A 144,179-nucleotide genomic window follows, 5' to 3' on the forward strand; every position below is an offset into this window, starting at 1 on the left:
AGAAGGGATGACACCCGAACTGGCAGAGGCACAGAAGTAATCATACCCAACCTGACATAAGCCTCAGAGTGAGTGCGCGAAGTGGTTATAAAAGGCCTTCTACCCCCAACAACAAGGTATGTGAACTTTTCGCCATCTGGTTTTATCTTGCCTTTGAGGGAATACTAACTTGAGCTTCAGAGCAATCTCATCGGGTTCCACCCGGAGTTCCCTCATCTTCTCCGTTTCAGGCTCCCCGTTGCTCAAGTCAGAGGCAAGGTCGTTGACAGCTAGGACTGGCCGGATTGCGCACCATCAATTGGCGCCATCTGTGGGATCGCTTCTAAAAGCCTCCCTCTAAAAAACTTTCATAACCTCCTCTTCTTCCAAAAAACTCCAACACCCATGGCTTCTTCCAGCAATGCCGGACGTGGCACAGAAACGAACACCACCGGGGAACAACTCCAAGTCCCGTGGTGTGCATCGGACAGTTCACCATCCCCCTCCTAGTGGATGGGATCCCCAGCTTGAATGCGCCACAAGCAGTGGCGCCCCTAAACCTTCATGCCCTGAACATCCCTCTTCCACTCCCTATCGAAACAACTTTTGCTGAACCAACTGCTGTCCCACTAGCGACCCACCAGAACCAGCTGGAGGACCTAATGCAATGCATGTGGGCAATGCAAGCCCAAATGCAACAATTCCAGCTACATCAACTCCAGCAGCACCAAGTACTACACCACCTTTCTCAACACCATTATCGGCAGCAGTTCCCTCAGCTACCCCTGAACCAGTCACTGCTTCCACCTCGACACCCTGTTTCGAAGCCGGTTAAGGCCTCCCCTCAGGGTGGATGCCCTCACCGACGAGAAGCCTCCCAACTCCAGAACCCCCCTAATAGCCAGGCCTCATCCCCATGCCGAAAGGAAAGGAAAATCACCCCCGCCTCGCAGCTCGCAGGGGGGTCGGGAACCTCGCTCGCAAAGTCAACACCTTGGCGCTCCAAGCCTGAGTTCCCGCTCACGGAGAACTGGTTCAGCACCCTAGCAGCAGACTACCAACATTCCAGGCCAATCGTGCTCGGCAACACAAAGGCTAGCAGCGCCAATACCAGGCCTGCTCAACGAAGGCGCTGACGAAATCGCCGAACTGCCACCCATGTCTTGCCCGAGCTTAGAGGTAAGGAAGAGACGAGCTCGGACGAGGTAAAAGTTGCCCCAATTCTCTCAGTTCCTTCCCCCCTCGCATCAAAACTCCTGACAGTCCCCATACCTAGAGACTTCAAGCTCCAACCTTTGGACAAGTATGATGGGTCCTTTGACCCCAACAACCACATTGATGCTTTCCAGTCCCAAATGCACGTCGCTAGGGCCAGTGAATCATGCATGTGCATGGCCTTCACCACCACCTTCAGGGGGTGGCCCGCACTTGGTACAGGAACCTAGCCCTCGGGTCAATAAGAAGTTGGACCCAGTTCGTGCAGGTCTTCACCACACACTTCGTTACCAGCTAGAGGTGCCCTAGAACCAAGGAAAGCATCTTCAGATTAGTCCAGAGGGAAGGAGAATCCATCTGGGGCTAGCCAGAGAGGAGTACAGCTCGCGGCGGCCAAGAAAGGAGTAACGCACAAGGAGTTCAAATGGAACATGGTGGCCAGTCAGCCTGCGACCGTGGCCGATTTCCTCAAGCTCGCGGACAAGTTCATGAGAACAAAGGAAGAAATCAACCAAAGAATCGAAGGCGGGGTCGAGAAAAGAAAAATAGAAGGTGAGCCCCCCAACCCAGGCGACAGAAGAAACCAGGCCCGGGAGGCAAAGCCAAGCCAGCCATCCCGAGCTCCCTTAGCAGCCCGAACGGATTACATGCTGTTAAACACAAGGCGGGCCGAGATCTTGATGACGATCAAGGACGCCCCATACGTAAAGTGGCCACCTCGCCTAAAGAGTAATCCAAACGAGAGAAATAAAAATATGTATTGTAGTTTTCATAGAGATCACGGTCATAGTACCGAACATTGTAATAATCTCCGGGACGAGATAGAGGGACTCATCCATCGCGGATACTTGAGAAATTTTGTACAGCATAATGATAATAATAATAAGGCAGGTCGGCAGGGGGAGCACGGAAAGGATGCTCCCGAATCCAACAGCAGACTGGCCAAAGCGTTGCAGCGACAGCCTCTAGAAGAAAGGCCAGTTCGGGGAACCATCCATGTGATAGTGGGAGGTTCGGTGGTAGCAGGGTGTACTTCGGCAGCAGCCCGAACGTCAGTTCACGAGGCAGCTCGAGAAGAACAAAACCCTCCTAAGAGGCCGAAGACAGAAGAGTCAATCTTTTTCACTGAAGACGATGTGCGAGGTGTCCACTACCCCCATGATGACGCGCTTGTCATAAAACTAAGGATCAACGACTTCAAAGTCAGGCGCGTACTTGTGGACTCAGGCAGTTCGGCAGACATCCTCTTCAAGTCAGCATTTGACCAGCTACAATTGTAGAGAAGCGAGCTGAAGCCCGCAAACACTCCTCTGGTGGGCTTTAGCAGAGAGGAAGTTAGGCCCCTCGGGAAGATAACAGTACCTGTGGAAGTCGGCACATGGCCTTGCGCGGTCAGACTCAACCACGATTTCCTGGTGGTCACGACCCCCTCCCCATACAATGCCTTAATAGGGCGGTCAATTACGCATATTCTGCGGGCAGTGGTCTCCACCTACTATCTGGCAATGAAGTTCCCCACAAACTTCGGTGTGGGGGTAGTGCAGGGCAACCAGCTTGAGTCCCGCAAGTGTTATGTTGCCGCCCTGAAGGGAAAAACCAAGGTAACCGACGACCTCGAACTGGAGCGGCCTACGGAGCAGGGTGAGGAACGAGCTTCTCCCACAGAGGAAACGGTTGTGATCCCGACCTCGGCTACAGATCCGGCTCGAACACTACAGATCGGTGCTTCCGTCAAGGAGCCTCTACAAACAGAACTGGTGAGTTTCCTACTTCAAAATTTAGATATTTTTGCATGGTCCGCGACCGATATGCCCGGTATTGACCCTGGCGTTATAACTCACAAACTTAACACTGACCCTGTAGTCAGACCCATTAGACAGAAGAAACGCAACTTAGCCCCGGAGCGCTGGAGGGCGGTCGACGAGGAGGTCGAAAAGCTCCTCGCAGCGGACTTCATAAGGGAAGTTCATTATCCAAGCTAGGTAGCCAACCCGGTATTGGTGAAAAAGGCAAACGGCAAGTGGCGCATGTGCATCAACTACACCAACCTGAACCGAGCTTGCCCAAAAGACTGCTTCCCCCTCCCCAGAATTGACCGCCTAGTGGATGCGACCTCGGGACATGAGTTGCTAAGCTTCTTGGATGCCTACTTAGGCTACAACCAAATCAGGATGGACCAGTCCGATGAGGAAAAAACCAGCTTCATGACCGAGTTTGGCCTGTACTGCTACAAGGTCATGCCCTTCGGACTAAAGAATGCTGGGGCGACCTTCCAAAGAGTTGTAAATAAGCTTTTTTGGCCCTTAATCGGCACGAAAATAGAATGTTATGTAGACGCGGTTCTCACAGGAATTAATACAAGACTTAGATTCAGTCTTCCAAATTCTGCATCAATTTAGCATGAAACTGAACCCCAACAAATGTGTCTTCATTGTCAAATCATGTAAGTTCCTAGGATACATTGTCAACCAGCACGGTATTGAGGCCAACCCGGACAAGATAAAGGCCATCCTAGATATGAGACCACCCCAAAAAGTAAAAGAAGTTCAGAGGCTAAATGGCCTCATAGTCACTCTGAGCCGCTTCATGTCCAAATCGGCAAACCGCTGTCTCCCTTTCTTTAAGGCAATCAAAGGCAAAGGGTTCGAATGGACCCGAGACTGCCAGCTCACGTTCGATGAGCTAAAGAGCTACCTCGCCACTTTGCCAACCTTAGCCAAGCCCGATGAGGGCGAGGTCTTAGAACTGTACCTCTCGGTGAGCGATGAGGTGGTCAGTTTGGTACTAATAAAAGAAGTAGATCGGGTCCAACGACCCATCTATTAAGTTAGTAAAATTCTGCAGGGAGCAGAGACGAGATACCCGCAGATAGAAAAGCTAGCATACGTACTGGTAATTGCAGCTCGGAAACTCCACCCATATTTCCAGGCTCACACCGTCATCGTCTTGACTGACAAACCTCTGAGGCAAGTCTTACTCAAGCCCGAGGTTTTCGGTCGGCTGACAAAGTGGGCCATCGAGCTCAACGAGTACAACCTCCAGTACAAGCCATGAACTGCCATTAAGGCCCAAGCCTTAGCAGATTTTATCGCCGAGTGCACATTCAGCCTCGAAGCCCTTGGGCCGGTTGAGCCCGAGATCCCCAGTTAGGTTGAACTCGGAGCTCCCAAGCCAATAGAATCTGAACCTCGTGAAGTAGCAGTCAATGTGGCATCTCTCCTGGTTAGGCCAAGCGCGAACTGGGATGAGGATCCCTAGATCCTTCACGTAGATGGCTCCTCAAACCAGTAGGGCAGTAGGGCTAGAATAGTCCTATGCGGCCTGGGTGGGAGTTTGCGGCATCCAACAACGAGGCAGAGTACGAGGTACTGATAGCCGGGCTGAACCTAGCGCAAAAGGTAAGAGCAAAGCACATAGTCATCTGTAGTGATTCCTAGCTCGTGGTCAACTAGGTTACGGGCGAATACGAAGCACACGAGCTCTCCATGATCGTGAACTTGGCAAAGGTAAAGGAGGCTCTGCTCAACTTCCAGTCACAGTTCATCAAGCAAATCCCGAGTTCAGAGAACACTGAGGCCGACTTCCTATCCCAGTTAGCCAGCACGAGTCACAACACCATGAGAACCGTGTACATAGAGAACTTACCTCGGCCTAGCATTCTTGGTGGGGCAGAGGAGGTCGCTCCCATCCTTCAAGTAGAGCCGAGCTGGATCGATCCACTCACGAGCTTCTTGCTAGATGGAACCCTCCCTGCGGACCGCAATGCAGCCAAGAGGGTGCAGCGCTAGGCAGCCAAATATGTCATAATAGACGAACGGTTATACCGACAATCCTACACGCTCCCCTACCTGCGTTGCTTTTGACCTACCGAAGCCGAGCTCGTACTCCGTGACACTCATGAAGGACTATGCGGCGGACACCTGGGGAACAGAGCCCTCGCCCAAAAGGCACTTCGAAAAGGATACTACTGGCCAACGATGAAGGCAGAAGCCGTCAAACTCGTCAGAAAATGCGACAAGTGTCAGAAGCACGCCAATATCCACCATCAGCCTGCTTCCGACCTCAAATACCTCACCAGCCCATGGCCCTTTGCGCAATGGGGCATCAACCTCCTAGGGCCATTCCCGCCAGCAACAGGTGGGAGAAAGTTCGTAGTGGTGGCAGTAGACTACTTCACAAAATGGATAGAAGTTGAACCTCTGACAACAGTTACGGCCCGAAACATACAAAACTTCTTTTGAAAGAGCATAGTATGTCACTTCGGGCTACCTCGGGTATTGATCTCTGACAATGGCAAACAGTTCGAGGATATCAAGTTCCAAGAATGGTGCCAAAATATGGGAATTTGTTAGAACTTCACATCGGTCGCACACCCGCAGGCAAACGGTCAGACAAAAGTAATGAATAGAGCCATCCTCCGAGGACTGAAAGCACGACTAGATTGAGCTAAAGGCTTGTGGGCGGACTAGGTACCAAGTGTTCTATGGGCTTACCAAACTACAGAAAAAACCACCATGGGAGAGACCCAATTTAACCTCACCTATGGCATTGAAGCGGTAATCCCAATGGAAATCGAAATACCTACACTGCGACTAGAAGCATATGACGATCAAACAAACGAAGACGAGTTACATACCAACCTCGACCTACTGGATGAGGTAAGAGACCTTGCGCACATCCGGACAGCAGCCTACCAGCAGAAAGTAGCTCGGTACTACAATGCCAAAGTAAAGAAGTGGAGCTTCCGAGTCAGCGACCTGGTTCTCCGTAAGATTATGGTGCCCAAACCCGGCATGGGCAAACTTGGACCAAATTGGGAAGGGCCCTACAGAGTAAAGAGAGCGCTCGAGGGGGCATACAAGCTCGAAACCTTAGAAGGCAAACAAGCACCCCGAGCGTGGAACATTGTCAACTTAAGGCGATAATACCTATAGACTGCCAAGCGAAGTGGACGAAATCGCTACCAGAGCCTAAGGGCCAGGATGTCAAGCTAACAAAAGAACCTCGGCATAGGCAAGCAAAGAAAAGTCAGCCAAAGACTCAGGCGAAGCAGAGACTTATTAAACATCGAAACAGGTCGTGTGAGTGCAGTAACCCGGGCAAGAAACAAATCGGGCATATGGTCAGTTCGGAAGAAAGAACAGCCAACACTTAAACCAAAAGAAAAGTCATTCCATTATAAGATAAGGAAGCGTACATTTGAAAAAAAAAATTGCATTTTCACAGGCCCGGAGCTACTTCTTCATTATCATAAGGCACTTCAATGATACTCGAAGGTCCTGCCTTGCCCTCGGAATCTGGCTCACCATCAGCAGCGTTGGCCATCTCCCGAGTTATGTGCAAAGTGTATATGGCACTGATATCGAGCTCGGGGTATGTGTTCTAGATCATCCACCAGCTTAATTTAAATCCCCTTCTGTACGAGTCCACCATCAAGTCATCAAAGCGCAGCGAGGCAATGTACTCATCAATGACCTTCTTCTTGGCATCTTCGATGCCTAGGGAAAAGATCTGCGTCCTCTTCCTAATGTCCTCCTGAAGGTATTCAACCTGATGCTACAGATCCAGCCTCAGGTCTGCCATGTGCTTCACAACAATCCCCATGGCTTCGGCAACACTCTGAGACCTCGCCTGCCTGGCCATAGCAGCGCGAGTAGCGTCCTCAGTAGCACGAGCAGCCACCTCAGCAGCTCGAGTAGTAGCCTTGGCAGCACGGAAAGCTCATTCGGCAGCTCGCGCCTACCTTGAGCTCCTTTCCACCTGGGCCACCAAGGCATGAATAGAAGAGTTCACCTACCAAAAGGAAAGAACAAGTGATTAAGAGAACGACAACAAGAGGGATAAAAACAAAGAAGCTCGACAAGAAATCTAACTCACCACCATAGCATGAGTAGCGGCATGACAGGTGACCTGGTTCAAAGGAAGATCGGTCCACACCGCGATCTCCTCGGGGAAGGTGGCCTCCCTACTCTTTTGAAGAGCGTAGTTCGGCAACAACACGCTCCTGAATTCCCATTGGGCTCCCGAGCCTGAGGGCCCAGCTCACGTATGAGTGGACCTAGAGTAAGCGGGAGCACTAGAGTAGGTGGGAGCTCCCGTGTGAGTAGTCTCGGCATAAGGGGCCCCTGCCGCTTCTTGCATTGGAGGAGCCACCTCAGGGTCCCTGGGCGGATCCTTTGACGGGTAATCTGGTACTTGAGGCTCTGCATCTTGGGGCAGCTCGGCACGAGTTCGCTTGGCGACTCGCTTCCTCCTCTTCATGCCTTGGAACAGGTGCCCACCGTGAGTCATTTCTGAGTCCATCACACTTGCAAAAAAGAGTTCGGCATCAGAAAAAATGAAAGAACAAAGCAAACCCGAACTCAGGCTGGCCGCAATGAGATTGGCCTCCGTCAGATACTAATGGCATTTTAGCCCTAGCCGTGCCCACTGCCGGAGGCCCTTCACAATCTCTTTATCAAGCGTGACACCGGAGTCAGGGACGGCCATGCCCCACCCGGTCTGAAACGGCCACCCTAGTACACTTCGCACCCCGAAGTAGTCCTGCTTCCACGCCGAGACCTTGTTGAGAAGTTCATGCAAAATCTTAAAACCAGGGTGAGGAGACAGGTAATACGCCCTCCTACGCCCAGAAAGGGGACCCGGTTGTTTCTTAAGCATTAAAATAGAGGAGAATATCTCCAAGTCTAAAGGAAAGCCCTGTTCGCAAAAAAGGGAGATTGTCCCCACCAAGTTACGAATGGAGATCGGGTGAAGCTAGCTGATGGTAATGCCGAAGTGGTTCATGACCTCGACAAGAAGGGGGTGGGAAGGTAGTCGCAACCCCGCAACGAGCTGCTCCCGGAATATCACGATTTCTTCAGGACCGTGTTCCCAAGGAAAGCTACCCGATGGAATGAAATAGGCGTACTCCCCAGGCAAGTTGTAATAGGTAATAAGGGATTGAAGCCCCTCAGGCATCATGGTCGAAGGACCAAACCTGTCTAACATCTGACCTCGACGAGAGGTAGATGCCAAACTGCCCGAAGCGGCTCGGCCTACGGGCTCAAACTCTTCCTCAAGTTCTACCTCAGGTTCACTAAGGCCATCGGGGGATGCAACTCGGTTCGTAGAACCTACATCAGACCCACTTGAAGAACCGTCTGAGCTATCCAAGCTAGACATCAAGGAGAAAAGGTGGATTCCAGGAAAGTACTCACCCGAAAAAAGGTTTGAATAGACTTCGGAAACTGGAACATTCAAAAAACCATGAAGGTGACCTAAAAGCCTGGACGTGAGCTGAAACTTAGATGCGAGCTCAAGAAGCAAAACGCAGAAGTGACAAAGCGACCGGGGTCCCCCACTATTTATACCCACAGTAACTGAGATCCAATAGTGTAGATCAAAGCCAATCCGATGGCCCGCATTCGCGCTGACCGCATGTTCCCTGAGACCGAGACGTGATTGGCGCACGTCTTTCTGAAACTGACAAAATGCCGGCGCATGTCTTTCTGAAATTGAGAAGATGACAGCGCACGTCTTTCTGAAACTAACAGAATGCCAGCGCATGTCTCCTCGAACGGCAGTGGCATGTTTTTTCAAATTTGAAAAGACCCGTTGTCACGTCTCCCAGCGACGTGCTTTTTTGAAATTTGAAATAAGCGCATGCCGCCACGTCTGTCAGAATTTTTAGGCAGGTTGGCGTGTCTCCTGCCTTTTGGACGCTCAAAAAACCCAAAGAACCCTGTCAATGCACCTTGCGCTATCGAAATTCGAAGTACGGGACAAATCCACCTGCCACCTCGCGAACTCCCGGTGCTAGGGCAAGACCCTTAGCACAAGGAGTGGGGGGAAATTGATGAAGGAAGATTTGGCCCGACCTCGTAATTACGCAGCACATGGCAAAGGCAACAGCTCGGCACAACAGTGCGCCCAAGGCGTGAGCACCAAAGGAACCAGCGGTCCGAACTCCCTACAAGGAGCCTGAACTCTCCCTTGGACCCCGAGCCAAGCACAAAGGGCAATAACCTGAACTGGCCTGCCCCATGGCAGTTCAGGACACACCTCTATCCAAACTCAAGACTTCACCTCGCCCATCACTCCAGCACTTTGCCTCCAGGACGCCGAACTGAACAACCGTACCATGCCTGACACCGAGGAAGTTCATATCCAGGGGCAACGCACCTACTGGGGATCTGATGCTTGACAGCCGCATTTCAAACGGCCACCTGCCACCATCACCTACCACCGCCATCTCCAGTTACAGAGATGGCTCCGACAAGGAGCAGTGGCGGTTCTGTCCCGGTAGAAGGGATGACACCCGAACTGGCAGAGGCACAGAAGTAATCATACCTGACCTGACAGAAGCCCCAGAGTGAGTGCGCGAAGTGGTTATAAAAGGCCTTCTACCCCCAACAACAAGGTATGTGAACTTTGCGCCATCTGGTTTTATCTTGCCTTTGAGAGAATACTAACTTGAGCTTCGGAGCAATCTCACCGGGTTCCCCTCGGAGTTCCCTCATCTTCTCCATTTCAAGCTCCCTGTTACTCCAGTGAGAGACAAGATCGTTGACAGTTAGGACTGGCCGGATTGCACACCATGAAGATGTATTAATGAAGAGGCCCTTAATAAAATCTCAGTTTCAATTCCTCTTTTACTTGTTTGCTAGAAGTTTAATTGGTGTAGCAACCCCTCGACTCTCATTTGAATTTTCGTATTAATTACTTTTTGTTTTAAAATGAATTGATTGATTCATTGATTAATTAATTACATAATGGGTGTCTGATGATCATATAGCCAAGGAGAAGCCAATATTGAATCATTCTTGTAGCCTCTGATGGTCTTTTGACTCCGATCCAATGTTTTAAAAATCGATTCATTGGTGGTTTGACCATCCGGTTCAAACAGATGGCCTATTCCAATTTAAAAATAAAAAAATAATAAATAAAAATGTTAAAAACTATTATTTGGGTCGATGAATCAATAGTCTGGGTCGATGGATTGTTGATCAAGTCAACAGTTTTTGATCAAAGAATGGGTTAAGGGTGAAATAGAACTAGTTGCTAAGACGGTTCCCAAGTCAAACTGTCCGACCATCCAGATCAATGAGGGTTCAAAAACACTGCTCCTATCCCTAAGATTAATTAATAAATGAATTTACAGATTTCAGCCATGAATTTCTATTACCCTCAACAGTAGGGCATTGATAATAATAATAATAATAATAATAATAATAATAATAATAATAATAATAATAATAATAAAACAGGGGAAATTGGCACATTTTTCATCAATGGTATTTGACGTTTTACTACTTATAAGATTAGAAATTAGCTACAAATTGTCCTTTGTTTCTTTTTCTTGTTTGGACCAATGGAATCAGAATGAGTCATGATTAAAAAAATAACTATTTAAATCCTATAAATTATAACTTTAAGTTATTACTTTTCTTTTAACTTACACGTACAACATCTTTAAGAAAATGGCTGTTTTCATAATTGGATAATCATTTTTCTTACGCTTTGTTTGTTTGCACTGCAAATTTGAATTGGATACAAATTTTACATTTGGTTCATTTTTGCATCCCGTTGTTCGTGATTATGATTTGTGCTTTTATCTGGTACAAGATTTATACTTCTGTCTCATTTTAACCTATTGACAGTGTAAAATTTTACTCAAAAACTGATGCAAAAATTACATCATTTTCCCTGTACCTAATGCTTAGTTTGGAAGGAGTACAAATGCAAATATGTAGAGTGTAAAACCTTATATTTTATATTATTTTTTATGTATTTGCACTGTACATATTTGCATTTGTACTTTTTCCAAATTGAGCCTAAATTTTCTCTCATATAAAGTGTGGATGACATATCATTTTGCTTATTACCTTACCTCACTAGTCACTCTCAAACAAATAGCCTTCCTCCTGAGTCCTATCCCCCATTGTCTTTCCTATAAGGTGGGTAACACATCACTTCACTTATTACCTCACTCAGCTTATTTGCACTACCATACATTTACAACAGTGCAAATGAAATTTACAGTGCAAACAAGCTAAGGCTCATCTACAAGCCCACATCACTCTTCATCTCCCTAATCTAGCATTAGAATCCAAATTATCTGATCCAAAGAATCAGCTGGGAAAATGGTAAGTTTCTTGAGATTTCAAGATCATGACTCGTCCAACTGGTGGTCCATTTGATTGAATGTAGTCTTCAACGGATGATCTAACTGCTGTCAATGGGCTGGGCCTAGTTTAGGCCACCAAATTTTAATCTTTAATTTGACAATAAACTTTACTTATTTGTTAAATTGATATTTTTAAACATCTAATTTGATAATATTACATATATATCATGAGAAAAATATCTACTATTAGAATGGAAGTATTATTGAAAATTCCAGTATATTATATAGGTATAAATAACTGCATATACAGTCAATTCATGCTTTTAATTGCTTAAGAACAACCAAAACCAACCCGAATCACCTAATTACATATAATCGGTACATTTAGGGGGTGCTCGACAACATGGTTTTGTTTTTGAAAATTAAAAAAAAAAACTGCAATTTCAGAAAAAAATATATTATTTTTTTATCTGATGTGGCAGCTGTTCTTGTTTTCAAAAATAAAACAAAACAAAACACATATTATCAAACATCCCCTTAGGCTACGTTTGGTTTGAAGGAAAAAGTAGGGAATGGAAAGGATAGACTTAATGAAAAGATCGAGATTCTATATAATCGGATTGGTTTAGTGTCCGGTCTGGTCCGCCCAATCCATGCATAAACAATCCTATCTAAAGTTACGCAAGAAAAAAGTAGCGATAGAGGCTGTTAAAATTGTTTTTAAAACCATTTTTGCTTATTGTTCAAGTGGTGTTTGAGCTGGCCGAAGTCATCACGTGTCAACCTCCGTGGTTGACTTCCTCTGACCACGTCAGCACATCTTAATGCGACTGTGTCACAAGAAGGCGCATTGAGGAGGTAGAGTTCTACCCGGACAAGGAGACACACCTCACTGAGGAAGGGGGAACCCCCCTGGAAACCTCGTCTTGACAACCCCATGGACCTTAATTGACTACGACATAGATCTTCGGTTATATAAAGGCATCTCCCCCTCAAGGTAAAGGACTTTTGACTTTCGACCTACTTCAGCACCATTTGCATTCACTTTGGTCCGAACTATCTTGTACTCCTTAACTTGCCCCAACCGATCACCCATCTCTTACTAACTTGAGCATCGGAGTGCCTACTTGGGGAACAAATCCTTAGGCTTTTGATACTCTTTGTGTTTGTAGATTACCTTGATGCACGTCTTCATCATTTCACCTCAGCCTCCTCTAGTTGGCAAGACTTATCTGATTACATCCTCAGTTCAAAATACCTCAAATTAAACAACACTAGATTGGCATCATCTGTGCGAAATGAACAAAAAGCCAATTCCCTATTTTATCTCTCTCTCCGTGCGTCAAGAACAGTTATGCCTAAGAATACTTCTGACTGCTCTAGAGCCTACTCCCCATCTTGGGATCTTACTCATAACGTACCTCCCCTCCTCGGGAGGCTCAATCATAAGTCTAGGTTGAACCCACCTAGTTCAATGCCCTGCAACCGAAGGTTGACCACATAATCATAATGATGGAAGTTTTGGGACAATAGATACAAGTCCCCCCAGCCACTCTTCCAGCTGCATAGGTGCCTCTAATGGCTGATCCTTGAACCAATGACTCCAAAAGGTGCCCTATAGATTAACAAAAAATTAGGATAGAGCGTGAGCGACCCCAGTTATCTTAGAAGTCTGACTCCCAACTCTGGACCAAAGCAAACTATGCTCACACCTGATCCCACCACGCTGGCACTTGACTCCCTTTCAAAGAATGGCTTGGCCAATGCTCACACCACCAACAACTACAAATCTCATTGGACGAGTCAAGCTATGTCTGAGACCAACGAGCAATGCCAAGGTAGAGAAATTGAAGAGCATTGGCTTGGCAGGCCGGAACACTGAGATCAGAAGTCTGTGGGAAAGATTGGATGAGATAGGAGTAGTCAGGTAGACCATAGTGCGACCCCTCCAGCAACTCGTCCCGTAGAGCCACACCTTGCCAAGGATTCAATCTTCATGCAAGAGATCATGGATGAGCTCCCTCCAGCTTGAATGGCAATCCCCATAGTTTGAAAAGTACAACTGAACCTTGGACCCAAGTGACCACTTTGAAGGGTCCAAGGCAGTGATAATGCTACGCGCTAGTTCGAAGGCCTCATGTGCAAAGCCTTTGTCACGACCTTCTAAGGTGTTGCCCAGGCATGGTATGTTGCCCTACCACTACGGTCTATTGCCACTTAGGAGTAGCTTGAAACCCAGTTCCTAGCATAATTTACCACCAGCCAACGACATTGGAAGACCTTAGCCAACTTCATGCAAGCATGGTAAAAAGAAGAGGAGATGCTGAGGGACTACTTGACAAGGTTCAACACCGAGGCCCTCCAAGTCCAATGCTTGGATCAGTTAGTAGTCATGGCTTCTGTTTTGAATGGACTATGCTCGTCCAGGTTCAACTTTTCCCTAGAGAAGAATCCCTAGCTACTTTGACCGCACTTATGACACATACACAGAAATACATGAACAGCGAAGAAGCCTAGACACTGTGTAAATGATAGGAAAAAGCTTGACATGATCAAAAGCGCCGAGATCAAGATGACGGAAAGACAAACTGTGAAGGCAAAAAGACTAGATTGCTGCAGAGATCATAGGTCGAGGACTCTGCCACCAGTGTACCACAACTTCACTCTTTTCAATACGTTATAGACCGAGATACTCTGCAATTCAAATGGCCATAAAAGATGAAGTCCTAAAGCAACAAAAAAAATAGGAATAAATACTGTGACTTTAACCGAAGACCACGACCACTTAAAATACCTCATCTTGAGTGGGTACTTCGACGGGTTTATAGACATGAAGGAGAAAAAACCTAGAGAAGAGCATGACTGCAATGAAGCGCCCGCAGCCCGAGCCCCTCCGATTGGGGTCATCGCTGTCATTTATATAAGGCTGATTATGGGAATTGGGATTGCTGGTCTCTTTTGTTTTCTCAACTTAAAACAAAAGCAAAATACATATATCGATAGAAAAATAAAGTATTATTGGCGGCAAGTGATGTAGAGGGAACAAAACATGCGCATGAGGTGTCAAAAATTTAAATTATTTGATATAAAAATGGAAAACCAATGCATCCCGTGAATTTGATGAAAAGCACCTAAGTTTTGTTTTTTTGTATCATGTCTTTCTCATGTCCTAGTCGAAACCTAAAGAAGAAATTAAATAGCTAAAATAACTTAACACTACTGTACCCCCTAAATTAAAGCTCACCTACCAACAAATTAAAACCGATTAAAGGGTATTAAAGCTCACTACTGTCCTAGTCCAAATCAATATGTCTTATTGATTTGTTCAAATTGATTTTGAACCGGATGGGGTTCAATCCAAAATCGGTCCATTTAATACCCTTTTGACTGACTGTTTGAGTGTAGGGGTGCAACTTGCGTAGGCCCAGCCCATGTTTGAATTGGCCCAATCTGAAATTTTATATAGGTTGGGCTCGGGTTTAAGAAGTCAGGTTTTTTTATTTTTTGGGTTAAGTTCGGGCTTAATACTTAGGTAGTTCAAACCCAATTCAATTATATGCATTTATAAATATATGTGTATATATGTAAATGTTGCATACATATATATATATATATACATACATATTTGTATATATAACATTTGTATACATATTTATATACATACATAAATATATGTATATATATTTGCATAAATACATTTATATATGTATAATTTTAGAGTGGATTCATTGGCCAACCCGAACCCAGCCCGAGCCCAAGCCCAACTTGAACGCATCAAATTATAGAGCGGGCTGAGCTCGAATTGGGAAAGTTAGGCTTGACCTACTCGAACTCGTTCCTTAAACCCAAATTTTAGGGCCAGGCCTGGGTTGACCATAAGCCCAGCCCAACCCGCTCAACTTGCACCCCTACTTAGAGTGTTGTGTGAGAGAACTTGGGTTGAGTAAATGGAGAATAGGATGTGAAAGACGAAGATGATTCTGTTGACTGAGTCAATCGGGTGAATATTAATAAGTGAATTTTCTCTATTGGACAAAGAAATTAATCTTGATTACTAACAAATATATATATATATATATATATATATATATATATATATGGATTTAAACCCTATTTATTATAATTTAAAATTATTATTAAAACAAACTAGATCTCATTTATTTGCACTGCAAATCTTGAAGGGATGAGAGATCCATCATATGGATGGCCGAACTCTGTGGGAAGGTTGGGAGAAATTTCAAAAATTTCTCTCTCTTCCATCTGGGAATCGCATTCCCTATTTTACAAAACTGCATTTTCAATGATCATTCTTGAAACAAAATTGGACCATATCTGAAACCAATAGGAAACGAGGGATATACTTGATACGAAGTAGTAGTAACTCCTAATTAAGGTGTTCACGCCCAAGGAGAAAACCAAAACCCGCTTCCACTGAAAATGACACAGTGCATGTTGAAACAGGATCAGCAGAATGGCTCTTCAACAAGAACCAGTGTTCTTCAGCAAGAATCGAACAGGGGCTGGTGAGCACGATATAAGATTGCTTTTTTTTTACCAAAAAACAATATCAAGAACACTTCTTGATCACTTCCACAAGTGGAGATCAAACTGGGCAGGGGCGAAAAGAACAGGGGAGAACTTTGCAGATTGTTGTGTGTGTTTAAATTGAGGAATTCACCCCCTTTATTTATAGCCTTCTCATCCTCCTAATCTAATTAGGAGAGGGTTCCTTAATCCAAATCAGATATTTGGATCTGGACTCTTGAATGGATAAGACTTATCTTATCCTTTAGTTAATCCTAATCAGATTATAAATCCTATCTTGCCTCCTTTTAATTAACTAACTTAAGCCCAGTTCAAATTGGGATTTAGGCCCATTAAGTTTATGTACTCACTTAACCTCTTAACCTGCTGCCCAGTTGGCTCTCTTTGTATGACGTGGGACCCAAATATTGATCTACACAACGGCCACATGGGTTCCACAAAGCATTTGTTACAAAGCTTGGCTGAATTCATTGTAAGAGACAGTGAACCCTGAGTCCATCACCATGGGCTCTTAATGGGCCCAACATTTACACTAAATGGTCATTGGGTCCAGCCCCCGTATGAAAATCAAAGGACTGTGGGCAGATGCAAGATTAGCCATTAGGTATTTACCCTCAATAGTCTTACACTTAACCTCTTAGCCCATAATGATCAAGCACTGCCCGACAAGAGAGGACCTCTCCCTTGGCTGTAAAGAACAGTGTTGCACTCTCTACTCACATGGATTCTAGGAATTAAAACCTTTTGCAAATATTTTGAAACAATAAATATATATATATATATATATATATATCACTATATAAATATATTTTGGAAAAACAAATTTCAACATTTGAAATCAACTACCGGTAGTTTAGGATTCGATAAGAGAGAGTGCATTCCCCGATCATTCACTTTGTCCAACAAAGGGGATGATCCTGTCACTATGATCATCCACTCAGATGAATTCTCGGACTATCCCAACATACCCAGGTTTTAACCCCCTCTAAGAATCTCAATGATTGGCACATCAAAGATAGCCCAATCTGACACCTAAAGCAGTATCATAATCGAGTCTAGGGGTTAGGCATAACATTCCAATTTTTCTCATCTATCTCTAAGGTCTAGGGCAATACTGGAATTTTGGTCCGATTTAAGGTTTCAAGAAATCCCACACTACATGTACCTCAGGTCTCCCCCTAGCAGTTGAGACAAGCCACCCCAACCAACTTGGCGCACATCAATGTCAGCCTTGGTAGGACAAATCTCCCCAGATCTATCCAACGGCTGTGAAGATTCTAAACTAACACGAGTCTCCTATGTGTCCAATTTAAGGGTATTACATAGAAACACACCAAATCACATGAATCAATTATGCACTTTATTCATTTACAATAAATGACATAATGTACATCAATCTGATTGGAGCTAAGGGCATATACTATCTAACAAATCTATGATACAAATTTTACATCAGGTTGATTTTTACATCCATTTGTTTTGTGATTATGATTTTCACTCTTATTTGATATAAAATTTGTATTTTTGTCTTATTTGCATTTATTGACTATGCAAATTTTGTATTTAAAAAACAGATGCAAAATTTGTATAATCTTCCTCCTATCTCAATTGTCTGTACCACATCATCGTCTTGCTTATATACTTTGTTCAAACAAATTACTCTCTCCTTACCCCATTCTCTTTCATTTAAGGTGGGACCACATCATTTTCTTTCAATTTAGACAAGTGACGCACCCTCTTGTTTTTCTCAATTGATCTTGTCTGATATGTCTCATTTTATATGCACCCGTCCAATGATCTAAAGTTAGGGTACGTTTGGTTCATGAGAGTAGAGATCTGAAATTGGAATTGAAATGAGCCATTCAGATTCCAACTATTTAGGTGGACGGAGAGATCCCATTTCCATTCCTGCTGGAATGGTATTCCCCCATTTAAGGAAATAACCATTCCTTCTCCTCCGTGATTATTCCGATTCTGATTCCCATATAAATTAAACAGGTAAGAAGAATAGATCATTCCAATTCTGGTTCTAATGGATTTTGATTATGATTTTGACCGACTGTATATTAAACGGACCCTTAGTGTTGTCAATGAGTCAATCCCAACCCAATTTTGATTCCAATATAGTCCCAACCCAATTTTAACATGTAATTTGACAATAAACCTATATCTATCTATCTATCTATCTGAGGTGGTGCACGAATTGATGTTGCAGTTAGATAGTCCTTGCCAATAGGGTAGAGCTGAGGTGAAAGGATGAAGCCGCATCCAAGATCTGTGATCAAGAAAGATGTAAGAGGTTCATGGAGTTATCCCCAGGTAGGCACTCCAATGCTCAAGTCAGTAGAAAGTGGTGGATGGTCGGGCCAAGCAAAGTAACAATATGGGTGCCAAAAGTTGGAATTCTTTACCTTGAGCGGGAGATACCTTTTTATAGCCAAAGGTCTATGTCCTGATCGGATTAGGCTTCCGGGGTTGCCGGGATGAGGTGAACTGCCAAGATCTTTGGGATAGAGTCCTAATCCCCAGCCTCTCCTGTTCTTGGTTGTACTTATTCACATGACATGGAGTCGACATGGCTGGGAGGATAAGGTGGAGGTTGTGGTAGTAGCGTAGCGCGATCATGGCCGCGGAGTCGGTGTATGCCGTAGAGCTGGTAGGGTGATGCCATGTGGCCAAGGTGACTGGGTAGTGACTAGGCGGCCATGTGGTGTCTGAGGCCAACTCAACCATGATGCGAACACCACTCCTCCAGTTCTGAAGTCGAGGAATAAAGTGCTCGGCCAAAGTGTAGCACGGGAAAGAGCTTTAGTTCTCGGTTGAGGAACTTGAAGTTGAAGTCTGGTTGAGCATCTAGTCCACTTAGTATTCCTCGGTGCTTGTCAAAATTCGGGCATTATGGGATGCAACCAAAGAGTGATTCAATCATTGGCTGAGGAATTTTGGATTATAATTTCAGAATCCGAACACCACTCCCTCAATTTTGAAGTCAAGGAGAGGAGTGCTCGGCCAAGGTATGGTGCAGTCGTCTTTAGAATCCGAGCTAATTTGGTGGTTGGCTGTGATGTGTCATAGGAGAGCTCTACGGTCTTTGGCTGAGGAGCTTAGGTTTGGAACTTCAGAATCCAAACACCACTCCCCCAGTTCCAAAGTCGAGGAGAGGAGTGCCTGGTTGGGGTGTAGCGTGGACTCTTTGGTCGGGGGCTGAGGCATGTCAAGTTCGTCATCGAGTGCGTCCAGGAGTTCTAAAGGCTTGGTAGAACTAGTGCTTTAGAGCAGACCAGGGAAGTCTGTAGACTTGGTTGGACCAGTGCTTTGGGGTGAAGCGGTGTAGTTAATGCTTGTATCATCTTCGAAACTTCTTGTCAGGAATGTCGCTTCAGTTGTGCGGTGACAATCACGTCGATTGGTCTTCCTGGGCTTCGTCAGAGTGGCGCTTGATCTCCATCATTGATCTGGCTTTGATCTACACTCCAAAGTGTTATAAAAAGAGGATGAAGGCATTTCTCCTTTGTCATTTGTGAGAGAGACTACTTCGGGAGCTCGACAAGGGGTTGTTGGCAGTGCTTGGTGTCTACTCTAATTCCACAGCTTCAAGTTCGGTAAGATGTCTTCCTCATCTTCCCATTCTTCCTCTTCTTCTTCCAGTTCTAGTGGTTCCAATTACGAGTTTGAGGTCGGGGAATTTGAGGGGGTAGAGTCGGGGAGGTTCGATGAGGCCGAGGGGGCCGAGGTTGGTCCATTGAGTATGGAGGTAGAGCTTCCTGTGCGAGCTGGTTGTTGGTTTGGGACCTCCCCTTGCAGTTTGACTCTCGGGGACATGGATCGGATCCGAGCCCTGTATGGTATTCCTAAAGAGTTAGAGATGAGGTGTCCACGGATCGGTGAGAGGCCCATGGATGCTTGGTCAGGCAAGGTCTATATGTATGAGAGGGGCTTAGAAGTTGGGCTATGGTTGCCTTTGCACGAAGGGGTAGCCGGGGTGTTTGAATGGTACCGGGTGTTACCGGTGCAGCTGATGCTGAACTCCTTTAGATTTTTTATCGGCCTCAAGTCATACTACTTCGTCCACGACATTGAGCTAACCCTAGTTATGGTGAGTTACCATCTCCAGCTGAAGCATCACCAATAGGGTTATTACTACTTCTCGGCTAGGAAGAATATCAAGGGGTTGGTCGGGGCTCCGTCCTCAGTGAAGCACTGGAAGGAGGGATTTTTCTTTGTGCACTATCCCGGGGGCCTGCCCTTCCCAGCTGTGCTATAGAAGCCAATGATGAAGGTGCCACAACCCAAGTGACATAGGCTTACCGGGGAGGAGAGGTCAGCCTTGAACATGATTGGGGAGATCAACGTAATGTCGTACACGTGTTCTGAGATGCTAATTCTGATGGGATGAGAGATCCATCATATGGATGGCTGAACCTTGTAGGAAGGCTGGGAGAAATTTCAAAAATTCCTCTCTCTCCTATCTAGGAATCGCATTACCTATTTTAGAAAACTACATTTTCAAGGATCAATCTTGTACCAAAACCGGACCAGATCTGAAACCAAAAGGGAGGAGAGGGATATACGTCATACGAAATAGCAGTAACTCCCAATGTAGGTGTTCACGCCCAAGGAGAAAACAAGAATCCTATTCCACTGAAGAAGACACAGTGTGTAGTGAAACAGGATCAGTAGGATGACTCTTCAGCAAGAACCAAATTCTTTAGCAAGAACGAAATGGAGGGCAGGTGAGCATGACTTCTGATTGCTTCTTCTACCAAGAAGCAATATCAATAACAAATATTGATCACTCCCACAAGTGGAGATCAAACTGGGTAGGGGTGGCAAGAACAAGGAAGAATTATGCAGATTGCTATGTTGTATCACTGAGGAATTCGCCCCCTTTATTTATAGCCTTCTCAAGATCAACCTCCTAATCTAATTAGGTGAGGGTTCGTTAATCCAAATCTGATATTTGGATCTAGACTCTTGAATGGATAAGACTTATCTTGTCCTTCAGACAATCCTAATCAGATTATAAATCCTATCTTGCCTCCTTTTAATTAACTAACTTAAGCCCAGTTTGTATTGGGCTTTAGGCCCATTAAGTTTATGTACTCACTTAACCTCTTAACCTGCTACCCAGTTGGCTCTCTTTGTATGACGTGGGACCCAAATATTAATCTACACATTAGGCACATGGGTTTCGCCCAACCCTTGTTACAAGGCGTGGCCGAATTCATTGTAGGGCATAGTGAACCCCTGAGTCCATCACCATGGGCTCTTAATGGGCCTAACATTTACACTAAATGGTCATTGGGTCCAGCCACCTTATGAAATCCCAAAGACTGTGGGCAGATGCAAGATTAACCCATTAGATATAACCCTCAATTGTCTTACACTTAACCTCTTAGCCCATAATGATCAAGCACTGCCCGACAAGAGAGGACCTCTCCCTCATTTGAAAGGAACAGTGTTGCACTCTCTACTCACATGGATCCCAGGAATTAAAACCTTTTTGCAAACATTTTGAACCCATAATATATATATATATATATATATATATATATATATATATATATTTGTATATCTATATATAAATATATTTTGCAAAAACAAATTTCAATGGTTGAAATCAACTACCGGCAGTTTCGATTTCCATCATAGAGAGTGCATTCCCCGACCATTCACTATGTCTGACAAAGGGGTTGATCCTGTCGCTATGATCACCCACTCAAGTGAATTCTCAGACTTTCCCAACACCCAGGTTTTGACCCCCTATAAGGATCTCACTGATTGACATATCAAAGACAACCCAATCTGACACATAGTGTAGTATCATAATCGAGTTTAGGGGTCAGGTGTAACATTCTAGTTTTGCCCATCTATCTCTAAGGTCCAGGGCAATACTGGAATTTTGGTTTGGTTCAGGGTTTCAAGAAAACCCACAGTGCATGTACCTTAGGTCTCACCCTGGCAGCTGAGACAAGCCACCCCAACCAACTTGGCGGTACATCAGTGCCTTAGCAGGATTAATCTCCCCAGATCTATCCAACGGCTGTGAAGATTCTAAACTAACATGAGTCTCACAAGTGTCCAGTTTATGGGTATTACACAGAAGCACACCACAATGACCTGAACCAATTATGTACTTTATTTGTTTACAATAAATGCCAAAGGATACATCAATCTGATTGGATCTAAGGGCATAACTATTTAACAGCTCCCACTTGCACTTAGGTCCAATCGGGTACAAGCCGGTGTCCTATACTTTCCATGGGTTTCTCAAACACTTTCTGTGTTAGTGGCTTAGTTAATGGGCTTGCTACATTTTCCGCTGATGCTACCTTTTGAATCAAGACGTCCCCTCTTCCAACTATCTCCCACAGTACATGACACTTTTTCTCAATGTTCTTCGACTTCAAGAGGGCTCATGGCTCCTTAGCCTGAGCGATGGCTCCAGTGTTGTCACACAACAATGGAATGGGTGATGTGCTGGATGGAACTATTCCTAATTCCTAAATGAACTTCTTTATCCAAACGGCTTCCTTGGCAGCTTCACTTACGTCAATGTATTCAGCCTCGGTTGTGGAATCTATTGTGGACCCCTGTTTGCTGCTTTTTCAGCTAACAACACACGATCCTATCATGAAAATATAACCAGATGTAGACTTTCTATCATATGGGTCTGACTGAAAATTGGCATCAGTATTCCCCTGGATCTGTAGTGAACTGCCATCGAATACCAGACAAAACTTTTTTATCCTTCAAATGTATTTTAGTATGTTTTTCACAGCGGTCCAATCCTCCTACCCTGTGTTAGATTGGTGTCTGCTTACCACACTTACTGCCTGAGAAATGTTTGGACGAGTGCACAACATGGCATACATGATTCTCTCTATGGCTGAGGCATAAGAAATCTCTTTCATGCCCTCAATCTCTTCGAGAGTCTTGGGAGACATAGCCTTGGAGAGAGTGACCCCATGTCTGAAAGGAACATTTCATTCCTTGAAGTTCTGCATACTGTATCTTTTGACAATCTTGTCAATGTAAGCAGACTGGGATAATCCTATTATCCTCTTCGATCTATCTCTATAAAGTTGAAGACCCAATATGTAGGAGGCTTCTCCAAGAGATCTCATGGAGAATTGCTGTGGAAGCCACACTTTCACTGTAGTTAACATTTCTACATCATTCCCAATGAGTAGAATGTCATCTACATATAGAACCAAAAACATAACTTTATCCTCACCGATCTTCCTGTAAACACAGAGCTCATCCAGATTTTGCTCAAAGTCAAACTGGATGTTTCAACTCCTAGAAGCTTGCTTAAGTCCATATATGGTGACTTTTTCCTCTTATAGATCCATTTGCAACCAATTGCCTTTATCCCAGGGGGCAGATCTACAAGAGCCCAGACTCCATTGGTCTCCATTGAGTCCATCTCAACTCTCATGGCATCTACCTACTTCAAGGAATCTATGTCCAACAATTCTTCCAAATAAGTCACGGGATCCTTCTCACTGGTCGTGGTTTCCACCAAGTAACTTTCTTGGTCATAGCCGTAACGAACTGGATGTCTGGAAACCCGGGTAGATCTTCTAGGTTGGTTATTTTCTAGAGCTGGTGGGACATCTCCCACTACCCTTGGACTCTCCTCATCAAGAACAAATTCTTGACGATGATTATCCTAGATGTAATCTTCCTCTAGGAAGTGGGCATTTCAATTACAAAACACCTTTTGCTCTTTTCGATCATATAACAAGTAACCTACAGAGCCTTTGGGGTAACCTACAAATAGGCAATGGCTGGTCTTGGATTCCAATTTGTCAGCACTAGTTCTTTCAACATGTGGTGGACAACCCCAAATCTTCAAGTGTCTCACACTTGATTTCTTACCAGTCCATAGCTCATATGGAGTCTTAGGAACGAATTTGGTTGGAACCCGGTTCAACATGTAAATCGCGGTCTCTAACGCAAAATTCCAAAAGGACGTGGGTAATTCTAAGTGGACGAGAAGTGATCGGACCATATCTAATAGAGTCTGATTTCTCCTCTCTGACACACCATTTAATTGTGGTGTAGCAAGAGGAGTTAGTTGTGATACAATTCCATTTTCCTTTAAGTAGTCCCTGAATTCATCTGAGAGATACTGGCCGCCTCGATCTGATCGAAGGGTTTTAATTTCTCTCCCTAACTGTTTATCGACTTTTTGTTTGAACTCTTTGAACATTTCAAAGGATTCAGACTTATGTCTCATTAGGTACACATAACCATACCGAGAATAGTCATCGGTAAAGGTTATGAAATAAACGTGCTGGTTATGTGTCCTAACATTCACGGGACCACATACATCAGTATGTATAAGGTCAAGTGTGCCTACAAATCTTTCAGGCTTACCGGCAAATGGCTGCTTCGTCATTTTACCCTGAAGGCAAGGTTCACAGGTTGGAAGATCTTCTACAGTTAGAAAATCCAAAGAACCATCCTTTACCAACCTTGTGATACGATCTATATTAATGTGGCCAAGTCGGTAATGCCATAGGCACGTGGGATTAACAATATCACGAGTTCTCTTCTTGGGGATTATTTCCGATGTAGTTTCGAGAGAAGGATGGAGAACATAGAGACCATTCTCAAGTTCTCTGTGTGTGAGGAATTTGTTATTCTATTTAATACTAATCACATTACTAAATAAGATAGAATAGCAATCCAAACACAATTTTGAGACAGAAATCAAATTTCTTCTTAAATTAGGTATGAAAAGACAATCTTTAAGTACAATTGTTCCTTCTTTGAAAACTAGTTCTATAGTTCCTATGGTTGTAGCTGCAACTGTTGCAGAAGTCCCCAAGTAGAATATCACTTCTCCGTTACTCAGTCTTCTACTTATCTTGAACCCCTACAGTGAGTTACACGCATGAGTTGAAGCCCCAAAATCTCTATGATAAAAGATTCAAAATTACCTTACTTCTTAGTCTCCAGATATTGAGGACAATTCCTCTTCTAGTGGTCGGTCTGCTTGTAGAAGTGATAGGCATCTGATGCCTTATCTTTCTTCTGCTTTTTAGTTTTGTTACCCTTCTTCTAAGCCTTCCTTTTAGCCTTCCACTTTTTCTTGCCCGATTTGCCACCTTTAACAAGCATGGCTATCAGCTTATCCTTCTTAATCAGTTCTTCAGCCCTTTGCAACATATTGCTGAGTTCTTGAAGGCTAACATTTAGCTTATTCATGTTGTAATTCATGATAAACTGATTGAAGGACGGAGGTAAGGAATTGAGGATAGCATCAATTTTGGTGTCATGATCTAGCCCTGACCCGAGAGCTTCTAGTTCATTAATATAACCCATCATCTTTAGACAATGGTCATGAACCTGTTGGTTCTCGGTCATCTATGCGGTCATAAACAATTTTAAGACCTTTTTGTCAAGTAGAACGGTTCTTCTCTTCATACATAGTCTTCAGACTATCCAATATATCTTTAGACACTTCGATCTTATCGAATTATCATTGTATCAGATTGTCTAAAGAGGTTATAATATAACACTAGGCAAGAGAGTTTTTCTCTTCCCGTTCTTAATACTCTCTTCTTCAGGCCTCAGAAGCCCTGTCACCCAGACGATCTGGAGCAGGGTTCTTAGCAATTTTGTCCAATTTCTCGGATGTCAGAACCAACATAAGGTTCCAAAACCAGTAAGCATAATATTAGGGCCCTTGAGTTTGTTATCATCCAACAATTTGGTGAAGTTTCTGTTTGCCATTTCTAGTAAAGGCAAGGCAAATTTATAAGTCCACAACCTAATTGATTCATGTCATCACATAGAAAGGGCTTTTAATCTATATTCCATTTCCATTTTGGGCATATTTGAGATTCCCTCCAATCTTAGTGACAGAGATAGTTGTGTCTCTGGAAATGTGAGAAACCACATGGAGTGCATGGAGCCAACTGTTTAAGCACTGCAAAACCCCACCACCTTTTGTGAAGGATCTCATCCACTCATCATATGGGCTTTCCCTTTAGCCTTTGTCAAACAAGGTTCATAACCATTTTAGGTTAAACCTTTCTGTCCAATAAGTGCTCACCCATCATGTTCGTGATCGCCAAGGTACCATGAAAGAATCTTCCATTTTAAGATAGGCCCCTCCCACATCGGTCTATGACGCCCCTATCATCTCATGAAGCAATCTAGCCAAATACATTCGTGGATGGATAGCCCAATTTTATGGTGCATCTCCACCCACCAATATAGCCAACCTTCACACTAATGATGAAGGGCGTTTAGAGAATTCATCATATGAAATTCTCTATCATATGCACTTATATTTAATGGAGGGAACGAAACCCCTTAGAACTGATTTAGACCAAACCAAAGTGGCTCCCATTGGCTTTCATAAAGCCAGATTCAAAGTGGGCCGAAAATGGCTAGGGTTCCAGGGTGTTCCTCTTAGGGAGAAACTAGAGTGAGCCCCACTGAGAAAGGGAGATCATCCAATGATCTTAAGGGCACCATGGCAATGATGTGCATTCAGCCATGGTGATCGAAAGAGCCACTATCGAATCAGCATGGGCTAAGTGCTTATGGCCCATGTTCGTAGCACAGCACACATCCATACATCATAAGCATGAAATCCATAATTGATCCAATCAATTAAATAACTGTAAAACCCATAAATAAAGCCCATTTAATTTGATAATATTACTAGCTAATATTATCTAGGTATATGGGCTAAATTACAAAAAGCAGTTCGGCCCATATAGCATTTATGCTGAATTGCGCTAAAGTAGTTTTAACAGGTTAAAACTGGGTTTTACAGATGTGGGCCGAATTATATCTTGCAATTAACCATCAATCCCTTAGCCAATGAAGGAAATTTTTGGGTTGAGAACAGCCCCCATCGAACCACAGATTCGGTCCAACCGGTTTGGTCCAGTCTGGTTTGAATAGGTATAGGGTTTGATATTTAATTCAAGATCCAATTCAAGAATCATGATTTGAAAATAAAGAAACTGATACATGACTATCAAGAACTAGTAAGAGGGTTGTTCATACGGCTGCTACCCAACAAAACAAAGATTAGTTTGCAATATGCAGTCTCAAAAACTATAAATCGTTGATCCCTGAATCTGCGAAATTCTCTCCTTTACGCTTTCAGCATTGTTTTCGAATGAAATAAAAATAGAAAACCTAATTTTTCTATTAATATTACATCATATTCGAATACCTATACATTCTGTCTAAAATTAAAATAAAATAAAATTAATTATAGACCAAGAATGAATAGAATAAATCAGTAGGTGCGCAAATTTCTTGTGCAAAAAAAAAAAGAATTTGATCTCTACCATACGAATAGCCCAAAATCCAAGAAAAATATATAGAACAATTCTAAATATAAATCAGATTAATAAAGATTTAATTTTAGATCATTCGCCCAAAACTGAGAACCGATTTCCCAGAAAAAATGCTAATTACGCAAATTGGGTAGAACGCCTTCTGCCCATTTGTGTAGATCCATATATGATTTAATTCGGTTTGAGATTTGAACCTGACTCTGATACCACTGAAGGGATGAGAGATCCATCATATGGATGGTCGAACCCTCCAGGAAGGTTAGGCGAAATTTCAGAAGTTTCTCTCTCTCCCATCTAGGAATTGCATTCCCTATTTTAGAAAACTGCATTTTCAAGGATCAATCTTGAACTAAAACCATACTAGATTTGATACCAAAAGGGAGGAGAGGGATATATCTGATACGAAGTAGCAGTAACTCCCAATGAAGGTGTTCACGCCCAAGGAGAAAACCAAAACCCACTTCTACTGAAGATGACACAGTGTGTAGTGAAGCAGGATCAGTAGGACATCTTTTCAACAAGAACCGAATTCTTCAGCAAGAACGGGGTGGAGGGTAGGTGACCATGACTTCAGATTGCTTCTTCTACCAAGAAGCAATATCAAGAACATTTCTTGATCACTCCCACAAGTGGTGATTGAGTTGGGTAGGGGTGGCAAGAACAAGGAAGAATTCTACAGATTGCTGTGTTGTATCACTGAGGAATTCGCCCCCTTTATTTATATCCTTCTCAAGATCAGCCTCGTAATCTAATTAGGAGAGGGTTCCTTAATCCAAATCTGATATTTGGATCTAGGCTCTTGAATGGATAAGACTTATCTTATCATTGAGCTAATCCTAATCAGATTATACATCCTATCTTGCCTCCTTTTAATTAACTAACTTAAGACCAGTTCGAATTAGGCTTTAGGCCCCTTAAGTTTATATGCTCACTTAACCTCTTAACCTGCTACACAATTGGCTCTCTTTGTATGATGTGGGACCCAAATATTGATTTACACATTAGGCACATGGGTTCCGCTCAACCTTTGTTACAAGGCCTAGCCGAATTCACTGTACGAGACAGTGAACTCCTGAGTCCATCACCATGGGCTCTTATCCCAACATTTACACTAAATGGTCCTTGGGTCCAACCACCTTATGAAAACCCAATGACTGTGGGCAGATGCAAAATTAGCCCATCAGGTATTACCCTCAATGGTCTTACACTTAACCTCTCATCCCATAATGATCAAACATTGCCTGACAAGAGATGACCTCTCCCTCATCTGTAAGGAACAGTGTTGCATCTCTATTCACGTGGATCCCAAGAATTAAAACCTTCAAACATTTTGAAACCATAATATATATATATATGTGTGTGTGTGTGTGTGTATTTATATAAATATATTTTTCAAAACAAATTTCAATAGTTGAAATCTACTGCCGGCAGTTTAGGTTTCCATCAGAGAGTACATTCCCCGATCATTCACTTTGTCCGACAAAGGGGCTGATCCTGTCACTATGATTACCCACTCAAGTGAATTCTCAGACTTTCCCAACATACCTAGGTTTTGATCCCCTCTAAGCCTTTATGGATCTCACTAATTGGCATATCAAAGACAGCTCAATCTAACACCTAGTGCAGTACCATAATTGAGTCTAGGGGTTAGGTGTAACATTCAAGTTTTTTCCATCTATCTCCAAGGTCTAGGGCAATACTAGAATTTTGGTCCAGTTCAGGGTTTTAAGAAAACCCACACTGCATGTACCTCAGGTCTCTCCCTAGCAGCTGAGACAATGACTGTGAATATTCTAAACAAACACGAGTCCCATAAGTGTCCAGTTTAAGGGTATTACATAGAAACACACCACAATGACATGAATCAATTATCTACTTTATTCATTTACAATAAATGTTAAAAGATATATCAATTTGATTGGAGCTAAGGGCATAACTGTCTAACAAGTTGTTGTCGGGCTGATGTGCGGGGAGGCCAGTCTGTCTTGTTGCTTCGATTTACTTGTCGAATTCCTTTCCTGAGCTTATGTTTGTTTTGACACCCCAATTTTCAGTTCAGGTGTGGAGATGGCGAACGAGGAAGAGATTGTCCGCAGGATGAAGAAAAGTCAACAGAGGTGAGAGCACAAGCAAACGTTGGGGTTGTCTGTGCTAACGTGTGTTATTTTTTTTGTTTGTAGAATGTATGATTTGCGATCGCATTGAGAGAGAGCACAAGCAAACGTTGTGCAGCTAGCGAGCTTCTGAATCTGAAGGCCCAGTTAGCCGAGAGCTTCGGGTAGCTAGTGAGTGGACGGCTGCGCTGGAAGCAGAGATAGTTGTGCTGAAAAGCTAGATAGAGGACCAAGCAAACGTTGTGCGTGCCTTGAAATAGAAGATTGTTGACTTGAGGGCAGAGCGGGAACAATTGAAGAAGGAGGCCGTTGATAGTGAGGCTCGGGCAATGACCTAGTTCAGGGCCTCAGAGGAATACCAGCACGAGGTGGATGACTTCACCGTGAGCTCTTATGAGGCGGGGTTCAGTGTCTTCTGGAGAGTTCTGCACCATTATCCTGACATCGCCGACGTCGTGTAGGCTTGGGACCCCTATGATGATGAGACCTTGCCTACAGAGGACGATGTTGCCACTGATGTGCAATGGGAATGGAGATGGTGAGGAAGAAGAAGAAGCCACGGATCCTCCTACTAAGGATTGAGCTACTGCACATCCTCCTTTTTGTTTTTTTGTTTTGTTGTTGTTGTCAGGGTGTTGTTGACAAGTTCTCTTTTTGTAATGGCTCAGTATGTCGAGCTTAAAATTATGTACTAACTTCAGCAATCTAATGGGATTATGCTTTTTTTTTTTTGTTCCGGTCTTGTGTACTGCTCTCTCTTTTCCCCTTTTCTTTTGCAAAGTTGTGGTCCTCGGTCTTATCACGACCGAGGTCAGGAGTTGGCCGAGATCTTTGGTCTTCGGCTTGTGTGGTCGGAGTGTGTTTCGAGCTCTCATCTCTTAGGGATGTTCAGTTACCGGTCTCAGGAGCCTTTCGGCTCTTTAGGGGCTGGCTGTTGCTCGACTAGCTCTAGCCTGACTGTCAGTCAGTGGGTGTGCGGTGTTCAGTGATCGCCCTCAGGCCTCGGTGGGTGGGAGAGTTCCTCTCGACATAGGGCTCTAGCCATTGGCAGCCGAGTTGCTTTACTTGGTCGGCTATGCATTGCCAAGCTTTCTGTCATGGGCTCTGGCCATTGTGGTTAGCCGAGTTAATGTACGTTTCGCGGTGCTTGTTGTAAAGTGCGCTATGTGCGTGGCATGCTATAAGTGCGCTATGTGCGTGGCATGCTATAAGTGCGCTATGTGCATGGCATGCATTGTGCGGTGTGTGTGTGCGAGGTGTAGCGTGGAATGCGCATGCATGCTGAGCAACCAAATTGTAGATGAAAAAAATGTTCTTCATTAACATCGAATCACTAATAGTACATTCGGAGGTTCCCAGTATTCCAACTCATCTGTACGGGCCTGCCATCGAGGTCTTCTAACTTGTAGGTGTTGGCTCCGAGGACTCTAGTCACTCTATATGGCCCTTCCCAATTCGGTCTGAGCTTGCCTTCTCCTAGCGTAGACACTATGACTCTGTAGAGGATGAGGTCACCGATTTTGAACTCCCATCTTCAGACTTTGGAGTTGTAGTACTTGGCCATCCTTTGCTGTTGTACTGCCATCCTGATGTGTTCTCGGTCCCGTGCTTCTTCTACCAAACCTAATTCTGCATGGAGGTCTTCATTGTAGAGCTCGGTCCGGAGAGTTGGTGAGCCTATCTCTATAGGTACCATGGCTTTGGCCTCATAGGTTAGGATGAAGGGTGTTTCTCCAGTAGCCGTCCGCGGAGTTGTCCTATATGCTTAGAGTATGACTGACAGCTCCTTAATCCACCTTCCCTTGGCCTAGTCAAGTCTGGTTTTCAGGCCGTGCAATAAGGTTCAGTTGGTCACTTCGGTTTGCCCATTGCTCTGAGGTCGATGCACGGTGGTGGTTCAATGGTGGATCTTCAGGTCAGTGTAGAGGGATTCGAATTTTCAATCAGTGAACTGCATCCCATTGTTTGTGATGAGGACCCGTAGAATACTGAGTTGGCAGACAATACCTTTGTTAGACAATGTATGCCCTTAGCTCCAATCAGATTGATGTACATATACATTTATTGTAGATGAATAAAAGTACATAATTGATTCATGTTATATTTGGTGTGTTTTTGTGTAATTACCCTTAAACTAGACACTTATGATACTCGTGTTAGTTTAGAATGTTCTCAGCCATTGGATAGACTTGGGAAAATTTTTCCTACCAAGGCTAACACTAATGTGCTGCCAAGTAGGTTGGGGCGACTTATCTCAGTTGCCAGGGTTAGACCCGAAACACATGTAGTGTGTGTTTGTTTGAAACACTGAACCCGAATCATCTTCCAGTTGTGCCCTGGACCTTAGAGACTAGTGGGCAAAACTGGAAAAGTACACCTAACCCCTAGAATCGATTATGGTACTGCATTGGGTGCCAAATTGGGCTGTCTTTGATATGCCAATCAGTGAGATCCTTTGGGGGTCAAAACCTGGGTATGTTGGGGCAGTCTGAGAATTCACTCGAGTGGCTGATCATAATGATAGGATTAAACCCTTTGTCAAACAAAGTGAATGATTAGGACTGCACTCTCTCTGATGGAAACCAAAAACTGCCGGCAGTTGATTTCAAACTTGATTGAGATCCATTTGAGTAGAGAATGCAACACTACACCTTGTAGCTAAGGGAGAAGTCTTCCCTTGTTGGACAGTGTTTGATCATTAAGGGCTCAGAGGTTAAGTGTAAGACCATTTAGGCTTGTTATACTTGATGGGCTAATCTCACTTAAGACCATTGTCCTTGGGCCTTCATTGGATGGCTGGATTCAAGGACCATTTAGTGTAAATGTAGGGCCCATTAAGAGCCCATACTGATGGACTCAAGGGTCCACTATGTTTGATAGTGAATTTGGCCAGGCTTTTTCGTAGAAGTTGGGCTGAACCATATGGGCTTATGTGAGGTCATTGTTGGGGTCTCATGCCATACAAAGAGAGCCAAATTGACCAGCAACTAAAAATGGATGTGAGCCAATTGCTTAATGGGCCTAAGGCCCGTGATTAATTAGATTAATTAGGGTGTCACATGACAGCTTAAGACAGTCAAGTGACTTGGGTGAATATGGGCTTAAATCACCAATGGGATAAGAGGATAACTCTTATCCACTTAAAGAGTTCAGATCCAAATAAAGATTTGGATTACGAAGCTCCTAATTGGATTAGGAGAGCTAATCTTTAAGGCTTATAAATAGAGGAGGGAGAATGAGGAGGGAGAACTACTCTAGTGATCACCTTTCTACTCTCAGTTTTCTTCCTCTGCTCTTGCCGCCCAAACCTAGTTCGTTCTCCAGTTCTTGGACTGATAGAAATCAGTTCTCACTTATGATTTTGCAAGAAAAATCATATTAATTTCGTGCTCGTCTCCCTTGCTTGATCCAAATTGTTGGATTGCAGTTCTTGCTGAAGGACTGTGTTGCTGAACCGACTTCACCCTAAGTTGTGCCATCTTTAGTGGAAGCTAGTTTTGGTACCCTCTTTGGGCGTGAACACTCACTTTGGGATCTACTCATGTGGAATCCATATCAGGTATTCTCCTTCCTTTCTTTTGGTTTCAGATCTGGTCCGGTTCATTGCAAGAATGATCCTTGAAAAATGCAAATTTTCTAAAACTATACGATTCTTGGAAGGGTAAAAGAAATTTTTGAAATCTTGCCCAACCATCTAGCATGGTTCGGACATCCATATGATGGATTTCCCCTTTGATAGTGCGTTGTCTCAGATGTTTTTAGCTCGAGGGATTTTCTGAATGTTGAACTGCTAAAGCCATTGGACGAGCTCTTGTACCTTCTGTAGGTAGCTCGCCATTGTGGGTGTCCACGTCCCGAACTGGCTATGAATTTGATTGACTACTAGCTGAGAGTCATTGAACACTTCAATTCTCCGGGCTTCGAGGTCTAGGGAAATCTGAAGTCCAATGATGAGGGCCTCGTACTCAACTTCATTGTTGGAGGCTTTGAACTCAAATATGAGGGCGTGCTCTAGTACCATGTTGTCTAGGCCGAGGAGGATGAGGCTAGCCCCACTACCTTGTTTGTTTGATGAATCATCCACATGGAGAGTCCATACCTGTGGTGTCGGGGCTGGGTCTTGGGTCGTGAAGGTGCATCATGCGTTGAAGTTGGCCAAGGATTGGGCTTTGATTGCAGGCTGAGGTGTGTAGTCGATGTCAAATTTGATCAGTTCCACGCTCTATTTGATCAGGTGGCCAGATGCTTCCAACCTCTGGAGTACTTGCTTGAGGGGCTAGTCAAAAAGTACCCGAATGTTGTGAGCTTGGAAGTATGGTTTAAGCTTTCTAGCTGAGGTGACCAGTGCTAGGGCCATTTTTTCTAGGTTGGAGTACCGGGTCTCCGCATCGTCGAGAACCTTGCTGGTGTAGTAGATTGGCCTCTGTATCCGATCTTCCTCCTTGACCATACTGAGCTGACGACTTCGTCCCCAGCCGTGAGGTAGAGCAACAGCTCGTCCCACGGGCTTGGTTTGGTGAGGAGAGGCAGTGAGCCTAGGCATCGTTTGAGATCTTGAAAGGATCGATCACATTCCTTGGTCCATTGGAAGTCCTTTGGATGCTTGAGGGCCTTAAAGAAAGTCAGGCACTGGTCTGTGGATTTGGACATGAATTTGCTGAGGGCAGCTATTTGACCGGTGAGGTGCTGCACTTCCTTGTGAGTCCGGTGTGACTGCATGTCGAGGATGGCCTGAATTTTTTCTGGGTTGGCTTCAATTCCCCTCTATGCCACCGTAAACCCTAGGAATTTGCCGAGGCTGACCCCGAAGGTGCATTTGGTCAGGTTTAGATTCATCCTATTTTTCCTGAGGGTGCCAAAGATTTCCTAGAGGTCGGCCAAGTGATGCTCAGCCTTCTTTCTTTTTACGAGCATGTCATCCACGTACGCTTTGACATTTCGGCCGAGCTGATCCTTGAAGACCTCATTCACCAATCGCTGATAAGTAGCACTAACGTTCTTGATGCCGAAAGGCATCACCTTGTAGCAGTAGAGTCAGTTGTCAGTGATGAAGGTCATTTTCTCCTAGTCGTCTAGGTTCATTTGGATTTGATTGTATCTTGAGAAAGCATCCATAAAGCTTAGGAGTTCGTGTCCCACTATTGCGTCAACGAGCTGGTTGATCCTCGGTAGGGAAAGTTGTCCTTGGGATAGGCTTTATTTAGGTCGGTGAAGTCAATGCATATTCTCCACTTCCCATTGGCCTTCTTCACTATCAACATGTTGGCTAGCCAGTTGTGGTATTTCACTTCCTGAATGAAACCGGCGTTGAGCAACTTTTGGACCTTGTTGGTGATCACCTGCCACCATTCTGTAGCAAAAATTCTCTTCTTCTCCCTAATGGATCGGTAGCGTGGGTTGGCGTTCAAGCGGTGGGTGATAACCTCAGGGTTGATCCTCGGCATATCCACTGCTGACCAAGCAAACACGTCAGCATGATCCTTTAGTAGCTGTACCAGCTCTTCCCGGAGCTGGTCGTCTAGAAGAGAGCCAACTTGGACCGTTCTCTTGGGGTCTTCTTCATTGAGCGGCACCTAGATTAGGTCTTCAATAGGTTGGCCACACCGGGTCTTCACTTCGTCCTATAGATCATAGGCTTCAGCCATCGGTGTCTCTACGGCAGGGTGCGGTCCTCGGTAAGAAGTCAGATAGCATTGTTGTGCAGTCCTCTAGTCTCCACGTGCCATCACTATGCCATATTGGGTTAGAAATTTCATGGTGAGGTGGAAGGTGGAAACCGACGCCCGCAGAGCGTTGAGTGTCAGCCTACTGAGGATGGCATTGTAGGATGAGGTGCAACGGACTATGATGAAATCCACCATGGCCATTGCAGTGATGTTGCCATCTCCGATTAGAAGGGGGAGGGTTATCCTCCTAATCGGCATGAGGGACTCCTCGGAGAAGCCCATCAAGGGAGTGTTGAAAAGGGTGAGTCGGTCTTTGTCAATGCTAAGCTTCTTGAATGCTTCTTCGAAGAGGACATCGGCTGAGCTACCTGTGTCAACTAGGATGCGCTACACTTCAAAGTTGGCTATCTCAACTACTCCCTCGGAGGTTGTCCTCTGTGAAAGTTATCAGGTCTTCCCGCCTCTTCTTCTATCCTTGGTCGTCGATCTCGCACAATCACGCATACTTTTTGGGCCCCGAGCTGCTCTCTCCTCTCGTAATGATCCCTCCCGATATCACATGAATGACACCGGTAGGAGGAGTTCGGGGTGGTGGCCGAACATTTTCTATGCGCGACTCTTCTTGTGCTGGCTTCTCGCTCTTGTCGACGAATCCACCGAGGTACCCATGCCTGATCAGGTCCTCGATGTGGTTGTGGAGGTCGAAGCAGTTTTCCGTGTCATGGCCATGGTCCCTTCACAATATTTGTCACGGTTCCTCTTGTTGCCCTATGTCTTCATATTTTCGGGCCAGTAGATAGCTGCGAATGCAGATCTGTATCAGAACTTCAGACTGCAGTGTGTTTAGTGGCATGAAGTTCTAGTAGGTCAGTGGGGGCATTCTCGGTCTACGGTCGGGCAGGCGATCCTGCCTCTTATGATTCTGATCTTATATCTCCGTCTTCTGCTTCTCTATGTCCCTCCTCTTCTTGTCAGGCCTTTCTTCCTTGTCCAGTAATTGTGCCTGGGCTTCTTCTGTGTTGATGTACTTCTGTGGATGGCTCATCAGTGCGACTAGTGTCTGAGGAGGGGTGGAGTCCGTGCTATATGGCAGTGATGGCCACGGACTAGTTCAGGTTCTGGACCTGCAATGCTTTAGTGTTGAATCTCGCTAGGTAGTCTCTAAAAGATTTTGTCTTCCTCTGCCGCACTTGCATGGGGCTGGTCGAAGTTTTCCATTTTTCTAGGTTGCTGTGAATTGCACCAAGAGCTGGCTCTCCAGCTGCTCACATGATGCTATGGAGCATGGGGGAAAAAAGGAGTACTAGGTTAGGGTCGGGCCCTTGAAGGTGACCATGAGAGCTTTGCACATCATGCCCTTGGACGACCCATGCAGCATCATCTGAGCCTTCAATGCTTCAATATGGTCGTCGGGATCGGTATTCCCGCCATACTTGTCGAACTGATGTGCCCGCCACCCTGTAGGGGGTATTTCGTCCACTATTTCTTGGACGAAGGGTGGCTTTCTGACGGGCTGAATGGTCGATTGCACGAGCTGGTCTACATGCAGTGTTGTGCTCCTCTGAACTTGTGGCGTGCGTGGCCTTCTCTTTCTTAGGCCATACAGGGCAGTCTTTTACCAAATAGGACTCAGCAACGGAGACTACACGGGGCAGCATCCACTTGTCGAGCCTTTCCTTAGCAGGAATCCATGTAGTCTGATGTGTCCTACTACGGTTGTCAGGTTTGCGAGAGCGGGTGGAGGAGATGGATTTTCTTGTCGTATCTTACTTTTCTTGACCGGACCACGCTCCCTTCTTTTCTGACTGGCGTGTTTTGGGGTCCTCGGGGTGAGGATCATCCTTCGTATGCGTCAGGAAAAAAGGGGGGACAGTTTGAGTGGGTGGTGTAGCAGACCCCAATGTCTACATCATCTCAAAGATTTTGTCAACATTTTCTTGCATCGCTTGGAACTATATAGGGTCGACTATTGCTGGAGGCTATTGAGTTTCTTGGTGCAGGGGGCTATGATAGCGAGATTCTCGAGATGGGGATCGACCTGTTGAACACACGAAATGATTTCTGGGCATCTTGATCGCTTTCTTGAGTGCACGGTGAGAGAGAGATTTTAGGGAAGGCTTTTTATGCATTTCCCATAGATGGCGCCAATCCGATGCTGCTCGATCCGAGGTGCTGCACTAACTGAGGTTGTAGTTAGATAGTCCTTGCCAACAAGGCGGAGTTGAGGTGGAAGGATGAAGTCGTGCTCCAAGATTTGTGATCAAGAAAGATGTTAGAGGCCCGAGGAGTTATCCCCAAGTAGGCACTCCGATGCTCAAGTCAGTAGAAAGTGGTGGATGGTCGGGCTGAGCAATAAGGGTGCTGGTCCGAGAAAAGTAATAGTATGGGTGCTAGAAGTTGGAATCCCTTACCTTGAGCAGGAGATACCTTTTTATAACCAAAGGTCCGTGTCTTGATCGGATTAAGCTTCCGGGGCTGCTGGGATGATGTTAACTGCTGAGGTATTCGGGATAGAGTCCCAATCCCCAGCGGAGTTGTCTCCATCCTCTCCTATTCTTGGTCATAATTATCCGCATGATGTGGAGACGATGTGGCTGGAAGGATAAGGTGGTGGCTACGGAAATAGTGTAACGCAGTCATGGCCGCGGAATCGATGTATTCTACGAAACTGGTAAGGCGATACCATGTGGCCGAAGTGATTGGACAATGACTGGGTGGCCACGTGGTGTCTAAGGCCAGCTCAACCATGACCCGAACAATATCATTTTGGTTTTCATTGATTAAGAATAACCAAAACCGATTTGATCAAATCAACCAAATTATATAACTGTTACGTTTAACGAAAACTGAGATTCTATATAACTGGATCAGTTGAATTGGATCACTGTCCGGTCTAAAGGGATCAGTCCTTGATATTTAAAAAATAATTAAAATAACAAAATAACCATTGCCCGAGTTGAATGGATTGATGAATAATTCAACAGTGTGTTTTTTCTTTTTTAATAACAGTTGAGAGATGAAATAGAACCTGTACGGCTGTACCTTAGCTGGTTTTTCGGATTGAATGGTCCAACCATCCTAATCTAGACGATTTTAAAACCTTAGAGAGAAAAGAAAAAATCATTTATCAGACAAACATGCATTTGTTAGTTCATTCTATTATAAAAACTACATCTTGGAGTATATAATAAGGAAAATTTATTTATATGACTAATAATTAAAAATAAAATTTAATTTATTAGTTCCCAAAAATTCAGGGTCAACTTACCATCAATGTATTCATGCGCCATGAATTGAGGAATCAAAAGATCTTGGGACTCCAAATTCCAAACAACTAAGACTCTTAAAGCATGTGAAGTCCGGTAACCGGACCAAGCCCCTAAGTGCACATGTATCAATTAATGGATGGTCCGATGGTTCAACCAGAAAGATTGGGTAACTGGACCAAGCCCCTAAGCGCACATGTACCAAATAATTAAAACACTTATGACCGAGTCAATTTATCATAAATTATAACCTATGATATTTATACTTTTGAAGATAATTTGGAACCATAATGATATAGGCGCATGTGGTAAAGTCTGGGTTGGTGCCACGTGACATCGGCAGGATGCAATTTTGGCCGCCCATCGCCAATTACCTTCAACCACTCTCAAGGCAAGGTTACTTATAAATAGGGGTGTCCCTTTTCAGGTAAAGGTATCTCACTCCTCATTGCTCTTTATCCCTCCTGTTCTTGAGTGATCTTGTTTGAGCTTTCTTTTCGGGCAACGTCTAATCCCTCTTGTACATTTGACTAACTTAATTATTGGAGTCTCTACTCCAGAGAGCCTCTGACTTGCTCTCTTATTCTCAGGTTAAACGCATTGGCCTCAGCCATAGAAAGCAGATTTACCTTATTACCCTCGGCCCTATCCTTGGCAGCAACACATTACATATTTAATCTTTATGAATTTATTTTTATTTGATCAAACCAAATTGTGGACGGGATAAAAATTAAATTAAATTAAAACTGACGAGAATACGTGCCAGGCACGTGGTTTCTCACTCCAGTCACACTCCCTCCACACGACAAGGCTGAACCTATGCCTCCTTGGTTTGGTGGAACACATGTCAAACAGACATCAATGCCGCGTGGCATATAAGACGACAGCGATAAACACGAATGAAAATAAAGAAATTGTGATCAAAAGCATTTGACGTAACAGGCTTCATTGTTTTATGAGTGTAGAAGTGTGACAATATTCATGCAATACCATTTATCTTCATTGTTTATAAGCATATAACGTAACAAGCTTTATTTATAAAAAGGCATTCCCATCTAATAAGCAATCTCCATTAATTAAGCCTTCATCCATCTCAAGACAAATCAATAAGGTGAATTACAGTACAGAACACTACACCAGTCCATGGCAATAACTTGTTCTACCGTTAGAGTCATCATCTTCATCTTTCTCATCCTCTTCACCATTTTCTCCGGCCAAGTCCTCTCACAGTCCGACAACAGCACTGAATCGATCTTAGAAGAATGCCGGCCAGAATCAGGGAGCTGCAACAGCAAGTCGAAAGCTTTGCCGCTCAAGATCATAGCCATTGTCTCCATCCTTGTGACAAGCATGGTTGGGGTTTGTTTGCCTCTGCTAGCTCGCTCCGTCCCTGCTCTGCAACCTGACAGAAACCTTTTTGTCATCGTTAAGGCATTTGCATCTGGTATCATCCTCGCCACAGGATTCATGCATGTTTTGCCTGATTCCTTTGATATGTTGAGATCTCCCTGTCTGCCTGAGAACCCATGGCATAAGTTCCCCTTTAGTGGCTTCGTGGCAATGTTGTCTGCAGTGGGAGCTCTAATGGTGGACTCTATCACTACTAGCATATACAGCCGGAGAAGCAGCATGGATGTAAGACCAGCAGAGATAGAAGTTGCTGATGATGAGGAGGATAACAGGGATAGAGTGATGGGTGTTGTAATAAGCTCTGGTGTACACTTCCATGGACACTGTCATGCTCCAATGGATACCACTACCAGTGGAGACTCACAGCTATTGCGCTATCGTGTTATTGCCATGGTTAGCTTGATTTCTGTGAACACATATATACATGAATTTGCTTGTGATCGAGCTCATTGAATTAGAATTAATGGTGGTTTAATTTGTTGGCAGGTTTTGGAACTGGGTATTATTGTTCATTCAGTTGTGATTGGGCTTTCATTAGGAGCCTCAGACAACTCCTGTACAATAAAGCCTCTCGTAGCTGCACTTTGCTTCCATCAAATGTTTGAAGGAATGGGACTGGGTGGTTGCATCTTCCAGGTATAGAGATTTAGAACCACCATGATGGCTTCCATTAATGTTTTAATTACAGTAGGATATGATTACTTCGCTATTTCTTGATCATTTCAGGCGGAGTACAAGTTTCTAAAGAAAGCTCTAATGGCTTTCTTCTTCTCTGTCACAACCCCATTTGGGATTGTCCTTGGAATTGCATTATCAGCAACTTACAAGGAGAATAGCCCAAGCTCTTTGATGACAGAGGGACTATTGGATGCTGCATCTGCAGGGCTTTTGATCTATATGGCTCTGGTCGACCTCCTTTCTGCAGATTTCATGGGCCCCAAGTTGCAACATAATATTAAACTCCAGATCAAGTCCTACATCGCTGTACTCTTGGGTTGTGGTGGCATGTCTCTGATGGCCAAATGGGCTTGAGCCTTGAGATGATACATATTAAGGAGATAAGTTATATTGTAATAAAGTGTATATGTAAAATACACAGAACCAGTCTTATCTATTACGTTGGAATGTCTAATCATGATATATAAGTTGGGTAATTTAGAAGGGAATTACATGTAGAGAAAGGGGAATGATTATATTAACTATTGCCATTTGAGGCCATTTATGAAAAAAAAAAAGATGAAAAAAATATTGCCATTTATAGGTACTCCATCAAGTTATTGCTTTTAAAAGAAAAAATAATTGCAATTGGCATTTGGGCTTTGTTTCGGTTTGATTGAAAATAAGAGAGAAAGAGTCAATCGAGGGGAAGTTGTTAACACATTTTGTGAAACTTCTTTGGCTGCGTTTGTAAATGATGTAATGGAGTGTAAATTCTGGTTTAAGGTAAATTTGCACTCTGGTTTATTTTTGTCCGTATTCGGAAACATTACATTTATGCATTGACAAATGACAGATTAATGCATATTTACATTGATAATAAGATGTAAAAGTACATCAATAAAAAAGAAGTAACTTTGCATTCAAGTGGCCTTTTGATAAAAAAAAAACATATTCTTTAATTTATTAGAATTCATGTTTGCATCCATTGGTAAGAAGGTAAATTTGTCAGTGCAAAACTAACCCAATTTTACAATTTATATGAACCATTTTACACTCTACATATTTACATTCACACTTATTTGCATCGTTTCCAAGCAGCCAAAAGAATTTTCCCTCAATTTTCTATTTCTCTATTCTGCTCTATCAAATCAAACGCACATAACCAAAATGTCCCTCTCTTTAATTTTTGAAAACAAATAATTTTACTCATACCATGAATTCATTCTCCCGGATTTCATGTGGCACTATATTAGGGGTCCACTTGTATCAGTGCAAAATCCTTTGCAACATGTCCAAATTAAACAACTCATCCCCTGCTTTAATTTGCAATTGTAGGAATGGGTATAGTTGACTAAGTAGGATGTATTAAGAAATTTCATATAATTAATCCAACAAATATATAATTAGGAAATATATGGTATAAGCACATATAAAGACACATTTTAATAGTTTATTCATACTTGATTTTAGAGCAGGTTATAAATATTAAATTTGATTATATAATGTTGACTTATATTTTAATCTTTCTTGTGTGGCCTAAACTAAGTATGTGTATATATATAGGAGACAAGTAGATCTGCACTGTGACTTTACCAATAATGCCTTAATTGATGTCTCAACTACTCTCAATTTATCAAAACGATCAATAAGATATCCAAAATGTGATGATAAATTATTATATATAAACACCCACAACACTCAGAACCAGGAAATAATTATAAATTAGTACATTATTAAACACATACATGGACCATTAATTAATTGTCCACTACAAAAAATTATAAATAATTAATTAGAAAACAATTTATTATATTGTTCAATTGGAATTCAAAATGCTTATAAGTGTTAATATGTCAAGGCTCTGTTAGGATAATGTTCTAGCTTTTGAGCTTTGGATGTGAATAATAAAGTTGAGGCAAAAAGTATTTCGAGTGTTTAATTGGTAAGAGTTGTTTTAAAATAATTATAATATGAAACCAAAACACATTTGAAGCCCTGTCAAACAGATGTATAAAAAAGAACAATGTATAAAAAATCCATAAATGATAAATCTAAGACGGAATGTGTAAGTGAAACTGATTTGTTTTAATTACTAAAATAATTTTAATTTTTTATTTCCATAAATTATTAAAAAATGACAAAATTCTAAAATTTTTATGGATCATGGATTTACATATCATACCTAGATCCATCATATGTTTCTTTCCACCATCAAAATTATGTATAACGTAAGGAAGTATAAATTGCTTTCTTTTTTTCTTTTTCTTATTTTTAGGAAAAAACCACTGATCTACTTTTATCCAATAGAACTAGAGTAAGTTAGGCAAAATGGAGAGATGCATTCAGAATCGTATGTGATAGGAAAACTCCACTTAGATTGAAAGGAAAAAACTAGATATGTTATATGAAGTAGTGTTGGGCACTCAAGAAACGTGTTAAAAAAAATGAGTGTGGCAGAAATATTTATGTTGAAATGGATGGGTGGATCGAAAAACCAAAATGATACGTTAGAAATGAAGGCACTCAAAGGAACCTATGAGTAGCTCCAATACATGATAAAATGAAAGAAAGTAGACTAAGATGGTTTAGTCATGTACAAAGAGGACCTTTCAAAGCACCTATAAGCAAGGTTCGGAGCATTGGTACAACATTCTCAATACTAGGTGTATCGTATTTGTATCAATGGCTATGGGTACAAGATGCACCATGATAGAGTACATATCCCACGAGTTGTGTGTATCAGCACGATACACCTTCGTATTGTGTTGTATTGCACCATATCAGTGGATATGTGTAAATGATAACGTGCATGGCGCATGCACGTGGAACTCCTCCTTCTCCTCCTTCACCATGTAGACTCCCATTTCATCTTGTACTATAAATACTTCTCCTAATGTATTTCTCCCTCTTGTAGAGGAGGATTTCATCTAACCTATTCTAATTAGGATTTCATCTAACCTATTCTAATAAGATAGGACTTACTTATCCTTGTACTCTATAAATATCAGTAATGAAAGTCAAATAACTGATTCAACCATTATTCACAATCGTCTCTCTCTCTCTCTCCTTTATTTTTCTAATATGGTATTAGAGCCATAAACAACCTTTTTCAAGTTTTCGTCATGTCTTCTAGCATGTCTACCAGTTCGACCAATCAAATAAACTCTGGAGCATCGGGGAATCACATTCCTCAGTTGATTTTGGTTTAGTTGGATGGTTCCAACTATATTGTATGGCGTTTTTAGGTTGAAAATGCCCTTCTGAGCCATGAGCTCCTCGGATATGTCGATGGGGCAACCCCTTGTCCATCTCGCTCGAGGACAGAACCCTATACACAATGGGTTAAGCAGTATCATTATATCTTCAATTGGCATTTATCTTCTCTGATGGAAACAACACTAGCGCAGGTCGTGGGAAGTAAAACAAGCAAAAATGTTTGGGAATCTCTTGAGAATCTTTATTCTCCTCAAGGAATAGCTAGTGTTGTTGGTCTCAGAAATGAACTCGGAGCACTATGGAAAAATGATTTCTCCATGACCAACTATCTACAAAAACTTAAGGTATTTAGGGACAAGCTAGCCGCAATTGGAGAGTCTCTGACAAATTTGCACCTAATTCATCATGCCCTCGATGGCCTTGGTCCAGATTGTGAAGCTTTCTCTACAGCTATCATTACCTAAACAGATGAATTATCATTTGCTAGTTTACAAGGTATGATTCTCACTCATGAAAATCATTTACTTCATTTAGTAACTGCATCTACACAGGCTACCTCCCCTTCTATGAATCTTGCCTCTAAAGGGAAGGATTCCAAGAAATATAATAAAATTGATATACCTTAAATGGGTAATGGATCCACCAAGCCCTCCAAATATAGAAATAATCACTGCAAAATTTGTGGAGGACGAAATCATTCTGCTAGGTACTGTCGGAAACTCCTTGCACATATTGACAGTCTGAAGAATCCTAAATGACCACAACCCTTGACATTTACAACTACATCCGGATGTGACAAGCAAAATACAGATATCTAGTTTCGTGATTCTGGAGCAACACATCACCTCACTTTAGATCTCAACAAACTGCAAATACACTCTGACTATGATGGATCTGATCGAGTCTCTATTGGTGACGGTTCAGGTTTGCAGATTGCTCATTCAGGCTCTTCTATTGTTTCTACTTTATCTTCCAGATCATCGATTATGAATAATATTCTACATGTTCCCCGGATCTCCTTCAATCTCTTATCTATGGCTCAGTTTTCTACTAATAATAATGTCTACTTTGAATTTCATCCTCATGATTTTTTTGTGAAGGGTTGACGCACCGAGATGATAATTCTTCAAGGGCTGAATAAGGACGGTTTGTATAAACTTCGTCTCCCAATCAAGATGCCAACTTCATCCCTCTCTGTGTTTGTAGGTACTTATGCCAGCCCTACGATTTGGCACCATCGACTGGGTCACCCTGCTCTTAGAGTGACTCAAGAAATTATTTCTTCTCAGCATTTACCAATAATCTCTAGTAGTAAATTTAATTTTTGTTCAACTTGCTCAATGACCAAAAGTCATGTACTCCCTTTTTCCAGAAACCATACCATTAGTAAATCTCCTTTGGAATTAATTCACTGTGACTTATGGAGACTCTCTCCAGTGACATCTGCTTCTGGCTATCGTTACTATATTCTTTTTGTTGATGATTTCAGTCGGTATAGTTGGATTTTTCTTCTCACTTGCAAATCTGAGGCTTTTAATGTGTTCCTGAAATTCAAAGGTAATGTTGAATTACTATTTGATGCTAAAATTAAATATTTTCAAAGTGGTGGTGGCTCTAAATTCAAGACTTTTGAAAATTATTTTAATCATGTGGGTATTTCTCGACGTATATCATGTCCATATACACAGGCACAGACTGGTCTTGCTCTTATTACTCATGCTGGAGTCCCTCCTAAATATTGGTTCGAGTCCTTCTCCATTGTAGCCTATCTCATTAATTGGCTTCCTACTTTGGTTCTTGGATCATGCTCTCCATTTGAGAAATTATTTGGTCATCTTCCGGACTACCTCGAACTCCATCCTTTTGGGTGTGGATGCTTTCCACATGTTCGGCCATATAATAAGCACAAGTTACAACCTCACTCCCTTTCATGTGTATTTCTTGGGTATTCTAATTCTTATAAATGATATGTTTATTTGCATCACTCTACAGGACGGACTTTTTTGCGATGTTATTTTTAATGAAGATTCCTTTCCGTTTCTCCATACCATGGATACTGCATCACCACCATCCTTGATTCCACCTCCTCCAATTGGGGCTCCTCCCCTTGTTGTTGATTCAGACACCACATTGCCAGGTGAAGTTTCATCTTCTCCATCATCTTCTCAAGATGTTGTGTCCCCACCTTCCAATACTGAATCTACTGCTTCTGCCTTACCACCTTCTTCTTCCTTGCATCCGATGACCACTCGGGCTCGACATGGTATATTCAAGCCAAATCCGAGGTATGCCTTACTTGCTAGTCCTCTTCTTGAATCTAAACCAACTTATTATTCTCAAGCTCACAAGGATCCTCGATGGGTTCTTGCAATGACTGATGAGTATAGGGCTTTACGTCAAAATAAAACTTGGACTCTTGTCCCGGCCACACCTGATAAAAATATTATTGGCAGCAAATGGGTTTTTAAAATCAAGCTCAAGCTTGATGGTTTGGTTGAACGTTTCAAAGCACACCTTGTTGCCAAAGGCTTCTCTCAAGAAGTTAGCCTTGATTATGATGAAACATTCAGTCCTATTGTCAAACCGGCTACCATTCGCATAGTACTATCTATTGTCGTTTCCTTTAATTGGGATGTTCGCCAATTGGATGTTAGCAATGCCTTTTTACATGGCCACATTTCAAAAGAAATATATATGAAGCAATCAGTTGGGTTTGTTGATCCCAGATTCCCAACACATGTTTGTCGCCTCCATCGATCTCTATATGGTTTGAAATAGGAACCTCGTGCATGGTTTACTAGGCTGCGTGATTTTCTTCTTTCTCTATGATTTCTTGAATCCTAGGCTGATGCTTCCCTTTTTATCTCTCATTTGGGATCTGACATCATTTTAATTCTTATTTATGTGGACGACATCATCACTATAGGATCTTCTTCCTCTGCCACTAACACCCTCATTCAGCATCTTGCTTCTCAGTTTTCTCTTCATGATTTGGGCTTTGCACATTATTTTCTTTGTGTTGAACTTCATAGATCATCCAATGGTTTTCATCTCTCTCAAGACAATTATATTGATGATCTTCTGCATCGAGCACAACTTCATGATGCCAAACCTCTCTCCACTCCTATCTCTGTCTCCAATCGCCTCACCAAACCATAGGGTGAACCACTCATTGATCCAACTTTCTTCTATAGCATTGTTGGTGCTCTCTAGTATGTAACTATTACTCGTCCAAAAATTGCCTTTGCTATAAATAAGGTATGTCAGTTCATGCAATCTCTTACTATGGTCCACTGGGCTACTGCAAAGAGGATTCTTCGATACCTAAAAGGAACAATCACTTATGCCTTGCTTCTTCAACCGTGTCGCACCTTCTCTCTTGTTGCTTACTCTTATGCTGATTGGGGTAGTTGTCTTATGGATCGACGTTTCCAAAGTGGTTATTGTGTGTTTCTTGGTTCTAACTTAATTTCTTGGAGTTTTAAAAAGCAACCTCAGCAGCTGCTAAGGTTTTGTGGTTTCATATGCTCCTCTAAGAACTAGGTATATCCCTCTCTGCGACTCCTTTGATATGGTGTGACAACATGGGGGCTAAATTTCTTGCTAATAATCTTGCACTTCATTCTTGCTCCAAACATATCAAGTTGGATATTCACTTCATTCGAGAAAAAGTTGCAGCTAATCTTCTTGATGTACGATACATACCCTCGGAGGATCAGATAGCAGATGTTCTCACGAAGCCCCTTGGTCTTCCATAGTTTGAGGTCCTTCGTCACAAGCTCACCGTGTCTCCCCTGGCTGTGCTTGAGGGGGGTGGGGTGTAAACGATAACTTGAATGGCGCATGCATGTATGGTGCATGCACGTGGAACTCCTCCTTCTCCTCCTTCACCCTGTAGACTCCCACTTCATCTTGTACTGGAAATACTTCTCCTACTGAACTTCTCCCTCTTGTAAATAATCCTTATCTCTATAGATTATCTTTGTAAAGGATAAACTTATCCTAGTAAGATAAGCTTTATCCTAATTAGGATTTCATCTAACATATCCTAATCACATAGGACTTACTTATCCTTGTACTCTATAAATATCAGTAATGAAAGTCGAATAATTGATTCGACCATTTTTCACAATCGTCTCTCTCCTTTATTATTCTCATAATATGGTCTAATATGCACCAACAATGCCTAGTTTACCAAAAATGTGTATTGACTTCTTTTGGGTTAATTGATTTTGAATTTTAATAAAAAAATTATAATTATAATTATAAAAAATGAAATGTATAATTTAAGATTTAATTTTTTCCAAAAATTTAATAAGAATTGAAAGTTATAAAAATTATTTATTTTATCTACCTTAAATGTTTTATATCTTTTATTTTACAATAAATTGTATGTTGAAAATGAAAACATATTTATTATTTGAAAAGGTAAAATTATTATTCATATAAAATACTAAATAAATAAAATTTCCCAACAAAATTAATAAAAATTGAAAATTATAATTATAAAAACTGAAATAAATAATTTAAGATTTAATTTTCCCTAAAAACTTAATAAAAACTGAAAATTATAAAAATAATATTTTTTATCTAACTTAAATGATTTGTGTGTTTTATTTTACAATAATATGTTAAAAATGAAAGGATATTTATTATTTAAAACATAGAGATTATTTATGTAAAAATACTAAATAAATAAAATTTTCCAAAAATTTAATAAAAATTAAAAATTATAAGTGATAATTATTGTATGATGTGTACATGTTTAAGAGCTCCGGTATGGTTGCTTGCAATATTTCTCTTTAAATAACCTATTAAATTGTGCATTTATCATGTGTTTATACCTTCTTCATAGATAATTCAACTTTAGATTTAGTGTTGCTAATACATTTATGTGATTTGTATGCATTTCCTAGTGTGCCCAAGCATTTCAATTTCTTTCGCTTGCATCCATGAGTTTCCAAAGCATATTTGTATTTGTGTCCATATCTGAATAGCTTGATACAATATCCAATATAGTGATACTTTGATTCTTTCCTATAAGAAGTGATTTATAGAAAATTGAAGAAGCCAGAAGATGTAGGGGTAGACCAAAAAGGACATGGGTCAAAGTAGGGGTGTCAATGGACCGGTTTCGGGTTGAAGTCCATCCATATCGAAAGTGTTATGGATGGATGTGGACGGTCCTAAAATTGATTTGGACTCTGACCGGTCCAAGCATGAATTGCCCATTCATAAAATGGACTGAAAATGGACAAAGCCAAAAGTTCGAACAACCCGCTGGTCTGTTCATTTTCGTTTGAAGTTTGAACTTTGAACGTTGAAGGCTTGGAATCTTTCGAAGAGTAGGGCTCGGCACTTTGGCACCCCATCTCAAAGTCTCGCCGGCGCTCAATTGCTCCATCTTAAAGCCTCGCTGGTAGTATTTCCCTCTCTCCGGTGATCTTCCTCTCGCCCTCTTACTTTCTCCCACAACAGCACTCCTTCTCTCAGTGCCTCTCACGTTCTCTAGCGAGTAGTACAACACTCTCTCTTCTCTCAGCGCCCTCTCACTTTCTTCAGTGGCGACAGCCTCTCCTCTGACATCTGTGATTTGTTCATTCAAGTATTTCATCCATCCTCTACCATTAGAACCTAGCACCGCCTCTCCTCTGACCTCTATGATTTGTTCATTCAGGTTTCCAAAAGAAACATTTTGTGTTAGTTTGTGTTGAAAAGATTACTTGTTATTTTGTGTTTTAGAAATATAGCTTGGATTTCGTCTTCTACATTTGAAATAATTTAATTTTTCTCCTTTTTTTGTGTAGTTGAGTGATTAATCATTATGATTTGAATATGTTTAAGTTTGAAATCATACTATCATCTTGTTTTTCAAAGTAAAACTATAGAGGGAATGTTTTTTAAATTCTGTTTATCGAATTAGTAAGTTGATCCCAACAATGGGCAAAGGGTTGTTATTGCTATGGGTTTTCACAACAATTGTAAACTAAGAATTTTGAAACTGAGATTAATTATGGGATCCAAGCACAAAAACTTGTGCCATCATGGCTCAAGTTTGTTTTTTTTCCTTGGGGAAAATCTATGCTATCGGAAAGACGTGATACTGGAAGGGCTTTGACCAATCAAACCCATCCATGAATTTTGATAGATATCATCTGATTGGATACCAGTTTTATGACATTGGTTGATTGGTGATTTGGTTTCAGGTTTTTTCTGGTATCATAGTTGAAGCCTTTTTCTTGTTCATAAATTTGGCATTTAATTGCATTTTCTTTTCATTTTTACACTAGAAGAGGCATATTCAACGCACAAGCTGTAAATAGGAAGGGATTTATAATTGTATCCTTGTAAATGGAGGTGTCAATGGACCGGGTTTGGTTGGACCCTATCCGAATCAAAACTAATTTGGACGGGCTGGACAGTCCAATAAGACAATGTTGAATTGGACTAGTCTAGACCTAATTGACATGGTCCAATTGTAATGGACTCATACTGGAGCATATCAAATTGGACCAATATCCAATCCATTGACAGCCCTGTTTGTAAACAATCTATTAGTCCATCCGTAATGGTTTATATTGGACTGGGTTGGGTTGAACCAATATCTAGTTTGTTGACAGAACATGTTGACAGCCCAATAAGATAGTGGATTGGACCAGTCTAATCCGATCTAGGTTGAACAGTCCAAGGCCATAATCTGTAATAGTTGCCAGTTCATATGCATTGGCAAGAGAAGGGGTATTAAAAGAACAACTAGAATGGTGAGCAGGGCTAGGTTGTAATCTATAATCTGTATTAGTTTTTTACATTGTTATCCTTAATTTGTATTGTAGCTACATTTGTTTGGGAGATACATTGTATCTCTTGGCTTCTGCTTCCTTTGGTAATCAGTAGGCTACAATCCCAAACCCTGAAAACCAGAACCTAGGCAAGAGGAGGCAAAATAGTGCACGGACCCCAAATATCAGCTCACCAATTTAAAGGAGTCCCAAATATCAGCTCACCAAAAAAGTAATTGTTCTTTAGAGTGTATGGGATGAAAGGAGTTCAAGAATTTTCAGCAACAAACTCAAGAGATGGAGATCATAATTGACTTAGGAGTCATTTGATAATAGCTGAAGATGCTGAACTAAAAATCATATTTCTTTGTCTTTTAGTTAATAAGTTTTTTGAGGTTTTGGGCACCTCAATGGCTGAAACTGAAGTTGGGTAGATCAGTACACCCTTGAAAATTTTATTATTAATATTACTAAAAGACAAAGCAATAAGTCTTTCAGCTCAGCAACTTCAGCCGTTATCAAACCCCAAATGGACCCTAGCTATGGCAAGCTTTGTGCAGCATAAGAATCATATTCATTTTCTTGGAGTGCTCTTTAGGCAAACCAGGACACTAGGGGATATGAGGTGTCTTCGGAAATCATGAATGGTTTTTGCTGCTCAGTTTCTTAGGTCCAGTGGAAGAAAGAAATTCTTTAAGAGCTCAGCTTCTTAAACTTCTTCAAAGCCTCAAATTAGCATTAATTTCCGGTTGTCCATGCTCAGATGTCCATCAACCTTTTTGTAAAGATTCACAGTATGGGATCATAGGGCTGTAGGGGCCAGGGGCAGCTTTGTTTTTTGTATATTCTCTGTTTATAGTTTCTTCTTATACAGGGCATTTTCATAACTTAATGAAAACATTACTTTGTTTTTCCTCAGCAAAAAAATATATTATTCAGAAATAAATGTCTTAGAGAAGTTTTCTTATACATAAAACAGTTTTACTGCAAAGAGAGTTTGGAAACTTTACATTTGCACTCGAAGAAGTTGAAGATCCTCCCCCCATTGTCTGTTGACTAAGACCTTGCTGATGGATCTCCATCTGCAGTTCAGGACAGAGTGCTTTCAGATAACAGCCAATGGGAAAGCATTTGATATAACTTTAATCTTTGTGCTCAGGTTCCTTAAAGACTAGCAGAACAGTTCCTTTATGATCATTCCGTCCACTTATTTCTATGGAAATTCTTAAAGACTAGCAGAACAGTTCCTTTATGAACAGTTCCTTCATGGTAATGTGATGAGCTATCTTTTTTAGAAGTATGCTCCTATTATGCATGTTTCTGTTTTTGCTATTACTTTTCAGAAGTTTATAAGATCCAACCATTTCACATAGCTTTGACTGGGTAAAGGCATACACTAAGTGTAAGTATACATTGACTAGAGTGACCTCTCCAATCCATGGGGCATGCCTCTTTGTACTCTTTCCAGTACAAACTTCCAGTCTTCCCGCCACCCCTAGTGTTCAACACTGACTTGTTCTCTTCTAACCAAAAATTGAAGCGGAAACTTGTAGAGAAACAATAACTGTAAAATGTAGTACTGAGTTTAGTGACATTGAGACCCCCTTGACTGGCCTTCCATGTTTGACATTGTCTTCATGCTTGAAGGTTGTCGGGTTGGGTCTGACATCCCCTCCTTTTCTCATCCCACCTCTCAACCATCCCCAGCATGAAAGGAAATGTAGTAGTGAGTCTAGTGACATTGAGACCAAGGGAAGAGATGCATTGAAACTTTCTGACAGAGGGCATACTATAGCTATATTTGAACGTTGAGGAGCATGAGGTCCTGCTCTCTTAGCTTCTTTAGATTTTTGCAACTCTACCATCATCAAGATACTGTGTGCTGCCCTGGCAACTGCAACCTAAACGAGGATGCTGACGTATAGTTTTGATTGTTGAAGACAAAAGTTGTCTTGGTTGGGAAGGAGTTTCATCCACAATCTCTACTTTAAATGTGGTTTCGTCTTTGTATTTCAGCTTCCATTCTTTTATAATTGTAGTTAACATTCATTGATGAATTTATTAGTCTCTATATTTAATTCATCAAGTTTTTGTGTATCTCAAACTAATTTATTTTGTTTTAATCATGTTTAAATTTGATTTATTAAACTATTGTATTGTGAATTTGTGAGTTAGTTTTGATGCCAAACTTTCCCTGCCTTGGTGTTAGAGTATCTCAATAGTTATGATAGATGCGTAACTAGGATTGTTGTCTTTGCTAGCTATCCTAGATAACCGATCACCTTATCTCATTATCATGTAGCTTATCATTTGATAATTTCCTAGATAAACTCTATTTCTATAATTGTTATCTTCTATACATAGTTATCCTCTTGTAATCAGTTCTCTATTTAAATGACTCAAGAGACCAGTCAATTCTTGATTGAGTCATTCCCTTCTCATTGCTCTAGTATTGCTCTTATATGGTATCAGAGTCATTTGACAAACGTCATGGCTTCAGAGACAAGCACCACTGCTCCTGTCGTCCAGAGACAAATGCAACCTGCATCAACAGATGGTTGAACTATTATGGTGGTTTCCCTTTCCAGTTTTATGAATGCAGTTTTTGTAAAATTGGACCATATTAACTTCTTGCTTTGGAACTCTCAAACTACACCAGTTCTTAGAGGGCATCATTTATATGGCTATGTGAACGGATCTTTTCCTTGTCCTTTACTCTTCTTGGAAGATGGAAGTAGCCAAGGATCCAGTCGTAGCAACCCGGATCATGCAGCATGGATATAAGACCAGTTGATCATAAGCTAGTTATTATCTCCATTAGTAGAACCAGTTTTGGCTCAAGTAATTGGTTGTAAGACGTCCAAAGCGGTATGGGATCGACTTCATGTTCTTTTTTCTTTTACAAGTCAAACTCGAATCTATGATTTGAAATTACAATTAGCCTATCTGAAGAAGGGTACTCTCATTGTCACTGATTATGTTCAGAAAATTAAAAGTTTATCTGATGCATTAGCTACCTCTGGACACTTTCTCACTGATGTTGATCAAATTCATTATCTTCTTGGTGGCTTACCTGCTGAATATGATGCCTTTGTGCTCTTTGTGACTATAGACTAAATAGTCTTTCCTTTTCTGAAATTCAAAATCTGTTACTTTTGAAAAGCGCTTAGAGCGTCACTCTTCACAATCTGTATTAGACTCTCCCTCTGCTAATTTGACCAATAAGAAGAAAAACTTCAATCACAATCAATCATATTCTTATAAGCCTCGACAATTTAATAATGATGGTGGTTCTGATAATTCCAAGAAAACTTCATATAATCACAATAATCGCAACAAATCCAATTCTAAGAATGCCATAGTAGTTTGCCAAATTTGTGGGTATCCTAGCCATACAACAGCTACTTGTTGCCGTTATATGGAGCTTGCTGCCAATAAGAATACCAAGCAAACTCATACAGCCTCATCTTCGCATTCAGCTCGTGATGATAATTGGTACCCTGAGTCTGGAGCAACCAATCATATGACTTTAGATCTTGGGAATCTCTTTTCATGATGAGTATCATGGAATAGATCATATCCTAGTCGGCAATGGTACAGGTCTAGACATATGTTATATTGGTTCTTCTGTTTTGAATACTAATTCTGGGTCCATTGTCTTGAATAATATTATCAGAATTCCTAATACATCTAAGAACTTACTCTCTGTCAACCAGTTTTGTAAGGATAATAATGCAACATTTATTTTTTATGCTACTGGCTTCTCTGTTAAGGACAAAGCGACCAGGAAAATTCTCCTCTAATGGTCGATTAAGGGAGGGCTCTATCAACTGAAGACAAATTGCACAACTAAAGCTCCATCGACATTCATTGGTGAGAAAGTATCGGCTTCTGTATGGCATCAGCGGCTAGGACATCCCAGCAAGCGAGTAGCTGCCCACATCTTATCCTCATTTCAGCTTCCAGTTTTGAATAAGGACATCTCTTTTTGTCCATCTTATCCACTGAGCAAGAGTCATACCTTGCCATTTTCTAATAGTACTTTTGTTGTGAAGTATCCATTAGAACTTTTATTTTCTGATGTTTGGGGACCAGCCCTTGTCTTTACAAGACATGATTTTTTCTATTATTTGATTTTGTTGATGCTTATAACAAGTATATATGGATTTTTCTTATGGCCTCTAAAACTCAAGTTGTCTATATCTTTGTTGTTTTAAAGAAGAATGTGGATACAAAATACAAACCACTTCTCCCTATACTCTTCAATTCGGGCATCACTCAACGTCTCTCATGTCCTCAAGTTCATGAACAAAATAGGGTTATAGAACGATGCCACCGCCATATTGTTGAAATGGGTCTCACCCTCCTATCTATGACTTCAATGTCCAAACATTACTGGTATGATGCTTTTGAGACTGCAGTTTTTTTTTTTAATTAATCGGCTCTATTCTCCAATACTGGACATGCACTCTCCTTTAGAGTGTCTCTTTGGCACTAATCCTGATTACACTATGTTGTGCACTTTCGGATGTGCTTGCTATTCTTATCTCAGACCCTATAACTACTCTAAGCTAGACTATCACCCCAAATGTTATTCGTTTCTGGGTTATAGTTTACATCACAAAGGGTACAAATTCTTGGACTTAACATCTAGTCGTCTATATATTTCTCGTAATGTGGTTTTTGATGAACATACCTTCCCATGCACTTCTGGCAGCACACCTCCACTTCCCACCTCAGCTACTAACACTGTGGTTGGTCCTCCTATCGTTACATATCTGTGCCCCTCTCTTGAACCCACTCCCATACCCATTGACACCACCTCCTCTATCCCACCTATTATATCCACTGGTGTTAGTTCTGCCGAATTGATCCCATCATCATCAACCTCATCGGATACACCCTCTAGTTCCACTGCAACCCCACTTAATGCTCATCCCATGATGACATAGAGCAAGAGTGGTGTTCACAAACCAAACCCTAGCTATGCTTTGGAAGCCTCTGTTGACTTTAATCTTGAACCCTCTTGCTACACTATTGCCAAGAAAGATCCACGTTGGGTACTCGCCATGGAGGATGAGTACAAGGCTCTGTTACACAATGATACCTGGGATCTTGTACCTCCACCTCCTCATAAGAACATTGTGGGAAATTGATGGGTTTATAAGATTAAGAGACATTTGGATGGGTCCATTGAAAGATACAAGGCACGATTGGTGGCTCAAGGGTTTACTCAACAAGCCGGTATTGACTTTGCTGAGACCTTTAGTCTGGTTGTTAAACCAACCACTATTTGATTAATAATATCTCTCACAGTTCACTGTGGTTGGAATCTTAGACATCTTGATGTGAGCAATGCCTTCCTTCATGGCTACTTCAGTGAAGAAGTTTTTTTGAAATAGCCCATGGATTTCATTGATCCAATACAACCACATTTTGTATGTCGACTTAAACGTTCCCTTTATGGTTTCAAACAAGTCCCACGGGCCTGATTTACTCGATTAAGGGATCATTTGGTTCATCTTGGTTTGCTAGAATCTCGAGTAGATAGTTCTCTATTCATGCGGAGGACTGGCACTAATGTCATATTTCTTCTTGTATATGTGGATGGCTTATTGATCACTGGATCTTCTAATTTTGCTCCTACTCAACTCATCTCTCAGCTCTCTACCACTTTTGCTCTTTGAGATCTTGGGGAAGCTCATTACTTCTTGGGTTTGGAATTGCGTCGCAGTTCAGATGGAGTGCACCTATCCCAACGTAAATATATTCATAATCTTCTTGTCAAGACCAAGATGCATGAGGCTAAACCAATTCATACACCTATGGCGGCATGTACCAGACTTGATGTCACTCATGGTTCTCCTCTTCCAAATGCCACTGAATATCGCAATGTGGTAGGGGCACTACAATATATTACCCTTACTTGGCCAGACATTAGCTTCTCGATTAACAAAGTTTGCTAGTTTATGAAAGCACCCACTGATGTTCATTGGAGTACAGTCAAGAGGATCCTTCGTTATCTTAAGTCCATAATTGATCATGTCATTACTTTTCGTTCTTTTCTAGAATTGGCTCTTGAAGCCTTTTCTGATGCTGACTGGGCTAGTTACCCTGTTGATCATCGCTCCCAAGGGGGTTTCTATGTTTACTTGGGCCGTAATCTAATTTCATGGAGCTCTCGTAAGTAGTCTACGGTTTGTCACTCCAACACAAAATCAGAATACCACAGTCTTGCCTCCACTGCTGCTGAAATTCTTTGGCTCCAGATGTTACTAACGGAGCTTGGATTGAAGCTCCCTCGCCCACCTGTCATCTGGTGCAACAATTTGAGTGCCAAGTTTCTCTGCTCCAATCGTGTCCACCATTCTCGCACCAAGCACATAGAATTGAATGTCACTTTATATGGGAAAAAGTTACAGTCGGCCTTCTACTAATCAATCACATTCCCAACCATGATCAAATTGCAGACATTCTTACCAAACCTCTGCCATCAATTAGGTTTCATGACCTTACAGCCAAGCTTACCGTCTCCAAGAAACCGCTAAGTTTGCGGGGGGATGTTAGAGTATCTCAATAGTTATGATAGATTCATAACTAGGATCGTTATCTCTAATAGATATCCTAGATAACTGACCACCTTATCTCATTATCATGTAACTTATCCTCGGATAATTTTCTAGATAAACTCTAACTCTGTAATTGTTATCTTCTATACATAGTTATTCTCTTGTAACCAGTTCTCTATTTAAATGACTCAAGAGACCAGTCAATTCTTAACTGAGTCATTCCCTTATCATTGTTCTAGTATTGCTCTTATACTTGGTTATGATTCTTTTGACTTATTTTAAGTGTCTAACTATTTGTTGTTCTTCAATTTATGGTGATAATTTTTAATACATTTCCTATCTCAAGTAAAACCTTCCATTTATTTGTACAAACAAATCCCGTATAATTCATTCTTCACTAATGTCAACTGACAAATGCAATATATGCTACTTTTTCTTTTTTTTCAAATCATTAATATTTATTGGCTTGTGATAGCCTATTGTATGATGCAGGGATGGTTTCGATAAAATCATACACATAGAAAGTTATGCTATCTTGCTTCCAAGGAAAAGTGAAAGTTTAATGCAATATGTAGAACAATACAAGGCCTTGTTGAACATCATATATGAACAATACAAGGCAGTGATAGAATGGTGAATTGAAGCACCAAGATATGTCACTGGATCCAAATTGGTCATAACCTCAGTGTACTGATAATTCACTTTTTGGGTGATAGCCCCTATGAATAAAAAGAGAAGTATTATTCTATCTTCCAATATAATCCATATGTTTTTAGCAGGACAAATTTTAATAGAACTATACTTTTTCTTGGCTCCTAATCATCAAATTCTTTTTCAGCTCACCAAGTTTCTTACCAAGATTATGTGGTTGGCATTCTATTTTTGAACATTTTTATGCCAAGCAAACCTAGTGAATGAACTCTAGATTTCAGATTCCAATTGCTCATATGCAAACAACCTTCATTACAGGATTTTTTTTTTTTTAGTTTTTTTTTTTTTTTGTGTGGGATGCATTAAAGGCAATACTTGTAAAAAAATACAGGCAAGGCAACAAGAACAAAGATAGGAACCAGAATTTTATTGACTCAAATTGTTTCCTTTCCAATGGATCTGAATGAAGCAGTAAGTTTCTTGAATCATATGATGCTTTACCAAAGCATAGTAAACTGGGCTTGCGGCATCAAGGACAAAAGAATTGGGGTTGGGAAACACCTTTGTACCAAAGTAGGTGAAAAGCTTTAGATTCAATAATTTTCAAAGTTTCATTTAGTTTGGACCGGATTGGGTCCAGTCCGGTCCATTTACATTTCAATTGGACTGGATTGGATCCGATTTGTATGGGGTTTGGACTGGATTGGAACAAATCTAGTCCAATTGACATCCCTAGGTCAAAGTAGTATGAAATGATTTTAGTGCTAATAGTTTAATAGTGGATATGACTATTGGAAGGGTTAGAAATCAGATTTGATATGGCTGAATCAGGTTTGGTGACTAGTTGAATTTTTAAAATTTTCTAACCCAACCCAGAAACTGATACCTCAGTGATTTTAGAATCTAAAATTTCGGGATTGATCTTGCACTGAATTGGACCATATTTGAATCCAAATTAAAACTAACCATACCTGATATGGAGAACACAATGTACAACTCCCAGAGTGGTAGTTCACATCCGATATTAGTCCCAAAATTGGCCTCCAACTGATGATGGCATAGTGTGTATGTGAAGCTGATTCAACAACACCGTTTCAACAAAAATCAATCTCCAACTTGCTTGGATCGAAGTGAGTATATGAACCTGATATGATTCATATTTTTCTTGCAAAAATACAATAGAGGACGGATAGAAATCAGCCCTATCATAGTTAGGTCGAATTAGGGCTTTGAGGAGGCAAGAGAGAAGAGAATAGAACAAGAGAGTGGAGAAAAATAGTTGAATTGGATTCTCCCATCTTTCTCCATTATATAGAACGCGCTCCTAATCTAATTAGGAGCAAATCCAAATCAAATTTGGATCATGAGTTTATTTTTAATTGATAAGCATTATCTTCTTAAGAAGATAAGTGCTCTATACCCAGATCCATGCCTATTTTCAATCCAAGTGTCATTTGATCACTTAATTGATCATATTAGTAATGGGCCTTAGGCCCATTTTTTTTAATGGTTCACATCCCAAGGTGTTTTCATGGCCACTTTGAGCCTAAATATTGTATGGTGTGGAATCTACAATGGTTTCACATAAGTATATGAGGGTTTAGTCCTACCTCTGGAAGATGTTAGGCCGAATTAACTACTCAGGGCAGTGAACCCTTGACCTAATCAACTTGGGCTCAGTTCGGGTCCAACATTTATACCTAAATGACCATTGAATTCAACCACCCTATAAAAACCCAATGCTAATGGGCTTATGTAAGATGAAACCCATAAGGTAATCAACCTTATAATGGTCTCTTATACCTAACTTTTCAGCCCATAATCATCAGAATACCCATAGGGAATGACTTCTTCTCTGATTGCAAAATATAGTGTCACATTTTCTGCTCGTATGGATCTCAGAATTAAAACATTTTGCAAATATTTTTTATAAAATAGTAATATAACATATAAATACATTTTGCAAATCAGATTTCAAATACAATTGAAATTTACTATCGGTAGTTTAGATTTCTATCACAGATAGTGCAAAACTTGATATTCACTTTGTTTGACAAAGGGGTAGATCTTATTAATATAATCTCCTACTTAAGTAATTCCCCAAATTGCCCTAACATGCCCATGTATTTGACCCTTCATGGAACTCAATGGTTGGCATATAAAAAAAAACTTAGTCCAATGACCAGTGTAGTATCATAATCAAGTTTGGTGTTAAGTGCAATTTTTCAATTTTGCCCATCTATCTCTAAGGTCCAGGGTATAATTGAAAATTGGTATAGGTTAGTGTTTCTTCTAAACACCCATTAATTGTGCTTGAGGTCTAACCTTAGTTGCTGAGACAAAATGCTCCACCATTTTGGCAACACACTAATGTCAGCCTTATCAAGATAAACTTTTCAAGTCTATCCAATGATTGAGAATATTCTAAACTAACACGAATTTCATAAGTTTATAGTTTAAGGAATAATTCATAGAAAACATACCCATTAGAACATGAAACAATAATGTATTTTATTCATTCACTAATAATGGTTTATGTACATTAATCTAATTGGAGTTAAGGGCAACACCGTTTAACAATGACATTAAACAGAATAAAAAGGCAAATGCATATAATTGACCGATATAGTTGGGATAAAGCTTGGATGATGGTGATGATATGAACTAGTATAAAAAACAAATTAGGGCCTCATTTGGTTCATAGAATTAGGGGTTTGGAATCATAATTGGAATGGGTTAATCTGGTTCCAACCGTTTGATTAGGTGGAATTGGAATCCCATTCCCATTCCTACTAGAATGGCATTCCTCCATTTGAGGGAATGACTATTTGCTACCCCTCCTTCGAGAACGAAGTCTCATTTCTGCTAATTTCAATTCTCATTCCTATCTAAACCAAACAGAATATGGGAATAGATCATTCTGATTCTGATTCCAAAAAATTTTAATTCCGATTCCAATGACAAACCAAACGACCCTAAATCTTTCGATCCTTCCCCTCGTTTCTTATAATGAAGTTTGATCGATAGTTCACACTTCATATAAATATTAAAGTATGTGTTTCTACGTGCCTATGTATACCATTTCTAATGATTTGAGTCTTTTTCCAAGTATATATATATATATATATATTTTTTTATGTAAAATTTTCAATCGATGACACATGGTTGCCATGAGGTCATCCCTTTGATTACGTTTATTTGTAACATGGGTGATTCATGCTCTCACTTGCCACCTCTATTTTTCATTTTTCACAGTTTTACCATAGAATTAGTACTTGTTCTCAATTTAATTTATTGGAAAAAATATACAAATTCAACGATGTGGCATCACTCAACTCTCTGCTGGTAGGAAATGAAAAAAAAAAAAAACGGATTAGTGATACTCATAAGATGTATTCTTTGATAAAATCTATGCTTCGACCTTCAATACTCATTAGAATATTTGGTGCCATAATGGACAATAGGGCTTGAGATTACGTATATATGGCCCTGCAATATAATTCTCTTCCAAGTGCAAGCTCCATCATATTCTTGAGTCCGTATTAATTAGTTTTTGATATAAGACACCAGGGAAACAAAGGGCCGAAGGAAAGTAATAAAGAATTTCTCAAAAGTTGGAACTTTTTCTTCTTTTCTCAAAGATTTATTTTGTTTTTTCGTGAAAATTAATTTAACAGCTTTTCGCTAATCTTCTGTTTCTGATTCGAATGGACAATCTGTTTTGATTTAAAAAATAAATAAAAAATGGCTAAAAACCATTATTCAAATCGATAGTCTGATGGTTCAACCACATAGATCAGCGATTTATTGACCAAATCAATAATTTTTGGCCAAAAAATAGTTTTAGGATGAAACAGAACCAGTTAAGTGGCTGATTCTTAGTTTTTCCAGTCTCATCTAATTTTAAAAACCATGATTTTCTCTCTTGTTTTCTATCAAACCAAACATAACCTAATGTTTTCAAGGCCCTTAAGTATCTGATAGTATTTTTTTTCTTACTCATTAACCAGAGATTTAAGTTACATTTGGTATCATTGATGTTTCTACCTGAAACATTTTGGGTTAATCAACATAATATATAACAAATTACTGTTTCTACGTAAAATGTTAAATTTTTGATATTTCAACTATAGACATTAGTGATTTAGTGATTGTATTGATCAATCTAAAATATTTCAGATAGAAAAAACAATAATATAATGCACAATCTTAATAGTGGAGTAACTCCTCGGTTCTCATTTATTTAATTTTTAATTTTTGTACTAATTAATTTTTTAAATTGATTGATTAATTAATTGATTACATACAACCAATGGTAATGAGTGCCTGATAATCTGACCGAGAAGCCAATATTTATCTGATCCGCTCTATTGGCCCTTGAGGTCTTTGACTCCTATTCCCACGATTAATTAAAAAAATAAATTTATAGATTTCAACCATGAATTTCTATGACTCTCAACAGTAGGCTATTGATAGAAAAAAATAATAAATAAAATAAGGGATATTGCCACTTTTTTCAACAAAGGCATTTGACTTCAAGAGCATTAAATAAGTGCAGTCTCCTCTCTGCTGGAAAAAAGAAATAACTTACAACAATTATTACTATTATATAATAATTGTATATTTATATTATTATGAAGTAGATACTTCCCTTAATTCTGGTGGTGCAGGTTATAAAAATTAAATGATCTGAAGAACCAGCTGAAACAACTATCAGTTCATATTAGGGTCATTTAATTATGCATTTCAAGATCACGGTTCACCCAAGATTTGATTGGTTGTGGTTGATCTATATATATTTAGTGTTGTGGTATGGGTCAGTGTAGACTTAACTTTTATTGGACAATAAACCTTTTATTTGTTAAATTGATACATTTAGATTTTAATCAAGGGCCACAGAATTCACCCAATTCACCTAGTATATAATCCATCTAATTCGTCCATTTGTTTGGCCGGTTAAAAACGGGTTAATCACCTATTGGGTAAATTTAAAAGGTTGGGTCGGGTTGGATTGTGGATAACCATTCGGTTAATCATTAAAGATATAAATATGAATTCTTCAGTTTTTTATTTAATTTTTTTTCATTTGAGTGTAAGAATTTATAATTAATGCATAAATTTTCTATTAATTATTGAATAAAATTAGTTTGTCTCGAATCAACACACTTCACCCAAATCAACATAAATCCAAATTAACCCAACCTCAGTCCGGACTAGTCCAAATTAGTTCAGCGCTGTTTGAATATGAACATACCCAATCACCTCTATTCAATTTGTTTGGGTTGATCAGCCCAGCCTGATCTAGACTGGGGGAAATCTGGGCCAACCCAATTCCAAAGTGGTTCTAGACGGATTGGTTTGACCCAGATCCAACCTGACCTAAAGCAACATGACCCGCTTGCTTTGACCCTGGCTTGCCTGATCTGCTTCCCTTGACCGATTTCATGCCAATCAGTTCGGTTCCAAACCCGTGCACAATCCAATATGGGCCAGCCCAAGTCAAATGGCCATTGACTGAACTGGCCTGGTCTGGTCCGACCGAACTGATCTGAATCCAAACGTTTCAGTCGCTCTTGATGTGATTAGCTCGAAGACAAGTCCACATAGATAGTTCAAGTTGGTCTATTGATTTGAACCTTAGTGGTACAATCAAACCCGAAATCCCAACATAGTCAAATGGCTTCACCACTTGTGTAAATAATAACTACTATTGCCACCAAGCTATGATGAACTTATTTGTCAAGTGGGAAAGTGGGAGTTAGTTTTTAGTTTTAAGTACATAAATATAAAATTAATGGGTTTGGGCGGGTTGGATTGGGTCAAAGTGGGTTTGACCCAACCCAACCCATTTAATTTTATATAACTGGGTCATTAATGGGTTGGCAGGTTAAATTGGTTGGGTTGAAGCTCAATTCAATCCAACCTGCTCAATTGCCACCGCTACCTATGATGTGGAAGAGACATTGTACCAGGAGAGCTTTGACCAATTAAAATCCACCCATGAATTTTGATAAATACCACACTAGTTAACACATTTGTGATACCAGTTGAGTGGTCACAAGTTTTTCAGATATCGTGTCTTTTCGGTATTATAATTGAAACCTTTATAATTGGATCAGCTAAGTTTGGATTTGTTCAACCAATTGATAGGACTCTGAATCTCCTACCCACAACAATTCTATTCATGCCTATCTATAAAACACTACCTCTGTGAATTGGGAACATCTCCCCATACATAATAACATATGTAAAAACGATGAAATGTTCTGGATGTATGACTGTAATATGTGATGTGGATAGGTGTCGGTAGAGGTGCCTCTAAATCAAATCATTTATGAGACAAACATGCATTTGCTTGTTCTTTCTATCAGATTAAATGATAACTATCCAAAAAAAACTATAGATTTTGAGGAATATAATAAGGATAGTTTGGTCATGTTGATAACAATAAAATAAAACTTAATTTTTTAATAAAAAAATTCGTATTCAATTACCCACCAAATTCCAATCTATTCATGAACCATAAGTTGAGGAATCAATATAATTGGTCTTGGGACTCCAAAGTCCAAACAATAAATAAAGACTCTAAAGCATCCGGAGTCAGGTAAGGGGACCAAAACCCTAAGTGCAAAACAATATTTGGTTGTTTGTTTCTTAGAAATAATTAATAAAAATACTGATGACTTTATTCGTGTTTTAATATAAATAAGATGAAACAATTATATATTTATTCTTTCTAAATTCATTTTTATTCGAACAAAAACCGAATGAGTGAACTGTTCACCTTGGGTCGACCAAAATGGTTTACAGCCGGCCAAGCCCGGTTAAAAAATAAAATAAATTAAACCCACAAAATATAATAAAATTGATGGAAACACATGCCAAGCACGTGGTTTCCCATTCCAGGCACACGCCATCCACAGGGCAAGGTTGAATTCAGAAAAAATAAAATAAAAAATACTCCTATTAAATTGTAGGTACTTGATTTGTACGGTGGACAATAAGGTCATGCCTCCAAATTTTTATAAAAATTTTTGAACGTTGGATGATGTGGCTTTAAATTACCTCTAATTTAAAATTTAACACAGGAGCCAAAGGTATTTCATTGAATCCACGCCACTTTAGTTTGGTGAAGACGTGTCAAACATCTTGTCACGTGTCATATACAACAAAGGGATAACATGACATGAACGTAAAGAAATAGTAGAAAACAATATTGCACTTCATTCACTTGCATTGTTTATAAGCATATGACGTAACAAACCTTCTCTATAATGAGCATCTCTATCTCCAGCAGTCTCGCAAGGAATAAGCTCCACACACACAAATCTGGGTGAACAAGTCAATGGCAACTAATTCAGTCTTCAGAGCTATCTTCATCTTTCTCATCCTCTTCTCCATCTTCTCAGGCCGAGTTCTCTCACAATCGAACAGCAGCAGCACTCAAGCAGTTGTAGAAGAATGCCAGCCAGAATCAGGAAACTGCAACAGCAAGTCGAAAGCTTTGCCGCTCAAGATCATAGCCATTGTCTCCATCCTTGTGACGAGCATGGTTGGGGTTTGTTTGCCTCTGCTATCTCGCTCGGTCCCAGCTCTGCAACCTGACAGAAACCTTTTCGTCATTGTTAAGGCGTTTGCAGCTGGTATCATCCTCGCCACAGGTTTCATGCACGTCTTGCCTGATTCTTTTGACATGTTGAGATCTCCTTGCCTGCGTGAAAACCCATGGCATAAGTTCCCCTTTAGTGGTTTCTTGGCAATGTTATCTGCAGTTGTAGCTCTAATGGTGGACTCTATCTCCACCAGCATATATAGCCAGAGAAGCAACATGGATGTAAAGCCAACAGAGATAGAAGCTGCTGCTGATGGGGATAGCAGGGATAGAGAGATGGGTGTTGTAATAAGCTCTGGGATACACTTTCATGGACACTGTCATGCCCCAATGGATACCACCACCAGTGGAGACTCCCAACTATTGTGCTATCGTGTTATTGCCATGGTTAGCTTGATTTCTGTGAACACAAAGAGAACATAGATTCAAACTCTCTCTTTCTCTCTCTTACGCACACACACAAACACTACATATACATGAATTTGAATTAGAATGAATTGTGATTTGTTCTCAGGTTTTGGAGCTGGGTATTATTGTTCATTCAGTTGTTATTGGGCTTTCACTAGGAGCCTCAAACAACACTTGTACAATAAAGCCTCTGGTAGCTGCACTTTGCTTCCATCAAATGTTTGAAGGAATGGGACTTGGTGGTTGCATCCTCCAGGTATATATATAGAGAGAGAGAGAGTCAGACTCTCAGACCCACCATGACTTGTATACAAATTCTGGTGCTAGCTCTAAGAGATAATCCTTCAGACTTTGCAAACTCTTATGATCTGGTTAATTAAATGTCATTTCAGACAGAGTACAAGTTTCTAAAGAAAGCTCTAATGGCTTTCTTCTTCTCTGTCACAACCCCATTTGGGATTGTCCTTGGGATGGCCTTATCAAGAACATATGAGGAGAATAGCTCAAGCTCGTTAATCACAATAGGACTACTGAATGCTTCATCTGCAGGGCTTTTGATCTATATGGCTTTGGTGGACCTCCTGTCTGCGGATTTCATGGGCCCCAAGTTGCAACGTAGTATTAAACTCCAGATCAAGTCCTACATCGATGTACTCTTGGGTTGTGGTGGCATGTCTCTGATGGCCAAATGGGCTTGAGCCTTGATATAATACAAGGGGACAAGTTAGTATTGTAATAAGTTAAAGTGCACTGAATTATTCCTGTGTTAGTAGTAATTTAGAAGCGGAGTTTGTCGCAAAGAAAGGACAATGATGATATGAACTATTGTTACTTGGGGCGATTCCGTTATTCCATATATACCATGAAATTCCTTATGCTGTGTTTGGTTGCAGTGCAATTTTATTTGCACTAGCACAAATGTATGGGTGTGCAAATGAAAAAAAATATATACAAATTTTGGTTTAATTTTGTTTTTGATTTTATTTTCTTCTGCATTAGGTCTTATTTTACTTTATTTTTAATGCAATCAAACAAACCAAATCATTTGCACTACCCTAATTTTGTATTTCTGCAAATGAATTTGCACTGCAACCAAGTACAGCCTTAACAATTTTCCCTCATTTTTCTGTTTGTCTCTTATTTTATACCAAATCAAACATATTTCAAACGTACATCTTTTAATTTTTGAACAATAAAAAAAGCAAAAGTCTTACTCGTATAATGAATTCTTGCTCACAGGATCACTATAGGATGCTTTAGAAAATTCATATAAATCCCACAAATAAAATCTTTTTTTAAGCCCTCGGGCAAAATATTCAATTTATTAACTAAACAGATTATGTCTCTTGTAAAACCAAATGACTCATGGACCGATTCTGAGGAGATCACTTCAATTTTTTTTTTCTTTTTTTTTAAAGATAAGGTATAATACATATTAATAATAAAAAATGAAAGGTATACAATTATTTCTCGGGCATCACTTAACCTGAAATAAGTCAACCATGTTAGTCTATATAGAGCCGAGGACTTGGGTGAGAGAAAGCTATATTATCAAACACAACCAGGTGAGGGAGATCTTCAAGCCCATGGGAGAGGCAAACCAAACAGGTTGTACGATTGGGCAATAAAACAAGAGGTGGTCTACATTCTAAAGTTCATTTCTTCATGATAGTTAATGTTGCTGCCAAATACGAGGCTGAGGGCAATAAGGTGATTTCACTAGTATCCGAGGCCGAAAGTTCCTATCTATAAACAAGAGAAGACGTGAGAGACCCCGGGTGTTATCCCAGGGGTGGAGGCTCTGACGGACAAGTTACTCGAGTGCTTAATAGGGGTCGGACCAGGCAAGAGACGAGAGCTCAAAGCTTAGTCCTTAATAGCCAAGAGCACTTCTTGTGATTATAGATTGTGTGTCCTTACCTTGAGGTGAGTGCCCCCTTTTGTAGCTAATCTTGCCTTAGTAGTGGTTAGAAGCAATTGGTGATGTGCGACTAGGATTTGATCTGACCGATGCCATATAGCACTTTCTGAGACCCGCCAAGCATCTCTACATCAGTTAAAAAAGCAAAAAAAAAAAAAAAGGATATAGATTGAAGAATGTGGTGGTTTGAGAGAAGATCATCCATATGACCACTATTATGTATTTATAAGTATTATGAGAGTTTTAGTTAACATTATACAACTCAAGAAGATAAGTGAAGGGATGAGAGATCCATCGTATGGACGCCCGAATCTTGCAGAACAGATTGGGCGAATTTCAAAAATTTCTTCCATCTCCACTGGGAATCGAATTCCCTATTTTAGAAAAATCATATTTTTCAAGTATCAATCTTGAACCAAGAACCGAACCAAATCTTAACAGAAGCAGTAGGACAGGGATATACCTGATACGAAGAAATAATATCTCTCAATGGAGGAGTTCACGCCCAAGGAAGGAACCAAAGACTGCTCCCACTAAAGATGGCGCAATGCAGGATGGAGCAGAATCAGCAATGTTCGTCCTAAGAACCAGATCCTTCGCAAGAATCAACAGGATGGCACGTGAGCACAACTTCCAATCAGTCATTTCACAAAAGATTGATATCAAGATCTGATCTTGATCACTCCCACTGAAAACAGGAGGTCGAACTAGCAGATATGGTGGCGACAGGAAGGAGGCGGCAAGAGAGAATTTTCGCAAATGTGATGAATTCTCTCTTCTGTGATTTCAGCTCTGAAGACAATATGGATTCATTTGTCTCTTGTGTCTAAAGGCTGCCGCCCCCTCCTCCTTTTATAAGCTTAAAGGGATCAGCTCCTAATCCCATTAGGAGTTGCTGATCCAATTCATATTTGGATCAGAATTCCCTTTAAGTGATAAGGGTAAACCCTTATCTTATCTATAGATTAGATCAGCCCTCTCCTAACCCAATTAGGAGGTTTCTAAATCTACTAATCCAATCTCAGATTTTGCCCCTCATTTAATTAATCAAATCAACCCAGTTCGAAATGGGCTTTAGGCCCATTAAGGACATGTGCTCGCTTAGCCTTCCAAACTGTTGTCCAGTTGGGCTTCCTTGTATGGTGTGGGACCCAAACATTGATCTACACATCAACCACATGGGTTCAGCCTAGCCTTTGTTACAAGGCTTGGCCGAATACACTATTGTGGACAGTGCACCTCCTGAAGCCCATCACATGGGCTCCTAATGGGCCCAACACTTACCCTAAGTGGTCCCTGGGCCAAGCCACCTTGTAACACCCAGGGATTGTGGGCAAATGCAAGATTGCCCATTAGGTATTACCTTCAATGGTCTTACACTTAACCTCTCAGCCCATAATGATCAAACACTGCCCGACAAGAGAGGACCTCTCCCTTGGCCGCAAGGAACAGTGTTGCACTCTCTGCTCACATGGATCCTGGGAATTAAAACCTTTTGCAAACATTTAGAAACCATAATTTATATGTATATTAGTATATAAATATATTTTGCAAAACAAAATTTCAATGATTGAAATCGGCTGCCGGCAGTCTTGGTTTCCATCAGAGAGAGTGCATCCCCGATCATTACCTTTGTCCGACAAAGGGGCTGATCCTGTCACTATGATCACCTACTCAGATGAATTCTCGGACTGTCCCAACATACCCAGGTTTTGACCCCCGCTAAGGATCTCACTGATTGGCATATCAAAGACAGCCCAATCTGACACCTAGTGCAGTATCATAATCGAGTCTAGGGGTCAGTTGTAACTTTTCAGTTTTGCCCATCAATCTCCAAGGTCCATGGCAATACTGGAAATCTGGTCCAGTTCAAAGATTCAATTAATCCTACACTACATGTGCCTTGGGTCTCACCCTAGCGGTTGAGACGAGTCACCCCAACATTTTACAGCACACTAGTGTCAACCTTGGTAGGATAAATCTCCCCAGACTTATCCAGTGGCTGTGAACATCTAAACTAACATGAGTCTCATAAGTGTCCAATTTAAGGGTATTACACAGAAACACACCACAGGAACATGAATCAAATATGTACTTTATTCATTTACAATAAATTCATAATGTACATCATTCTGATTGGAGCTAAGGGCATACAACTGTCTAACACTAAGATGCATTCCCAATCAAATTCAACCTCTTTGGGCTAGAGATAATGAGATAACTATTTACACAACAATGAATCCAATATGGGAACATGTTCTAATGTGGGACCATATCTAGTAGCACAACATAAGGAAGCATGTTAAATGAGCACTTGATAAGTATTTTGACAAGTGTCAGAAGTGGTTTTTAATCTTTTTCAAGGGTGGGGCGAGGGTATTCAAAGGGACATGTGTCAAAAAAATTTTCAAGTGCATATATAACGTGCTTACAATGTTGTGCCTACCAAATCCAATCTAAATGCACCCCCTTAGGTGAAATGTCTATATTGAACATGAAGCTTTGATTTGAGAAGGTAAAAACAATCCCCATTCAATCAAAAAGATAAAAAACTTCAGATGTATGGAAGGAGTTCAAAGAGGTTGAACTTGTTGATGGAACAAAGAAGGCGCAATATGTCCACTGCAAGAGTAAATTATTTATACAATCTACTGGGGCAACAAGTTACGTGGCCCGACATTAAAAACATGTATACCAAGAAAAGTGGCTCAGAAAGTTGAAAAGCAACGAAAGCAACAAATGACCTTGGATTTCCAACCTGTGGATTCCAATGTTGGTGTAGACATTGTAGGCCCTCCTCTTTTAGATCCTTCTATTGTTGCAAAGTATGACCATTCCAAAATGAGGGAAGCAATTGCTCATTGGGTGCTTATGCATGAGCATCCATTTACTATAGTGGAAGAGGAAGGTTTTAATTTCATGATGAAGATGTATAACCCCGCTTTTGAGAAGATCTCTCAGAAGACAATAAAGAATGATTGTGTAGCTGTGTATGATGATCAAAAGAAGAAACTAAAAAATCATTTAAAGGGTATTTAAAAAATTAGCATCACTACTGACCTTTGGAAGTCACAAAACCAAAGGATAGAGTATGTGGTGATAACTGGTCACTTTGTAGATACTAATTGGAGGTTACAGAAGCATGTTCTCAGTTTTGTGCATGTTCCTCCACCTCGTCGTGGGGTTGATATTGCAGATGTCATTTATAAATGTTTAAAGGAGTGGGGACTCGAGAACAAGGTGTTTACAGTTTCTATGGATAATGCATCATATAATGATTCTTCTTTGAGGTTTTTGAGAGAGATCTTTTCTAGGAATAGGAGGTTGCTTTGTGATGGAAAATTGTTTTGTGTTCAATGTTGTGCACATATTCTGAATTTGTTGGTTCAAAATGATCTTGGTGAAATTGGTCACATTATAGAAAATGTTCGTGAGAGTGTCAAATACATTAACCAATTACAACTTGGTACAAAGAAGTTGGTTATTGATTGTCCTACCCATTGGAATTCAAAATTTGAGATGTTGTCATGCCCTTTAAAATTCAAAGATGCGTTTCCAAAGATTTCAAAAAAGGGAACAAAACTATGACTACTTGACAACTCCTGAAGAATGGGAAATGGTGGAAAAGGTATGTGAGGTACTTGAAGTTTTTAATGTAGTCACAAACATTAATTCTAGTAGTGAGTATCCTACTTCTAATTTGTACTCGCTACCAGAGTGAGATATATAGGGTGAAAGAAATTTTGAACTTGAAGGCAATGGATGAAAATGATTTCATTAGAAGGATGGTTAGAAAGATTAAGGGGAAGTTTGATAAATATTTGGGTGAACATAATCTGTTAATGGTTGTGGCTTCCATCTTGGATTTGAGGTGCAAACCAAGGCTGGTTGAGATGTGTTTTCCAAAAATCTATTCAGAAGATGAAGCTATAAATAACATTGAGCATGTTCAATGAGCTTTGTGCCAACTTTATGATGAGTATGTAGCTGCTTATAATGCTGGTAGTGAGCAATCATCCACTCAAGGGAATGGTAGCAATAGATCTTCTTCAAATTTTAGTTCCAATTCTCAATTATCAACAAGCTCAGGATGGCCAAAGTTGATGAATTATGTGAAGAGAGTTGAGACGATTCCATCACTAAAATCAGAGTTGGATATGTACCTTGAGGAGGGTGTATATATTTGTGAAGATGAAAGGTCACATTATAAGTTCAATGCTTTGGAATGGTGGAAGGCTAATAATTTAAAATATCATGTGTTGTCGAAGATGGCAGCTGAGGTTCTTGCCATTCCAATATCCACAATAGCTTCAAAATCTACATTTAGTGCTAGTGGTAGGGTAATTGATCCTGATCATGCATCTTTAGCTCTAGAAACCATTCAAGCTCTGATTTGTGGAGGGGATTGGATTCGTTTGCTTCATGGTGTGAAGAAAAAGCATAAGCTATATTACACTAACTTCTATTCATTATTGCTTAGTGGTACTCTATTACTTTATGCTTTGATTTGTTTATCAATGATTTAATTTTGGTCCTTTTGCATGTTTGTAGGTGGATAAAAAGCCAATTGGGATACTTCTACCCATTTCTTAATGATGCTTCAAGCTTTGGATAGTTTGTTCGGATGCCAAGGAGTTGTGGCCATGTTGATCATTTGTTGTGGTTTCAAATATTAGAATATTTAGGTTGTGGATTTGTTAAGTTGTTTTATGGATTTTTGAGTGGATCAAACTATTGAACTTATTACCTTTTTGAACTATTAAACTTATTTGATGGTTTGTTAACCCCTTTCCTAGTAGTTCAAAATTTAGTTGGCATTCTTTTTGAATTAGATTTTCTTAGTTTTGTTGATTTGGCAATTAGATGTTCTTAAGTTATTTGCTGAAATTGTTGAATGCATCACGCTTGCATAAGTTGAGAAGCTTAAAAAAGCAAGTAATTCTCGGTTCATCTATCCTATATTCAAGTGTTTTTTTTTGTTTCTAATCTTTTTTTATTGTCAGATTGGAACCCCTCTAGAAGAGAGAGAGAGAGAGAGAGAGAGAGAGAGGGTGTTGCCTATGGAGGGGACCCTTCAAATTTGCATGAACCACCATTTGAACAAGATGATAAAGATTGTGAACCAGGTATTTTTGAGTTGGATTCTATTTTTTAATTATAGTTCACCTTTTCCTATTTATTTGGACAATTAGAGTATGGAACAAGGAAATATGTTTATCTTTATTGTAGAAAATAATTTTTGTTCAAGGATTTTTATTTATCTTTATTGAAAAAAAGAACAAGATATCTTTTGTAAATATAAAATAAGGTCCATTGATCATTTGAAGCTCAAGAAATCTCTATATAACTAGTACAATGCCACAGCTAAATATAAAACGAGTGCTTTTTTGCTGCAAAATACAAAATAACTTTTGTAAATAGATAAAAATATATTCATATAAATCTCAAATCCCACATTCCCACTTAATCCTAAAGAAGTTAAAATTAAAGTTCCAAAAAGGGTCATATATTGGATTGGATCTTAGTGGATCAGATCAAATGATACCTGAATTCGATCTAATTAGTAAACAGACCAGACTTTCAAATCTAATTTGACCCAATCATGGTTAAATGGATATCTGATTCCAAATTAAATGAATCTCGTTCAAATTCAACTTGGATTAAATCTGATCCATTGGGAGCCCTAGATTTTTATCAATGGAGGAAACTCCTACCTGAAATGTCTGTCTAGGGAAGCCAATCATTCAAGCTTTGAACATGGAGCAGAGGAAAACCATCCAGTGATATGTTGCAGTAGCACTGTTTTAGTTTAGTTGGCAGCCCTATTGCCATCATTTGGTTCAATACATGCAGGGTGGACTTCTTTTTGACCAATTGTTGAGGATAGGGATGATGCTTACTGCTTTTAACGCTGTATGCAGTAGCTTCTGAAGTGAAATTTCAAAAGTACCATTTGCTTATTTGAGATTACTCTTTACATTCTCTTCATCATTAATATCCTGGCCTCTCAATGCATTATTTTTATCCTAACGAAGGATGCCATATATAACGAACACGGCAAGCACATCTCACAGGCAACAAGGCTCTAGTGAAAGGACAGCTGTATAACATGCACATGAAGGCTGCTCATGGGAAAGCTCAGGAATCATCAATTTATCATCAGAGGTTTGTGTGTTTCTAACAAGTTAATTTGCAAGGTTCTTTTTGCTGGGTGTGCATTAGTATCTTATCTTTTTTAATCTTTTAAACCATATCTTATTCTTCCTCTCATGGACACATAGATGCATGCATGTGTGTATATGAAACTACTCAGTTCTTACTTGAAAATAATACACACACGGTGATGAATGAAGATAAAGTTTCCATCAAAAAATTTCTAACCTAAGGGTCAAACACAACTATCCACATAAAGGACGAGCTTCCATGGCATTAATCTTTTATGATCTGTTCAACCACATTATGAGCCAGATATTGTTCTTAATGTTAGAACCTGGGTGATGGTCCAGTGGTTTGGCATCCATCTGAAACCAAATTTCTTGATAATACTATTACTACAGGGCTGATATAATTTGAAGTTCTTTCCATTTATGATTCGTTCCCTTGTAATTGGAAGGGCTTGTGTGAAACTCAAGGACTTACTTATCTTTGTTACACTCAAGGACTTATCTAATATTCTTTTGGTTTTGCTTTTACTCTTTTACCAGTGGTTGGTTATTTGTGTAAATATAAAAACATCAACATATATGCTTATTATCTACAGAAAATTTCCCCAAGAGAAGTAATTTTTTTTTTTTTAACTCATTTGGAACTTTTTCAAAATTTACGTTCTTTGGGTATTCTTCTCTCTAACTCAGCCATGATCAGCAGGACATTCTTGAAGATATCCAAGGTGGTGAAATTCTCTACATCCCTGGAGTAATGACACCAACAGAGGTAAGGATATCCTCCTTTTTCATGATATTCTCAAAACTCTAGGACTTTTTGTGTATTCTAGCATTTGAACTCTTTTAGTTTTGAAGTGGACTAATTATATTCATTTAATGATTCTGCAGTTGTGGGCTGCATATAATTCTGGTGCAAGAGTTGTAAAGGTCAACCTCATCAATTTTCTTCTCACGTTTAAAAAATGTTAGGACTAAGTAGGGGTGTCAATGGACCGGTTTCGGGTTGGACACCGTCCAAATCGGAAGTAATATGGATGGACCGGATGGTCCTAAAAAATGATATGGATGCGGAGTGGTCCAAACATAAATCGTTCATTCATAGAATGGACCAAAAGTGGACAAAGCCACTAGTTGGAATGATCCATTCATTTTTGTAAGCGTCAAGCATATAAGCTTTCAAAGAGTCAAAGCTTGAAAGTTAGGGTTCAGCGTCTCTGCGCCTCCATCGCTCCATCCTCAGTCTCACCGACGGAAGGTGGTATTTCGTTTGAAGCTTTGGACGAACTCCGACCGTATTTCTGAATATTTGTTTGCTACAACCTGAGATTTGAATTTTGAATTTCTAATTTTGTGCCATTAAATATTTTTATCATAAATATAACCTTGCAATTGATGAGATTTGAACTTAAGTCACCCAAACGCAACCCAAATAAATAATAGTATATTTATGTTTAACCAAAAAATAAAAATAATAATCTTCAAAATCAATATTTTATAAACATTAGCAGAATGGATAAATCTATCAAATGTCATATTTATGTATCTTATAAATTCTAACAGATTTTGTCGGCAATATATGATTTCCAGCAAATTAAGAAAGATATGATTTGCTACAAATTTAGAAAGATTTGATTGATTACAGATTTAATTTGATTGATTACAGATTTGAATAAATTTAGGAAAGATTAGATTTGAATAAAATTAGGAAAGTCATATCCTAGGATTAAGGGAAAGATTTAATCAATCCCTAATTGAGAGAGATTCTAGGAATAATTGAGAGAGATCCTAGGAGTTTGTCTCTCCTATCTTTTTCTATTTAAGTTGTGTGCTCAACATGTTTTTTCAGCACATTATTAGTACAGAAGTATTTTTTTCTTCTCCCCCTCTTCATTTCTTTTTCTCTTCTTCTTTATTTTTCCACATGGTATCAGAGCTTTAGGGTCTGATCATGAATTTTAAGGCCGCCATGTTTTGCTTTGGTTCAGGCTCTTCGGATGCTATCAGTGGTGTGACATCTTCGGAGGGAGATATTCAGTCAACGACCATCTCTCTTTCTAAGAATTCTCTTCAAATTACCATTCACAAATTGAATGGAAAGAATTATCTTGAGTGGTCTCAGTCCGTGCAGTTGGTGATCGATAGCAAGGGGAAACTCGACTATTTGAATGGTGAAGTGAAACCGCCAACCATTGATGATCCAAAGTACAGGCAGTGGCGTTTTGAAAATTCAATGGTTACCGCCTGGTTGATCAACTCTATGGATCCTGTAATTGGAAAACCATTCATGTTCCTGCCAATTGCTCCTGATTTGTGGGAAGCTGTTAGGGAAACCTATTCAGATCTGGACAATCATTCACAACTATTCGAACTGAATATCCGAATGTGGAAAATGTAGCAAGGTAAGTGTGAAGTAACTGCTTATTATAAGGAGATGATGGCTGTTTGGCAAGAGCTGGATCTATTTGAAGAAGAAGAATGGGAAAGTCCGAGTGACAATGCTCGGTACAAAAAAAGTATAGAAAGAGGCCGGGTCTTTGTCTTCTTAGCTGGTTTGAATAAAGAACTCGATGAGGTTCAGGGACGTATCTTACGGAGAAAGCCCTTGCCTACTATAAGAGAAGTTTTTTCAGAAGTGCATAGAGAAGAAGCACGACAACAAGTGATGTTGAAGAATGTTAATGAAACAAAAACTAAGAACGAAGGGTCCGCTCTTGTGGCTCGAGGTGCAAATGTAGACGGAGATAAACGAGGAGGAAAGCAAAGGCCTTGGTGTGATCATTGTAAAAAGCCATGGCATACTCGGGAAACCTACTGGAAGCTGTACGGGAAATCAGCTGGTTGGAAGAAAAAATCAGACAGTGACAACAAGTCTATGGGAGATGTCCGCGTGCTTCAAGTAAGAAATTCGGATCTAGGGCAGCAATCATCCTCAGAGTCTCTTCCTTTCACAAAGGAACAAATAGAGCATTTATATAAAATGTTTCAATCTCAATCATTAAGAAATTCTAACCCATCCTGCTCTTTAGCCCAGTTAGGTAATTTTTTCACTATAGCCATTGCTTGTACCAAATCTAGTGGTTCCTGGATATTAGATTCAAGTGCCACTGATCATATGACCGGCACTTCACAATTCTTCACTTCATATACACCCTGTGCAGGGAATCAAAAGGTTAAAATTGTAGATAGTTCCTTTGCTACTGTTGCTAGGAAAGGAACTGTGTCTATTTCTCATTTTCTAAACCTTAAAGATGTTCTGCATGTTCCTAACCTATCATACAATCTCTTATCTGTCAGCAAACTAACCCTTGATCATAATTGTTGGGTTATATTTTTGAATTCTTGTTGTGAATTTCAAGATTTAACCTCGGGAAATATGATTGGGGGTGCTAAACTGGATGGTGGTCTCTACCTCTTTAATAAATGATCAATCTTTGAAAGGCAAGACCGACAGACTTGTTTCAACTCTATCTCTATTTCTAGTGATAGTGAAGTTTTGTTATGGCATTATCAATTAGAACATCCTAGCTTTCAATATTTAAAGCATCTATTTCCCAAGTTATTCATGAATAAAGATCATTTGTGTTTTAAGTGTGAATCTTGTGAATTAGCAAAACATCATCGTGCTGTTTTTCCATCCCAACCATATAAAAAATCAAAACCATTTACCATGATTCACAGTAATGTTTAGGGTCCTTCTAGAGTAACAACTCTTTCTGGAAAGCGTTGGTTCATTACTTTTATTGATGATCATACTAGGGTCACTTGGGTTTTCCTTTTAAAAGAGAAATCAGATGCTGAAACTGTGTTTAAAACTGTGTTTAAAACTTTCTATAACATGGTTCAAACACAACTTCAGACTCAGATTAAAATTTTTTGAAGTGATAATGGAAAGGAATTTTTTAACAATGTGTTAGGAAATTTTTTTTGTTGAGAAAGGAATTGTACACCAAAGTTCATGTAATAATACACCTCAACAAAATGGGGTAGCTAAAAGGAACACAAACATCTCCTTGAAGTTGTTAGAGCCCTAAGTTTTCAAACTAAGGTTCCTAAGTATCTTTGGGGAGAAGCCATTTTAACAGCCACTTATTTGATTAACAGACTGCCTACATGAATTTTGGATTTTAAAACACCCATATAGGTTTTCATTAACTGTTTTCCAAATTCTCGGCTAGTGACAAACATTCCCTAAAAAATTTTCGGAAGTGTGTCCTTTGTTCATAATCATGATCCTAAACGGTCAAAACTTGAACCAAAAGAACATAAATATATTTTTGTAGGCTATCCCACTAACCAAAGAGGTTATAAATGCATTGATCCAGTTTTGAAAAAGATGTTTGTGACTATGGATGTCACATTCTTTGAAGGAACCTCATACTACAGACACTCCCATCTTCAAGGGGAGAGCAACACTAGTGAAGATGGTCTTTTAGATGGTTCTGATTTAATGTTTGAATTTGTCCATAATGATGTTCCTCACAACCAGCCACTGAAAGAAAGTGAGACAGAAAATACAAAATCAGTGGAAACAAATGAATTAAAATTTGAAAATGAACAACCTTCGGTGATGCCATCTCAAAATGAAAAAGCTGAAACAACAGAGATGCGTGCGAAACAATATAAAGGCCTTGTATATTCAAGGGAGCATCTAGCACTGAAAAGGAGAGGCACTATTCCATAGCATCAACAAGAATCTAATCTGAGGGTGGATTATAAAATTCATGATAATTCTCAAAAAATACTTGAAAATATTCCTCCAAGTAATTCTAATTCTTTCCATTGCTCTTAGGAAAGGTGTTAGGTCTTGTATAAAACATCCTCTATCAAATTTTGTATCCTACAAAAATATTTCACCTTCATATTGAGCTTTTATTTCACAAGTGGAAAGAAGTTGTTTTTGAGGAGATAAGAGCTTTGGAAAAGAATGCTACTTGGGAGAAAGTGGATATGACGAATGGAAAGACAATTGTTGGTTGTAAATGGGTGTTCTCAGATGGATCCTTGGAGAGATACAAGGCTCTCCTAGTAGCTAAAGGCTTTACTCAAACATATAGAGTGGACTACTCTAAGACCTTTTCTCTAGTGGCGAAACTAAATACCGTTCGAGTACTCTTATCTGTTGCAGTTAATCTTGACTAGCCACTGAATCAGCTGGATGTAAAGAATGCCTTCTTGAATAGAGACTTGGAAGAAGAAGTATATATGGAGCCTCCACCTGGTTTCATTGATAAGTTTAAAACTAAGGTATGCAAGAAAAAAAAGTCTCTATATGGACTTAAACAGTCTCCTAGAGCCTGGTTTGAAAGATTTACAAGGTTTGTTAAAAGTCAAGAATATAGTCAAGGACAATCTGATCATACTCTTTTCACAAAAAGATCCACCAAAGAAAAGGTATCGGTTCTAATTGTCTATGTTGATGACATAATCTTTACTGGAGATGATATTGAAGAGATGAGTAGACTAAAGCTTAGCCAAGGAATTCGAGATTAAAGGCTTAGGCCAACTAAGGTACTTTCTTGGAATGGAAGTGGCTAGATCAAAGAAGGGCATTATGGTTTCGCAACGAAAATATATTCTAGACCTCTTGAAAGAAACTGGAATGAGTGGATGCAAACCTTCAGATACTCCAATAGAAGTTAAAGCTAAGCTCGGAGAAGCTAAAGATGGGGTTCCGGTAGATGCAGGTAGATACCAAAGGCTGGTAGGAAGATTGATTTACTTGTCACATACACGTCCCGACATTGCCTTTGCTGTGAGCATGGTGAGTCAATTTATGCACTCCCCGTACGAAGAACATCTTGAAGCTGTGTATCAAATTCTTAAGTATCTAAAAGGCACACTAGGAAAAGGACTCTTCTTCAAGAAAAATGAGAAGAGAGGGGTTGAAGTGTATATAGATGCGGATTGGGCAGGCTCGATCACTTATAGAAGGTCAACTTTGGGGTACTGCACATTTTTTTTGGGGCAATTTAGTTACTTGGAGAACAAGAAGCAAAGTGTAGTTGCTAGAAGTAGTGTTGAGGCTGAATTTAGATCAATGGCTCAAGGAGTGTGTGTGGTTCTTTGGCTAAAAAGGTTGCTAGAAGATCTTAAGATACCAATGATTTTTCCTATGAAATTGTATTGTGATAACAAGGTAGCTATTAGCATTGCTCATAATCCGATTCTACATGACAAGACTAAGCATGTTGAGATTGACAAACACTTTATAAAGGAGAAACTTGAAAAATGAATAATTTGCACTCCGTTTGTACCATCCACGCAGCAAGTTGCAAATGTTTTGACTAAGGGCTTGTTGAGACAGCCATTTGAACTTCAAGTTAGAAAGTTGGGCATGATAGATATCTTTGCACCAACTTGAGGGGGAGTGTCGGCAAGATATGATTTGCGACAAATTAAGAAAGATATGATTTGCTGCAAATTTAGAAAGATTTGATTGATTACAGATTTGAATAAATTTATAAAAGATTAGATTTGAATAAAATTAGGAAAGTAATATCCTAGGATTAAGGGGGATTTAATCAATCCCTAATTGAGAGAGATTCTAGGAGTTTGTCTCTTCTATCTTTTTCTATTTAAGCTGTATGCTCAACATGTTTTTTCAACACATTATCAGTACAAAAGTATTTCTTCTTCTCTCCCTCTTCATTTCTTCTTCTCTTCCTCTTTACTTTTCCATAGATTTGATATATTTTTAAATTAAAATTAATATTTTTCCCTTAGGGAAAATCCATGCTGTTGGAAAGACATGATATTGGAAGGGCTTTGACCAATCAAACCCTCCCATGAATTTTGATAAATATCATCTGATTGGATACCAGTTTTATGGTATTGGTTGATTGGTGATTTGGTTTTAGGTTTCTTTTTTTCGGTATCATAGTTGAACAATCCAATAATACAGTGGATTGGACCAGTCCAATCCGGTCTAAGTTGAGCAATCCAATAAGACAATGGATTGGACCAGTTTAATCCGGTCCAAGTTGAAGAGTCCAGTAAGACAGTGGATTGGACTAGTCCAATCCGGTCCAGGTTAATCAGTCCAATAAGACAATAGATTGGACCAATCCAATCCGGTCCAGTTTACTAGGCAATATCATCCTCATCGCAGCACTGGTCATCTTCATCATCATTGTCATCAATATCTTCATAATCTGCACCACACTAACCCACCTACTTTATATTTTAACCTTAGGTACTCATTAAACTATGGGCCCTTTAATCTCATGCAACTTCAACCTGTCACAGTGTCACTTACTAACATTCCCAAGATTCAGAATTGTTTGTCTATGCATTGCTGCCAACAAACAATGATATTCCCTTGATTTACTCTTGTATTAAATATGCTATATAGAGAGAGATATATATTACAAACCCAAAAAAGAAAACAATGAGATTTATTGGATTGGTAATTAGGATGCTCAACACTCTTTATTTTTTTTTACAATTACATTTGATAGTCTAAAAGGGTAACTTAAAAATTAAGTTCAATTGAAAAAAAAATCAGACGTACAAAAACAGTTTGGTGAGCCTCATTTAATAAAGCATGAGCAAAAAAGTGCTTTTGTGAGAAGTGGATATTAAACTTGCATGGTTGTGAAATCGAGACCTCATTTATTGATTTAGAGGAGGCAACCAAATTGAAAGAGAAAGTATCGTAGGTAAAAAGGAAGGGGCCATGCTTGGAAGTTGAAACTCTTTCTAGTTTCCACCACGAGTGTTGATTGTTGACTGCTGCAGGCACTTGATGGAGTGTATGCTACGCTAGTTAATCTTTGAGAGACAACCCAAATTAATTATATATATTGTGGTCCAAAAATCTTGCTTTTTTGGCATACTTATTATTGGCAGATTATGAGGAAGGTCAATGGAGCTGCCAAGAGAGTGCTGACTGATCTTACTTAATTTTTGGCATACTTATTACTTATTACTTTGAGAGACTCTCATGCTATGATTTATTTATTGTTTAAGTAGAAAACTAAAAATTACTATATGTACTATGACTTTATATTTGTTTTATCTTACTTAATTAATGGGAAACAAATCAATACCATTTAGATTGAATTGGACTAGTCCAATTTGGTCCAAGTTGGAAAGTCCAATAGTACAGTGGATTGGATATTTGGATTGAAGTTCTCTTAATCTTTTTTTTTTTCCTTTGACATGCTCTCTCTGTTATGAGTTTGAGAATCCTGGTGATATTTCCAATTTTCTCATATGAGATTTCATTTCAGTTTGAAAATGTATCAATTTATTTAGTGAGCCAAGCATTTACTTTTTACATGAAATTTGTATTGTAGTCTTGTTATGAGTGGTGGAGCCTACAAATCTTGATTCTCTTGTTAAAATTTCTATGCATATTATATGAAATAAGGTGATAGAACTACATGAGCTGAAGTAGTATAACAGATATGCTTCTGTGTGCCTTGTCTTAAAGGTTTAAAGTTTTAGTTTTATGTATGCCAAATGGCTTCTATATGCAAAGTATTAGTTACTTTGCTACTGGCCCAAACAACCAGCACCATTGGCATGCCTGAGAGGCTAAGAGTGGGTTTATGGAACCAATCAAAAGGATTTTGACTCCAAACACTGGATGGTGGTGGAGTTAATGTGCTACATCTTTGTCTCCTATATCATTAAAATGTTTTGTCTTCCATTTCTCATACATGGTAGTTGTTCACAATTTAATGTCTCTCCGAGCATAGCTTGATAACATTTATATTGGATCTCATGAGAAAAATTCTGATCAATATCCACCCCTTCTTCCCCTGTGATTGGTATTTGTGCTTCTAGCCTTGTTGTGTAGCCCCAAGTCGAATAGTGATTTTTTGTTCTTTCTTTCTTTACCCTTGCTATGGTGCAAATTCCATTTCATTGCCTTCCAAAGTTCTGTACTGAATAACCATTAGGAATTATGTTCTCAATATTGCCTTATAGACAACTCTACAAATAGTGAATTTTTTCTACCCTTTTCTGATGTGTCTAATTGAAGGAAAGGTAGTGAATCAACACCTTTTTTATTTTTCTACTTTCTAGAGCAGCTAGATGCTGAAATTTTATCTTATTTAAGGGGCTAGACAATCACAACCCAAAGGTGAAGTTAGGTAAAATCAAAAGACCATTTATCAGAACCGGATTAGAAGTCAGGTAAAATCAATCAGAAAGCTCACTAGATCACACTCTTGTTTTAACTTTGAAAGCTACATTAATTTGTTCTGTAATGCATGTTTGTAACCTAATAAATCTTCTATAATCAGGTATTTGCTCAACCTCTATTCGGGTTTGTGGAAAACCGGTGCATCACCCACTGGCTGGCAAATGGATCCATAACATCGGAACATGCCGTAAGAATTCCTTTATATGGAAAATACTACATCAACTTCTTTTGGGTGGTTTGGAGAATGGTTCATGTGGTTTTGGAATTTTTATTCTCTGGTTGTAGCTGTTCATCCATCCTCTTGATGGTACTTGATCAAATGGCTAAGTTGGTGAAGTCCACCAAGTGTTGCACCAGGAATATGGTCCTGCTAATATGAACAATTTCTTTAAGAAATGATATTTTTTTGGTGTTTGATTGCAGATGGAGATGGAAACCATTTTGTTTATTTTTTGAGGAATTAGGGAAATAATTAATTCCTTATTGAGAATTATTTTCGGAGGAAAACATTTTGTTTCCCTTCATAATTTTAGTTGTAACCAAAACTGGAATAGTGTAACTCATTGTTTGCTGATTCAGAAAGGAGAATTTTCTCAGTGAAGTAATTCACAATCATCTTCTACTCGTCAAAATTGATTCTGAATCAACATATGTATCTATTTAAGTGTTTTTTTAATTACAACTAGTTACTATCAAATTCTAGTTTTTATTATCTTTTTGAATGATAGTGCCTAATGTCCACCAAAACTACATTCACATAACCATACATCAATTATTCATATGCATGTATCATGCATTCTTATGATTCAAAACTTACCAAATGTATGGCCCTTGGTAAAGTAGAATAGAAAAATAGGATGCATGTGATGGATGGCATTTATTTGGGATAATGTTCATTTTTACTTGTTTGAACATTTTCATTATATTATGATTTACAGTTTTTCATTTAGTGTTTTCAAATTCCATTCTGCACCTGGAGTCAACAAATTGATTAGTCATTCTTTGGAGCAGATTATTGGCCCTTGCTTCATGCTTGCCATTGACAACATTTTGGATCTTTTTGTTCCTTCCTATAAGAAGCTTGCTTTCCATTAAAGGGTTCTCCTCATCATATCATTCATTAACAAATTTCATTTTACTTGTTTTTGGATCTATAATGTGGCTTTGGACCCCATTGGGGATATTGTTAGACCTGTAACTAGCAGGTTATTGTTAGCAAGAACTCAGGTGGGGATATTGCAGGGTGCACATCAAGTCCACTGGCCATACCATGGAGAGCCTGTAATTCTGCAGGGTCAATCCCATGCTTCCATTTGGGGAGTGATGCCCAGTGACCACCTCAAAAGGAATTGTTTTTCAATCTTTAATATGCCTAGTAACCACCTCAAAATGTTAGGAAAGGATAAGAAAATGAGGGCATTTGAGTGAAGTTATAATGTCAGGAGAAGAAAATTCGTGTTTCATTTAATTTATAAAGTTTCATTTAATTTGGATTGGATTGGGTCCAATCTGCTCCATTTGCATTTCAATTGAACTGGATTGGATCCGGTTTGTATGAGGTTTGGGCTGGAATCGGTCCAACCCATTTGCAAATGGACCAATGTTGGACTGCATCAGATTGGACCAAATCCAGTCCAATTGACAGCCCTAGGACTAAGTGGCAATGGTATATGGATGTGACTCTTGTTTCTTGCATATCACCAGTTCAATATGTTATTCAAGTATTCAATTGTCCAAATTCATAACATTTATATTTTTTTTAAGCTCCAAAATTTACTCTCGGTGGAGGGGTCACAACATTTATATGATATGTTTTGGAGCATTAAAATGTATGCTTCAAAATTTCTATAATAGCTAATTCAGGCATGCCATTACCAGTTTTTCACTCAATGTTCTCATAGATGCACTAATGTTCTTGAATATATCTTTTCACATTTCAGTAGGATTAATAATCTGTATCCAGACTACCCCTCCCAATACCCTGTTATTCAGGACCCTCATTGGATAATGGCCCTCTTGGCATTAATTATGTCCCTCCATATTTAAGGCTCTATCTATGCTTGAAGAGATGTCATGTTGTCAATGTTGGTGCTACTTCAGGATTAACCAACTTGTTTTTGCTTCTCAAAACAGAAATACAGTTCTAGAACACTTTTTTGCTGATGAGATTTCAAGAACAAATAAATAAAAACATTATTGTTGTAGAACACCGCCTAAAACCATTCATTTTTGTAAAGTTAGTTGTTTTGTAAGAAAAGAGCAAGAGATGAAAGAGTGATTACAGAATTTATTTTTTTTTCAAAAGTGTTATTTTTCCAAACTATGTTTCAGAAAGCTAGAATTAGAGCTCGGTTCATTGTCGAGCTCAAGCTGAATCAAGCTCGAACACATACATTCTGTACTCGAACCAAACTCGAGCCTCCATTTCTGATTCGAATCAAGCCCGAGCCCGAGCTCAAGCCTTGCAGTTTTATACCGAACCGTGCTCGAATACTCAATTATTCATCTCGGCTTGGCTCGTGTCCACCCCTAAGTGCTATTTTAATCATCATTGAATCTTCATCAAGCCGGTCAACCTTGTAGGGTCATTTTTCATAGACCTTCATTGTAGTGTAATCAGACATCATTTATTTCCCATGTAGTTTCTTGCATCGTGAGTTCATGACTTCGTTTCACATTAAAGAATGAGTGATTTAGTTTTGACTCATTTGTATATTGGCCCGATTCATTAAGAAGTTTAGATCTCTTTGCAGTAATGTATCCGTTCTTTTTTTATTATTAGGGAAATTCCTGATTAGAACCTTGTACTTTGGGCATAGTGCCATTTTGGTCCCTTAATTTTAAAATGCGACAATTCAGTATCCAAATGTTTAAATTTTGTCAATCTAGTACCTACCATTAATAAGCTATTATATGGCATTTTAAAAAAGCACAAATGCCCTTTGAGTGTCATCTAATTTTCTTCTTCAACCATCAAAATGTTGACAAAAAATTAACAGGTCCTAAATCCTTGCTTCTTTTATTCAAGATGCGGTCCAAAATGCCCACTAAGACATGACCCAAATTTTCTTGAATAGAAGCAGAGATTTGGGACTATTAATTTTTGTCAACGTTTGAATGGAAGTAAATTAGATGAGACTCAAAGGGCATTTTTGTCTTTTCAAATGCCACTTAATGGTTGGTTAGTAGTTGGTTAATAGTGGGTAATGGATTGGCACATTTTAAAAGTTCAAGTATTGAATTATCGCATTTTGAAGTTCGGGGACCAAAATGGCAATAGGACCAAAGTACAAGATACTAATCGGGAATTTTCCCTTATTATTATTATCATGGCATTCTTAACATGTGCAAAAACCCATCCATTTACATTGGTATGATGGGCCATTTAGTCTTCCATCAGTCATTAGTATAATTGCCTTTATCTTTAAAAAACAAAAGTTTTCCAATGCAGTTTTCGTATTCTCCTATTTTTTTAGTTTTCTAGTTTTAGAGTAGTCTCACGCATGACTCAAGATTTTAATGAAGGGATGAAAAAACAATCATATGGATGGCCGAACCCTACAGGCAGGTTGGGCGAAATTTCAAAAAAATTCTCTCTCCCATATGAGAATCACATTCTTTGTTTCAGAAAATTGCATTTTCAAAGATCAATCTCAAAACTAAACCGGACCAGATCTGAAAAAAAAGGTAGGAGAGGGATATACCTGATACGGAGTAACAGTAACTCCCAACAAAGGTGTTCACGCCCAAGGAAAACGCCGAAGACTGCATCCACTGAAGATGACACAACGTAGGGTGGAACAGAATCAGCAGGTGGTTCTTCAACAAGAACCAAACTCTTCAGCAAGAATTCGATGGAGGGTGAGTGAGCACGACTTCATATCAGTTTTTCACCAAAAACTGATATCAAGAACGCTTCTTGATCGCTCCTACAGGTGGAGAATGAACTGGCAATGGCGGCAACAAGAGGAGAAAGCAAGAGCAGAAGATGGCGTCAGTCTCACTAGGGTTGTCTTTTCTCTTGTATCTGTAATCAAAGTTGAGTGTTGAAGGGTTCGCCCTCCTCCTCTATTTATAGCCTTAAAGAGAGGTTCTCCTAATCCCATTAGGAGTTTCCTAATCCAAATCTTGTATTTGGATTTAGACTCTCTTTAAGAGATAAAGATAATCCCTTATCTTATCTACAGATAAAGATCAACCCTCCTAACCTTATTAGGAGTTTCCTAATCCAAATCTTTATTTGGATCTGGACTCTTTGAGTGGATAGGGATAACTCTCTATCATATCTGCTGATCTAAATCCTAGAACCGCCCCTCTTTAATTAATCAAATTAAACCAATTCGAGTTGGGCTTTAGGCCCATTAAGTCCAAGTGCTCATTCAGCCTCCAAACTGCTGCCTAGTTGGGTATTCTTGTATGGCGTGGGACCCAAATATTGATCTACACATTAGCCACATGGGTTCAACCTAGCCTCTATACAAGGGTTGGCCGAATTCACTGTAAGAGATAGTGAACCCTTGAGATTATCACCATGGGCTCTTAATGGGCCCAACACTTACACTAAGTGGTCCCTAGGTGAAGCCGCCTTATAAAAATCCAAAGACTGTGGCCAGATGCAATATTAGCCCATTAAACATTACCCTCAATGGTCTTACACTTAACCTCTTAGCTCATAATGATCAAACACTGTCTGACAAGAGAGGACCTCTCCCTCGGCTGCAAGGAACAATGCTGCATTCTCTGCTCACATGGATTCTGCAAAATCTCCTCCTTCTACGCAATCAGCTTCGAGCTTGAATAAAATAAAATAGAAAAACCCTAATTTTCTATTAATATTACATCAGATCGAATTCCTATACATTCAGTCTAAAAAAAAAATTAATTACAAACCACAATGTAAAATACTATAAATCGTAGTTTTACTACGCCATTAAAGAATGCGATCTCCACAGTACGAACAACCCACAAATCAAGATAAATATAGAGAATAGTTCTAAATATATATAGGATTTAAAAGATTTAATTTCAAATCAATAGCCCTTAATCTGGGAACCAATTTCCCAGAAAATCAATTATCTACTCAAATCGGGTAGAACGCCTTCTGCCCAATTGCGTAGTTTCAGATCTGATCAATTTCGGTTCAAAATTTGAACCTGACTCTGATACCACTGAAGGGATGAGAGATCCATCATATGGATGGCTGAACCTTGCAGGTAGATTGGGCAAAATTTCAAAAAATTTCTCTCTCTCTCATATGGGAATCACATTCCCTGTTTTAGAAAACTATATTTTCAAGGATCAATCTTGAACCTAAACCGAACCAGATCTGAAACCAAAAGGTAGGAAAGGGATATACCTGATATGGAGTAACAGTAACTCCCAACAAAGGTGTTCATGCCCAAGGAAAATGCCAAAGATTGCTCCCACTGAAGATGACACAACGTAGGATGGAGCAGAATCAGTAGGTGGTTCTTTAGCAAGAACTAAAATCTTCAGCAAGAATTCGATGAAGGGTGAATGAGCACGACTTCATATCAGTTTTTCACCAAAAACTGATATCAAGAACGCTTCTTGATCGCTCCTATAGGTGGAGAACGAACTGGCAATGGCAACAGCAGGAGGAGAAGGCAAGAGCAGAAGATGGCGTCAGTCTCACTGGGGTTGTCTTCTCTCTTGTATCTGTAATCAGAGTTGAGTGTTGAAGGGTTCGCCCTCCTCTATTTATAGCCTTAAAAAGAGGTTCTCCTAATCCCATTAGGAGTTTCCTAATCCAAATTTTGTATTTGGATCTAGACTCTCTTTAAGAGATAAGGATAACCCCTTATCTTATCAACAGATAAAGATCAGTCCTCCTAATCTTATTAGGAGTTTCCTAATCCAAATCTTTATTTGGATCTGGACTCTCTGAGTGGATAGGGATAACTCCCTATCCTATCTGCTGATCTAAATCTCAAAATTGCCCCTTTTTAATTGGACTTTACGCCCATTAAGTCCAAGTGCTCATTCAGCCTCCAAACTATTGCCCAGTTGGGTATCCTTGTATGGCGTAGGACCCAAACATTGATCTACACATCAGCCACATGGGTTCAGCCAAGCCTCTGTTACAAGGCCTAGCCGAATTCACTATAAGAGATAGTGAACCCCTGAGCCTATCACCATGGGCTCTTAATGGGCCCAACACTTACACTAAGTGGAACCTAGGTGCAACCACCTTATAAAAACCCAAGGACTATGGGCAATTGCAAGATTAGCCCATTAGGCATTACCCTCAATGGTCTTACACTTAAACTCTCAGCCCAAAATGATCAAACACTGCCCGACAAGAGAGGACCTCTCTCTTTGCAAAACGAATTTCAACGATTGAAATCAACTATCAGCAGTTTTGGTTTCCATCAGAGAGAGTGCATCCCCGATCATTTACTTCGTCCGACAAAGGGGCTGATTCTGTCACTATGATCACTCACTCAGATGAATTCTCGAATTGTCCTAATATACCTAGGTTTTGACCCCCTCTAAGGATCTCCCCGATTGGCATATCAAAGACAGCCCAATCCGACACATAGTGCAGTATCATAATCGAGTTTAGGAGTCAGGTGTAACATTCCAATTTCGCTCATCTATCTCCAAAGTCCGGGGTAATACTGGAATTCTGGTCTGGTTCAGGGTTTCAAGAAAACCCACACTGCATGTACCTCAGGTTTCACCCTGACAGCTGAGACAAGCCACCCCAACCAAATCGGCGGCACATCAGTGTCAACCTTGATAGGATAAATCTCCCAAGATCTATCCAACGGTTGTGAAGATTCTAAACTAACACGAGTCTCATATGTGTCCAGTTTAAAGGTATTACACAGAAACACACCATAATAACATGAATCAAATATGTACTTTATTCATTTACATTAAATGTCATAAGGTACATCATTCTGATTGAAGGTACGAGCATACACTGTCTAACATTTAATTCATGGCGTTTCATGTCACTCAAATCTCATGTTCCCTCTAGAATTATTGTCATAGGTAGAACTTACATTTGATCAATTTCATCCTCCCTAGCATCATATTTGGAGTTGCATAATGGATTTTATTATTTTTTATCTTTTCCTTTTTGTCATCCTTACATGTAAAAAGAGATTTCTCATCCATATTCCATCATGAAAAGAGATTACTCATCTACATTGAGTCGAAGTTGTAGCTTAGCTAAAATTATCAAATACATTAGTATCTTATTAGCTACTTATATAGTTGTTTGCTTGATATTTGTTTATTAATTGACCATATTATTGCTCTTGATTTTGTGTGTTTTCATTATTTCTCTCTTAAGCCCAAAGAAATTTAAATTTTCCTTGAAACATTGGTGAAGTAGAGGTCGGTTTAACCAGGCGTGTGTGGGGTGCCTAACAACTTCCTACACCATACCTTGGTCCCCGGACCCTAAGAATCTCTAATTCTATTGAGCAATGAGTCACCAAGAAAACAAAAATATTTTTCTTGAAAAATCTTGGACTTTCCTAAATTCCCATTTCCTAAAAATTTAGGTTGCGACTCCAAACTCCAATCCACATTCTGTCCCCCCTGTGGGTCGGATAGCCACACCTTGGTTCTGAGATTTTCTTCTTCTCTTGGTGTCCTTCCAGCATCAGAATCATGATGTTTAGGGAGCATGAAATGTCAATAGCTTTATAGTCTTCGGGATGAAGAAGGTTCTCTAAGGGGCAGGTTGGCGGAGGTAGAGGACGAATTGGTCGTTTTGTAAGGTCAGGTCCAAGTCTTCAAGGATTGAGTATCACAACCTTTGGGGGTTTGCCCTTCTTACTAATCGTTTTATTTTTATGATCTTATGCTACTTTCTTCCTTTTTTTTCTTAAATAAAGAACTTTTTTAGCTATTAACCATTAATTGGGTCATGCAATACAAGGCCAGAGGGCTCTACAAGCTTGTAGTATCCACTAAGGTAAACTTTCTTAATTACAAATGGGCCTTTCCAATTTGGGGTGAACTTTGGGGCGTTTAATCATGACCTCACAAGTTGGGTGGCTTTGAGGACCCACTCCCCGACCTCAAACTTTCGGGGCCACACCTTACTGTTGTGTCATCAAGCCATCTCTTCTTGGTATCCTTCCAGGCTATCCATGGCCTACTTGCGAAGGACTTCAAGGGCGAGTAGTTGCTCATGTCATCTCTCATCCCAATTCTCAGGCTTTTCAAACCCCGCCATCAAGAAAAAGTCAAGTTGAAGGAATTTGGGTCTCTATTAGGAGAACGGGCTCGGTTTCATATACTAGGACGTAGGGTCTCAACTTCGTTATTCATCACAGTGTAGTTCGATATGCCCAAAGTTCCATGGGAAGGGCTTTGTCCCATTTGGAATGTTGCTCATGCACCATTCGGCTGAGAATTCGTAGTAAAACCCTATTTGTTTCTTTTACCAAATCCATTGCCTTGCAAATAGTATGGGGTGGACCTGAGGTGTGTAATAGGGTAGCTTTCTAAGAGGGCTCTGACTATTTTGTTGACAAATGGGGCCCCATTGTCGGATACGATCCGCTTAGGGACTTTGAACCTGTAAATGATATTTTCTTTGGTGAAATTCCGTATTGATTCTTCTGTCACTTTCAGTTGTGCAACCGCTTCTACCCATTACGTGAAGTACTTTGTGGCCATAAGAGTCCATTGCTTCCGCCCCGATGCGGGATGAATCGGCCCTATGAAATCTAGACCCAACTGTGGAATGGCCATGGAGTAGATATTGCCAAGAGCAAGTGCAGGGACCGGTGTACGAGGTCCCCATACAATTGGTATTCCATACACCTCTACACAATTGCTGATATCTTTGGTCATTGTTAGCCAATAATATCTGGCACTCAAGGTCTTTGCATCGAGAGCCTTGGTTTCTTGATGCCCTCTACATTTCCCTTGATGACATTCTTTCAATATTACCTATGCCTCCCGAGGTGACATGCATATTTGGGATTGCCCATTATAACCTCGCCCAAATAGCTTCCCATCCTTGATTCAAAACTTAGGCACATGCCTTTGTATGTGTCGGGCCTCTCACTGATTGTCGGGGAGAATGGCCTGTCAAAGGTAGTCCAGTATACAGTCCTCCAACCTTTATCTTTCAAGGAATGGATTTCTATTAGATTAGGTTGTGATCCTCAGTTGAAGCACCTTCTTTGTACAAATTTGAATCTTCCATGAGTGTCGGCTAATAAACCACCAACCAGTGAATGCGTTGATGGAGGGGTACCTTCTGTTGGATTTTAATTTCATAAGAGATTAAATCCACTGGGTTTGATTGATCAATTACATGAGAAATTGCACCTGCACACTTGATTGAAAAATTTGTTTTTCTTTTACAAAACTCAGTTTTGAACTTGTCCCACATTGGATAATTATAAGTTTTGTTTTCAGTATTTCAATAGGAGCTGATTTATACTTCTTAGATTTAGTAGAGGAGAGTATGGGGATTCAATACCGCGCAACGCGTGTGTGCAGCGCAATGAGGCACACTTTGCTCGCACCCGCGTGGCTTGCGATGGGCGGCTTTGGTTTTAGTGCGTTGCTGACCGTTCATCACTGTTGATGAGATCAATGGTCACGATTCGATCGGGTGTGATCAAGAGGCACAATTCAAAATTAATAGTCACTAACTGTTAACTACTTTTTAAACAGTTATAATGTTTGAAATGGTGACTATTCAAGGTGCCTTCTCTAAACCAACACCTACCATTTTCTCATACCTCTTCACAAATTATTTAAGGAGCATGAATCAGATTCCAATACACACAATTTCGAAATTCACTCTCTCTTTCTCTCAGTCCGGTCTGCTACGGTTTCACAGAAGGTTTCTTTGAAGACTCTTCAACATTGCTGGTTGCAGATTCTCTTCCAAGCCTCCGTTGTATCCTGGGGACAAATTTGTCTGTAACCCAACAGCAAACTCAGTAAAACTGAGTGGGGACAAATAACGTTCTAAAGACAGTGTCTTCATACGCGCCTCAGAACTTCTCCAAAGTTACAACGACCCCATTCTTCCCCGACACCTTCCCCCCTCCCCCCCATCGGGTATGTGCTCAAGCCTGACGTGATGCAATAAAATGCCTCCCTTATCTAATATAGCTTGTCTCTTAGAACCAGGTACTTCTATTCTTTAATGTCCATTATTGGTGATTCGCGTAACTGGTCAATTAGCTCCTGGCGCCAATTGTCCTTGCATTCAGTATCCTCATCATCAGTCATCATCGATGGAGGGTTGGTGGTTGGTGCAACTTCCCTATTAGTACGAGTGCACCCGCCTCCCCCTAACGGACTTGGCCATGAGTGTTGCTAATGCATCCACAGTACATTTGAGCATCGCATGATGTGAATGAATTCTATCTTTTGAAAAGATAGCATGATATCTTGTATGTGTGCCTTGTAGAGTGCCAATGTAGGATCCCGAACGCGAAATTCACCATCCATTTGGTTTGCTACGAGCGTTGAATCTCCAAAAACCTTTAACTTTTGAATGCCTAGCCTTTTGGAGGCTTCAAGACCATGGGTTAATGCCCCATATTCAGCTATATTATTGGTGCAAGCAAAGTCCAAAACGAACGCCATGGTGAGATTTGTTTTCTTCCGGCTAGTTAGCAACATACCTATTCGCCCACCTTCCACGGTGGCGGCCCCATCAAAGTGGAGTTGTCATTCTTCTTCCTCTCTCTGAAAACAACAAGTAGGTGTTTTATTTAACTATCCTATAGCCCCAACAATCAGATCATCTAGGGCTTGAGCCTTCATAACCAAGGGCCTTTGCACTTCGATAGTGTACCCTTGCAAAGTCAGGGCCCATTTTGCGACTCGACCATAGGTTGGTGGCCTCGTAAGCATGGTCCATGGGGATTCTGATCGGGTAACTAGTTGAATTTGGCAAGCCGGTTCCAGGTGCTTGAACCATTGAATTGCATAAATCATAACCAAGCAAAATTGTTCTAACTCAGAATACCTTTCTTCTACACCTTGGTAGGCCTGGCTGAGGTAAGCCATGGGTTGTTCCTATCCATTACCGTTATCCTGAGCGAAGCATGTTGCAATGACCACATAAAGTTTTAGGGGCCTTTCTTGTGTTGGAGTAATGAGCATTGGTGATTTTGCTAGTGCACCTTTGATTTTTGTGAAGGCCTTATCCTGGGGCTGTCCTCATCTGAACTCTCCATTTTTTTCTGAGTAAGGGCTTGAATGGAGTTAACAGATCTGCTAGACAGAGTGTGAACTTCGGGATGTATGACAACTTTCCCACTAACCCTTTTAGTTCTTTCAGATCGTAGGGTGGTGACATCTCCATGATGGATTTTGCCTTTCCATGGTCAACGTCCATGCCATGCTGATGGACAATTGTCCCTAGGAACTTTCCTTTGGTCACCCTAAAAGCGCATTTCAGGGGGTTCATTTTGAGTGACAACTTTTGACATCATTCAAAGACCTTTCTGAGGTCTTACAAGTGTTAAATGCCATAGTGTGACTTGATAACAAGATCAGGGTGGCCAAAGGAAAGTTCCTAGGGGCAATTGTCCATCAGCATCGCATGGACGTTGACCATGGAAAGGCAAAATCCATCATGGAGATGTCACCACCCTGAAATCTAAAAGAACTAAAAGGGTTAGTGGGAAAGTTGTCATACATCCGGAGGTTCACACCGCGTCTAGCAGATTTGTTAGGTCATGGCTCTCTGATAGGTCGCCTCCACATTCTTCTGCCCGAATGACATCACTGTATAGTAGAAGTTTCCAATAGGGGTTTTGAAAGCTATTTTCGAGGTGTCTTCCTCAAGCATATTGATCTAATTGTATCCACTATATCCGTCCATGAGACTAAACCTTGCATGCATTGCCATGTTGTCAATAAGAGTGTATACATTGGGCAAAGGGAACTTGTCCTTAGGATAGGCCTTATTCAGATCTCGAAAGCCAACACAACATTGAATCCTCTCATTCTTTTTTCACACTGCAAGTAACTTCTCAATTTCCTCTTTGATCTTTGTCTTGATTTCTATTGAGAACCTTCGAGGAGGTTGTTTTAATAGGGGCAGCCTGAGCTTTACCCATAGTTCATGTACTACGAATTGGGGGGTCCAGTCCAGGAGTTTCGTTGTAGGTACAAGTGAACACATCTGAGTATACCTTTAGTAATGCCACCAGTTGCTACTTTTCTTTTACATGTAGGCCGGCGTTTGTGCTCATAGGTATAGACACCCCCTCTTTTTTGGATAGTTCCATAGTAAGGAGGTCTTCCTCAGCCAATAGATTCCTAGGTTGGAACGGCGGGGATTCTTCAGTCACCATGATTTTCACTAGATGCTCTTCTACTTCCTTGGAGCCTTGTTCTATAGTGGATACGAGGGCCTCCCATACAATCAAATGTGGTATATAACTCTTATCGTAGAGCAACGGACCATTCAGACTTGCTTTAAGGGAGCCTTGTCTTGAACTCTTTTAAGTTAGCACTTAAAAGGGAGGGCCAATGTTGGTACAGTGAAGGTGTGCAACGCCTTTCGCGCTTGTTGAAGGTGTCTTCTACCCATTGGAGGGTCGAGTCTTTTGTTATCAATGCTTGATTAACAACTCTGACCCCTAGGTCAGCATACTGGTATTCCTCCCATCGGGGTAATGGGGTATTTGTCATCTTCTTGGGCTCCCCCTTTTCTTCTTCATGGAAGAATAGGGCTTCCACGAAGTGGGCCTCTTCTTGGGAAAAGGGGTCTTTGGTGGCGGGGATGCAAACCATCCTTCCTTTATGTACAAATTTAAGACACTGGTGAAATGTCGATAGTACCGCTTCAAGTTCATGGATCCACAAGTGATCCAACAACACATGGTAGTTTTCCTTAGTTTCAATGAGGTGAAACCGGGCAAGGGTGTTTACATCCCCCATTTGTAAAGTCAATACCACGGTTCCAATAGTGGTCTCCTTTGCATTGTTGAACCCAATGACACATAAGGCCTTCGGGGTAATATGACAATGGGGCAGCCCTAGAGCTCTAAATACCGACACTGGCATTAGGTTCAAGGACGCCCCAGGGTCAACTAGAGCCCTTTTCAACCGTATCCCATGTGTGACAACAGTTATGTAGAGGGACCTATTGTGATGTTTCGATCCCATGAGATCTTCCTCAAGAAGGTCATCTTTCCGTTAGGGCCTCGTTCGGTTTTAGTCTTGTTTCGGGTATAATCTCACCATTTCTTTTATCAATGCCACAAAGGGAATGAGAGATCCATCATATGGATAGCCGAACCTTACAGGTAGATAGGGCGAAATTTCAAAATATTTATCTCTCTCCCATTGGGAATCACATTCCCTGTTTTAGAAAATCTACATTTTCAATGATCAATCTTGAACCAAGAACCGAACCAGATCTGAAACAAAAAATGTAGGAGAGGGGTGTACCTGATACGGAGTAGTAGTAACTTTCAATAAAGGTGTTCACACCCAAGGAAAACTCCAAAGACTGCTCCAACTGAAGATGACACAGCGTAAGGTGGAGCAGAATCAACAGGTTCTTCACAAGAACTGAATCCTTCAGCAAAAATTCGATGGATGGAGTGTGAACACGACTTCAGATTAGCCTTTCACCAAAGACTGATATCAAGAACTATTCTCGATCGCTCCTACAAGAGTGGAGATAGAACTAGCAATGGCGACAGTAGGAGGAGGACGTAGGGATAAGATGGCGCAGTCACATTGTTGTTGTCTTTTCTCTGGGTGATCTAAGATCTGATGATGAGATGAGATGAAATGAATGGTTTGCCCCCTCCTCCTTTTATAGACTTAAAGATATCAGCTCTTAATCCCATTAGGAGTTTCCTGATTCAAATCCTTATTTGAATCAAGACTCTTTTCAAGTGATAAGGATAAATTCTCATCTTATCTGCAGATTAGATCAGCTCTCTCCTAATCTCATTAGGAGGTTTCAAGGTCCAAATCTCTATTTGGATCTAGACTTTCTGAGTGGATAGGGTAAGACCCTTCCTATCTGCTAATCCAAATCCCAGATCCGCCACTCTTTAATTAGTCTAACTAAACCAATTTGAAATGGGCTTTAGGCCCAATAAGTATTATGTGCTCAGTGGCCTTCCAAAGTGTTGTCCGAATTCAGTGTTATGGGCAGTGAACCCCTAAGTCCATCACCATGGGCTCTTAACGGGCCCAATACTTACACTAAGTGGTCTCTGGGCCAAGCCACCTTATAAAAACCTAGGGACTGTGGGCAGATGCAAGATTAACCCATCAGGTATTACCCTCAATGGTCTTACACTTAACCTCTTAGCCCATAATGATCAAACACTACCCGACAAGAGAGGACCTCTCCCTCGGCTACAAGAAACAATGATGCATTCTCTACTCACATAGATCCCAGGAATTAAAACATTTTGCAAACATTTTGAAACCATAATATATATGTATACCTTTATATAAATATATTTTGCAAAACAAATTTCAACGATTGAAATCGGATGCCAGCAATCTTCGCTTCTATCAGAGAAAGTGCATCCCCGATCATTACCTTTGTTCGACAAAGGGGCTGATCCTGTCACTATGATCACCCACTCAGATGAATTCTTGGACTGTCCCAACATACCCAGGTTTTGACCCCCTCTAAGGATCTCACTGATTGGCATATCAAAGACAGTCAAATCTGACACCTAGTGCAGTATCATAATCGAGTCTAGGGATCAGGTATAACATTCTAGTTTTGCCCACTAATCACTAAGGTTTAGGGCAATACTGGAATTCTGGTCTGGTTCAGGGTTTCAAGTAAACCTACATTGCATGTACCTCGGGTCTCACCCTAGCAGCTAAGACAGGCCACCCCAACACTTGGCGGCACATCAGTGTCAGCCTTAATAGGATAAATCTCTCTAGTCTTATCTAACAGCTGTAAACATTCTAAACTAACACGAGTCACATAAGTGTCTAGTTTAAGGGTTTACATAGAAACACACCATAATAGCATGAATCAAATATGTACTTTATTCATTTACAATAAATGTCATAATGTACATCAATCTGATTAGAGGTAAGGGCATACACTGTCTAACAGCTCCCACTTGCACTTAGGTCCAATCTGGCATAAGTCGGAGTCCATGCTTTCAACGTGTTTCTCAAACACTCTCTATGTGAGTGGCTTTGTCAATGGGTCTGCTACATTCTCCGCTGACACCACCTTCTGAATCATAACGTCCCCTCTACCAACAATCTCCCATAGTACATGGTACTTCCTCTTGATGTGCTTCAACTTCGAGTGGGCTCATGGCTCCTTAGCCTGAGCGATAGCTACATTGTTGTCACACAACAATGGGATGGGTGATGTGTTGGATGGAATTACTCCCAATTCGTGAATAAACTTTTTCATCCACATGGCTTCTTTGGCAGCTTCACTTGCGGCAATGTATTCGGCTTCGGTTGTAGAATCTGTCATAGACCCCTGTTTGTTGCTTTTCCAACAAACGACACACAATCCTATCGTAAAACATACCCAGATGTAGACTTTCTATCATCTGAATCTGACTGAAAATTGGCATCGGTATACCCCTGGATCTATAGTGAGCTACCATCGAATACCAGATAAAACTCTTTTGTCCTTCAAAGATACTTAAGTATATTTTTCATAGTAGTCCAGTGCTCCTGCCCTGGGTTGGCCTGGAATCTGTTTACCATACTCACTACCTGAGCAATGTCAGGGCGAGTGCACAGAATGGCATACATGATGCTCCCTACGGCTGAGGCATAGGGAACGTCCTTCGTGCACTCAATCTCCTCGAAAGTCTTGGAAGACATCTTCTTAGAGAAAGTGACTTCATGCTTGAAAGGAACATTTCCCTTCTTGGAATTTTCCATGCTATATCTCTTGACTATTTTGTCAATGTAAGCAGATTGGGATAACCCTATTATCCTCTTCGATCTATCTTTATAGAGTCCAAAACCCAGTATATAGGAGGATTCTCCAAGATCTTTCATGGAGAATTATTGTGAAAGCCATACTTTCACCATAGTTAACATTCCTACATCATTCCCAATGAGTAGAGTGTCATCTACATATAGAACCAAGAACGTATCATTGTCCCCACTAGACTTCCTATAAACACAGGGCTCATCCGGATTCTGCTCAAAATCAAACTTTTTGACAGTAGAGTCAAATCAGATGTTCCAACTCCTAGAAGCTTTCTTATGTCCATATATGGATCTATTTAATTTACATACCATGTGTTTTTGACCCGTAGCTATGAAACTATGTGGTTGCTGCATATAGATATCTTCAATAAGATCTCCATTAAGTAATACAGTTTTGACATCCATTTGCCAAATCTCGTAGTCATGGTATACTTCTACAGCTAGCAGGATCCGAATGGATTTAAGCATGGCCACGGGCAAAAAGGTTTCCTCATAATCGATGCCCTCTTTCTGAGTATACCCTTTCGCCATCAGACAAGCTTTGTAGGTCTCAACCTTACCATCGGGGCCCTTCTTCCTCTTATAAATCCATTTGCAACCAATTACTTTTACCCCGAGGGATGGATCTACTAGAGTCCAGACTCCATTGGTCTCCATTGATCCATCTCAACTCTCATGGCATCTATACACTTCAAGGAATCTATATCCAACATAACTTCCACATAAGTCACGGGATCCTCCTCACTAGTCATAGCTTCCACCAGGTAACTATCCTAGTCATAGCCAAAACTGACTGGTGGCCTGGAAACCTAGGTAGATCTTCTAGGTTTCTCAATACCTGGAATCTATGAGACACCTCTCACTGCTCCTAAGCTCTCCTCATCAAGAACTATTTCCTGACAATGGTTGTTCAAGATGTAATCATCCTCTAAGAAATGGGCATTCAGACTACATAACACCTTTTGTCCGCAATGGTTCTTTTAACGTGTGTTGGACAACCCCAAATCTTTAAGTGCCTGACACTTGGTTTCTTTCCGGTCCAAGGTTAATATGGAGTATTCGGAACCGATTTGGTTGGAACCCGATTCAGCACGTATATCGCAGTCTCTAATGTGTAACCCCAAAAGGATGTGGGTAACTCTGAGTGTACGAAAAGTGATCGGACCATATCCAATAAGGTCCTATTCCTCCTCTCTGAAACACCGTTAAGCTGTGGTGTAGCAGGAGGAGCTAACTGTGATACTATCCCGTTGACCTTCAAGTAGTCCCTGAATTCGTTAGAGAGATAGTCACCACCTCGATCCGATTGAAGGGTCTTAATTTCTCTCCCTAACTGTTTCTCGACATATTGTCTGAACTCCTTGAACTTTTTAAAAGATTCAGACTTGTGTCTCATTAGGTTCACGTAACCATACTGAGAATAATCATCGGTGAATGTAATGAAATAATGTGCTGGTTACGAGTCCTAACACTTAGGGGACCACATACATCAGTATGTATAAGGTCAAGCGTGCCCATACATCTTTCAGGATTACCATTAAATGGTTGTTTCGTCATCTTACCCCGAAGGCAAGGCTCACAATGGGAAGATCTACAATTAGAAAATCCAAAGGACCATCCTTTACCAACCTTGTGATACGATCAATGCTGACATGACCAAGTCAGTAATGCCACAGGCACGTGGGATTAACTGTATCATGGATTCTTTTCTTGGGATATCAACCGATATAGTTTTGGCCATGTTAGTTTCTAGAGAATGATGCAGAACATAAAGACCATTATCAAGTTCTCTATATGCGATGAATCTGTTGTTTCTTTTAATAGTAATTGTATTACTAAAGAAGACAGAATATCCATCCGCACACAATTTTGAAACAGAAATCAAATTTCTTCTCAAATTTTGTACATAAAGATAATCTTTCAGTACAATTGATCATTCTCTAAAAATTAATTCTACGGTTCTTATGGCCACAACTCCCCAAGTAAAGAGTTACTTCTCTGTCACTCAGCCTTCTGCTTACCTTGAACCCTTGCAGTGAGTTACACACATAAGTTGAAGCCCCGAAGTCAATACACCAGGACGTAGAAGTTACCAACAAATTGGTTTCTATGACACAGGATTTGAAATTACCTTTCTTAGATTCCAGGTATTGAGGACAATTCTTCTTTTAGTGGTTGGTCTGCTTGCAAAAATGGCAGAATCTGATGCCTTGTCTTTCCTCTATTTCTTGGGTTTGGTGGCCTTCTTCTAGGGCTTTCTCTTTGTCCTCCTTTTCTTGCCCTTCTTGCCAGTTTTGACAAGCATGGCTAGAGGCTATCTACAACATATTGCTGAATTCCTGAATGTTGACATTCAGTTTATTCATGTTATAGTTCATGATGAACGGATTGAAGGACGGAAGCAAAGAATTGAGAATGGCGTCTATCTGGGTCACATGATCCAGCCCGGATCCAAGAGCTTCAAGCTCATTGATGTAGCCCATCATCCGAAGATAATGGTCATGAACTTGTTGGCCCTTGGACATCTACGCAGTCATGAACTGTTTCAAAACCTTTTACCGAGTAGAATGATTCTACTCTTTATACATTGTATTTAAACTATCCAATATGTCATTGGCAAGATCTGATCAAACTGTCTCTGTATCGGATTGTCCAATGAGGCAATGATATAGCACCAGGCGAGGGAGTTTTTCTCCTCTCATTCTTGATAGTCCCTTCTCCGGGCCTCAGAAGCCCTATCTCCCAAACGCTCCAGGGCAGGATTCTTAGCCACCTTATCCAATTTTTCAAAGGTCAAGACCAGCATTAGGTTACGATACAAGTCAGCATAGTTTGGGCCTTTAAGCTTATTGTCATCCAACAGCTTTGCAAATTGTCCGTTTGCCATTTCTGATAAAAAGCAAACATCGGTCCACAATCTAATTTGATTCATGTTATCTACATAGATATGACTTTTAATCTATATTCCATTCTCATTTATTCATCTCTGAGATTTCCCTCTTATCTCAGTGACGGAGACTACGAATTGTCTCTAGAAATGTGGGAAATCACATAGGGTGCATGGAGTCAAATGTTTCAGCTGCATAACCCCACCACCTTATCATGGCATCTTTGTCTTTCAACATTTTCAAAAAATATGTGGTCCTAACTCCTAAATGAGTTAAATTCAGTTCTAGATGTGACCAACATTCTATATTCAAATACTTTATGAGCACCTTCAAGTTGGGGGAGCTTTTAACAGTTAAATAGATGTATTCCTTGAATAAATCTATACAAAAAGAGTTTGACATTTGCCACTAACATAATGTTCCTACTGGTCTATGCAAAAGAGTAGAAAATAAAACAAGGTGGGCATAACCCTTATACATTTTGAAAGGAAATGAAGGGGACTGAGAAAACCACATGGGAAAAGAAAGCAAAAGTACAACAAAACCACTCCACAAACAACAAAAGTAAATACTATTAATCAACCTCTTGCAAGCTGACAAAAGCATAATGGAACAGATGGATGGGATAATAAGTGAAACTTACTTAGTGATCGAGGATGCATATCTATGCCACATATTCAGTTTCCTCACCGATGAAGTCAAAATATTCCATCCTTCCATGAGGAAGGAATACTATAAGGGAACATTATTAATCTTCAAGTGAATAAGTTCATCATGTGACAAAATTTCATGATGGTTACTTAAGAAGAACTTAAAAGAGCAAAACGAAGCATGGGATTGAGATTTCAAGGGACTGGAGTTTATAGAAAATCGTGACCCAGTTTTGGGTTGAAGCATACAATTCTTGGTGAATCAAATGAGTTGCTTGAAATGAAATAAATCAAATATTTTTGTTCTGGAAATGGTTCAAGAGAAACAGAAAAAAAAGATTAAAAAAAAAGGAAAGTAAATAGGAAATCACATGTATTTCAGAGAATTATAATATGATTCTTCAAACTTAAACCACAAGATTTTGGCAACAACTTCTATTAGGTGGATTGGAACTTGTAGGGCACATTTTTTTGATGATAAACTTTCATTGACTATTTTAAAGTGTTGGTTGCATGTTGCATTTACCTATAACTATATAAAGCAGGCTATTTTTTCTTTTCTGGGGAGGTGTTAAATCTTCTAATACATGTTAGGCTTCAGGTATGTGAGGCGTTATTGAGACCAAAACTCTGGATTAGAGAGCATCGTGTTAAGACAAGTTTACCTTTACCCATTCTCATTCACACTGGACCGGTCCAGACAATCGGACTGGAAAAACCAAGCATTTCCGTTTTACCCCAAAACTGTTATTTCCCCCAAAATCGTTGATTAATTTGGTCAGTAAACTGCTGATTTGGGTGGTCCAACTGTTCTACGGTTTGGCCAATTTTTATTTTAACTTTTTATTTTTTTGTCAGAATGGGTCTTCTATTCGGTTCGAACCGTCAATTTGGTTAGAAAACCACTAACCCAAGCGGTCAAACCATTTGAATCATCCAAACAGTCTAACGGTTTTGATCATTTTTATTTTTTTATTTTTTTGTCAGAATGAACTATCTGTTCGATTCAAATAGTTAAACCGTTTGACTTGGAAACCGGACCCTAATCGATTCATTGTCCGATTCGATTTTAAAAACCTTAACTAATACAAGATGATTATAAATCTGTAAATGCTGGCAACTTTCTCAGAATTTGGTTTTCAACTTGCCTCATCCACCCATGCATGTCACTTCACTAAGAAGACAGCTTCATTAGTTGAGGAAAGGCTCTCTTAGCCTGAGCTAACTATTTGCAGCAAGTTAAAGTCATTAGTGGCCAGCAATAACTGAAAAAGCTCATGTCCATGGCTTCTTCTACAACAGACATCACTAACGGTGCTACTTGTTATTTTGACATTTGAGCTTCCCATCACATCACTCTAGCTATTGCTAATGTCTCTAGCTACGGCTGTAATTTTTTACCCAAAAACGAATTGATCGGTTCTCGAAACAATTACGACCCTATACGGGTCGGGTTTGAATCAATTCAAGATTGGATGCAACCGGTTCCGATCTAATAATATTCGAGTCATAATATCAGAACCCAGAACCGATCCATCGGTTCCAATTCTTGGAACCAGAACTAGCCCAATCAATTCGAGTCCATCGGATTAGACCCCATCCATTGACAGCCCTATCTCTAATCACACAACCTATTGTGGTAAGCACATGGTTTGTGGCTTTGTGCATAGCAAATGTTGGTTCTTCTACCATACCTTACCCAATTTCACGTTTCAAGTGAAACATATACTTCATTGTCCTAATGCTTCTATTAATTAACTTTCCATTTACCAATTTTCTATAGACGTCCATCGAGAGACATCAAGCTTCTATACTATTAAAAATATTTCAGTTAGTAATTTATGTTCGTCCTATCAACTTGGAAATAGCCATCGCTTGCCTCTCTCTTCTTCTTTCTCATTCTACTAAACCTCTTGAATTGATTCATGGCGATTTGTGGGGACCTGCACCGATACTATTTAATACCAAATTTCCCTATTATGTTTTATTTGTTGATTAGTATACGAGATATTCTTAGTTGTTCCCACAATGTCTTAAATCTGACTTCTTCGAAACCTTTATTTCATTTAAAGCTAAAGTTGAAAATCTATTGGAATCCAAAATTAAAATCTTGCATACCGACAATGGGAGTGATTTCTTTAGCATAGTGTTTTGAATCGTCGTTGATCTGGATGGTCGGACTGTTCGGCCTGGGAACTGTTCAAGTAATTGGTTCCATTTCACCCCTAACCTGGTCCCTAGCAAAAAACCATTGACTTGGTTAGTGACCCATTGACTCGGACAAACAAATTGTCGAGCCATTCAACCTGAGAAATGGTTTTTGCCTACTTTTTTATTTTAATTATTTATTTTATTTTTTTATATTAAAATGAGCTATCTATTCGAACTAGATGGTTGGATTACTGACCCGGAAAACGATGACCAAAGCGGTTCTGGTTCCCCCTTGATTTTTAAAACCTTTCTCTATCATACCTTTTTCGTCCTTAAAACCTTTCTCTATCACACACATTCTCCTATAACACACAAGAACAGAATGGTGTGGTGGAAAGGAAGCATTATCACATCAATATTGAAATGGGCTTTACCCTTACACACCCAACCATAATACTTACATCTCAAGAATTGGTTTCCTATGTATATGTTGGGCATCAATGCTGCAGATGCTGCTGATGTGTGGGTTGGAAGCATCGTTTTCGCAGAAAATGGTGTCTTTTTTTGTTGGAATCGTTGTTGTCAGGTAGGACGTTTCCTGGAGTAACAGCAACTTTTTCTGTTTGGTACCAATGCTCCAAGAAATGTTTTCAGCACTGGTGTCCATTATCCAGTGCCACATCACTACCCTGTTGGCAGCACCAGGAAACGCCAAATTTGGTGTTGCTCCAAGCCATGCCTTCCCGATTTCTGAGACATATCTTTAGAGCACTGTTTTTTTTATGAAAAAATGATTACAAACAAATGCCCATTTCCTGGAGCACCGTTTTTTCTGACGTGATGCTGATATGACACCGTTTTCTGGAGCAACGGCAACGATACCAAACAGACGCTATATTTTTAATGGTTCCACCCCTACTCACCCCACAAACTCCATCTCCTCTCCATTCTATTTGTATTCTTCGGTTATAGCCTTCAGCACAAAGGCATTCCATGTTCCCTTACACCTCTCTCCCATCAACCTCTCCAAGTCAATCTCCACCAATCACACTTGATACCATATACACACCTAGCTCCGCAATTCCCGTGGGCCCATAGGCATTGTTTGGTCCATGTCAACCAGTCATCGGCCTTTGACAATCACTCCACTTGAATCCATGTTGGCCCAGTTTGCTGACAGTCCCACACCCATTCAGCACACATCTTCCCCTGAGCCCATTTCATCCCACCATGTTGATAGCCTTGCACCTACTCAATCCACCTCTACTACTAAGCCCATTTCAGCCCAACATATTGACAGTCCTACACCGCCCCACATTCCCCAAGTATGACCCACCCTATGGTCACTAGATCCAAATTAGAGATCTTCAAGCCCAAATTCTATTCCACCTGGTATCCCATCCCAATTGCTTTTACCGCCTCTACCTTCATGGAACCAACCACCTATATATGCTCAAGCCCCCAAACATCCTACATTGTGTTCAGCTATGGATCAGAAGTTTTGTTCACTACAACAGCAGCACACTTGGACACTTGTGCCATGCAGATCTGAAATGAATGCCATTCCTTATAAGTGTGTATATCAAATCAAATGCAATTTGGATGGTTCCATTTAGCTAGACTCGTGGTTAAGGAGTTTCATCAACAATTTGGCATTGACTTTGTTGAAACATTTGTCCCAGTTGTGAAGCACACCACTGTTCGTATAATTCTTTCATTGGTTGTTACCTATGAATGGCCCTTTCGTCAACTTGACATAGAATGTGCTTTTCTTCATGGTGATCTCCAGAAAGAAGTATATATGTCACAATCGTTGGGATATGTTGATTCTTCTCTTCTTCATAACATATGCAAGATGAAGAAATCCATTCAATAGCTATGTCAAGCTCCACGTGCATGGTATGACAAGTTTACATCTTCTCTTCTTGAACTCGTCTTCAATGCTTCGGCCTCTGATCCCTCATTATATCTATTATCATGGTTGCATTCATGTTCTCCTACTATTATAAGTTGATGGCAACACTCTTAGAGGCAACAACCCCTCTTTCATCCTTACTCTCATTGCCTAGCTCAACTAGCAATTCAAGATGAGGACATGGACCCATTATCTTACTTTCTTGTTATCCAACATCATCACAGTGCTGACGGTATATTTACATGAACCAGTCCAAATATATACTTGGTTTCCTTGAAAAAGCTGAAGTGGGTGGTGGCAAGAGTGCCCATACACCTGAATCATAAGATGGATTCTACTAGCAGCCCGGTTCCACTACAAAAATTGGACTTTGGCAACAGTCAATTGATCACAGTTACAACTAGTTGTTGCCAAAAGCCAAAATTTAGCAACAATTGGTTAACAGTGTTGTAAATTAGAAATTGGCAACAGATTTTACCCAACTGTCGCAAATTACTCATCTAATTGTTTTTTAAAGTATTCTTTTAACAACAACTGTTTAGAATTGTTGTTAAACCAATGTATGAACAACAAGTCTTATCCATCAATGGATTCTATGTCCTACTAGGTCACAATCCCATTTCCTGGTGTGCCAAGAAACAAGCTACAGTTGCAAGATCCTCTATTGAAGCCGAGTATCGCATTGGGCCAATTGCCAAGATCTCATGGTTGTGTTCTCTCTTCAAAGAACTTATGTGCCACTTTGTACTCCATGTGACAACATATCTGCCATTGCACTCACATCCAACCCCGTCTTTCATGCACAAACAAAACATATAAGTATCATTTCATTAATGAGTTGGTCACTCAGAAATTCTTGGATGTATTCCACTTCTCAGGTTGCTGATCTGTTCACCAAGGTTGTGTTTGCTTTGAAGGAAAAATAGGAAAGATAAAAAAACATTTACAAACCTTGTATAGGTTACACTACATTTCTCTTCCTTTTCCTACATTTTCCTTCAAACCAAACATAGCCTAAGGGTCCATCCTTAAATGCCTTCCTGATCTAGTTAGAAAGCTAATCGTTGGGCAACCCCCATCCAGCTTGAGAGGGGATGATAAACTGACCCCCACTCAGCCCATGAACCGGCCCCATGCATCCCATGTAATGTTTACCACTACAATCGACACACCTCACTCTTATCTATAACTGATAAGCTGACCCTTCACACATCTTTGTAATCCATTATATACTATAGTGATAATCAAGCCTGACACATCTATAACTGATAAGCTGTACTTGTAACCAACATTTCCTTTTCTCTTATTAAGGGAGAGTGGCTAAGAAATGCTTCTCTTTGGAAAACTGTTGCTTTAGGGACAAAATATTGTTCTAGGAGAGTTCTTTCTTTGGTGCCTTTTTTTTTCATTTGGGACAATCTTCGTACCCTCAAATTTATCAAATGAACTTAATTTGATCATCTTCACCAATGAATATAGCATCTTACTGAGTCATATTAAATTCTTGTAGTAAGTGCACGTGCTTTGCACGTGGCTATTCTACATGATGATAATTATAGTAATAATATATCCTGAAATTTTTATAAATTTTATCTATTTTTTATTTTTAGTTTTTATTTTTAATTAGATGTAGATTGCAAAATTCAAATTTGATTATATAAACACCTCATTCAAATATGTGATAATCGGGTCAAATTGTAAAGTTTCAAGTATCATTGGTAGACCTACCTATTTGACTAGACTCTTATTTTTGTGGTGTTTGATCTTTTAGGTGTATCTTTTTTCTCTTGTTCATTTATCAAATTGAATGAAATGAAAAGTAGTAGTTCAATAATTTAAACCTTACAATCAAACATGGACTGAATTCAAAATTGATTATTTTAGTCACTTTTTTTAGAAATCGGAACAGACCCGAACGATCAAATTGTTTGGACTAGGAACTGGTCAGGTCATTGATTCCATTTTGGCTATGAATTGCTATTTTATAAATAAAAAAAAAACATTGAAATGGTAAAAAAATGTTGACCTTGACGGTTTAGCAGTAAAAATGTTCGACTTGATTAGCGTTCTCAAGTTGCATTCAAACTAATTCCAAAATTTTTATTTATTTTATAATAATAATTTTAAAAAATTGAAAAAAAAAACTTTCATATCTCATAAACTTGTTTGATTATTCTCAATGGCCAAAATTAGTTAGGGTTTTTAGTTTTTCCATTTTGGTTTTGAGTTTTCTCACTTCTATGACTATTTTTAAGTTATAACAACAAAAAAAATTACAAGTCCAATAAAGATATCGAAAAACCGACACAAGAGATGGGAGATCAAACACAAGTCTTATATTAAAATCTGAGATACACCAACGAAGCAAATGATCTGGTATGTGAAAGAGATTTAGAGAAATGGGAGAGATGTAAGAAGAGGGCAAATGGTGTTGTAGTGGTGGTGATGATGAACATGGAGATAGTTGTCAGTGGTAGTTCCTTATTCTTCTTCTTCTTCTTATTCTTCTTCTTCTTCTTCTTCTTCTTCTCAAGGCAAAACAGTTTTGCAACAACGATTAATTAACATGGTGACAACCACCTTCGGCAACGCTAACTTCTCTTCTTCTTCTTCTTCTTCTTCTTCTTCTTCTCACTTCTCAGCTTTAACCAAATGCCTCATTCTCAAAGTCTCACACTCCCCTCTCATAATAATGTATATATGTGGTGGACTTTTAACATAATCTTAATCTAACAATCAAAATAAAAAAGAAAATTACATACATTTTACATCTTATCGGTTTGATTTGCTCAAACTGGACAATTGAACCATTGACCCATAAACTAGAAGTCAAAGTGGGTTTACCCATGTCCTTTGGGTAAGTTTTTCCTATGAAACACTTACCCGGGTAAGTGCATTTATCCATGTTCTTTTATTTCTCATGTAAGTAAGGCAATGACCATTTTAGTCATAAAAATCCATTATTAAAAGGGGCATCTTTGTCCTATTCAAGTGTTGGCAACTTTCCCCCTAAGTGGGAAAGATATTTACCCACGTAGGAGATGGATATCACTTACTCGGGTAAGTGGTACCCAGGAAAATAAATTTTCCCTGTCCCCACATAAATCTGAAAAAAAAAAGAACATGGGATTCTTGGTCAATGGGAACCAATATCCCTTTGACCAACTTTCCCCCTCTCAAAATCCGAAAAAAGAATGCCCCCTTAATGAAAGAGGATTAAATGAGGTGGAAAGTAATAATTGAAGTTACATTTTCAACCCTTACAATTAAAGATGGATTAAATACACAAATATGGCTATTATAGTAACCATTAAAGCTGCCATTAAAACTATAATAAAATGACTTTTCTAGCATTTTTCAAACAAAGAAATAAAAGATAATTTTAGTCTAAAAAAATTTCACATTGCATTCACACATTTATATATAGTAAAGATGTAATTTCTCTTCATTGCCATTCAAACCATGATCTTTGCTTTTGATAACCAAATACTTCAATGCGGCCGATGCTTCCAATGATCACAGTGCTTTTCAAGGTGGAGAAGGTGATAGAATAAAATTTTGGGAGGACAAGTACTTCGTACATAATCAACAATGCAAGGATTTTCCCCATTTCTATATACTGGTTATTGAGAAGGAAGCTGTTGCAAGTAGTTTCATGAATTGGAGGCATGGATTAATAGTTTAGTTTTTATAGATCCACGTATAAAATGCAGAATTGGGGTTTTGATTAGATAAGTATTTAAAATTTGAAATAGACACATTTAAGGTTGGGTTTCCAATAAAACATGAATGCAAGAAAAATATTATCTAATTGAGGTCCAAATGAAGGCCAGTCATTTTACTTGTGATTTCGGGAATGGTCATGGCTTTACTTTAATTTTATTTTATTGTGTGCTTTTGTTCCCATGCAGAATGGGTAAGAAAACAAAGTTTTACTTGCGAAAGACACAACAATTATGACTGAAATCCTACAGATTGAAAATTTTTCCAAATACTTTATAATTAATAAAAGGAAATTTTCAAAGTCCTGCTGGATGAGTATTTATTTAAAGCAGGAGGATGTTTCTCCTCGACGTATATTTTAAGTTATAAATCAAATATTAGAAAATTTGAGAAAATAATAATTTTATAAAAGTTGTTTTTTCCTTTTTTTCTACATGTAAATAAACTCTTTCTAGAGGTGTAATGTGGGCCATGTTGTGCCAACATGGAACGATTTTGTACACTGCCCATACTGTAGCAGGCCATGCCATCTTGGCCCAAAACCCCTCAAATGTCAAACCTAACATGACCTGCAGCACAAGCCCAAACAGGACCATGCTGTTTCGTGGGCCTGGTTGGGCCAAGCTAGGTCTTTTTATATTGGGAGAAAGACGGTTCAGCCTAGCGTCAGAATCTGTAGGCCCAGAGTACTATTAGGGTAGGTGCCAGCTCAGAATTGATGCCAATTCAGGGGGGGCGTTGGTGCATAGAGTGTGGATTGTTGAGATTTCGAATGTTTATAGCTGTGTATTGGAAATCAGAAATCTGTATTGGGCCTGTCCGTACTTTTCCATTTTTATTTTGTCATTTTTGTCATTTTTTCTAAGTACAAATGACAACTTTTGGGAAAAATAAAAAAATAATAAAAAAAATTTTAAAAATACAAAACAGACAACAAATTGGAAAGAAATTTTCAAAAAATATAATTCATTTGAATTTAATGAATGCAATATTACAACTATATATGAAGTAAAAATAAATAAATTGAAAAAAAAAATTACAATGGAATTGGAATAAAATCTAAAAACAATATAATAAAATTGGAAATAAAAATTATGGTATTGAAAAAATCACAAATAACTTTTAAATAAAATTAAAAAGCAAAATTTACAATAATTTTAAAAATGTTATACAATTATTGAGTATAGAAAACAAATATTGAATTCGTTATTTTCTTCAACTTCATGTTGCACCTCCTCCATCTTCTTGATCTCGATTTACATCATCTGTTTGTGGTGAACCATCAATTGAATTGCCATGCCCTCATTGATCTTGCAATTTGTCTCCAAAATCCAACCAATCTTTCAAGCATATACACATCTCTAGGAGTTCATCATTCATGTAGCTTCTCTTGTCGTCTAATATCTATATACCCACACTAAAACAAGGTTTCGATGGAATTGTAGACACTAAAGGGATTTGTAAATCACGTGTCATGGTGACAAGCATTGGATAATTTTTTTCCATGGTCTTACCATTAGTTTAAAATATCACAATTATTTAATTCCTCAGAGCTAAGGGAATCTATTAAGTTATTAAAATTAGCTTGTAAATAAAAATGAAGTTCAATAAATGAATTTGATGATGAAGTGGTAGTTGATTGTTGCATTTTATTTATTAATGACCAAACTCTTCCACTACTACTAGAATTAGTGGTTACAATAGTGGAGGTTGTACAAGTTCTCCAATCTCCTAATAATTGTGATTTATATTAATGTACATTTCAAATAATAAATTATTAATTTCATCTCTTTTTGTTATATTATCACTTCTCATATTTTCATAATAAGATTCAAGTAAAATATCTAAACCATTTTTTCCAATCGTACAATTTAATATTGCAAGTAAGCAATATAGAGGAGAAACATTTTTCCAATATTTTTTAAATTTAATTTCCATTATATTAATAATATTTTAAAAAAAATTACTAATTATAAATAACTGATTAACTAAAATATAAGAAGTTGGGCAATAAACATTTGAAAATGCATTAGTTGTATCACAAAAAACTTGTAAAAATCTTTTATACAAATTGCAGTTTCCAATCATCATCAATTATAAAATTACGGGGCATTTTCTCATTATAAAATGCCTTTAGATGAAATACAACTTTCTAACATAGAATAAGTGGAATTCCACCTATATTGAACATCTAATACAAAGTTCTCTCTCTCTCTCTCTCTCTCTCTCTCTCTCTCTCTCTCTCTCTCTCTCTCTCTCTCTATATATATATATATATATATTCGACCCTTATGGGTTGTGGGCCTTAACCCTAGGACCAGCCCGGCTTAGGTTGTGGGTATGCAAATGGATTGGATTGGATTCGAATCAGGGTATACCCAAATCCAGTCCAACAATATAGAAGATATCTGATGAGATCTTACAAAGGTCAATCCAAATTCAAATCCGTTAAGGATGTTGGATATCCATATCAGGCATATCTGATCCAATCTGATTTAATTTTTGTAAAACTTAATTAATTACTAAAAGAAAAAATAATACTTTATAAAGAAAAACAAAAAAATACAAGCATTTTTCAACTATTTTTATCATATATATATATATATATATATATATATACCTTTTTATAAAAACATAAATAATATAAAATACAATATAAACATATTGTATTTGATAAAATATGATACAATTTAGGGAGTGATCCAAATTTGATCCGATCCGATCCTAAAATCCGACAAGGATATATCTAAATTTTATAAAATATGATAGGATTCGAATTCAGATCATATCACACTCAGGTCCATTTGCACCCCTAGCACAGCCCATATCATGCCAGGCCAGACCGGCCCGTACCGTTTTACACCACTACCTAGCGGCCCTTTTATAATTTTATCTTAATTTCCAAGCACAAGTCAATCATGTCGGTCTCAGAATTCCCTTTGTGGACACAGGTCACCTAGTGTTCCATCTAAGGTGACTTTCTTTTTGTGGACATCTTTTCTTGTCAAGATCTGACAGTGGATCAACAGAAGGATGTGGAGAAATCTGTGTTCCTTGTGAAATGAAATGACAAGGAGAGAATTGTTGCAAATCCATTAGTTCTTTTGCTGGGCATCCATGCTAACTCTTTCAGAGAATTGAATTTTATTTTATTTTACTTTTTTGCGGTGTGGGTGGGTGTGGAATCTCCTTTTGGGGTCTATTGGACCCCTTGGTAGGGGAGGCATAAAACATTGTTCTTGAACAATAGTTGGTCAGAGCTTCTAGTTCTAGGAGGACTGAGAGGCAACTGTTTTCCATGAACTTGTGTGTGAAGCAATTGGGGAGTTGGAAATTGGAAATTAATTTCCATGCACTTCTCAAACATTTGTGCCGGGTTATTATTTGAGTTAGGCTCGGTTTGAAAAGAGTACAAATACAAATATGTACAGTACAAATACATACAAAATAATACAAAATGATTTGAATTTGTACTCTTTCCTAATGAAGTTTGGAAGGAGTATAAATACAAATATGTACAGTGCAAATACATACAAAATAATACAAAATATAAGATTTTGCACTCTACATATGTGCATTTGTACACCATCCAAACTGAGCCTTAGGCTGTGTTTGGTTGCAATGCAAATAAATCTGCGCTGATGCAAAACCAAGGCAGTATAAATGATTTGGGTGTAAATTCTGACCTATTTCTTTTTCAAATTTTAGCTTATTTTGTTTTGTTACACTATAAATGAAGTAAATTAAGACATAAGCAAAATAAAGTAAAATCCAAAACAAAATTAAATGAGGTTTTGCATTTTTTACATTTGTACTAGTGCAAATAAAATTGCACTACAACCAAACACCGTCTTAGGAACTGAATGGGATTCAATTTGTTATATACTAAGCAACTTTTTAATGAGTGGATTTTCCCCTTTGTGGGTAAGAGGTGAAAATCCAACCCACAGCATGACACACGGCACAGCCTGTCACGACCCACAGGCCCATAGCGAGTCGCACTCGACCCATCTGATGAACTCCCCAACGGCTAGTTTTAGCTTTTTGGGGGTTTTTTTATAGAAATACCCCCCAACAACTATATAGGGGGTATTTATATATTTTGGTTTTGGGGTGAGAAAGAATGACACAAATTCCCCCCAACAACTATATAATAACTAGTTTGGGGGGCATAATGGGTAAAGTAATAAATAAGTTTACAATGACCAAAATACCCCTCCCAATAACTAACAACAACTAGTTTTTAGGGTATTTTGGGCAATTTAATTATTTTCAATTCCTATAAATAGTCTTATCCTCCACCATTCTCAACACACCCATTCAACAATTCTCTTAATCTCTTCCCTAGTTCTCATACTCTCTCAAGTCTCAATCTCTCAAATTCTCATACATTCTCTGATTATCCAATTCTCAATTTTATTAAAGTTTCAACAAGAAGAAGGCTTGCTCAACAGTTCAAGTATCTCAACTATCAAGTTAACAATTTAAAAGGGTTGGACTCTTGGAGTTGAAAGGCTTCAACCATTGAAATCAAGTTGGGATTCCAAACCGACAACCCAGGTAATTGCAATTAAATTAATTTTTTTTTTAGAATTTAAAAAAAATGGCCAACTTCTCCCAAATATAATTCCCCAACATGTTCAATGTCGATGATATTCAGTCGCAATATGGTAGTATTAGCATCGATATGGATGCTATTGATATTGATGGAACTTCCACCCCTATTATTGGTATTAGGGAAAAGAAAAGAAAAAAGGCCACTAAGTTGATTAGCCTAGTTTGAAAAATATTTAAAATAGAGGAGGTTCAAGGGAAGATAAAAAGAACTGTTTGCCAAAAATGCAGGAAAGACGTTACCTATTGTAACAAGGGTGGTACTAACCATTTGGGTAGACATTTGCTCACCCATGAGAAAGAAGAAGAAGAAGAAGAAGAAGAAGAAGAAGGGAGAGACACAACATAAACACAAATTGGACAGGGGGTTTTGGTACTTTTAAATATTCTCAAGAAAAAATGAGGCAAGAATTAGCAAAATACATTGTACATACTGAACAACCATTTTTGTTAGCTAAAGATACTAAACTTGAAAAATGGTTACATAATTCTATAAATCCACAATTTAAAAGGGTTTCTATAAATACTATTAGATCCAGTGCTTTAAAAAGTTTTTATTCATATAAACAAAACTTAATTATATGTTATCGAATCTTAATTTTAAAGTTGTAATTACTTCTAATATTTAGACTTTTAAATTTAACATAAGTTATATTTGTGTTACCAGTCATTTTATTGATGAAAATTGGCTTTTAAATAAAAGAATTTTATATTTTACTAGGCTTGAACGGCCACATACTGGCCCAGCTAGTGCTACAAGTATTTTAAATACTTTACATGCTTATGGAATTGAGAATAAATTATTTTCTATTAGTTTTGATAATAGTAGTAATAATGATTCATCAGTAAATATTTTAAAATCTCAATTAAAATCATGTTTAAATGATAAATTATTCCATATCAAATGTGCATGTCACATCTTAAATTTATGTATTCGGGATTCTTTAAAAATTATTTCCACTCATATTATAAAATTATAAATTGTATAATATATACTAAAAGTTATAGAGCAAGAAAACAAGAAATTAAATATTTATGTGAAAATTATGGTTTAAAATATAAACATTTTATATTAAATATTAAACATAGATGGAATTCTACCTATGCTATGTTAGAAAGTTGTATTTCTCACAAACAAATTCTTAGTGATTTTTATAATGCAAAAATGCCTAATGATATTATATTTGAGAAAGACTAGGAAATGGCAATTTGTATAAGAGATTTCTTAAAACATTTTTATGATGCAAGTAATGAATTATCAGATATTTATTATCCAACTAGTTGTAATTTATCTCATCAATTAATGATGATTAGTGATTGTTTTGCAAAATATAGAAAGAATCCACAATTTATAAGTATTGTTGAAATAATAGAAAATAAATTTAAAAAATATTGTGAGAACATTTTTCCTCTTTATTGCTTAGCTACAATATTAGATCATAGGATTAAGAAAGATGGTTTAGATATTTTACTTGAAACATATTATGAAAATATGAATATTGAAATTGGAAATAAAAAATAAGAAATTAATAATTTATTATTTGAAATGTATAGTTTATATGAATCTGAAGTAACAGGGAATAATAAAAATTCTACAACTTGTACAGTTGTATCTTTCACTTCTGAACTTGAGTCCAGTAGTGGAAGAGAAAAAAGAAATTATTTAATAAGTAAGAGGCAGAAATCCACTGCCTCGGCAACAAATTCATTTACTAAACTTTATTTTTATTTACAAGAAAGCTTTTATACTTTGGGTGATTCTTTCTTTACCTCGGAGAGAACAAATAATTTTGATATTTTAGCATAGTGGAGTGAACATGCAAAAAAAATTATCTAGTTCTTTCCACCATGGCATATGATCTACTAAGCCCTTTGGTGTCTATAGTTCCATCGAAGTCTTGTTTTAGTGTAGGTACTAGGGTGTTGGGTGATAAGAGAAGTTGTATGAATGATGAAAGTCTAAAAATGTGCATTTGCTTTAAAAATTGGATGGACACTGAAGATAGATTAAAAGACAAAGGAGGGCATGCCACAACACCTGATGTTTCACTTGAAGCAGATGATCAAAGTTAAGAACAATAGGTGAAAATGATAAAGTGAATATGTTTTGTATACTCAATAATTGTATAGCATTTTTTTCAAATTATTGTAAATTTTGTTTTAATTTTATTTATTTTATTTGATATTTTTTAATAACATAATTTTTATTTTCATTTTATAACTATATTGTATTTTTTATATTTTATTAATTTATTCCATTTTCTAATTTTTCATATTTCATTCATCTAACCATTGTATGCTTTGTATGATTCAAATTTAAATGAAATAAAATTCTTATTTTTCTTCCAATTTGTTGTTCACTTTGAGTCTTTGTCTCTTTGACTTCTTATTTGGTTAAGTTTTTTCTTTCATTTATTTGTTAGATTTCTTATTTTTCAAATAGTTCCCAAAGGAAAGTTAAATATTTTATTTTTTACTTATAAAAGAAACAAAAATATCAAAAAAAAAAACAAAAAAAAAACAGTCTGGCCCAATTTGGTCGATGCCCAAGGCCTGGCCTGTGGCCCAGCCCGGCATGGCCCGGGCCCACAATATTGTTTGCAGCCTACTCGGCCTTGATATGGCACGTTTTACACCTGTAGGTTCACTTGATGAGCGATGTCATGAAATCTTGATTCAACAAGTAACACCTCTAGAGTGATCAATAGGATTTGAGACATTGGCCCACAATAGCAAAAACGCAACCAAGGACTTCTTAATCTAAATGGAGTTGGACCGATCTTTGGGAGAATATTTTCCTTCCTCAATAATGTATTTTTCTCTCTTTTATGTGAAGCAGTTGGGAGTGTCTCCTTATATAGCCTGCTTTCTCAATGTTAAGTTCCCTGTTGTTAGGAACAAACAATAACCAAATAACCAATTGAGATAAGTGCTCCTCAATAGAATATTTCATGCCCCATCAGATTTGAGACAAATGCCTCATATTAACCAAGGATCTAACCACTTGGTAACTGGATCAAATGGATATCCATTAACCCAATAAGGATTAGAACTAGGATCTAGAATAATTCAACAATATTAGTATCTCCATGCATATAAACATTTTCAAATAAACAATTAAATAAATTTCTTTTTATAGAAAACAAATAAATAGATAATAATAAAAGAGTGAAAAATTGTGAGTGAAAGTATTGCATAGAGATAACCATAAAATAATCACCATCCATCATCATATGGCTTGTCACATAGCAATTGGATATTCCAACATGTTGAGGTCAAACAAGGGCTTATGGCCACTCTACCATCATCTCCCACTTGACCAATTAGGCCCGAGATGAATAAGTTCCAACCAACCCCATTGCTTTGATGTGCCTTACATAATTTGTAATTGTAATGGGTTTAGTCAATGGATCAACAATCATTTCTTTTGTAGGCACATACTCTACCAGGATCTCATTCCATTGGTAGACATCATATAAATACCGGTATTGGAGATCTATGTGTTTCCCTTTACGACTAACCTCACTATTTTTAATTGTCTTGATAGCAGCTTAGTTATCATTGAAGATCTTCACAGCTCCTATTGGTGTATCAGGAATTCGGAGTTCTTCCAAAAATCTCCTAATCCAAACTGTTTCAGATGCCACGAAGCTACATGCGATAAACTCAGCTTCCATGGTGAATTTAGCTACATAGCTTTATTTCTTGCTTGTCCATGAGACAACACCTCTTCCTAAGAGGGATAGGTACCCGGTTTTGAATTTTCTATCATCAAAGTCTCTTGCAAAATCACCATCACAATAACCCGGTAACTCTAAATCATTTGCATGATAAGTCAATGTGTTTTACTTTGATTATTTTGATATCTACTAACAAGACCTATGGCATATGAAATATCTGGTCTCGTGAAAAGCATTGAATATATCAAGCTACCAATGGCTTGAGCATGGGGTCTATACTTCATTTTCTCCATTTCTTCATCATTAGTGAGAGTCATGTCCCTACTTAATATGTTTCCTTTACAAATTGGAGTTTCAACAACATTACAATCTTTCATATTAAATTTTCTTAGGATTTTCTCCATGTAATGCTCTTGTGAAAGAGTTAAGGTTTTAGTCTTCATATCTCTTTCTATTTTAATTCCAAGCACATAACCAGCATCACCCATGTCTTTCATTTCAAAATTTGTTTTTAACCAATCTTCAGTTTCATCAATCATAGAGTTATCATTTCCAGCAATAAGAATGACATCTACATATAATTAAAGAACAACAAAACTATTCCCACTATTCAAAGAGTAAACACAATGATCAAACGGATTAGGACTAATTACAAGTTTAGAGTTTGCTTCATGAAAAGTATGGTACCACATCCTAGAGGACTGTTTTAAACCATACAATGATTTCTTTAATTTATACACTTTATTTTTTTGTCCCTCTATTACATAACATTTAGGTTGAGTCATGTATATTTCTTCATTCAACTTTCTATTGAGTAAAGTAGTTTCAACATCTAATTGGCACAAATCTATAGATCCATTTGTTACCAATCTTGCCTTATATTTTTCTATAGATCCATTGGCATTGAGTTTTCTTTTTAATATCCATTTACACCCTATAGGTTTTCCTATTTTTGGGTAAATCAACTAATTTCCAAACCGAAATCTTATTTACTAAGTCTAATTCTTCTTCTACGATTTTACACCACTTTTCACTATTAGGTGCTTCCATAGCATCCTCAAAATCAATTAGATTATCAAGAGGTATAATAGTCTTTTAATCTTGATGAAGGGAATCTTTCTCTCTGATCTTCCTAGGTTGTCATTATTAGATAAAACTTGTCTTTCAGGTGCATTTTCAGATTCTATAATTTCTTTGTTTATTTCAAATAGGGTAGGTAAATTTTTATTATTCTCAATTTGATATTCTAGGAATACGACACCTCTACTTTCTATTAACTCAAATTTTCCATCAGATTTATGATTTACAAATCTATATCCTTTGCTATTTTCACTATACCCTATAAAGGTACACCTTAAACTCTTGTTATCTAACTTGGGGTGTTAACATATTAACTTTAGTTGGAACCTTATTTAGAATATATACAACAGTGTCTAAGGCTTTTCCTCAAAAGTGTGTTCCTAGATTTGAGTGAGATAACATTGATCTCACCATATCCAACGAAGTCTTATTTCTCTGTTAAGCCACTCTTTTCTATTGTAGTGTGAAGGACATGGTAAATTAGTGTATAATTCCGTTTTATGTACACAAGTCATTGAATAGGTTAGAGATATATTCTCTACCTCTATTACTCCTAAGAGTTTTATTTTTCCTCCTAATTGGTTCTCTACAAGTGTTTTATATTCTTTAAATTTCTTTGATACTTCTAATTTTCTCTTAACCAAATACACAAAGCCAAATCTAGAGAAATCATCTATAAAAGTTACAAAGTATTCAATACCCCTATGTGCTTTTACATTCAAAGGGCCACAGACATCAGAATGTATTGTTGCTAATAATTCCTCTGATTTCTTTCTTTTCTTGAAAGCATTTTTCCACTAAGGCATGGCTCACAATATTTGAAATTCATTTCTATTTTGGGAATTAATCCATTAGAGCTCATTCTCATCATTTTATCTTTGTTTATGTGACAAAGTCTCATGTGCCATATATATGCATTCTCATCCACATGATAAACACAATCAACATAATTGAAATGAGCGTTAACTTTATTAATAGTCAAATAGTACAATCCATCAGATTTATCCCCAAACATTAACACTCTTACCATGCTTCCCAATGGTCACTTTTCCTCCCCTAAAATGTACATCAAAACCCTTCTGATCTAATAAAGGTACAGACTATAAATTTCTCCTAAAATTAGGTGCATATAATATGTCAGTAAGGATTAAATTCATGTTCTCATTTATGGGGATCTTCAATTTTTTGGTTCTGAGTACATTAGTGTAGGTGTTGTTTCCAATAAAAATTCTGTGTTCTCCTATCTTTATTTCCTTCAATTCCAAGAACATCTCTTTAGTTTTGCAAATGTACTTAGAGGAGCCAAAATCTATGCACCAATCAGAAAAATCGGAATCAATAAAGTAGGATTTAGAGACCACACAAACTATGTCCTTTAAAGTTTTTCCTTTTTCATTATTTGACATATTCTTCTTGCATTCAGGGGCAACTATATTTTGTATATCATTGTCTTCCACAATTAAAGCAATGTTTGCCTTTGGTTTTCTTGAACCTTTTGAGAATTTAAACTTTTTATTGAATTTCTTCCCATTATTATTTTTGAAAATTTTGCCCTTAAACTTTTCAACCATTTGGGAAATTTCAACTAGTTTGTGAGTAACCATTAAAGATGAAGGTTGGGATTTCTTCCTTTTCCTTTCAGCCTCTAATCCTAGAAAAGTAGGTAAGTTTTTTATGCTAAATTCTCTTCTAGATAGGTTCAAAGTTGTTATTAAAGAATTCCAGGAAGATGGGAGGCTATTAAGAATGGTGAAGACCTGAATTTTCTCAAGAATGGGGTTTCTAGTAGCTACCAACTCTTTGGCATCACATTCATTTTACTAACATGAACCATTACAAAATCTTACTCTCTCATTTCACAACCATAATATTTCTCGATTAACAATTGAACATATGTTTGAGTTATTTTTCTATATATCTCTTTAATGGTTTCAAACATGTCTTTAGCATTAACACATTCATCAAAAATAACTTCTACATCAGGTTCCATAAAAGTTAACATGCAAGTTCTATCCCTCCTATTGTCCTTTTCTCATTTCTGATATTCATGAATTACAATTAATGAATTATCATCAGTAACAGGACCAAATTTATCTAATATATAATCAACATTCTCTTCATCTAATATCCTCCTAATCCTACATTTCCAGAGAGTATAATTAGTTCCATTCAATTTCTCAGTTTTACTAAGCTCATAGGATAACGCAGTAGCAAACATGGTTTAGAATAGCAAGAGTATTGCACAAATAAATAAAGTATACGAAGGCAGCAATTGGATGTATTTAGAGATTGTTGTTCAAGTTCGAAGGCTATATATATAAAAAAATAAATGAAGACAGTACTTAGTTGTTTACGCTAAAAAAAATGCTAATAGATTCTTTACAACTCAAGCTACTCGGTTTGACTAGATATTACCACTAGCAAGCAAATTTAATCTGTCCAACTCCCACTATTCCTTCTAACCGACTTGTCTAGAGTGCTAGCTAAACAGTCGGTTTTATTTTTTGATGGAGTTATCTTGCTCCTTTCTACTGCTTGCAGCTAGATGAACCTTCTAGAGGTGGATTAAAGCAAAAACCCTAAATTTATTTTAGGGCTTCAAACTTCATACCTAAGGTTTAGGCGTGTTGCAGAGATGACCAAAGTTTTTTAGATGACTGGGGTCGATCCTAAAGCTTCCATAGAGATAACCGATGTTGAATCAAAGAGAAGGACCGAAAAAGATGAAGTTTCCGTAGTTCCTTGAGTTGCGGATTCATTTATCTGAGAAAACTCGAACAAGGGTCTCTTTCTAACGAAAATAGTCGAAGAAACTCGAACTAGGACTTGTTGTTGCCTAGAAGAAATGAGGGGAGGAGTTGCCAAAGCCTGAAGCCGGCGTCATTAGAGTAAAAAAGGGGGGAGTTGTCAGAGCCTATGGTTCGTCCGTAGATGAGACAAGTGTATCATATTGACCAAGGATCTAACCACTTGATCATCAAATCTAGACTGTGCCAAATGGGATATCCATTGATCCAATAAGAGCTGAAATTAGGATCCAGAATAATCCAACAATATTGGTATCTCCATGAAACATTTTCAAATAAACAATTAAATATTTTTTTTATAAAAAATAATTAAATAGATAATTAAAAAAAGAGTGAATAATTGTCCGTGAAAGTTTTGCATAGAAAAAACTATAAACTAATCATCTTCCATCAACATGTGACTTGTCACATAGCCATTGGATATTCCAACATGTTGAGGATCAAATGAGGGCCTATGGCTGCTCTACCATCAAGAGGCTAGCCACGTTTTTGAAGGAAAAACACTTTTATTCAAGGGCTTTGCTTTTTTTAGAAAAAAAAATATATGGCTGTCTACATTCAACAGCCTGTTCTGTCTAGAGGGTTCTCCTTGCATGACGCACATTAATAATATTAGTCCCATTTGAACCCCATGCGACAGTAACAGTGCTGAAGGCCTATGGCTGTATGGACCAACATCTGATGATATGGAGAGCCTGTAGACAGTACAGACTGTTGAATGTAGACACAAAGTTTTTTACTAGATGGGCCTCTTGTTGTGACCAATATTGCAAGTGAAAATGAGCTATATGCCTCTAGCTCCTCCCTTTGTTGATTTATTTCTTTTATCTTATTAGAAAAGAATGCAGTAAGTGGAGAGCAAGAGGGAGCTAATGAGAGCGTGAAGAAAGTAGAATAAGTAGTAGGGGTGAATGGTGTTAGGTTGCATCAGATGTCTAAGGTATGAGGTCCTTTTCTGGACCCTAAGTTGTAGGGTTTAGGAGTTTACAGTTGTAGATCCCAAGAAATTCAAACTCTAGGGAAGTAATATATATTCCTGCTAGGTCAATGTATCAGAGGTAGGGTTTAAGGCTGTCCATCAGAGGAATAGAAATGAAGAGGATGGGCATGATTGCTAAAGGTGTTTTTTCTGTTTATGGTCCTTTCATTACGCCTAGCTACCCCCTTTTTTTGGCTGTATCTCTAGGGGGGAGGGAAGGGTGGGGATCCATCACTTAATAAAAACTTGAATTTCTAGCACTGTTTCAGGCAATTCACTTCCTTGTTTCTAGGGGACAATTTAACAAGTTATCTACTGAGCATTTTCATACCATTTGTACTCTTTGTTCTCACCTTCTTGTGCCATTCTCTGTAATATTGATACCTCAATTATGCCAAGATTTCCTCAAACACTGTGGAATTGTTGTTATCTAAACTACATTCTTAGTGTACATGTCTTGATCAATAAAGCCTGGTTTCTCCCTACTTTACCTTTTGATCTTTTTCCTTCATCACCTGAAAAGTGATATAGCATACAATAAGATATCAAGGGAAGGGGGAATTGAAGTAAACTAAGGCTATGCTTGGTTTGAAGGAAAAGGTTTTCCTTCAAACCAAACATAAAATAAGGGTTTACAAGAATTCACATGCTTCTTGATTCAGTTAATATTCACATTTTCATATATGTAGACCAGTTTCCTTCATTGTTCAAAGAATCTGCAGCTGTACTTCAAGCTTTCATGATTATTGATCCTAAACAAGAGGTCCATAATATTAATTATTAATAGTCACCAATCAAGAATAACAACCAAGGGGCCCTTTGATAACAACTAAGGGGGCTGAATTTATGACATGGCTTTGTCTTTTGGTAAATATATTATTAATGAAGGAGCCAAAGTTAGGTCAATTACTATACCCTTGAATATTTTATTCTTTAAGTCATTTTTTCCACTAAGAGACAAAGCAATAAGTCATTCAGTTCAGCTAGCTGATACCAAACAGCTCCCAAGTACATAGTTTGGCCAATTATGATTCTTGTTAATGATAGAATGCTACAGCAATATCTGTGCCAAACTACACAGTGAATCTCAGCAACTAAGGCAAAGTGTTATTCAGGCTTAGAAAGTTACAAGTACTTGCTTTCTAATAGTAATAGTAATTCTCATAATTTCTGTCATGTCTCCAGTACATCTGTCATTGCACTTGTTCCATCAGCAAGCTTGCTTTTGTGATCACTAGAGTTCCTGTACATCTAAGATTTTATATTATGGACTCCCTCCACCTCCCCACAGTTTTCTCTCTTCTGGTGGGAAGCTTTCTGGTTGATTTGGTAGGAAATGCTTGCTGTTTCTACCCCAAAACTCCAATTATATAGGTTGCATGAAAAATGGAGGAAAATAAACAATTTTTAGAAAATTCTATTTTACTATATTAAGTTGCACATAAAATGGCTGTGGAAGGTGAATCCTTTCCAAAAATGATATAAATGTAAGAAAATGACATTGATCTCTTGTTTACTAATGAGTCATTTTCCAAACAAAGGTTTGTCCTCTAGATTCCGGTCTCACAATTCATATTACTTATCAACCATTCCTGTTTTTGTTCTTTTGTTTTTTTTTTCACACCAGGAAAATTAGGAAAATGACTCATCCCCCATTAAAATATCATTTTCCAAGAAAACCATTATTTTTCCAACCAAATACATCAGCCCACTCCTAGACCCTAGCTACAAGGAAAGAATCGTCTCATTATCATGTTTACTTGAAGATTGAGCTTAGCTTCTATTTTGCTTCCATTGATGTCTAAGGAAACAAATACAACTTTGAAGTTTACCAACTTGCAATTAGTTTGAGATGCACCAGTTTTTCCAATAATTAATGTTGCGCTTGCATAAGCTTTGGGATTTGTGCTTTTAAGTCTCACTTTTGAAGGAGCATAAATACAAATATGTAGAGTGCGAAACTTTGTATTTTGTATGTATTTGTACAGTACATATTTGCATTTGTCCTCATTGCAAGCTGAGGCTAAAGCCCAAATTTAAGACCTATTTGAGAGGACTGAAGCTTTGGTTGAGCACTTGAGCTGTTTTCAATAAGCTGCTTTGGAGAAGCCACTAAAAGAAGCATCAATGGAAAGTTGTTTTATGGGTCTGAAGAACAGCAAATTTCAGCTTTTGGGGATTTTAACCAAATTGGAGGCAACATCCATGGATGCATTATATCTAGGAGACTAGAAGTTAGGGTAAGGGATAGGCCTTCCACCCTAACATAGCGGTTAGTGTGAAAGCTAAGAACAAGACCACCATCTTGATTAAACAGAACAAGCCTCTTAGACCCACAAGAGAAATAGACAAAAGGAAAAAGAAAAATTCATTCCCAGTCTGGTTTGGCTGAAATGGTACTACTATAGACCGTGTTGAAGTCTGCCATTTTCATACACTATATGTGGTTGACACCCAAATCAAAAGTTACGACCATCAGAAGTTTTACATCATTTTCTTCAAATTTCCACCCATTTCTCCCTCTGATCCAGTTGGTGTGAGAACTATGAACAAGATCACTTGAATCCATAAGAGAAGGAGAGAAGAAAACAACTCCCAATCTGGTTTGGCTGAATTAGTAGTATTGTGGACCGCATTGAAACATTCCATTTTCATACATTATATGTCTGATTTTGACACCCAAATCAAAAGTTATGTCCATCTGAAATTTTTAGTCATTTTCTTCACTTCTCTACCTGTTCCCCCATCTGATCCAATTTCTTCTCATCTGACTGCTTTGTAAGAACTCCTTGGCAAACCATTCCACATGACCATCCTATGTGTATTTCTTTTCTATTATTTAATACAATATTAAGAGGAACACCAGTACTCCACCTGGAACAAATTTGGGGTATATACAAGTATATATGGAGAGAGAGAGAGAGAGAGAGAGAGAGAGAGAGAGAGAGAGAGAGATGTAAAAATGAGTGGTGACATACTTGGTCCAAGAGTTAGCAAAACGCGACAGAGCTCCTGAATGGCATTCACCAACTCAATAATGCAAAGGAATTTGGTCATCCATGTTGATAGGACCACCAACTTGCAGGAGGAAGCCATTAGTCCCTGCAACAAGTTAAAAAAGCACCCTAAATTTCATTACATCTCTCTTGGTTTTCTGCCATGGACTAGAATGAACTTTCACAGTCTCCAGTACCAATCAATCAAGACAAGCCAGAATTAAGCAGGGTTCTGCTTCATCATTATTTTTTTTTTGGAGGATGAGATTCAATAACCCCAACAAGATCAGATCCAGGGGCCATTGAAAGGGAAGTGCAGTTCTGGCATGTGGTCCCAAATCAAAAGTTGGTCTTTATTTTGAACCATGTTAGCTTGCCAGCAGATGAATTGACTTCATCTCATAAATGGCCTGTTTGGACAAAGACAAAATGCTTAGAGCTGGAAATTTCTGTCAAATAAAAGAGCAATTTTCCCTAGTTTGCATCAATTCTGTTTATTGTTTGTTCTGCAGCTGGAGAAAATAGCAAGCCATGGTTGGACTAAATCAAAATTATGGTATCAACTGCATCTTTGGTTAAACTGTCCTGTGACCTATACACCCTTAACACAGAATGACCCTTAAACTCCTGTCCTCAGTCTTTGTTTCTTTCACCTGCTCACACTTGAACCAGAATGAGATGTGGACTCTAAGAAATTCCCTCTTGAAAGTGCTTTGAAGTGATTGCTCTCTGCATGTGCAAGGAAGCTGTGAGGAATAGCATAACCGACATTCTTCTTTATCAAGAAAAGCTTTTGCCTTTTTATTCAGTTGGGCTTCTTCTTTTGTTTCTTTCTTCATTTCATTTCTTTCATGGTTAGGTTCCTTCTGATTTTTCTCTTTTGTGCTGCTCCTGTAATGCTCCTGGGCCCATGTTTTGAATCTATGACTTTTCTCACTTGTTTATATGCCTGAGGTCATCCCATTTTTCCTCAAAGTCCAGCTTTCAGCCATTTCTGTCCTCTTCTTCCTCTGTCAAGACTGCCCACTTGTGAATCAATAGGTAGAACATTTTCTCTTTTGGCTGGCAAGATGGGTTCTGCATGCGACACCCACTAACAAAACTTTGGGTGCCAAAAAGGAAAAAAAGAAATTCCAGTTTAATGGTTAAGGAATTTGCAGAGTCAAATTTCAAACAGCCATTTGATTTGAGGTCTTAAACAGGACCTGATCCAGATGGAAATGGGTCAAATAGAACCTAACTTGTGGATCAGAAGCTTTGGCCAATTTATCTATTTTCCAGTGATAATACCTCTGGCTTTAGGCAGGCAAATGAGCTCTTCTTGTGTTTGATGTTTTTGTTTTGATGAGTTTAAAAACAAAGTAGTTATTAGTAAAAAAATAATCACTTTGATATTAAGTCTCCATTTGTTGTTTGCACTACAAATCTGAATTGGATACAAATTTTACACCCGCTTCATTTTTGTATCTGTTTATTTATAATTATGATTTGTACTCCTATCTGATACAAAATTTATACTTTTTGTCTCATTTGCACTGATTGGCAATGTAAATTGGCATCCCAAAAACTGATGGAAAATTTGCACTACCTTCGTCATACATCAGTTTTCTCTCATATAAAGTGGAGACCATATCATCCTGCTTCTTACCTCACTCTCGAACAAATAACCCTCTTCACACCTCTATTCTCTTTCATATTATACTACTTCCTGATTTATTTCTCCAAACAAATCAGAATTTACACTCCCATATGTTTACACCAGTGCAAATAAAATCTACAAAGTGAAATAATATATTATTTAGTATATATGCAAAGAAATGGTCAGAAGAAAAGAGGAAAAGAAAAGGAGGGGGATTTGGTGGAACCCACTGTTGTAACTTAACTGTTATAGCTTTTAAGGCTTTACCTTCTTATTTAAAGCACACTGAATGAAGGGCTCTTGTCAGAAAAAGAAAAGTCACTATTTGGGTTTTCTATTGCAATAGGCCCTCCAGGTGGGCCTAGTACGAGCATATTACAAAATACTGACGGGCCCACGATCCAGAAATATGTATTCACATGGTGGGGGCTCATCCAACCTGGCCCATTATAATCCACAAAAAAAAAAAAAAAAAAAAAAAAAAAAAAAAGGAAAGGAAAAAATCGTGATTAATCAAATCAAGAACCAGTCCATGAGGTGGGGCCAGGCTATTATTTGGGGTGGAACTAGGTGATTTAAGAAAGTGTCTAGTTGTGGAGCAAAGCGACAGGGTGGACGACAAAGGCCCAAAACGGGATGGAAGGACAAGAAAGCACATGTGTGTACGTGATTCGTGGCCTTAGTGGACTCTAACATGGTGTGCCGCATTACTCACTATCTTCATCACCTCTCTGTACTTCTCAGGGTACCACAGAAAACATATCTACTGTTTGGTTGGTTGCATTGTGGAGCTTTAGTTTTAGCTGGCCTCTCAATAACTTTTGTTGTTAATAAGGCACGCCAGTTCAGTTGGTCGGGTTCGGGTTGATAAACCTACTTTGACTCGACCCTGTTGGGTCAGCGCCCTAATCAGGTCTTGGGTTCGAGACCGTGTATCTTAAATCTGATCCATTGACATAGTAGCATTGAAACATTTATAAATATAGCATTATTGACTTAGGGATATTATTCATGCTGATCAGTTTTGAATTAAAAGGATTTTCGACAAGGTTTTAAATATCACAACGTATCAGTACATAAACAAATAACTATCAGTTTTCAGTGTCAACTATACATTAAATAATGGGAATTAGATGTTTTTAATTATTTTAAACCATTAATGATTGATGTGACACATCTCCCAATAAATTGCCAAATAAAAAAAAACAAAGAGAATTTTTAATTAAAAATAAATTCAATTTTATAAATTTTGCATATCGAGACTATTAATACTTTGAGCCTTAATTTTTAGACCTCACCGGTTAACATCATCCCTAGTTGTTAATTAATTAGGGCAGCTCGAATTCAATCCATTTATATTTTAATCAAATATAAATGGATCCGATTATATATATTTTTCCTTACTAAAAGAGAGTCGTAGGATCCTATAATAAAGTTGGTTTGAATTTATGCTACATATTTTTCCTTTCTAAAAGAGTCATAGGATCAAGTCTCATAGAATTCATCTTCGAGTCGTTTTATTATATATGCCATTTTGTATATTTCTGATAATTTTACGTTTAATGTATTAATGATATTCGGAACAGATCCGAGTCCGATGTAAATATAATGCATAAGATTTGATTCAAATCCGAATACTAATGAATCAAATTTGGATATAGGTATGTTTGATGCATTTGCAGTTAAAACTGTGAATGTGTGATTACGTATGATTTGATTCTATCTTTTTGGCTTCATATCAAATTATCACATATGATACGGCCAAGGGGAAAATAACTGGAAATGGGTCGGACCGGGTTGGAGTCAGATGGGTTTTCATTGATTTGCCCAATTTGAGCTTAAGAAAAATTATCATGTGGGTCGTTGGGAAATGGGTCGGATCGGGCTGAAGTCAAGATGGGTTGTCGGGTTTTCATTGATCCGCCCAATTTGAGCCTAAAGCAAAATTATTATGTGGTCGTTGGTGGGTTGGATCATGACTCAAGAAATCCATGGCAAATAGGTCACGAGTCACGAGTAATATATGATAGTACCCACTATTGTAAATTAATGTGGACCATCCAACATGTGGACCGAGATGTTGATTGATGATATAGTCAACCCATTAAATCCAAGCACATCCGAATTAATGCGATCAGATGGTGGAGGACACAAGATGGAAAACTAATCAATGTGATGGACCCCACAAGATTAGACATCTAATGACAGGGATTAATGAAGCTCACAAGCATGATTTAGATACAATATGAGTCTGATTCAGGTCATTGGCGGGTCAGTTTTCAATTAGCCACACCGACAATCCTGATTGGATGACTTTGACACAAACTGACGTGGAAAGAAGAGAGAAAAGGTTAAAAAAAATAAAGCTTCTCTTTGGTGCTTTAATTGGATGATTATATCATCAATCCTGTTCATCAAACTTTTGCAATTGAAATGGGCTCTCTCTTTCTCTCTGTCTAACTGACATCCACACAGAACCCAATTAGATGTAAAAATGGGTCGTTTTAATGGGGCGGCTGAGAGAATAAATAGTGATTCCCATCCAAGGGTCAGCTCTCAATTGTCTCAACTGTGTCACTTGTCCTTCCACAGAAGCATACAAGTGATTGTACCTAAGATTTCAACTTTTTCTTTTCTTGGTCCAAAATGGCAACAGATTCTCAGATGGGTCAGTCTGAATGGAACAATGTCTTTCACTGTTAGTATTAGAATATGCACCTTTCAGAAAAGAAGTAGATCTAGGGCAAAGGACATCCAATTCTTTTCTTCCTGAATCTTGAAGTGATTATCAAGACAAATCACTTGGATTTATTTTAAAGGAAATTGGTCCAATCAAGGGATTTCAGTTCCTACCCATCCACATAGAAAATCCAGTAGCCTCTGCTAGCTAGATAGCATGTGTGCCCACTATAACCCTACAGCAAGTGGGAGGAAGCTCTTTTTTTCTCTCTCATCTGTGGCCATCTTTTTGTCTATTAAGTGTAGCATTTGAGCACCATTGAAAAAGACAACCAATGAAATGATTCAAGTTTGGTAGTTGAGAGTTGTGGGATTGTGAGGGTTTTAAGGTTTTTAACTCCAAAAGCAAGACACAATCATTCAGCCCAAGATGGGGAGTTGGGTTGCAATGACTAGGTCTGAAGTTGCAATCTCCAAAACACTGTAAATGGGATGAATTGAAAGTGTTTATGGGAGATGGGGTTTATCAGTAGCACATGGATTTTATGTTTGTGAGTGTGTTAGTGGGGGAGGCTGAATGGTTGATGTTTACACCAATCTGTCAAAAAAAAAAAAAACTTTGAGGAATATATAGAATTGTTGCATCCATTCTTTCTACCTTTTCCTTTAATTATTTATTCTTTTCTTCTTTTACAATGCTTCATCTTTATTAGATTTTGATTCAACTATGCAATAAATAATGTCCTAGCTTTAGCCATACTCCACCACCCACCAAATCCATCTATGTAAAGTAGACTCATGGCAGGGTCATTGAAATTCCCACATAAAGAAAGAATACATTGTGTGAGAGAGATATGATTTCTAGGTGAATGGTTTATGTTCTTTCTCTCTCTCCATCTCTATCTCTATTTCTCTCTTTTGGGATTGGGTTTATGGATTCTTATCTTGACTCCCCCATGCCTTTCTAAAAGACAAATGCAAAGACAAATGCTCTCACATAGTAGAAAGAGATGGATAAGTGAATTGTCATATGAAAATGGGGCCCCCTTGTAAAGGAAGAATGTGTTATAAGAGAACAAAGGAAGCAACAACATCATCATCAATTGTGAGATGATGGACTAGTACATGTGTGCCCTCCTCCCCACATCTCACAAAGGTAGAAAAAGAGATGGTTCACATCTAGGGCCCCACAACTCTTCATTGATTTTATATTCTATGCCTCCTCCTGTCCAAACTCCTCTCAAGCTCTCTGCCCCACCCACTCCCCCACCCCAAGTGCATGGAATTTGGATAATTTCCAAAGTGGACAATTTATGCGACACACCTTTCCATCCCTTTTACATTAGTCCAGCCTCTTGACCCACAACCCTTGAAACTTGAAAGCAGAGGCATGGGCCTAGATACTAGGGTTTCCCTCCCTCTGACCCATTTTGGGCCCTTGAAATTGTCGTTGGGTCGCGTGTCACTGTCCACCTTGTCATGGGCAGTGCGTTGGCACCCTGCGTAGTGTCTACGTCTGATTTGGGGGAAGGCCCAGCGTGATTGCAACTCTTTGGAGTGGAGTAATTAGTTGTCATTCTACCCTTTTCAGTGCCCCCTTTCATTAGATTTATATGAATATGTTGTTGGCTTGCTGTTTGCTTTTGCTTTCTAGGGATCTTGTTCGCCTAGCTACTAATTTAGGGCTTGTTTGAGAGGGCCGAAGCTTTGATTGAACTATTTTTACTTAGCCACCAAGGTTTTAAACTTTAAAGTATCGATGCATATTCTAGCGTATTTTAGCGAGAATTTCATGATTTTGTTTATTGAGAATATTGATATTTTAAACTTTGTGACCCATTTTGGAGAAATTATTCAAATATATATATATATATATTTGAGCTTTCTAGAATTTTCACCAAACATTGATTATAGGCTGTTCGGGTGGAAGTGGAACCCATCTTGCAAAGTGAAAAACTGCCACTTAAAAGCCTTCCCAAACGGGCACTTATTTAATTTTAATTTATTTCTTTAATAATCCTTACTATTATAAAGGGGAGTAATAAGTGGGGGAGATGAAGAGCCACATGAAATTGATGTGTGATTCCATGCCCAAGGAACCAAACAAAGAAGTTGGGTTAGTTTATTCACACTTCTTTTCTTTATCTTCCATCAAAAGAGGGAGACATGGGGTTTGTTGGTTTCCTTTCTTTAACTTTAATGTCTTCTTTACATGATTTGAGCAAAGGCATTAAATATGGGAAGGTGGGCAGGCCCTCCAATGTGCATTGCACCACCCAACAAACCAATACACTCCACGAGAATAGCATTTCCCATATCATATTATTTATTCTAGTTTCTATTTACCCTCCTCCCTTTATCTCTTTCTCTCTTTTGCTAATATCAACTGATACCCTTTTGAAGTTTTTTTCCTCTTTTTATGAAAAAAAAAAAGGAAAAATGATTTTCGTATCGGTTCGATGTAGATCTCACCCCACCCCCACCGCCACATTAATTCGCCGAATGATGGATGTCCAAGTGGCACCCCACTTATCCGATTCCACGTGGCGGCGATTGAATTATTTGATTTAATACAATTCCTTTGAACTTAATTATCAGACATAGATGATGAATTGAACAGTGAATTATCATTCCTCCTTCACAATGAGGGAATGGACCATCATTGAAATAATGTGATAATGACACCAAGTTTGTAATTAATTAAGCCTAAGGTCAAGCATATTATTCTCACATAACAACAAGGAAGGGACTGCTTTCTTAGTCTTATAGGCCCTAATTTGAGTTTAATAGATACTCTTAATCAGATACCTTTAACCTTATCAAACAATTACAAGATTCATTTCGACTATAAATAAATAAATATCAATTGCCATTGGTTCGAAAAAGAAATGTCAATTATTGATGGTAAGATTGCAATTCATCGAATTGATCCAATCAGGTTAATTGTAAAATTAAAGGAATCTTATAAACAATGTTTGAAGAGTCAGACCGGATCAGACGATCGAACATTTTTTTTTTCTTTTTAAAAAACATGATTCACAAGAACAAACTGTATCATGAAGATTAAAAATCTTACCAACATTGATTATAAGAATAAATCAAATGGCGCATTGGGCAACTATAAATCCACCACGTGTAATTTTGATGGCGCAAATAGACAAAAATTATGATCTATAATAGTAAAGATAAAAAAGAGATCAACCTAATACCAACTGAAAAAGAAGAAAAGGAAAGGTGAAAAGGAGAAAGGGGATCATTTCTTTTTTGAAGGAAGACTACTTACTAATAAGTTTTTGTTCACTTTCTTTTGCTAAGATTCCTAGGCAAAAATAACTTTATTCATCTTTCCTAATTCTTTAAGCAACTACTGTACTTATCTCCAAACAAACCCTCTCTCTCTCTCGCCAGAGAAAGAGAGAGAGAGAGAGAATAGAAACCAGTCAATTTAAAAAGTAGTCCCATAACAATAACAATAATAAATTATTTGAAAAACCTTGTCTGCTGTCCCATTGTCTCCACCTTTATTAATTTTAATTCGTTAATAGTGACTGAGAAAGAAACCATAATCCGATTCACACGCTTTAAGTCCATGCCTGGTCAGAGTGGGACAAAGGGCCTCGATCCAATGGGCCCCCATTTGACAGTCCAATCTCCATCATTTATGTTGCTCTCTCAACTCAACCAAGATATAACATTTTCATTAAATAACGTGTTCTATTTGCTCACTCCACTCCGCTTGCCTCTCTTATAATATTATATTATCTATCTTATTAACCTAAACGCCAAAGAGGCAAAGACCGACGAAGCTGGACCTGGACCTGGACCTGGACCTGACGACCTGAGCCTAGCCCACGTTGACTTCCACACTCATCGCGTGACCTTCACGTGAGGAGGTACCGATGGAGTGAATCCGGGCCGTTCGTGTGTGCGACCGTACGTTTGGTTTCCGACGTGATTTGATCGGACGGGTGACACGACTTTGATCGGTACAAAATTAGAGGCGTTAGTGGCGGTGGGGGCCGCGGACATCGCTTCGCTGGTGTGCTTTTTGATGTGAATCGCTGCGAGTCGGATGCAAAGTACGGAGACCCACCCAAATTGGATAGTGTTCCATTTTCTTTAACAAGTTTTGGTCGCTGGGGCCCACCTTTGAAAAGTGACGTGTCGTGGAATAAGAAATAGTTGTTGAAAGCGCGAGATTACACGTGTCAATACCTGGGCTCTGATCCCACGTACGGTTATGGATGGGAAGGACGCACGCGGAGCCCCACTGGGGCTTTCATTTCTGTTCACGTGGAGGTTGGAGGTTTGTCTTCATTTATAAACAGCGAGAGGGGAGAGAGAGAGAGAGAGAGAGAGAGAGGAGAGTGAAGGGTTTTAATAGACGGGATCAGAGTCACCGCCAAATATGGATAGAGAAAAGAGAGGGAGAGAGAGAGAGAGACCTTGGACGTTTCCCTACCGGATCTGTCGGCACTCATCTTTTCAAAGTTAGAGGTAGCTCTGCCAAATTTAGCAGAAGTTTCTCTCTCCGGTGTCTTTCTCTCTCTAGAACTATTATTTTGATTTAATGAGTAAAACTAAAATAAATAGAGTAATTTCTGGCGGTTCCGCTCACGTCGTCCAGCGTGACAGGTGTGACAGACAGCACTAACGTACGCCCACCGCTACCAAATCGCTAATCAAAAGCCCAGAGGTAAAGCCCACGCCACTCAGACCCGCAACCCAACCCACCACCACCACCACAGACACAGAGAGACAGAGAGGAAGGGGAGTCCAACTCCATCCACCTCGAACCACGACGAAGACCGACGACCTTCCGGATTGGTTTCTAAAATACGCGTAATGCGCAAAATATACGGTACGAGATAGAAGTGGAAACAAGGAGACAGTGGACTTTTTCGTACTTGTGGTTGGTTTTGTTTTGTTGTGTGGTCTCTCTCTCTCTCTACAGTCTACACTTTCTTTTGTTCTTTTCCTGGTTTTGGCGGGACTCGAGCCAGTACCGATTCTCGTGTCTGGTCTACGCCGTGCATTGCGCGTACACTCATGGTAGGTCCCACCCCTGAAATATCCTCCTAACAACGATATTTTCGTGACTCCGACGTGTCAGATGACCTTTCCACTTGGCACTGGGTCCCACCTCCCATCTCCATCCCCTCCCTTTTTTACCATTCACCCCCAACATCCTTGCCTTTATTTACGAATACACCCCTGGATTACTCACTCATCTACGACTCGTATCATACAAGCCTCGTTTGCTAAGATGCGCCTCTGCCAAACTAATCCATCTCATAAAAACATAAAAAAAAAGGAAAAATATAAAATATAAATAATAATAAGTTAATAACCCGTGAGTAAGTTGCTAAAAATGGATACAAAATGGTTTTTTTTTTCGATTGATTTTTTTATATTTATATTTTTTCTTTTTTTGGGTGATTTTCATGAGGACATGTTAACATGGACACTGGCGTTCTTGTTGGATTTACATATGGGGCAGGTGTGAAGGGTGGACCCACATATCGTGCAGAGACAGAGATGCCTGCACGGGAGCAGCAACACGCTCGACTCTTCCTTTCCACAGTTCCTACACCACCTGTTACTGCTGAAACTGCTTCGGCTGCTGTTGCCGTTGTTGTTGCTGCTGCTGCCGCCGTTCACCAAGATTCTCTCTCCTCCTCCGGACTCTGCTACCGTGCGCCTCCTCCCTTCGTCCTCCACTCCATAATCGCTGCTCCCGCAGCAGGATTGGGCGTCGTCGGCTAGTGCGTCGTCTTCACGTGCGCCGCGGTGGCGTTCTTCGTTAACCTGTGCTAGGACCTGCTCGAGGTTGCTTCGCAGAGCGTTTGCAGTGGCCTCGTTGGATTGTGCCAAGTCCCGCCATATCTGGTTCTCCAAACACAGAGACTTCACTCGCTCTTCGAGGACCCAATTCAATTTCCCGATTTTCTCAATCTCTTCTTCTTTCGCTCTCAATCTCTTCATGATCCCTTCCTCGACTGCTGCTACCAGCCGTCTCGAATGCCGCTTTCGTCGCTCTGCCAGCTCTAATCTCACCTTCTCTGTCTGTAAATCCACGCAATTAGGATACCCATTTAGTAAAACTTCGCTAGAAACAGAACGAAGCAGCAGCAGAAACAATTAACTATATATCTATCAAGAAAGGGTTGAGTAATTACATGTTGATCGATTAATCGATCGATTTCCAATTGCTGCTGTTGGATCTGCAGAGAAATGTCTTCGCCAAGAAAGGACAAAGGACTGGTGCGGGAATCTTTCTGAGACTCGGGCACGGCAATGAACGAGTTGGTGGTGGAATCCCTCGAACGCTTTCTTGAGACGGGGAGGTTGTAGGTGAGACCGCTATCGGCCTTCATGGTCGTCGTCGCTGGAACCGAATCGGAGATGACAGAATTGTAGAAGGGGAGGAGCGTGTCAGCGGTGGTTCCTGATAATGGGACGCCATAGCCCATGCCCATCTGGGTACTGTAGATATTCCCGTTGTTCCCAATGGCGTTCATGATTTCTCTGAAAATTCAATTCCGAATCAGAAGAAACGTACACAAAAGCGGAGAGCCCAGCAAGACCCAGATTGCGGAAAACACAGTAAGCCGAAAGCCGAGAGAGATTCACGATTCGAATCAATACCTATTTCCAATCAGTTGAGAGGGAAAGAGGTTCAGATGCCGAGCTTCAACAGCCATGAAACTGGGCTTTTCCTTGTTTCTCTATCTCTGTTCGCAAGCTTCGCTTCCTTGGTTCTTGTCTGGTTCAGAGAGAAGATATAGAGAGGGAGGGAGAAGAAGAGAACAAGAAGGGAAACGGAACATGCAATAGAGGTGGCGAGACTTAATGGGGGGGTTTATTTAGGGTTTGGTGTGGAGAGAGAGAAAGTGAAGGAAATTATTTTATTAGTTAAAAGGAAAAGGAGAGAAGATTTTGGTGTTTGGCTGGGTTTTGTCTATTCTGAGACTTTTTTACTAAAATTGTCCTCTGCGTCCTGCCTCTATTTCGCAACTAAATAGAAGAACTGATGACTGGTCTTTCCGAGATTTCAGCGAATCTCCAGGGGCTATTCCGGAAACTTTGGGTAAACCTTTTTTTTTTTATTGTCTCTTTTACTTTTGGATTAAAAGATGGAGGACTTGGCTTTGTGTGCGGGGGGTGGGGGATTTGGTTTAATAATAACGGACAATCCACTGTCATCTGCCACGTCTCAACTGCCGCCTGGCACCGTCTAACGACGACACGTGGCCATCACAACAGTTCTATGGACGTGCGTTGTCATGGGCCCACTGTCGCACGTGTGATGGACGATTGAGGATTGAGAGATCAGACAGTCCAACCTGTTGTCCTGGCTTGGGCCGGCCCCACAGGTAAAGCTGTATGGCCTTTCTGTTCCTAGGCAATTCCCCTGGCTCTGGGCCCCAGGGGCCCAGAGCTTAGGGACCGTTTGATTACGGCTGAACTGAACGATTTATTGCTTTTGTCTTTTAATGTGTTACTAAAATAATTAGATAAATGAATAGTCAAAGATGTAATAACCAACTGGCTTCAGTTTCAGCATCAGCCATTAAGAAGTTTACAACCTCCTTAATAACTTCTTCACTAAAAAGAAATTAATAAGTCATTGAGTTCAGTTACTTCCTCCATTCAGTTCATCCCTAAATCTTCTTCATTTATTTCTTTTTTCTACTTTTTATCCAAAATATAGTTATTTGGGGCCTTTCTTCATGAGCTAGCTAACCCATTTAATCTAGGGAGCAAAAACAAGAACTCAATATTGAAATAAATTATTTATTTTTTTATTCTAATTTTTCTGATAAAATAAAGATCTCAAGTTGATCAGTTGATCACACTTATCAACTGCTATTTTATTGGCAATTTTGTGATTAACTATATTAAAATAATATTTATTAATTATTCAAGAATAAAAAATGAATTAATCTTGTCACCATCCCCCAAACACACATTTGGGTTGGAGCCTTATGTGAAGCACAATGTGGGAGGAACTCCTAATTAAAAATCCAAGGTTGTAAGTTCTATTGGCTATATCTTTGTTATTAATGCATTATTAGACAAGTGAGCTACACTTAAGGAGACCAGACCCTAGACAATGTTGTTTATTCCACTAGACTAGGCTGGCAAATGGGTTTTCTTTCTCTTTCTCTCAACTCTTAACTTGATCCCCTCTCTAAATTTTCCTTAATGACTAGTGACTCGATTGACACGACAAAAAAATTATTTATTTTATATGAATAAATTAATCAGATATTAACTTTAAGTTAATGATAAACTTGTATGACCACATGGGAAAGGTTTTTTATTATCTGATCTAATATAAAAATTATATATTTATGATTCTGAACATGATGCGTCAAGGCCGTACAGGCACGCAATCACGGGGCACTAAGAAGCAATAGTAAACCCCACTTCATCCCAGATACGCCTGGCAATCCCTTTTTAAGCCATACTAATGAATATATATACATCTTCTTTCAATTGCTTTGGCATTAGACAAGATTGCAGAGAAAGAAGGAAAAAAAATAAAGCAAGGAGAGAAAGAAAAGAAGAAAGGAAAATGCCATGAAAGAGAGCATATTTAAGTAGATGGATGGATTCTCCCATTCACCACTCTCACTCTCTCTCTCTCTATTATTGCTCCCATCAACCCAACCGCATCACCCAACACTATTGTTTAACCACCCAAATAAAAAAGAGAATAAAAGCAAAAGAAAAGAGAGAAATGTGGGTCACAATCCAACATCACCAATTAGGTTATAACAATCTAGAGAATTCTTTCTTTCTTTTTGTATGGAAAAATGAAGAAAAGAAAGACTAACTTGGAGGGTTAAGATCATTAGATGTTTGTTTTCGTACTCAATCAAGAGTGGCCAATGACCTAAAAAGAAAAGAGAGAGAAAAAAGAGAGAGAAAGGAAGAGAGGGGTCATGTTCATATGTGTTTGTGCTTCCCCCTTTTTAGGGCAATTGAAGCACCTTGACTTGTGGGGCTTTTTTATCTTTTCTCCCATCTCCGACTTAAAAAGTTGTATATATATATATATATATTGTATTCCTCATGTGCCCTGCACCCTTTTTCACTCCCATTTTGGGGAGAATCTCAATAACCACTCACCCCATTTCTTTATTTTATCTTTTTCTTTCTTGGCAAGAGCTAGAGCTACATATATTCATGGTGATAAGTTCAAAGCATGGTTTTATATGTTTATTGACCATTTCATGGAGTGTTGAAATAAAAGAGATGGTGATGCTTGTGATGAATAAGGTTCCCCACAACCAACAACCAACAGGAATGACAGCAATGGAGGAAAGAGAAAGAGATCTAGAGAGAGAAAGAGAGAGGAGAGAGAGTTCTTCCCTTGAAAGTAGTAGTTGTGACACCATACTGCCACAGTCCCTGGTCTCCTAAGCTATCATTATTTCGTGTATTGGAAACATACCTCACTTGCCCTTGAGACACTTAAAAAAAAGGCTCAACTTTGAATCTGTAAACCAAATTTGACCGTTGGGTGTCCAAGAGACAATAAAATCCTTAAAAGAGAACACTCGTGGGGGGCCCGCCCATCAACTGAGAAGATATGTTGTTTACTCCTCACATGGTTCTCTTGTGTGCATCAACTTTGATCAGAATCAAGGGATATTGAGATCCTCTGATCCATATGACTTAATGGGGCCCATCACATTGCCAAAGCTATTGACTTTATATAGATAGATGCTTAGATGGACCAGATTGTACATTTAGAGCTTCTCTCATTGTACCATATTTTGTTTGACAAAATTAAAGTTAAGGGTGTCCAAAGAATCCCACAGGCTGCCATTTGGGACCCACTTTTTTATTTTTATTTTTTGTGATGAGGACCACAAATTTACTGAATCACAAGTATACAGGATCACAGGCATATAGTATAGAAAAGTTGTTGGTGAGAATCTTATCAACCGTACGATCATAACAAAGCCCATATTTCACTGCCCCACCGGCAATAAATCTGAAAATTCATTGATTTTTAGTGAAGAGGGAACCGAATTGTTGGCTTGTTGCTGGTCCAGATCAGATGAAGATAAACTCTGCCCACCCAAAATGTTGAAAAAGGAATCTGGCCTGCTTTATTCTAGTTTGGATATCATGCATCATTTGTTTCATTCCACAATTCCAATACAAATGCAATTGCACAGAAAGCAATTCCTTTTTATTTCTGTTTGGGTAATGGGTGATTATAAAGAAAAGTAATTTTTTTATTTCTTTTTATTACATAGTTTAGGATGCTATTATCATAAGAGCACCTTTTAGAGCTGTAAATTTTGCACATTCAAGCTGTAAATCTTGCATCATGAGGCCAAAGATATATAAATTAATTTTGCACATTCAATCTTTAAATCTTGCATCATGAAACCAAAAGGAAGCATAAATTTTGCACATGCAACCTGTACATCTTGTATAATGAGACTAAATAGGTGAAAGTTTTGCACATTCAAGCTGCAAATCTTACCTAATGAGGTCAAAGAAAGGCAAATATCACATATTCAAGTTGTAAAATTTGTATATTGAGACCAAAGAAGTGTAAATTTTGCACATCCAAACCCTAAATTTTGCATTCTGAAAATCTTGCAAACAACATTTACAGCCTACAGTGCTTTCGCAATATCATAGGAAAATATTTATATAGTGTAGAATTTGCAGAAAGAAGTCGAGAATGAAATTATTTACATGTTAGTTATATATGGTAAGGAACAGGTAACGGGTTTGTATTATTGATTGAGCTTTCTTAAATGATATAGGAATCTTTCACATGACAACTTAACACTGGGCTAAAAGAAGTTTCCTCTTCTCCTAACCCTTTATTTATAGAAAAAAACTCTGTCCCAGAATTCATTTATAGAAAAATTTTGGGAAATTTTGTGATCAGTATCTCTACTTTCGCTCAACTGACAATTTAGTTCCTAAATTTTAAAATATGATAATTTAATATCTGAACTTTTGAAACGTGGCAATTTAGTACCTAATGTTAATTGAAAGTTATATATATCACGTGACCTCATGTGCGATTTAATATTTTTTAAATATCAAAATTACCTTGAAAATAAAACACACTGTTCATCATCTTCTTCCTCAAGGAAATGAAACAGAGCCCAAGCTCTTTGTCACAAACACCACAAACATTTGCCATCATCCTGCATAAAAGGCCAAAGATTCTCAAAAAACTTGAGGACTACGGATCATTTTCAAAGAGAAAATCTACCCAGACATACCACATTGGAGCTACGGTTGCCATCGTCCTGCATAAAAGGCCAAAGATTCTCAAAAACTTGAGGACCGTTTGTGGTGTTTGTGACAGAGTTGAAGAGTTTGGGTTCTGTTTCATCTTCTTGAGGAAGAAGATGATGAACAGTATGCTTTATTAATAAGGATAACTTTGATATTTTCAAAAGTATTAAATCACACATGAGGTCACGTAATATACATAACTAACTGTCCTTAACGGTAGGTACTAGATTGTCATGTCTCGAAAGTTCGGACACTGAATTGTTGCATTTTAAAGTTTGGGGACCAAATTGTCACTTGAGTCAAATTACAAAGTACTGATCGAGAATTTTTTCAAAAACTTATGTTAAAATTTTTAAATTTTGGATGATCATACTCAATTGACATACAAGGTTGGATATAGGGCTGATATAGATAGTGGGGATTGGCCACATGATTCCTCGATGCGGTAGAAATAGGTGGGTTCATATAATTTAACCCGATATATAGTCGAATGGAATCTCAATGCATATCGTTTGGACAGATTTTGATGTTTCTATCTTTCTTTTTCTTTTCTTTCCTTTCTTTTTCTTTTATTTTTGATAAAAATTGAGCTTCATATCCAGTTTAATTAAAAACCTTTGCCCATCATTGTTAAACGTATGAAGAGCTTTTGAGAAGTGGGTAACCAAATGATCGCTAATTAGAAATCATCACTAGAGTGATCATGATTTCTACTAAGCAATAAGCACAATGAGAAAATGGGCCCCTTGAACCCTAACTTGTCGATATAGACTTAGTCAAATGGCCTAATTTTATGAATTCTGATACCACAAAGTCTTAATTTGGTAGACTGATGGACCAGTCTCTATTGGTCTTACTATGTAGACTATTAGTATTAATTAGATGGTTATAGACTGTTCAGAAGTGGTGTTGTGAAACCCGGCCGAAAGTGGACTAGGTGATGAGGGGCCGGGCCGGGCCAAGTCAATCCACCATTGTTTAACTTTCTCTTTCTCTGGCACTGTTTGACTGATGATGGATAGTGAAAGCCTGAAATTAAGACCCAATGTTAGTTCAGTACCATTACAGACCAATCTTGAGCTTTGAGTCATATTCTGATGTGAGATGTTTTCTGATCTTCAGTCCTTCTGGGTATGCCTTTTTGTTTCCTTGGTTCTTGTCCAAGTTCATAGTTCTCACTTATTTTCTGCTTTTTCAATTTACTTATTTTTTTTTTTTTTTTTGTAAGAAGAAGGAAAAGATCAAAAACCAAAATAGGGGGGGGGGGGGGCTGTTAATGTATATGATTTTGCTTTTCAAAACAAAACATTTCACATCAGCAAAAACATATAAAATTAAATGGGTGTTTTATCAATATGTACGATTTTATTCTCAAAACAAGATCGCATATATTGGCAAACCCCCTCAGTTATCGTGTTGGGCTTATGTAATTTGCATATTGTCTCAAGCCCTAAATATTTGGACAAACAGTCCATGATAAAATTTTAAAATGAACACAATGCAAATGTTGTGGCAACAATCCAGAGAAAGAAAGTAGTTAGTTTGGGGATTATTAATTGGAAAATATAAGATATGAAAAAAGAAACAAGAGAAGGAGATTCTAAGATTGTCATCGACTGTTTCAATGGCAGAATTAATGGTTCCTCCCTGGAAATTGGAATGCATCATCAAGGAGTGTCTCAAGTTTATTGATTTCTTCAATTTGGACATCAGTTTCAAGGTGTCAGTTTTTTCTTCCTTAAAAAAAAAAAAAAAGAAACAAGAGAATTCAGAAAATGGGACAATCAATAAGAATTGGAATTTATTGCATAGGCTGATTCACTTTTTCCTTTGTAACAGTAAAAAATAAAATAAAATGAAATAGATGTAGCTTATTTGAAGTAGATAAGAAACTAAATAATTTTTTCTAGTTTTAGGCCTCTTGTAGACATGAAAAGGAACATATTACTAATTAATTCCTATATTAGGTGCAACAATTCTTACTAGAATCATGCAAACTTGATTTTATAATCTTTATTATTAACATGAAGAGCACTTTGATTTTTACTAACCATTTATTAATTAAAGAGTAGTAATCAAAGTTCAAAATATTGATACACCTTGATGCGGCGCCGAAAGGGGTGTATTGATACTTTTAAACCATATCCATGTGTATCGTATGATATGTATCGGTTTATGAATCCATTGAAACACCAAATATTAGGATTTAGGAGAAATAAAAGGCTATTTTTAATATGATTTATATCATTATTTTGAACCATACCACTAATCATAGTGAAAAGAAATCTTATTAACCATTAGAAATTATTCCACAAGTAATTGATAAATTTCTGTTTGGAATTTTATTTTATTTTTTATTTTTTTGCAAGAGACTAAATTTCTGTTTATG

General features: G+C 38.9%; 3 protein-coding genes and 1 long non-coding RNA gene across 4 annotated transcripts; 3 read left to right on the plus strand and 1 right to left on the minus strand.

Annotated features, from left to right (window-relative positions):
- The first annotated feature begins 39,372 nt into the window (after positions 1-39,372).
- On the plus strand, positions 39,373-40,795 carry LOC148846397 (putative zinc transporter 10). The gene is made up of 3 exons (XM_088956126.1): positions 39,373-40,032; positions 40,126-40,275; positions 40,366-40,795. The coding sequence occupies exons 1-3, from the start codon at positions 39,373-39,375 to the stop codon at positions 40,669-40,671; spliced, it is 1,116 nt and encodes a 371-aa protein (XP_088812252.1). The 3' UTR covers positions 40,672-40,795.
- Positions 40,796-48,799: 8,004 nt separating this feature from the next.
- On the plus strand, positions 48,800-53,401 carry LOC148846398 (uncharacterized). The gene is made up of 2 exons (XR_016101903.1): positions 48,800-51,563; positions 52,767-53,401. It is a non-coding gene; the product is annotated as an uncharacterized LOC148846398 (long non-coding RNA).
- Positions 53,402-64,784: 11,383 nt separating this feature from the next.
- LOC148846399 (fe(2+) transport protein 1-like) lies at positions 64,785-66,509 on the plus strand. Its single transcript, XM_088955602.1, has 3 exons — positions 64,785-65,513; positions 65,641-65,790; positions 65,927-66,509. The coding sequence occupies exons 1-3, from the start codon at positions 64,860-64,862 to the stop codon at positions 66,230-66,232; spliced, it is 1,110 nt and encodes a 369-aa protein (XP_088811728.1). The 5' UTR covers positions 64,785-64,859; the 3' UTR covers positions 66,233-66,509.
- Positions 66,510-135,876: 69,367 nt separating this feature from the next.
- LOC148846400 (putative BOI-related E3 ubiquitin-protein ligase 3) lies at positions 135,877-137,654 on the minus strand. The gene is made up of 3 exons (XM_088954936.1): positions 137,153-137,654; positions 136,684-137,032; positions 135,877-136,570 (listed from the first exon to the last, which is right to left on the minus strand). The coding sequence occupies exons 1-3, from the start codon at positions 137,206-137,208 to the stop codon at positions 135,947-135,949; spliced, it is 1,029 nt and encodes a 342-aa protein (XP_088811062.1). The 5' UTR covers positions 137,209-137,654; the 3' UTR covers positions 135,877-135,946.
- Between the last annotated feature and the right edge of the window lie 6,525 nt (positions 137,655-144,179).

The sequence above is a fragment of the Nelumbo lutea genome, chromosome 7 (assembly GCF_056320005.1).
Source record: "Nelumbo lutea isolate HS-2025 chromosome 7, American lotus-T2T, whole genome shotgun sequence".
Classification (NCBI taxonomy): Eukaryota; Viridiplantae; Streptophyta; class Magnoliopsida; order Proteales; family Nelumbonaceae; genus Nelumbo; species Nelumbo lutea.

Bases quoted from the DNA above. Each gene is read 5' to 3' on its own strand.
- LOC148846397 (XM_088956126.1), top strand. From the start codon at position 39,373: ATGGCAATAACTTGTTCTACCGTTAGAGTCATCATCTTCATCTTTCTC. The intron at 40,033-40,125 runs GTTAGCTTGATT...ATTTGTTGGCAG, and splicing joins GCTATCGTGTTATTGCCATG to GTTTTGGAACTGGGTATTAT. The intron at 40,276-40,365 runs GTATAGAGATTT...TGATCATTTCAG, and splicing joins TGGGTGGTTGCATCTTCCAG to GCGGAGTACAAGTTTCTAAA.
- LOC148846399 (XM_088955602.1), top strand. From the start codon at position 64,860: ATGGCAACTAATTCAGTCTTCAGAGCTATCTTCATCTTTCTCATCCTC. The intron at 65,514-65,640 runs GTTAGCTTGATT...ATTTGTTCTCAG, and splicing joins GCTATCGTGTTATTGCCATG to GTTTTGGAGCTGGGTATTAT. The intron at 65,791-65,926 runs GTATATATATAG...ATGTCATTTCAG, and splicing joins TTGGTGGTTGCATCCTCCAG to ACAGAGTACAAGTTTCTAAA.
- LOC148846400 (XM_088954936.1), bottom strand. From the start codon at position 137,208: ATGGCTGTTGAAGCTCGGCATCTGAACCTCTTTCCCTCTCAACTGATT. The intron at 137,033-137,152 runs GTATTGATTCGA...TTGAATTTTCAG, and splicing joins TCTCAACTGATTGGAAATAG to AGAAATCATGAACGCCATTG. The intron at 136,571-136,683 runs GTAATTACTCAA...GTGGATTTACAG, and splicing joins ATCGATTAATCGATCAACAT to ACAGAGAAGGTGAGATTAGA.